General features: G+C 59.1%; 11 protein-coding genes across 14 annotated transcripts; 7 read left to right on the top strand and 4 right to left on the bottom strand.

Moving 5' to 3' along the window:
- Positions 1-1996: 1996 nt before the first annotated feature.
- On the top strand, positions 1997-3845 carry CCDC28B (coiled-coil domain containing 28B). Its single transcript, XM_054170667.1, has 6 exons — positions 1997-2128; positions 2736-2908; positions 3010-3167; positions 3245-3399; positions 3504-3526; positions 3653-3845. Exons 2-6 carry the CDS (start codon positions 2754-2756, stop codon positions 3702-3704), a joined length of 543 nt encoding a protein of 180 aa, XP_054026642.1. The 5' UTR covers positions 1997-2128; positions 2736-2753; the 3' UTR covers positions 3705-3845.
- Positions 3846-4023: 178 nt separating this feature from the next.
- IQCC (IQ motif containing C) lies at positions 4024-6904 on the top strand. Its single transcript, XM_054170888.1, has 5 exons — positions 4024-4104; positions 4516-4659; positions 5196-5535; positions 6106-6224; positions 6380-6904. The coding sequence occupies exons 1-5, from the start codon at positions 4024-4026 to the stop codon at positions 6419-6421; spliced, it is 726 nt and encodes a 241-aa protein (XP_054026863.1). The 3' UTR covers positions 6422-6904.
- A 959-nt stretch (positions 6905-7863) lies between these two features.
- Positions 7864-11162, top strand: DCDC2B (doublecortin domain containing 2B). The gene is made up of 7 exons (XM_054170889.1): positions 7864-8141; positions 8767-8824; positions 9279-9355; positions 9545-9676; positions 10203-10349; positions 10931-10970; positions 11103-11162. The coding sequence occupies exons 1-7, from the start codon at positions 7864-7866 to the stop codon at positions 11160-11162; spliced, it is 792 nt and encodes a 263-aa protein (XP_054026864.1).
- A 1752-nt stretch (positions 11163-12914) lies between these two features.
- Positions 12915-15641, bottom strand: TMEM234 (transmembrane protein 234). The gene is made up of 5 exons (XM_054170890.1): positions 15553-15641; positions 14568-14799; positions 13986-14052; positions 13715-13807; positions 12915-13461 (listed from the first exon to the last, which is right to left on the bottom strand). Exons 1-5 carry the CDS (start codon positions 15639-15641, stop codon positions 13400-13402), a joined length of 543 nt encoding a protein of 180 aa, XP_054026865.1. The 3' UTR covers positions 12915-13399.
- On the top strand, positions 15588-20717 carry EIF3I (eukaryotic translation initiation factor 3 subunit I). The gene is made up of 11 exons (XM_054170829.1): positions 15588-15642; positions 15834-15926; positions 16070-16157; positions 17217-17282; positions 17739-17888; positions 17995-18122; positions 18925-19035; positions 19426-19515; positions 19803-19876; positions 20073-20165; positions 20303-20717. The coding sequence occupies exons 1-11, from the start codon at positions 15640-15642 to the stop codon at positions 20382-20384; spliced, it is 978 nt and encodes a 325-aa protein (XP_054026804.1). The 5' UTR covers positions 15588-15639; the 3' UTR covers positions 20385-20717.
- Positions 20718-21706: 989 nt separating this feature from the next.
- Positions 21707-26350, bottom strand: LOC104307451 (myotubularin-related protein 9-like). Its single transcript, XM_054170830.1, has 10 exons — positions 26069-26350; positions 25422-25530; positions 24861-24986; positions 24537-24710; positions 24194-24411; positions 23912-24073; positions 23654-23795; positions 22916-23136; positions 22605-22756; positions 21707-21965 (listed from the first exon to the last, which is right to left on the bottom strand). The coding sequence occupies exons 1-10, from the start codon at positions 26263-26265 to the stop codon at positions 21802-21804; spliced, it is 1665 nt and encodes a 554-aa protein (XP_054026805.1). The 5' UTR covers positions 26266-26350; the 3' UTR covers positions 21707-21801.
- A 1582-nt stretch (positions 26351-27932) lies between these two features.
- On the top strand, positions 27933-29233 carry FAM167B (family with sequence similarity 167 member B). The gene is made up of 2 exons (XM_009908418.2): positions 27933-28242; positions 28893-29233. Exons 1-2 carry the CDS (start codon positions 27952-27954, stop codon positions 29154-29156), a joined length of 555 nt encoding a protein of 184 aa, XP_009906720.1. The 5' UTR covers positions 27933-27951; the 3' UTR covers positions 29157-29233.
- Positions 29234-34386: 5153 nt separating this feature from the next.
- On the top strand, positions 34387-40274 carry LCK (LCK proto-oncogene, Src family tyrosine kinase). Of its 4 annotated transcripts, none has more exons than XM_009908417.2 (12): positions 34387-34503; positions 34635-34692; positions 34777-34867; positions 35004-35102; positions 35241-35344; positions 35452-35601; positions 35999-36151; positions 37204-37383; positions 37772-37848; positions 38185-38338; positions 39030-39161; positions 40072-40274. In XM_009908417.2, the coding sequence occupies exons 1-12, from the start codon at positions 34387-34389 to the stop codon at positions 40272-40274; spliced, it is 1518 nt and encodes a 505-aa protein (XP_009906719.1). The 4 variants fall into 4 exon arrangements, with proteins under 4 accessions (XP_009906719.1, XP_009906718.2, XP_054026518.1 ...); XM_009908416.2 differs by having other exon boundaries at positions 34387-34488; positions 34611-34692; XM_054170543.1 differs by having other exon boundaries at positions 34387-34488; positions 34611-34867.
- Positions 40275-41201: 927 nt separating this feature from the next.
- On the top strand, positions 41202-61416 carry HDAC1 (histone deacetylase 1). The gene is made up of 14 exons (XM_054170891.1): positions 41202-41304; positions 47156-47268; positions 48458-48575; positions 51884-51958; positions 54341-54479; positions 55342-55483; positions 56243-56335; positions 56644-56752; positions 57177-57317; positions 57863-57971; positions 58088-58218; positions 60370-60516; positions 60620-60668; positions 61389-61416. The coding sequence occupies exons 1-14, from the start codon at positions 41256-41258 to the stop codon at positions 61414-61416; spliced, it is 1443 nt and encodes a 480-aa protein (XP_054026866.1). The 5' UTR covers positions 41202-41255.
- A 6178-nt stretch (positions 61417-67594) lies between these two features.
- On the bottom strand, positions 67595-69231 carry MARCKSL1 (MARCKS like 1). Its single transcript, XM_054170808.1, has 2 exons — positions 69077-69231; positions 67595-68315 (listed from the first exon to the last, which is right to left on the bottom strand). The coding sequence occupies exons 1-2, from the start codon at positions 69152-69154 to the stop codon at positions 67704-67706; spliced, it is 690 nt and encodes a 229-aa protein (XP_054026783.1). The 5' UTR covers positions 69155-69231; the 3' UTR covers positions 67595-67703.
- Positions 69232-92003: 22772 nt separating this feature from the next.
- On the bottom strand, positions 92004-101095 carry TMEM39B (transmembrane protein 39B). Its single transcript, XM_054170911.1, has 8 exons — positions 100892-101095; positions 98460-98679; positions 98113-98196; positions 97347-97501; positions 95343-95679; positions 94106-94293; positions 93232-93352; positions 92004-92320 (listed from the first exon to the last, which is right to left on the bottom strand). Exons 1-8 carry the CDS (start codon positions 101017-101019, stop codon positions 92084-92086), a joined length of 1470 nt encoding a protein of 489 aa, XP_054026886.1. The 5' UTR covers positions 101020-101095; the 3' UTR covers positions 92004-92083.
- Positions 101096-108649: the final 7554 nt, after the last annotated feature.

Here is a 108649-nt window from a genome sequence, read left to right on the forward strand (position 1 = left end):
GTGGGTTTTGCGTGCTGAACGGGGACAGAAAGCAGCAGAGAAGCTGGGGGTGCCCAGCTGAGCCCTCTGCTCTGCCAGCCCCTGCCCAAGCCTCTCTAGCCTTACGATTCACAGTTGCCTCTTTGCTATACGCACACCTGCACAAGTGTATTAAACAGTTAACCCAAAGCTCTCCTGCCCAAGTGTTGTGCACAAGTGTGTGATCAGTTGTGCAAGGGGTTGGGGGAGCTCCCACCCCAGCTCCTCTGCCGCCCCCCCCATGCCTCCCAGGTGTCCACGGAGCTCCAGGAGGAGAGGACCTGCGGCTGCTCCTGGGAGCCAGCCCAAGGATGGTGCTGTGGGCTGGTCCCTTCTGCAGCATCAGCCCCCTCTGAGCTCTCCAGGCTGGCTGTGCTGGTGCTGTCGCAGCCTCCTCCTCCTCCCTTCTCTGCTTGCTCAGAAGAGCAGCTCCCAGGGAGCACTGTGTCTGGGCAGGGCTCTGTGGCTGTTACCTGCAGTGCTCACCCCCTTCGTGCTGGGAGGTGTTCCTGGCGAGGCCAGGGCCTGCTGGCACAGGGCTTGGGGGAGCTCTCCTGAGCTCCTCAAGACTCTTCTTTTCTCACTGTTCTTTTGGGAGACCTCTGCTTGCCTGGAAACCTTGCTGCAGCTTCTCTTTACAGCAGACTTTCTCTTCAGCATCGCCTTCCCTTTGCCTCCAGCTGCAGCGAGCTGGCCAGGGCCTTCCTCGTGATGGATGTGTTCAGCAGGACCCTTCTGCTTGCTCTTCCAGCAACAGAGCAGCTCTTGCATCTTCTCCCCACCCCTGTGCAGTGCTCTCACAAAGGACTTCCTTGGTCACTGCCTCCACCTCCCCCCTGGGGCCTCCAGCGTGCTCAGCTCTACCGAAGGTGGCTGGCAGCAGCAGAGCTCTGGGGTCTGAGGAGCCTCTGCAGTCAGCAGAACCTCCTGGGACCTGTTCCCTGGGGCAGGGCTTGGCCTCATCCGGCCCCTCGCTGTCAGTGTTACTTCCTCCAGCACAGGGATGCAGTTGCCTGCAGCAGGAGCCCTCCAGCAAGTGAATGTAGCCCTGGCACGGTTGGACCACTCTGTTCCCAGCAGCCAGGCTGGGTGAGGGCTGGGGCTGGGCGCTGGACTTCTCTTCCTGATCTCTCAAAGTCCTGCAAAGCCAATGAGCCTTTTCCCCCCCTCCTTTTCCCTGTTGTGGTACAGATAAGCTCTGTGGGGCCTGCCCTGTGTATCCTGGTACCCAATAGAAACTGACCCAACCTCGCTGCTGCTGCCTCTGCTTGTTCTTCACTCGTTAGGGACATGTCTGGGAGAGATTGGGGTGCTGGGCTCTGGGGTGGGAGCAGGGAGCCTCTGCAGGGCTTCCCTGGCTCTTGGGGGTTCTCTGGGGTTGGGGGAGGAGGCTGGCAGGGACCTTGTGCAATGGTGGAAGATCCCTGCCAAGAAGAAGGGTAAGGAGGTCTGTCCCTGGGACTCCTGTCCCTGTGCTGGGTCGGGGTCCCCTTCCCTGGGGGTGTCAAACCCCCCAAAATCGGCCAGCCCCTGGAGCCTGCATTGGCTCCAAAGTGCCAAAGGTTGGCTTCAAGTCCTGTGATGATTTAAAGGAGCAGCTGCATTTGGTTCTGTGGTTGCTGGGGACAGGACTCCTCCTGCCCCTGCAGGGAGGGATCCTGTGCTCACGCCAGTGACACCTCGGGGACCTGGGGGCAGCACTGGTGGCCTGGGGTGGCCGAAGGGGGTGACCTCAGCTCTGCCAGGGCACTCCAGGGGAGGGCATGCGGGAGTGGACCCTGTCACCCACACCAGACCCTCACCGTACCAACACGGCTGCTGTGCGGGACCGTGGGCAGGATCCTGCCCTCCCCTGCATGCTGCGGGCCCCTTGTGGGCAGCCGGTGCCCGGCGGTGCCACCGTCCCGGGGACGCCCTGGAGGAAGTTCCCTTCCCCTTTAAATGCAAATCCCCGGGGCTGCAGGGGCAGTGTCCGGTGGGCTCTGGGTGTCCAGCGGGTTCGCAGCGTTCGGTGGTTTGGGGCAGAGGCCACAGGTGGGGCTTGGGGTGTCCGGCGGGCTCGGGGACGCCGCTGAGTCGGCACCGCAAGCCGGACCAGGGCCTGGCACAGGTCAGTCTCCACCACTCGGCTGTGGTGCTCCGGGAGGGCGGCTGGAAGCTACGGACAAAGGGGCTCCCACGTCCCCATGCCGGCACCACGAAGAGGTCCGGGGGTGCTTGGCGAGCGCCGGGGGGTGCAGGGCGCCCCGCGGTGCCCTCCCCGCTCTCGCTGCGGGCACCGGCGGTGGCTCGGCCCCGGCGTGTGCGGCTCAAATCCTCTTTGCTGCGGCGCTGGGAAGGACGCCGAGAGCCGGAGCCAGGCCGGCAGCTGCCAGCGGAGGCTCAATCCCTGCCGTGGCTCCGCACCGCGATGCTCCAGCGCCGACGCCGGGATACCGCAGCCTGAGCCCGGCTACCGGCACCGGAGCTCCCGGTTCAGCCCTGCAGCCGCTGCCGAGCCCCGGAGCAGCCCCGTGGAGCCCCGCTGCGGTTCACCTGTGGCCGTGGTCGGCACTCTGCTGGGTTGAGGGTCCCGGGGCCCCTCCGCTGTGCCGCCGGCTGCGGGCGCTGCTCCCCTGGGGGGACCCCAATCCCCCTGCGGCAGAGACGTCCTCTCCGGGGACGAGAGGCCCCCACCCGGGGAAAGAGCTGCCAAGAGCTTTGTCCGTCCTGCGCAGGGTCCCTGCCCCTTCAAGATGGAGGACCGGAGGAAGAAGCGGAGCCCTAAGACCTGCCTGGCTCAGCCAGCACCCACCGGGGCCCCGCGGCCGCTGCCCCCCAGCAAGAGCACTTCCTTCGCGCTGCCGCTGCCCACCGTGCCCTCGCCCCGGCAGCGCGCCCGGCTCAGGCGGTCAGTGCCGGCGTGGGGGGTGTCCAACAGTCCCCCGGGGCCCCTCCGGTGCGGGGCCAGCTGGGGTCTGGGCGATGCCATCCTCTCTGTCCTTCGTGCAGGACCAGCAAGGAGCGGGTGCGGGCGGCTGGCACCGGGGCGGCGCGGGGGGCCCCCCTGCAGCACAGCTTCCTCACCGACGTGTCCGACGTCTGCGAGATGGAGGGCGGGCTGCTCAGCCTCCTCAGCGACTTCCACTCGGGAAAGCTGCAGGCCTTCGGTGAGGGGAGGGGGGATCGGGTGGCAGGGGGGGTGTGGAACGGGACGGGGCCGGTGACGGCTGCCACCCGGGCACAGGGAAGGAGTGCTCCTTCGAGCAGCTGGAGCACGTCCGGGAGATGCAGGAGAAGCTGGCACGGCTCCACTTCGGCCTCGATGTCTGCGTGGAGGAGCTCCCCGAGGAGCAGAAGAAAGTGGCGGCTGACAGGAACCTGGACCAGCTGCTGGCACATGTGAGCGTCACCCCTGTCACCCCCTGCCCAGCCCCTCTGCCAGGGCCGGGATTCCCCAGTGGCCTCCCTGGCAGTGTCTTAGCCTCTGTCTTTGCCTCCCACAGCTGGAGGAGCTCAGCAGCTCCATGTATCCTGGGCTGGGCACAGCGCCGAGGCGGCGGTGGCGGCGAGGGTGGCGGTGAGGGTGGCGGTGAGGGTGGCGGTGGCGCTGGGGTGGCCATGCCCGTGGCGCTTTCCCTTGACCCACGCTCAGACAGAAGCTGCACCTCGCCGAGAGCCCGGACCCCGAGGACGCGGCCGCCTGACCCCACGCCCAGCCCTGGCCGGGGGGGGGGTGGCGGCCACCACCAGGACACGCCACGGGAGCCCCACACCGGGGCTGCCCCCCCGCGGAAGGGCCGCTGGACGCGACACACGTCACGGAACACAGGGACAGAGCGGGGCCGGCCGGGCCCTGAGAGACCAGCGCGGACCCCGCGCCCGCCGCCATTTTGGGGGCAGCAGGGCGCCGGGCGGGGGCGGAGCGTGGGGTGGGGGCGGAGCGTGGGGTGGGGGCGGAGTGTGGGCTGGGGGCGGGGCGGGTGGGTGACGTCATCAATCGGCGCCCCGGCCGGGGCCGTCGCCATGGCGGCGCTGCTGGAGGCGGAGGCGGAGGCGGAGGCGGAGGGGTGGCGGCGGCTGATCCGCGCCGTGACCCGCCTGCAGGTGGGGGCTTGGGGAGCCCCGCACGAGCAGGGGCTGCGGCTGCAGGGGGTGTCCTGTGGGAAGGATCCCGGGAGGGGGTGTGGCGGAGGAGGCCCCGTGGGGAGGGGTCCCGTGGGGAGGGGACGCGGCTGGGGAGGGTCTCCGTGGGAAGACAGGAGGCCGGGGGGGTGTGTGTGCGTCCCCGGGGGGAAGCACCGCTGGGAGGGGACATCACGGAGAAGGGAGGGGGCTGCGCAGCTGGATGGGGTTCCCGCGGCGGGGCCCCCGCTGCAGCCGGCCGTGCCTCATTAAACCCTGCCGTGGCTCAGACGCGGGACGCGTTTGCTCCTTGTGCGCCGGGGTGCTTGGGGAGGGCGCTAAAGGGGGCTCGGGTGGGGGTGACTCCAGCGACACCCCCGGCCGTGCCCGCAGGCCTGCGTCAGGGGTTACCTGCTGCGGAAGCGCTTTCGGAGCCTGCGGGCGGAGTACGAGGAGGTGGTGCGGGAGATCGAAGGAGACCTGAGCCGGCTGCAGTGGAGGGGCCGGTTCCTGCCGCGGCCTGTGTTTCTCCCCGAGGTCCGTGCGTCGGGACGGGAGAGCCTTCTGCAGCCCCGTCTCAGGGGGAGTCGTGGGGGGATGGTGGGGCCGTGGGGGTGGTTGGGCTGGAGGACTGGGCAGGTGATACTTCTGCAGCGTAGTTCTAGGAACTGTAATGCTACCAGGTTAACTCCAGGGACTCTGTCCGCAGCCTGTGAGACCCCCCCGAGTCCCTGACTCGGGATCTCCTCCCCACTCTGGGTGGAGCTCAGCCTCTAGGCAACACCCGACCTGTGCAGGTGGCTCCTGCAGACCTTGTCCCTGGGAAGCCACCTCACCTGGTGGTACCAAACGGCCAGGCCCTCTCCTGTGCTGGCTGAGCACCCTTTCTGGAGGCTTTTGCCACTTCTGGGAGGTAAAACCCTCTGAGGAGTTCATAGTGGTTCAAACCAGAGCATGTTGTTGTGTCAGGAGTGCCAACAGCAGACCTCGAGCTGGGACACAGCAGAAGCACCTTCCAGAGCTTTCCATGTCCTTATCCTTACACTTCAATTGCTCACCTGTTGCCTCTTCAGCAGCCAGCCCAAGAGGAGTGTTCAGGTCCCTCTGAGGCTGCACTGGGCGACAGAGCCAGCACAGAAAAAGCACAGGAGGAGCTGCACACCACCGAACCGGAGCAGGACCAGGGCTGCAGTGATGTGGAACCTTCAGCCCAGCTGCAAAAGCAGAAAGAGCTGAGCTCTGGGGGTGAAGGCCATGCAGTGAGCCCCCCAAACCTTGGGGCTGATGCTGATAAAGGCACTGAAAAGGGGCCCAGTGCCCCAGCAGAGAAGCAGGACTGGCAGGAGGACAGCAGCGTATCCTCCGTGTGGGACAGCACTGCCCTGGAGCCAGAGTCCCTCGAAGACTGCCTGGGTGAGAGATGGGAGCTGGGGCACAGTGTGAGCTCCTGTGTGCTCTGAGTGACAGGGTGCTGAGCTCAGGGGTACAGCAGGGCCTTGGAGAGCTGAGAAGCTTGAGGATATCCTGCAGAGGTTGGGACAGCTCAGTGCAGGAGAGGCAGGGGAGGTGATCTGAATCTTTGTTCAGGGTTATTCTGCCAGTTCTTGGTGGGTGAACAGCTGGAAGTGAGGCAGCAACCTGTGCTCACAGCTCAGCCCCTGGCCTGGGTCCCCACAGTGTGAGCAGCAGGGGGAGGGAAGGGATTGTGCCCCTCTGCTCTGCTGAGACACCCCCTGCAGTGCTGGGGCAGCTCTGGAGCCCACAGCACAGACAGGGACCTGTTGGAGTGGGGCCAGAGGAGGCCACATCAGTGGTGGGAGAGAGGTAGGAGTGGCCCCATCCCTGGAACCGTTCCTGCTGAGGTGGTTTGGGGCTCTGAGCAACCTGCTGTGGTTGGGGATGTCCCTGCTGACTGCAGGGGGGTTGGGCTGGATGACCTTTAGGAGTCCCTCCCAACCCCAACCACTGTGTGCTTCGTTGCAGAGATTCCCCTGGAGGACATCCAGGAGCTTCCCCGGACTCGCTCTGGGCTCCAGGCCTACAGGAACCATCTGCTCATGGAGCTGCTGTGGTTGCAGCAGGCTATTGCCAGCAGAGAGAATGTAAGGGCCTGAGCCTGCCCCTTCCAAAGCAGAGGCTCAGACCAGTGCCTGGCTGTGGTGGGGCTGGGGTTGAAGGGTGGCAGAGCAGTTACTGGAGGACTGGGTTGGGTGATGGCAGTGCCCTGATTGATTGTTTGGTGTTCTTCCTCCTGCAGTACTTGATGCTGAAACAGAAGCTGGGCACTCCTGACCCCTAGGAGGACATTCCCAGCCTGTGGGGCACTCTTACTGGTGTGGAGCAGCAGTGCCACAGTCATGGCAGCAGCACCTGGAGAGCAGCACCTCAGAGGGATCCAGCTCCAGGGGCTGATGTTTGCCACATCCACCTGCAGTGGCAGGAAGCCTTTTCTTGCTCTTCAGTGCAAATGGTTGGTCAAAGCCAGGGGTTAAACAGCACTGTGAAGCCAGGGAGGTGGTTTTGTGTCCTGGAGGGAGTCCCACTGAGGCCTCCTTCCACAGGAGTCTGATCTCTGGTGGCTGAGCTGGATGGTCCCAGGGGCACGTGGAGGCTGGGCAGGCTGTCACTTACAGAAGGGACTTCAGCTGATTGCTTGGACCTGAAATGCCTGAAGGCAGCAGGGACTTTGAGCCTGCAGGAACAAGCTCCTCCCTGCTGAGCTGGGGGTGGCACACAGGGGTGTCTGAGCTCTGTGTTTGGGGTGGCTCTGCAGGATCTGGGATCTCCACTGGTTGGCCTGTGGGGAACACCTGGCTGAAGCCCTACGTTAGGAGGAGTTTCCTGGCTTCCCTGTGCAGCTGGTGGGGAGTGAGGGCACCTCAGAGCTGAGCCTGAGGAGATGAGGTTTGGCTTCTTTGGCCATGGTCACCTCCCTGTGGCAGTCACCTGAGCTGGTGCTTGAGGGAGCAAGTCAGGACTTGGGGGTTGGTGCTTTGACCATAGGTTGCTCTAGCTCAGGGCTGGTTTGGGGCCCCTCAGCAGGGGCTCTGCCACCTGGTGTTGTGTTCCCCTGCTGTGAGCCTGAGTCTCCTGTGGGCACACTGTGTTTGCCAGAAGGCTCACTCCTGCCACGAGGCAGATGTCACTGATGATGCTGACTTGGTTGTGAATAAACAGCTTTCCTGAAGCTCTTCTCTGGACCTCTCTGTTCCTGCCTGGCTTGCTGCCTTCTCCTGGGCAGAGCCAAGTGGCTTCAGTCTCTGGCAACCTGTTCAATGCCAAGGGTGCTGTGGGTCCAGGCCACACAGGACAGAAAGCCTCTGATGCAGGTGGCAAGGGGGTGACAGCTTGTGGCTGGGGTGTGAGCTGCTGGCACTTAGCCTCCAGGGTGGCTCACGTGAGCCTGGTGGCCACAGTGGCTGGTGAGGGAGCTCACAGCACTTGGGAGTCTGAGGACTGAAGAGCTGTGTGGCTCCTGGTTCTCCAGCAGAGAAGGTGCTCTGCAGGTTGGTTGATGCGGCCCCCAGGCAGGCCCAGCCCTTCCTGCTGCTGGGCTGGCAGCCATGGAGACAGCCACTCAGGCTGGGAGGCCGGGCCGGGGCTCGGCGGGAGGCCGGGCCGGGGCTCGGCGGGAGGCCGGGCTGGGGCTCGGCGGGAGGCTGGGCTGGGGCTCTCCTCCACTCCCCAGAGTGCCTCTCTTTGCCGCTGCGGTCAGCAGGGTTCGCCTGAGCCCGGCTGGGGATGAGCTCCCCGGGCTTAGCTGCGGCCCCTCCAGCCAAGACCGTGGTGGTGTATCGCAACGGTGACCTCTTCTTCCCCGGGAGGAGGTTTGTGGTCAGCCAGAAGCACTTCCGGACCTTTGAGGGGTTCCTGAACGAGGTGACCAAGAGCATCCAGGCTCCCCTGGCCGTGAGGAGCCTCTACACTCCGCGGCGGGGCCGCCGTGTGGCTGAGCTGGAGCAGCTGCAGGACGGCTGTCGCTATGTGGCTGCCGGCTTCGAGAGGTTCCAGAAGCTGGAGTGAGTAGCTGGACCCCGGGGCTCCGGGCTGGGGAAGCTGCTTCAGACGTGGGGAATGGATTGGGATGGGAAGGAGGGAAGGAGGTGAGAGAGGTAAGACTGCCAACAAATGACTTTCTTTTCCTGCTGGCTGTGCTCCAGCTGGCTGGAAACTGCAGCTGCTCCTGGTGAGCTCCTGTGGCAGTGGAGCTGCTCTGGGCTTGCAGCCTCCACAACTTCCCTGAGCAACCTGCTCCAGAGCCTCAGCACCCTCATGGGGAAAGAATTTCTTCCCAGTGTCTCATCTCAACCCAGCTTCTTCCAGGCTGAAGCCCTCAGCCCCCATCCTCTCTCTCCATGCCTTGGTACAAAAGTCTCTCTCCAGCTCTCCTGAAGCCTCCTCCAAGTCCTGGGAGAATCTTCTGGGTGTCTGTAGCAGGGGGCCTGAAATGGTCTTCATGTGGCTGGGCATCTCCTCAGTGTAGCAGGCTGAGCCCATGGGGGCAGCAACCTGGAGAGTCACTGCAGAAGTGACCCCAGTGGGTGCCCCACCTGTCTGGGGGGTGTTGCACCGAGGCAGAGCAGCTGGTGGGTTGCTGGCTGCTCTGCACTCAGCTGTGGCAATGTGGTTGGCCTCTTCTCACAGCTATCTAAGCCATGGAAGGAAGGAGCAACGTGGGAGGAGGAAGAGAGGAGGTCTGCAGGTGAGTCCCTGAGCCAGGAGGTGTGAGCTGCATTGGGGCTGGCACCAATGGAGCTGAAGTTGAGCAGCTGGCTGGAGAGCAGGCAAAAATGCCCCAGGGATCAGTAGGACAGCAGAGAGTGCAGGGGCTGCTGCTGGGTCCCCTCATCCCCCTCCAGGGTGCTCAGAGGCTCTCTGGCACTTCTGGAATGTGCTCAGCTATGCCAAGAGCTCCTCCAGCCTTGGTGTTGCTGACAACAAACTCCACCTAGCAGCAGCAAGGCTGCAGGCAGGCCAGGCTGTGTCCCCAGGGCCAGGCTGTGTCCCCAGGGCCAGTGGTGTCCCCAGGGGCCAGCTGTGTCCCCAGGGCCAGTGGAGTCCCCAGGGCAGGCAGCTCCTGCTGGAGCCAAGGGAGCAGCCCCAGCAGGCTGTGTGCCAGGGCTGTCACCGTTGCTGTGCTCTGACTCTGTCCCCAGCTCTGTGCTGCAGCTCCCTGGAAGGGGAACACCTGGCTGGGATGGCAGCAGGATGCCCACTTGCCCTGCACCATACAGTGAGTGCCTCAGTGCTCCTTGGAGGGTCTCTGGGGGTGTCTGGGGAGGCTGGAGGAGGGAATGTCTGCAGGAGATCCCGGGAATGCTGCCCCCCAGGCACCTGCCTGGTCCCCCCCTGTGGCTCTCCTCCCCCTGCCCAGCTGCAGGCCCCGTGGCTGATGCCCTGCCCTGGGCTGTTCCTGCTGCAGTGTCTTCCGGAACGGGGATCTGCTGAGCCCTCCTTTCCCCCTGCCTGTCTCCAAGAGCAGCCCTCTGCAGTGGGACACCCTCCTGGCCACCCTGACAGAGAAAACCAGCCTGCAGTGTGGGGCTGTTCACAGGTGGGCATCCAGAGGAGGCACTGCTGGCTCCCTGCTCCTGCCCTCCAGGGCACAAGGGGCTGGGAGCAGCCCCGAGGCCTGGGGGTTCAGCCAGCCACCTCTGGGCTGCTCTGCCAAACTCTTCTGCTGTTCAGCTTTTCCTGCCATTCAGGCAGGGACATCCCCCAGGGCCTGGGTGCTTTGTGAGCAGGGCTGATGCTCCTGGTGGCCTGCTGAAAGAGCAGCAAGCCAAGAGTACAGCAGGGGGTGAAATGGCCTCAGGTTGCAGCAGGGGAGGGTTAGGATGGACATCAGAAGAAGATTCTTCCCTGCCAGGGTTCTCCAAGCCTGGCCCAGGCTGCCCAGGGAGCTGGCTGAATGCCCATCCCTGGAGGGGTTCCAAAGAGGCAGAGCTGTGGTGCTGAGGGCCATGGCTTAGCCCCAGGGCTTGGCAGAGTTAGGGAATGGTTGGACTGGGGGAGCTTAAAGGTCTTTGCCAAGCAGCATGGTTCTGTGAGGCCCTTAACCTTTGCTGTCTCTTCCTCAGGCTCTGCAGGCTGGATGGAACCCAGGTGTGCAGTGGGGAGGAGCTGGTCAGTGGCCATTACTATGTGGCAGTGGGGAATGAGGAGTACAAAGAGCTGCCCTACTGTGAGCTGCTGGTGCCCCAGGGCTCCATGTGCAGGACCTTGTGGTATGTAGCCTGTGGCCAGGTGCTGTACAGCATCCTCTCTGTGGTGCTCTGCAGCTGCAGTCAGCCTTTCTGCAGCCCTCCTCTGCCTGCCTGCTCCAGGGCCTGAATTTTGCTTCATGTGGTGGAAGCTGAGGAACAACAATGTGCTTCTCAAAGCTTTTGGTGTCAGCCCAGCCCCTGAAATCCTGAGTTCAGCACCACAGAGAGCACAGAGTCACTGAACTGTCAGGGTTGGAAGGGAGCTCAAGGCTCAGCCAGTCCCAACCCCCCTGCATGGGCAGGGACACCTCACACCACAGCCACATCCAGCCTGGCCTTCAAAGCCTCCAGGGAAGAGGCTGCCACCACCTCCTCCCTGGGCAGCCTGTGGCAGTGTCTCAGCAGTGGGTTGGTTGTTTCTCAGGTGCTCACCAAGCAGTGAGGAGAACCTGCCCCCTCAGGCAGGGCAGTGGGGATGTGATCCCCTGGGCAGTGTGCTCTGCTGAGAGCAAACCCCACCAGGGGCCCTCTCTTGGGGGGAAAAGAGGAGATCCTGTCCCACTTGCAGCCTGGTGCTGAGCATCTGCTGCTGCTTGTTGCAGGAACCAGCCAAATGGCAGGCACAAGAAGCACCACAGGACGGTAGGTGGCTCCATGGCTTCTGTGCAGGAATCCCTCCACACCCAGGGGAAGTGTCCAGAGCTTTCTGCAGCCTCAGGACCAGCCCCCTGAATCCACTGAGCAGCTGCTGCCTTTTCTCCTCCCTCCTCACAGAAGACAGTGCCTATAAACCCAGAGACCCAGGGGAGGAGAGGCAAGGTGGCCAGCAAGTAAAGGAGGATGAACAGCCAAGGGTGGATGTTCCCAGTCCCATCCCTCAGGCCTGAGACATGATCTGCCCTGCAGGGAGCTGGAATCCAGCAGTGCTGAGGGCTTTGCACGGCAGAGAGGCCACCTCCAGGGGTCAGCCCTTCACTGGCAGCCCCTCAGAACACAACCATCAGCAGTGTGGAGCTGAGCTTTCCTGGGCCTCCTTCCCTTTCCCCCCCGAGGTGCTGTCCCTCAGCTTCAGGAAGCGCTGTGCTGCTCTCCACGCTGTGTCACAACGGAAGCAGCCAGCAGGGGGAACTTCAGCGCCCAGAGGCCGGGGTGGAACTCGCAGGGCTGTGCACTTCAGCAAGCTGAGGGATTGCCCTCTGGGTGATGACCATTTCCCTTTGGAATGTGAGCTGCAGCCTCCCACCTCAGCAAGGCTAGCAGAGGCTTCCCTGCCTTGTTTTGAGCTGTGTGCTACTTCTCCCCTTCCTCCTGCTTCCAGAGAGCTGCAGCATGCCTAGCAAAAGCCAAAGTGATTCACCATAGCCAGGAATTTATTCCACTTAATGGTCTGAGGAAGTGCTTAAGATCCTTTCCTGGCTCTCTTCAGAGCTTCTCACACCAAAGCTTGGCCCTGCCAGCTAAAACTTCTTAAGCAGAACTTGCCTGGAGCCAGCTTCAGGCTTAGAACCTGGCAAGGACCAAACATGGACTGGCTGAACACAGGGATAGGAACAAGTTCAAACCCCCCCCCCCCCCCCCCCAGCCTCCCCCTTCTTTAAAGAGGGAAATAAAACAGTTGCTTTGCAACAGTGGTGTGGAAAATGTCTGCATGCTGCTCCCTGTCTGTGCTCTGCTCTGGCTGAAAGCTCCCAGCAGGGCCCTGCAGCAGTGAAGGGCTGGGCTGAGGTGCATGGTGCTGGCAGTGATTCACAGCTTTGCCTGGGGAGGCTCCTGGGGTTAATTAGAGCTTCAAAGGCAAACAGCTCCTTTGAACTGGTGGGGGATGAGTGAGTGGCTCCTGACTCCTCAGCTCCATGGGGAGCCTGATGTGTGGCCTCTGCCTCAGAGCCTGGGCTGGCACTTCTCAGTGGGGTGAGAGCTGCTTTCTGGTGGCCACCCCCAGCAGCTTGCCCAGGGGCCAGGGGGGGTTGGAAGCTCTCCAAAGAGACTCCACAACCTCTCTGGGCAGCCTGCTCCAGGGCTCCAGCACCCTTACAGCAAAGAAGTTCCTCCTCCCCTTCAGGTGGAACCTCCTGGGTTGCAGTTTGTGCCCACTGCCCTCTGTCCTGTCCCTGGAGACCACTGAAAAAATCCCAGCCCCATCCTCTTGTCCCCAGCCTTTAGCTCTTGCTGAGCACTGCTCAGCTCCCCTCTGGGGCTGCTCTTCTCCAGGCTCAGCACCCCCAGGGCTCTCAGCCTCTCCTCCTCACAGAGATGCTCCAAGCCCCTCAGCACCTTTGGAGCCTCTGCTGGACTCTGCAGCAGTCCCTCTTGAACTGGGGAGCCCAGTAGTGGACACAATACTCAGCTGTTAGCAGCACTCTAAGCTGTTCCCCACACTCTGTGTGTCTGCTTCTGTTACCCTGCCTTAGGACAAGCCCTGAGCATCAAGAGCTCCTCTGTTAACCCTCTGTGCCAGGCTTTCTTTCCCTCCCTCATGTTTCTGATGAATTCCAAGGGTACCAAAGATTTTCTCCTCCTGTGACCTGTGGTATTTTGGACTGATGATTGCACTGAGAGCTGCTGTCCTTCCCTAGGGAGAGGCTGCACTGCTGCTGCCTGACAGATGAGAGGCCCTCTGCAAGGCTCCAGCAGAGTAAAGCCAAGTGTAGCTCAGTGCCAGCAGCATGACCTGGCCCCCTGCAGCTGAGGAAGCCACTGTCATGTGCTTGGCCAGAAAAAGGAGCAGCTCCTGAGCAGATCCCTTCTGCAAACCACTCAGTCCCACAACTTCCCTCTGAACCATTTATTAACCCTCTCTTTTAATGCCTCCAGTGCTGAGCAAGACAACTTCACCAGCCCTGCCTGGAGACACCCCCAGGCAAAGAAGTCCTTAACTCAAGATGTTAAGCAGGACCTCCTGGCAACGCTCCCTGTCCCACCCTGGTGCTCAGGGAAGTCACTCCATGGTTTCTTTGGACATCCAGGGCTCAAAGGAGAGTTTTCCAGGTGCCACTGAGCTGCTGAGCCAGAACCCACAGGGGTTACCTTGGAGCAGGTTCCTCCTTCCTCTGCCTTTCACCACATCTCCTTCATGAGGCAGCTGCACAGAGGGTGACTCCCAGGACAGTGAGCAGCATCCCTGCCACAGCTCCTGCAGGAGGGAACAGGGATACCTTGGGAGCTTGCACCATTCAGGCCTGTGAGCTGTTAGCTTAGGGGAGCCTTAGAGTTCTGTCTCCAGCTTTACAAACCCAAGGCTGTTTCACTTCCCTCTCAGCTTCTGCAGCAAGAATCACTTAACCACTTCAAGCCCTTCTGAGGGTATTTGGTGGTTTCAGGAGAGCAGAAGGTGCAGAACATAGATGCAGGAGACAATGTGAGCAAACAGGTTGAGTGGAACTTACTTTTACCACCAATGTCCTCTCCCAGAATCTTCCCTGTCACCAGTGTGACTATCAAGGCCAGGGAGTTACAGAGTGGCACAGCCAGGGACAGATCTGAAATGGAAGAGTTCAAACCCAGTTTCAAATGGATGGTGCTGTACAGATGCTAAGATGCTTCTTTTAGCAGTGGTTATTACAAGCCAGCTGCTTGCTGCTTTAACTGAGCACCCAACAGCACTTGATCATCCCCAAATCCCAACCAACCCACCCCCTGAAAGCAAGGAGAACCAACCTGCAGATGCCAAGGTGAGGTAGAAGAGGAGAGATCCACCTTGATTGAGCAGAAAAGGCACCATGTACTGTGGGGAGAGCACCACAGGCCAGTCAGGGGCTTGCACACAAACCCACCAGCACCCCCTGCAAGCAGGCAGCCAAGGAGCCCAGACCTGCTCATGCTGTGCTGTGTCTGGCAGAGGAAAGGCAGCACAGTGGGTGACTCCACTGCTAGTCATAAGCTGCTCTCTGTCTTAGTTCCCTGGGCTGCAGAAGGCAGAGTGTGATTATTTCATACAAAGCAGGAGGGTTAATGACCTGCTGCCTACAAAAGGGCTCTTGGTTCTGCACAGCAAGAGCAGGGCTGTAGGCAAGTAAGTGCAACCTTACTGAGGGAGGGCAAAACCAGAGAGATGACAAATGGAATCTTGAACAGTTTAAAAGGCTCAGGTGCAGAAGTGAACAGGAACGACCCCAAGAGAACAAAGAATGCTGGCTGGAATAATTTAGCAGCTTAAGAAGTATTGGACAGTTAGAAACGACCCCAAAGGCACTCTGACCCCCTCCATTTCTGTGGCCAGGGGCCCGGGCCGGCTCGCACCTTGTAGTTGAGGCCCAGGAAGCGGATCTCGGCCAGCAGCTGCCGCAGGCGGCCCTGGCGCCGCACCTCCTCCAGCCCCGCCGCGCCCGTCCGCAGGAAGGGGCCGGTACTGCCCCACAGCACGGCCGCCAGCACCAGCGCCGCTGCCTGGCCTGCGGCACAGCCCGGCCTCAGAGCTGGCCCCGGCGGAAGGGCTGCCCGGGGTCTGCCATCAGGGCCCTCCCGGCTCAGCCTGCACAGAGCCCGGCCCGCTGCCACCCCCGCCAGGGACAGCCTTCACCAGCCCGGCCCGCTGCTGCTCCCCAGCACCAACGACCCCACGCTGGGCCTGCTGCTGCATCCCCCTCAGGGAAGGTCCCTTGCGGGGCCCTGCCTGGGGTCACTCCCTCAAGCAAAGGACCTCAGCCAGCCGAGCCCGTCACCACACTCTCCCCACAGGGAAGGCCTCGAAGCAGGCTCAGCCTGTGGCCATGCTCCCCTCTCAGGGAAGAGCCCACAGGGGGCCATCCCACGGCTCTGTTCTCCCCTTAGGGAAGATCCCATAGGAGTCCACCCCAGGGCCCCATTCCTCTGCTCAGGGCAAGCCTCACGAGGGTGCAGCCCCCGGCCCCATCCTCCTGCTCAGGGAACGCCCCGCGGGGATCCAGGCCACGATCGTCTCCCCCCTCAAGGAAGGCTTCAGAGGGTGCAGACCGCGGCCCTGTTCCCTCCCTCAGCCAAGGATCCCCCAGGGCCCAGCCTGCCGCCACCTCCCCACCAAGGAAGCCCTCACAGGGCTCCCGTCGGGGACTGTTTCCCTTCCCGCAAGGGAAAAAGCCCAAAGCCTTCCCCGCCCAGGGCAGTCCTCTCCCCTCTCCCCTCTCCCCTCTCCCCTCTCCCCTCTCCCCTCTCCCCTCTCCCCTCTCCCCTCTCCCCTCTCCCCTCTCCCCTCTCCCCTCTCCCCTCTCCCCTCTCCCCTCTCCCCTCAGCGCCACCGGAAGCTCACCCGCGGGCGCCATAGTGGCGGTGACGCACTTCCGGCCCCGACCCGGAAGCGCTCTCCCGGGACGCTCTCGCCTGCAGCGCGGCCGCCATGGTGAGAGCGCGGCCGGGAGCGGGCGCGGGGCAGGGATGGGTGCTCGGGTGATGCAGGGTCCCCGGGTCGGGGCTTCTGGGCTGTGAGGGGTTTGGGGGGCAGGGGGGCCGCGTCCCAGCCCAGAAGCCCCCGACCCGGCGGCCGAGGCCGCGCCTGGCCCGAGGCATTGAGCGGCGTCTCCCGCCTTGTAGAAGCCGATCTTGCTGCAGGGCCATGAGCGCTCCATCACGCAGATCAAGTACAACCGGGAGGGAGACCTGCTCTTCACCGTGGCCAAGGATCCCGTGAGTGCGACGTGCCCTGCCCCTTCCCCTACCCCCGGCTTGCAAACCGAGCCCCGCCGCCGCAATTGGCCGGCTCGTCAGCAGTCTCCTTCATTAATTAATCCGGTTGCTGAGAGGGGTGCTGGGCTGTTTTATTCTGCTAGATTGTCAACGTTTGGTATTCGGTGAACGGAGAGAGGCTCGGCACCTACAATGGCCACACGGGAGCTGTGTGGTGCGTGGATGCAGACTGTATCCTTTGATGCTGGAAACCTGTTTGTCCTGTGCTGGGAGCTGGCGACTCCCAGCTGCTGCTCTGTTGCCTCTTGGAAAGGAGCAGGGGGGTGATGCAGTGTGTTTAACTCTGCTGCTGTCTTTCCTTTTCTCAGTATCTTGGCTGTTTCTCTTCCTGGGCTGTTGTTTGGAATAACATGTCCAGCCTTGCTCTGCCTGCTATCATTTGTCCGTCATTCCTTGTGCTGGGGTGGCCCTGGGGAGGTGGCCAAGCTTGCCTCCAATGTGGCAGCTGGCAACAGAGACAAAAACGGGCACAAGCTGTGTTAATGCCAAAGCTGAGTCCTGTTCCTTAACGTTTCAAGAGGTAGGCTGTGGGGTTTGTAATGGGAGCACCTGGATTCTGTGCCTGTGGTGCTGGTCCTGGAGTGAACACTGCTGAGTTCTGTGTAATGCAGCTTCTTAATCTTGTGTGTCAGTGTTCTCTGGGTCTCTAGGCAGCAGCTTTTAGGGGCTGAGAACATGCTGAATGTCCTGGGGGCTCCAATAAGGGCATGGAAATGTTAGAGAGGGTGTAGAGGAGAACACAAAGATGATTAGAGAGCTGGAGCCCCCAACAGAAGAAGGACATGGAAATGTTAGGGTGCAGAGGAGAACACAAAGATGATTAGAGAGCTGGAGCACCTCTGTTGTGAGGGCAGCCTGAGAGAGTTGGGGCTGTTCAGCCTGGAGAAGGACCTAGGGAAACCTTAGAGTGGCCTCCCAGGCTTTGAAGGGGACTCCAGGAGGGCTGGAGAAGAGCTTTTTACAAAGGCAGGGAGTGACAGGATGAGAGGTGATGGCTTCAGACTGGCAGAAATTCTTCCCCAGGAGGGGGTGAGGCTCTGGAACAGGCTGCCCAGAGAAGCTGTAGAAGCTGCAAGCCTGGAATTGTTGAAAGCCAGGTTAGATGGGACCTTGAGCAAGCTGGGCTGGTAGGAGGTGTCCCTGCTCATGGCAGGGGGCTGGAAGCAGCTGATGTTTAAGGTCTTTGCCAAGCCAGTCTGTGACTCCATGATTCCCTAACTGCTGGCCCAGGGGACACTCGCCACGTGCTCACCGGCTCTGCAGACAACAGCTGCCGGCTCTGGGACTGTGAAACAGGTGAGACTCTGCCCACTCAGCTGTCTCTGAGTCACAGCTCTGTGCTGCTCTCAAGTCTCTGGCAGCAGGAGGTGCTTGTTCCTCCCCTGAGAGAGGTCTGACTCCAAATTCAAGGGTGCTGGAGGGGAGGGTTTGTGTTTGTGTGTGCCTGGGTTTGAGTGAACCCGTAGTGAATTTATTCACTTCATCTCTGAGTGGTGAAAGTGTGGTCACCAGACCTGCTCATCAGCTCCACTCCATGCAGCTCTCACTCATCAGCTCTTCCCATCCTGTGTGACCTGCTCTAGGTGATCCTGCTTTGGCAGGGGGGTTGGACTGGATGATCTCTTTGGGTCCTTTCCAACCGCTGACATCCTGTGACCTCTCGAGGTCCTTTCCAGCCCCTGATGTTCTGTGATCCCTGCTGGGCTTCACTGGCCTCCCTGGGGGTGGTGACAGTTTGTGGTGTGTGCTCAGGGAAGCAGCTTGCCCTGGTGAAGACCAGCTCAGCAGTCAGGACGTGTGGCTTTGACTTTGGAGGGAACATCATCATGTTCTCCACGGACAAGCAGATGGGATACCAGTGCTTCGTCAGCTTCTTCGACCTGCGGGACCCCAGCCAGATCGGTGAGGAGTCCAGGCAGTGCCTGCCCCAGGGAGTAAAGGGAAGTGTTGATGGCCAGAGCTGGTGCCACTGTGTCTGTCTGTCTGTCCCCTTCCTTCCTTCCTGCAGAGAACAACGAGCCTTACATGAAAATCCCCTGCAGTGACTCCAAAATCACCAGCGCTGTGTGGGGCCCCCTGGGAGAGTTCATCATCGCGGGACACGAGAGTGGGGAGCTGAACCAGTTCAGTGCCAAGGTCAGGCTGATAGGGACCAGTGTCTCCCTTGGACAGCAGTGCCTGGGGGAGGACTGCAGCATCCCCCTCTAGTCATGGGACAGAAATGAGGGTTCTGGCTCAAGCCAGCAGCCTGGTGGAAGGACAAGGCTGATGCAGCAGCACCTGCCCTGCTGCTGTGGCTGCCCTTAGCCACACCTAAAGGGGTTGTTTTGTTGGGGTTGGGGATTGGAAGGGACCTCTGGAGGTCATCCAGTCCAACCCCCCTGCTCCAGCAGGGGACCCACAGCAGCTTGCCCAGGATCACAATGTCCCAGGGGGTTTGGAATCTCTCCAAAGGAGACTCCACAACCTCTCTGGGCAGCCTGCTCCAGGCCTCCAGCACCAAAGAAGCTTTGTTCTCCTAGGTTCCAATTGGTATTTGCTGCCACTTGCCCTGTCCCTGGGCACCACTGACAAGAGCCTGGCCCCATCTTCTCACCCCCCATCCTTAAGCTCTTGCTGAGCAGTGCTCAGATCCCATTTCAGGCTGCTCTTCTCCAGGCTCCACACCCCCAGGGCTCTCAGCCTTTCCTCCTCACAGAGATGCTTCAGGCCCCTCAGCATCTTCATAGCCCTTGTTGGACTCTCCACCTTTTGAAGTGGGGAGCCCAGAACTGGACACAACACTCCAGATGTGGCCTGAGGCAGAGCAGAGGTGGAGGAGAACCTCCCTTGACCTCCCACACTCTTCTTCCTTCCCAAATGGGAGCATTTTTGTTGTGAAGTTGTGTGTGGGCTTCCTTCACTTGCCAGCACTGAAGCTGCCTTCTCTGCCCTTCAGTCAGGGGAGCAGCTTTCAAACATCAAGGAGCACACCAAGCAAATCAATGACATTCAGACCTCCAGGGACATGACCATGTTCATCACAGCTTCCAAAGACAACACAGCCAAGGTGAGGCCTCAGAAAGGCAGTGAGCTGCTGCTGTTTGCCCTGCAAGACCTCTGCTCAGAGCTGGGGCTGTCACAGAGCTCTGCCCCTTAGAAAGTGGAGGAAATGGAAAGGCAAAACTCAGTGGGAAAGGGGAGGTGCCACCACATGAGATCATTGGCCAGGCACAGAAAACAGCACCTCCAAAGAAAGCTCTCTGCAGCTGGCTGCCTCCAGCAGGTGCTGGGGGTGAGAGTTACCAGAACCTTGGGATTCAGGGTGGGGGTTGGTGCTTGTGGGTGACTGCAGAGTGAACACCTGCCCAGATGAGGCCCAGCAGCCAGACTGGAGGGAGCTAAGTGGGGCTGCCAGCTGGCTGGCAGATGAACTCTGCCTTTTGCCTTCTCCTCCCAGCTGTTTGACTGCACAACTCTGGAGCACCTGAAGACGTTCAGGACGGAGCGGCCGGTCAACTCTGCTGCCCTCTCCCCCATCTTTGATCATGTAAGGATGAGTTTGCTCACTGTGAGGGCCTCACTGGGACTCCTGGAAGGCAGAGTGTCAGCAGCACAGCCTGAAAAATCATGGCTGTGGGGTGGGGCTGGGCACCTTTGCCGTGGTGTGGTCCAGGGAGCAGAGCTTTGTGTCCTCTGGCCATCAGATGCGGGTGGCCGGGCGGTGGGAGCTTCTCGGGGGCTGGAGTCAGGAGTTTGTGGGCTCAGAGGAGGCTTCCCCAGGGCTCAGCTCACTCTTCAGCAGCACTGAAGGGTTGTGGCTTCTCTCCATTGCAGGTTGTGCTTGGTGGTGGGCAGGAGGCCATGGATGTGACCACGACCTCCACCAGGATTGGCAAGTTTGAGGCCAGGTTGGTGCTTTTCCTCTGGCAGGGCTGAGTCCTCCCCAGGACGACTCCCAGCAGCCCAGGGGTGCTGTTCCCAGAGCATCCTGCTCCTGCCACTGTCAGAGGAGGCATTAGACTTGCAGAACATGTTTGAGGCAACCCTGGTTGTGTCCTTAACCATGCTCTGGACTTGTGCTCATTTAGATCTTCCTTCTCCCAGGTTCTTCCACTTGGCTTTTGAAGAAGAGTTTGGCAGAGTGAAAGGTCACTTCGGGCCCATCAACAGTGTTGCTTTTCACCCTGATGGGAAGAGGTGAGGGTCTCTGGGGGGGCTTGCAGCTTTTGGCTGGGGTGTGGGGGGTTGTGAGAGCAGCCTTCACCACTCTGTGATGTAAACAGTGAGCTGCTGCCAGCACCTCTGACTTTGCCCTTCTCTCTCCTCCCCTGCAGCTACAGCAGTGGGGGTGAGGATGGCTACGTCCGCATCCATTACTTCGACCCCCAGTACTTCGAGTTTGAGTTTGAGGCTTGAGGACTTCTTCTCTGCCCTCCTTCCACCCACTGCCCACTCCAGCAGCTCCTGCACAGAACTGAGGCCTGAAGTTGGTCTGCTCAGCAGGAGCCAAGGGGAAGCTGTTGGCAATGAACTTGGGGTCTTTTTTCAGGGGGGCTGCTGGAGGTGGGGAGCTAAAACCCAACCAGCTCCAGAGGGCAGGGCTGGCTGTCATGGGGGGAGGGGAGGTGAAGGAGAGGGAAGGGAGCTGGCTTGGCTGCCTGCCCTTGGCCATGCTGGCTTCCTGCTGGGCATATTTATACAGCAGGGGAGAAAAAAAATCATCAGGAAGTAAATAAAACCCTTTTGTAAACAGAAGGAAGAGAATCTCTGGGGGTTGGGGTTTGGGACTGGAACCAAATCACCCTGAGCACTTCTGCCTGGCTCTGCTGGCAGTGCCTGGCTTCCCCCCACCCAAGGGTGGGCAGCAGAGAGGTTCCTGCTGGCTCCCTGCCCACCTCAGGGTGAGGAGGTGAGGTTCCAGCTGGGGTCTAACCCTGAGGTGTGAAGAGGCTGGAGGTGCAGCAGGCAGCCCCTGGCTGGCCAGCTGCAGGCACACTCCCCCCTGCTGCTGCCGTGTCTGTTTGCTGGCCTGACCCTTAGCCAACTTTCCTCACAGAGCAGCTATTTCCTGCACGAGGCTGCTTGTGTTGCAGATCCTCCTCCTGCCAGCCCTCTGTCTGTCTGTCTGTCTGTCTAAAGGGGTGGTTTGTATCCCTCTCTAACCCTGAAACTAGGTTCAAGGGCAGATTTCCCAAGCTGCCTCCCAGCCTGGACCAACTGAGGCAACGCTTGGAGCCAACAACTTTACTGTGAGGGTGAAAGAGCTCTGGAGCAGGCTGCCCAGAGGGCTTGTGGAGTCTTCTTCTCTAACAGACTTTCAAGACCCATCTGGATGTGGTCCTGTGTGACCTGCTCTAGGTGGTCCTGCTTTGGCAGTGGTGGTGGACTTGATCTCCAGAAGTCCCTTCCAACCCCTACCATTCCATGGCCTTTGTGGACAGGGTGTTGCAGGTTTCCTGTGTCCTTCCACTTCACTTCTGCTGTGCTGCCAGTGTCCAGCAGCCAGGCAAGGGCAGCAGGAGCTGCTGGGGATTGATCCTCCTGGGCACATCCACCTTCTACCCTCCTGCCCTTCCCTGCTGTGAAACCTCCCTGGTGAAGCAGTGAGGCCACTCCTGCCCCTGTGTATGAGCAGAACAGCAGGTGTGGGCTGTCAGAGGGAGGACTTTACTGAAAGAAGCTCAGTCTGTGCAGCCCAGAGGCTGTGAAAGGCTCTGTCCCAACTTCCCAGAGCCATCCTCTGGGCTCTGTGGGGCCTGTGTCCTGCACAGTGCTCCCCACAGGCAGTCACAGTGTCCCCCTGGCCTGGGGACCGCAGTGCCCACACTGCTCTTCATCTTTCATTCTCCACCCGGGCAGTGGGGTCAGAGAGGGACTGGCTGAGCCTGCTCCCTGTGCTCTCCTTGACAGGGGCCTTGTTGCTCTCCACTAAGTGCTGGATCTCTGCCCAGGCCTCATCCAGGTACTGGGATGAACGAATCCAGCGGAGGAATAAACCTAGGAGAGAAGAGGTTGGTGTCACTGCTCCACAGCTGCCTGGAGGGAGGCTGGAGGGAGGCTGGGGTTGGCCTCTTCTACCAAGTGACTAAGGACAGGACAAGAGGAAACGGCCTCAAGTTGCAGCAGGGGAGGTTTAGGTTGGCTGTCAGGAAGACAGAGTGGTCAGGCACTGGACCAGGCTGCCCAGGGAGGTGGTGGAGTCAGCATCCCTGGAGGTGTCCAAAAATCAAGCAGCTGTGGCACTTGAGGACAGGGAGGTGTAGGATAAAGGGTGGTGGGGACAAGTTACTGCTGGGGAGACTGACTGGAACCCAGCAGACAATTTCCCCCCATGAGAACAGAGATTGGAGTCATCTCCCAAGGGAAGCAGGGGAGTCTCCTCCACTGGACAGCTTCAAGACTCAGCTTGTCACCTAGAAAGGTGGGAGCAGGTGATCCTTGGGGTCCCTTCCCACCTGGCATTCTGGGATTCTCTGACTCTGGTGAACCTGATGCTCTTAGAGGTCTTTTCCAACCTTAATGACTCTATGATTTCAGCTGTGCTGTAGCCCTGTTAGGGAGGAGCAGAGCAGCTTTTCCCTCACACAGCCCAACCTGGAGCTGCAGAGGGGGGTGAGAGCACTGCACACAGCTTACCCTGCCAGAGCTGGATGCTCTGGGGCTCGACTGAGGGCCAGATGACCAGGGGGTTGTGTGTGTAGAGAGGGTTCAGGTACTTCTTCTTCTCCCCAGGCTGGTTCAGCCAGGCCCAGAGGGAGTGTGTGCTCTCCTTCACTTTGCACAGGCACCTGTGGATGAGTCAAGACCTGCTTCAGTCCCTGCTAGAGCCTGGTGCAACCCACACTATGACCAGGAGGACTCTGGTTCAGCCCCTGGCCCCAGGGCGCGGCGGTGACCTTGGCATCGCTCCTACGGCGCAGAGCTGTCCCCAGCTCCCCCCCACTCACCTCTCCTTCTCGTTGTTGCAGAGGAAGGTGCCATAAGCAGAGGCATAGGCGCTCTCGAAGAGGGTGAGGAGCAGCTGCTCGCTGAACTCCAGGGAGAAGGGGAACTGCCGGCCCAGCTGCCACACGCCGTCCAGGAAGAGCAGGAAGAGCGGCGCCTCCTGCTTCGGCCGGGCGGGGGAGTAGGCGGAGCGGGCACAGCGCAGCTGGAAGGGGTGGCCAGCCTGTGGGACCCCCGAGGGGCAGTGATGGGGGTGAAGGGGAGCAGGGAGGTGCCCAGCTGGGCTGGCATCATAGAATCACAGAACTGTCAGGGTTGGAAGGGAGCTCAAGGCTCAGCCAGCTCCAACCCCCCTGCCATGGGCAGGGACACCTCACACCACAGCAGGTTGCTCACAGCCACCTCCAGCCTGGCTGCAAACACCTCCAGGGATGAGGCTTCCACCCTGGGCAACCTATGCCAGGCTCTCACCACCCTCATGGGGAAGAACTTCTTCCTAACATCCAATCTGAATCTCCCCATTTCTATTTCTGTTCCATCCCCCCCAGTCCTATCCCTCCCTGACACCCTCAAAAGTCCCTCCCCAGCTTTCTTGTAGCCCCCTTCAGATCCTGGAAGGCCACAATTAGGTCTCCTCAGAGTCTTCTCCTGACTGAAAAACCCCAACTCCCTCAGTCTGTCCTCATAGGAGTGGAGCTCCAGCCCTCTCATTATCAGCCCAGGGGGACTGCTGGTCTCACCTCAATCCACTCCCTCTCCAGCAGCCCCTGGAAGCCCAGCAGCGTGCGGCAGGACGGGTCCAGGATCACCTGTGCCAGCGCTGTCACCAGCAGGGTGGTGTCTGTGCCCTCTGCCCCATGCACCAGCACCTTGGCATTCTCCCTGCAGGCAAGGGCAGGGCTGTGCCGGTGAGACTGAGGTTTGTGTCACACTAAGGAGTTTGAGAGGGGCAAAACGGGGTCCACGGGGCAGGAATCCCCTCCCCCCCGCACCGGTACCTGTCCAGGCACTGTGCAGCCAGACAGGCTGTGCTCAGGGCTGCTTTGACGTGGCTCAGCCAGCGGCAGCTCTCCAGCCGGCTCAGCCAGCGGTCCATGGTGATGGAGCTGTCACTGCAGGCTTCCACCAGCTTGATAAAGCTCTCCTGCAGTGGGCGGCCTCTGAGAGGGGAGGGAAGTGGTGTTGGGGGCTCAGTGAATCTGTTGGGGAGGGTTTGGAGTCCCCAAGCCATTGGCAGGACAGCGTGAGGAGAGCTCTAGGTCTCAGCGCAGCTCCCTCACCTCTCCAGGGGTCTGTGCAGCCTCCTCCACTGCGGGTAGAAGGATTTGGGCTCCGTGCCTCCCCCTGTCATCCGAGCCTGCTTGGCAGCCTGGGCTGACCTCGTGTCGATGATGAAGCCCTGTTCCCCCTCATCCAGGACCGTCCCCAGCAGCAGCTCGTCCTCACGGCACCGCCTTCGGTTGGGGCCGGTCAGGGGCTGGCTGCTGCGGAGCATCGCCTGCAGGGGCGGGGAGGGAGGGTGAGCAGCCATAGCTGGGGGGCACCAGGGAACCCCCACAGGATGGGAGCGGGAGGTGCTTTGAGCAGTGGTGGGAAAGGGGCAGGCTGGGGAGAGGGACTCACGGTGCCGTTTTTGGGGTGGTAATAGCTGAGGACAGGGAATCGCCCTCCCTGCCGGAACCGGGCAGCCCTCCGCAGGGTCTCGTCGCCCACCGCTGCTGGCACGATCAGGGTGCCGGGGTAGGTAGGGCAGGTGGTGAAATCCTGGTTCACGTCGCTCAGCCGCCACTGGCTCGTCTAGAGGAGATGCGGCGTGGGGAGAGGGCTGCCTCGGGTGCCTTCCTGGCAGCACCACCCCCAGCCTGCAGCTTGGCATGGCCGGGGCAGGGGCGGGGGGGGGATGGTGGGAAGTCCTTTTTTCCCCTGCAGCCCAGGTGAGTCTCTCACCTGAGAGGCGATCTGCTGGAAGTACTGCTCGAGGGGGTGAAGGTGCCAGCCCTCCTCGAGCTTCAGGCTCTGGGGTCTGTAGAAGAAGGGGTACATCATCATCACCGAGTCCACCGAGGAGAGGGCCTGGAGAGGAGCAAAGGTGGAGCTGGTCATGAGTGGGGGAGTGCAGAGCAGAGCAGAGAGGTGGCTGAGAAAGTCCCCACCCCATCCTCCCCCTTAGAATCATAGAATGGTCAGGGTTGGAAGGGACCTCAAGGATCACCCACTCCCAACCCCCCTGCCATGGGCAGGGACACCTCACCCAGGGACACCTCACCCACTCAGGTTGCTCAGAGCCACATCCAGCCTGGCCTTCAAAACCTCCAGGGATGAGGCCCTGCAAACCCTGTCCCAGCAAGGGCTGTGGGCAGGCACTGGCTCTACCAGGCCTGTGGACAGCTTGTGCCAGCTGGGAGCTGAGTGTTTACCCACGTTAATGCCAGGCCTAGAGCAAACACTGCGGGCAGCCACTTTCTGCTGCCAACCCTTCACACCCCGGCAGGGCTCGGGCAGCCTCACCTCGATGGAGCTGGCAACGTTGAGGCATTCCTCCATGCCAGGGATCTCCAGCTGCAGCACCTTCAGGTCTTTGCACCGGAGTGTGATGGTGCCAGAGGAACCGGACAGCCTGGGCAGGGCAGGAGGAAGGTCAGGGCTGGCTGCACGCAGACAGACAGACAACAGCCCCGCCCCCGGGGAGAGCTGAGTGGGGTGAAACAAGAGGGCTGTGCCACTGTGGGTGCCACATGGCTGGCTCTCCTCTGGCACTGGTGGCACACCTGTCTGAGGAGGGGATTTCCACCATCTCCCTGCCCTGCCTGGTACCCGGTGGGTGCCGCAGCGCCGGGTGGGTTGCCAGAGCTGAGAGAGTGTGAAGAGGCAAACCTGGTGTCTCCTGGGGAGCCGTTAGTCCGGGGGGGCTGGTACCAGCCTAAATTCTGCACTCTGAGGCACGGAGGAGAAGAGGAGGTCAATGCCCGGTGCCGAGCGCGTCCCCCGGTGTGGGCCAGGGGGAAGAGGAGGGATGAGGCTCAGCCGGCAGCACCGTGGGGTGGCCGTGCCCTGCCGTGGGCAGCAGGAGAGGGGCAGGCAGCCTCCTGCAGCTAAAGCCAGGGGCGGTGCTGCTAGAAGGGGCCGCGTGGGGCTGGCCGTGGGGACGGACTCACCTCTTCTCCACGGCGTCCACGTTGCGGATGAGCAGCCAGAGCTCCACGGTGCCGGGCTGGCTGTCCCCACCCGGGCGGGAGGAGAGGAGCAGGTGGTGGCTGGTGATGCACAGGGTGCCCTTCACCGCGGGCAGCCCCGCACACGACAGCAGCACGTTCTCCACCGTCGCCGTCTTGATCAGCTCGGAGAACTCCATGGTGGTGCTGAAGGCCACCAGGCTCCGGTGCGCCCCGGTTCCGCCGGGCACGGGGACCCGCGGCTGCCGCAGGGCTGGAGGGAGAAAGGGGAAATCCTGCAGCGAGCACAGCCCAGCCTGGAAACCCCTTCTTCCCTCTGCGTCACGCTGGGCCCCATCGCCTCACCCCCCCTGCCTGTTTACATTGTCGCCTACAGCACATTTGGGCTTCCTCTCCACACCACGAGTGTGACATTCCCTCCCCTGGCGACGCTGCCCTGCCCCGCGGGGAAACTGAGGCAAGGGGCAGAGTGGGGAGGGCTCAGCTGGCTCCAGGCTCCCCAGCGGTCCCCAGACCCCAAGCCGGGCGAAGATTTTTGGCGGCTGGTGACAATGCAACTGCTGCCTTGCAGGGCGCAGCTCTGGGTCCTTTCCTGCCCAGTGCTGTGCCAGCCACTGCCAGACGCCTGGCACCGGCCTGGCCCTGACCCCCATGAGCTCTGCCTGGACGCAAAGCTACCACCCCCAGGGCCTGAGGATGGGGCAAAACCTGCTGCCAAGTGCCCTGGGTGAGGAGGAGGAGGGTGAGTGGTGGCAGTGCTGCTTGCCTGGCCACCCGTGTGAGCTTACCTGCTCTGCTTGGGGGCTGGTGGGGACCTCGGGGTGCAAGTGGAGGACCTTGGGGTGCAAGGAAGGGACTATGGGGTGCAAGCAGGGCAAGCTCACAATGCGAGCAGGGGTCTTGGGGTGCAAGCAGAGAACCTTGAGGCAGAAGCAAGAATCTCAGGGTGCAAGCAGAAGACTGGGAGGGTACAGCAGGGATCCCAGGGAGCAAGCAGGGAACATCAGAGTGCAGAGGGAAGGGCTGGGCATAAGCAGAGGACCTCGGGGTGCAAGCGCAGAAGCTCAGACTGCGAGCAGGGATCCAGAGGTGCAAGCAGGGATCCAGAGGTGCAAGCAGGGCGGCTCAGGTGCCAGGCAGGGAGCCGGGCGATGCCCCGTACAGCTCTGCCATGCCGGTGGCTCAGCGCAGAGCTCCGAGCCCGGCGGATGTCGGCTTTAAGGTGGCCTGGCCCCGAGGCAGGGGAGAGGGGACAACGATCGGCTCCTGACTCCGTTCCACCTTAAGGGCCCGGCCGGGGTGCGGGACCCTGGCTGCCCCCAGCACCTCGCCCTGTCCTCCCCCCACCCCGAGCGGGTTCTTTTTTTTTCCTTCCTTGGGCTTTTTTTGGCCACCCCCCGGGTGCGGGAAGGGCATAAATCATCTTTGCCAGTGTGTCCCAGTAAAGGCTTCCTCCCGGGGAACTGGGAGTCTCCTCCCAGCCGGAGACAACAATGCTAAAAAAGAAATGAAAAGGGGAAAAAAAATAACCAGCCCGACAAACACAACACCCAGAGCGTCACCAAACAACGAAATAAATCCTTCCTTTGCGTTCCTCGGGAATCAGGAAAGTCCCTGCCCCTTGGAAGTGTCCTCCGTGCCCCCGAGGACAACCTTTATTGTTCGGGGGGGGTCAATAAATAGCCAGGACGTGGGTGCAGCTGGTGGGAGTTGCTGCTCTGAGTGCTCTTCATTAGGGTGCTCCTCACCCTTTGGGTGCAGAGGGCTCTGCTTGCAAGGGAGAAGGGAGAAGGGAGAAGGGAGAAGGGAGAAGGGAGAAGGGAGGTCTCCCAAGGGTCTGGGGTGGGACTCAGGTGGGTGCCATCATGGCCTTCAGCCAGCTGAAGTTCAAGGAGCTGGGTGAGGAGGAGCCCAGCTGGGAGGAGGAGAGCATGGACAGCGTGAAGGCTTTGACGGCCAAGCTGAAGCTCCAGACGCGGAGACCTTCCTACCTGGAGTGGGAGGCTCGGGTGCGGGGCCAGCCCTGGCGCAACCGGACCTCTGGGGGGGCACCGGGGGCAGAGCTGGCGTCTGAGCACCCCAAGGATGAGCAGGATGGAGGGGTCTGTGGTTTTGCCACTATGGAGGCAGCTCTGGAGTGGCTCAGGATGGAGCTGGTGAGTAGCTGCTGGTGGGATGGGGACAATGAGGGGTGGGCAAGGGGTGAGCCCCAAGGGGAGTTGGGGCCAGGAGGCTTCTCTGTGCAGAGGGGACGCTTGCAGCCTGCCCTCATGGATGTGCCAGGGCCAGGAAGCCCCAGCCCCAGCACTGAGCTTTGCTCCTTTGCCCAGTGTGGCTGGTGTAAGTGAGTGTTTGCAGGGCACATGAGGCTCTGTGGTGCCCAGCTCTGCCCATGTCCCCTGCGCAGCCCCGGAGGTCGCAGCTCTGCTCGGGTCTGTGTTTGCCACCCCTTCCTGCCTGCTGTGCTGGTGGCGGGGCTGTGGCATTGCCGTGGTGGTGGACCTCAGTGGTGTGGCACAACTGTGGTGGCTTTCCTGGGGTGACCTAGGCTGCAGCAGCTGTGTGGGTGCAAACCCACGAGTGTCTGAGCTGACCCTGGGCTGTGAGCCAGGCACAGACCCTGTGCTGATGCCAGATCTCTGTGTGTAGGCTCTGCGCTGGCCCCAGGGCTGCGTGTGCCCGTGGTCCCTGGTGGGTTTGTGCCCTGGCCAAGCCCCAGCCCTGCTGCCCCAGCGCCCCCACTGCCCAGGCAGGTGACCCAGGGGCTGGCTCCCCCTCGTGCCCTGATGCCCATCTCGCCTTGCAGCGGGAGATGCAGGCCCTGGACCAGCGCCTGGCGCAGCAGCTGATGCGCCTGCGGGCACAGCTGCACCGGCTGAAGGTGGAGCAGGCCTGCCACCAGCACAAGGAGATGCTGGACGACGCCACCTTCGGCCTGGAGGGCTGCGAGGAAGACTCCGACCTGCTCTGCAACATCCCCCCCAAGGCTGCCTTCCTGCTCTCCATGCCCCTCAAGCACATCGGTGTCACCCGCATGAACATCAACTCCCGGCGCTTCTCCCTCTGCTGAGCCCGGCTGGCAGCCTGCTGGGCACCCGTGGGTGCCTCTGGACCCGGCAGGGCTCGAGGAGCCCTCCCACGACGCCCTGGGGAGCTGCTGAGCTCCTTCAGGGCAGGCAGCGCTGAGCCACGGTGCTGCCAGCCCCGCTCCAGGGCACTGCCACGCTGTAGTGGTGTGGGAAATGCCACCATCCCCAGCGGGCACAGAGCATCTGGGGGCACCCACTGCCCCCTCCATAAGGATGGTGGGGGTCAAGCACAGTGGAAAATGTGGGGAGCAGCCCTTTGAGGAGGAATAAAAGGAAGTGAAGGGGAGAGCTGATGCTCATTCCTCTTTTTTTTTTGGGTGGCATGTAGCTGGGCACCCACCTGTGCCCCCAGATGTTGCTCCTGGGGGGTGGCAGAGGGGACCATGCTCACATCCCCCCTTTCCCAGCTGCCCCCCAAGGCTCTGCCTCGTAGGGTGGGTGGATCCTCACCAGTTTCTGCTGCAGGATGGTGCTGTGCCATAGGGGTGATGTCTCTGCTTTGGGGACCTTGTTGCCAACCTCTGCCTGGGTGCCCCTGGCAGCAGGTGGGTGCTCGGGGCTGCACCACCCCAGGAAATGTTTGTCACCCCCCAGGCTGTGAGTGGAGAGGTTGTTTCTTGAGGCTCGAGGCTGGGAAGTGCTGGAGGCCACGCTCAGGGTTTGGCAGCCTCTGTGCCCGCGTCCTGTCCCCATCATCTCTGACCCCCCTGCAGCACTGTGCTGGGAGCTGGGGGGGTCCTGGGGGCAGTGCCAGCCCGGGCTGATAACGCTGCCCTCCCCAGAGGGGGCTGGGTTTGGCTTTTTCTCTTCCCCCAGTAACACCAAACCCTTTTCCAAAGCAATTTGCCCCTCCAGGATGTGACTTTCACAGAGCCCTTCTGGCAAGCAGTGCTGGGGAAGCCGTGAGGTGACCTGGAGAAGCTGTGGGGTGACCCGGGGATAATCCTGGGCACTGCTTCTCCTTCCCAGAGTAGCAGCAGGACACGGGGAGAGGCTGCAGCACACCCCAGGGGCCCAGCTGCCCCTTGCTTGGGGCACACGTGGCTTTGGCAAGCACGATGGGAATGGGGCTCCGCTGCTGTCCCTGGGAAATGTCCCTGCCAGGGTGGATGCCACATCCGGAGCTGCCACCACGATGCCACCCCCCAGCTGCCACAGACACCCCCCCCTCCCCAAGCACAGCTGGGCTTCCTGCCTGTGCCTCCACAGAGCAGCCAGCAGGTACCTGTGGCTTCGTGTTTGATCACAAAAGCCAAGACAATGCTGCTGTGGTTGCTCTGCTCTGAGCTGGCTCTGCCAACGCAGGGCTGGCAGCAGGGCCGGGGCATGGCACTGTCCCCTCGGCTCCAGCCACTGTCACCCTGGCTCCCAGGGAGCTAAGGTCTGGGGTGACCTGGTGTTGATGGCCAAAGTGGGGGCTGAGGCGTGTAGGAGGAGTCCCTCCACCTGGGTAGGGTCTGATGGGGGTGGCTGGTGGAAGCAATGCCAATCTCCCCACGCTGGGCACTGGAGAGGGGACAGCACAGGGGAGCAGAGGTCTCGGTGGGCTGGGACTGCCTGGGCAGCAGGTGACAATCCCCTGCCCATCACTGGCTCCACACAACACATCTCCCAGCCTGTGGCACCTGGCTTTTCCTGCCAAGGCTCAGCATGCCCTTGCCCAGCTTGGTGCCTGGGGACTGGCAGGGGCAGGGGGAGCAGGGACCCTCGGTGCCGGGGCTGGCAGGAAGCCATCGGGGGTTCGTCAGCAGCTCTTGCGGTTGTGCTCGAGCTGTGAACAGCTCCTCTAGAGTTTGCTCATGAGGCAGGAAACCAGGGCAAGAGGGGAGCCAGAGCGAGCAGTGGCAGCGGGGAGCTGGGCTCTGCTCCCCAGAGGGTCACCAAGCTCTGCCCAGGGATGGAGAGGACGTGAGTGGGGACCACCACCTTCGCCCCTGCTGCTGGGCCATGGGAGTCTGAGAGCTGCTGCTCCCTTGCCTCGCTGCCACCAGGTAACAGGGACCTGGGGGTGGGAGGGCTTGCACCCACCAGGCTCTGGGAGCTGGGGACCATCTGGTTGCCTGTTGAGGGTGGGGGGATCCCCACTGTGCTTCCATCCCTCTGGGAGGGACAGAAGAGGGGGTTTGGGCTTATGCCGGTGGGGGATGTGAGTGCTGGTGCCCAGGTAAGGGATGGGGGGAGCAGGGTCGTGCTCCCTGATCCTCTGTAGCTTCCCAGTTGGGGTGAAAGCAGCCAGCCCAATGCCTTCTGCCTGCCTGGGGAGCCTCCCTCTGAGCCCCCCCCTTTCCAGGGCAAAGTGAGCATTCTGTCCCCAAGGCCATGCCGTGGATGAGAGCAGCTTAGGGACAGGCAGCAGGTTAGTGCTGGTCCATTGGGGTCTACTGCCCAGTTTGGGGGGGGGTCAGACACTGAGACACACCTGGCTCTGGTGCTGTCTTGGTGCAAACAACCCCCACAGTGATGGCAGCTTTGGGGCCATAGTCCTCCAGCTCTCTGCCAGGCTGCAGCAGGGCCGGGCTGACTGCCCAGCTGGGTCACAGCTGGCTTGGGGACATCCAGGGCACCCCAACGAGTCTTGAAAAGCAGTAGGGATAAGGTCAGCCCAGGCTTTAGCCCTCCTCACTCCCACCCACACTTGGGAAGGCAGACCTGGGCAGAGCAGTGTGTGCAGAAGGGACAGCACAGAAGGGGGGGGGGATGGAGGTCCAGCCACGCTCCCAAGCAAAGCTGGGCAGAGGAACCTGCAAGGTGGTGCAAGAACACTCGTGCACACCCGTGCCCACACACAGCCACCTTCCTAGGGCACAGGGCATGAGGCAGGGGCACCCCCAGCTCCCTCCCCAGCAGCCTCTGCAGGAGAAATTCGGTTGCACAGATGCAGTGAGAAAGGCCAACCTCAAACGCCCTCTGTCACCGGCAGGGCCCTGGTGCAGTGCAGGTGAAACAGCTGCTGGGTGGAAATTTCGCTGTGGCTTGAGTACAGAAGGCAAAGAAGACACAATAGCAGCACCTCCCACCCCACCCCTGCCTGGGGCAGGAAGGACAAAAAACACCTCCTGGCACTGCTTGCCTTTGCTAAAGGCTTTTGAAGGGCTGTGGCCAGGTTTGGGGCAGATGGAGCTTCTCCTCTGTGGGGCCAGGCTTGTGCTTGGGCTGCTTGGGCATCACCAAGGCCTTGCCTGCTCCTCCTGCCAGCATCAGGGCACTGTGGCGTGGCCAAAGCCCTTTGTTTTGGGGTGCCAAAGTCTGTTTGCAAATAGGTGTCCCCAGAAGCTGAAGGCAGCAGGGTGGGATCTGAGTGCCCAAAGCAGCATTTCACAGCATGGGAGGACCTTAGTCACCATCACCCCTTGGCTGCTGTGGTGGTGGGCACCTGGAGGTGGCACAGTGTCCCTGCTGTGGATGTCAAAACAGCTGAGCTCAGCTCAGCTCTCTCTAAGGGCTCCTGGTCTGCAAAACCAGCCCTGGCAGCACAGTTTGGGGGGTTCTGGCTGGAAGCTGGCTGTGGTGGGGCTGGTGGCACGCTGGGGACTCCACACCCTCCACTGGGGACCTGCTGTGAGGCTCTTCCTCCAGGCACCCATGGGGATACCCACTCAAACCAGGCACCCACTGTCATGCCCTCCTTGGCAGCACAGAGAGGTGAGTTTAAGTGTGTGCTTGTGACCCAGAGCCATAGGATGGCTCCTGGGTAGGAAACCAAGGAGAAGATGGTGCTGGCAGTGCCAGGGGCCAGCATGGCCCAAGCAAAGCAGCTGCCACAGCTCAGCGGTGTGCCAGGGACCTGGCTCACTGCAGGGCACGGTGAGAACAGGGACCCTTGCAGCTGCTCTGAGGCTGCCACATAAGAGCTCCTGCTGCTTGATGTTTGCAGAGGTGGCTGCTGGCTTTGGGTGCTGGGGCAGAGACACCTGGGCTGGCTCTGGGCACCGTGGGGCTGCCAGCCCTGCAGAAACGGGACTGCAACCCCCAGAGAGCGCCCAGAGCGGCTGGGCAGAGGCTGGAAAGGAGAGTTTGGAGGCTAAGTGTTGGTGGAGATGGATTCTGGTGCTGTAGGTGAGGAGGCTTCTGCAAAAGAGCTTTTTCCAGGGCTGTTTCCACCTGAGGCGGCACCAGGGCTCCTGGCTCTGTGCCACGCTTGGCACGCAGGGGAAGCTGCGTGAGAGCTGCTGGGTGGGGGTTTCAGGACCCGTAAGACGCTCCTGGCATCACTCCCAGGCTGTCCCAGTGTCCACACCACAGTGCCAGGGACCCTGGGGTGTAGCCCTGCACCAGCTTGGTGTCACCATGACCAGGGCCGATGGCTGAGGTTGGAGGATTGTTGCTGTTTCAGGGCGAGCTGCCCAGAATGAGGGGCACCCAAGCAGGGATGGGGTGGGCTTAAAGGGCATCCCTGATGCAGGAGAAGCAGGAGCACGGTGGTGGGGCTGAGTGTGTGGTGAGGAGCCTCAGGAGAGCTTGGGGGAGAGGAGGAAATTGGAGGTGAGGCAGCATGGGTCGGGGAGCTCTCACATCCGCCTCTCACCCCAGGAGCTGCTTTCAGGGTCAGGGAGGTGCCTGCACCAGCCAAAGCCTGTTGCAGAGCCATGCAAGGACATTTGGGTTGCCTCTGGGCTACTAATAGAATCACAGAACCAAACCATGGAGCTAGTGAGGTTGGAAGAGACCTTTGAGATCTCGAAGTCCAACCACTCTCCTAGAGCTCACAATCCCACTGCTGCTGCAGAGCCACCACCACTAAACCACAGCCCCCAGCACCTCCTGAAATACCTCCAGGGATGGTGACTCCACCTTTCCCTGGGCAGCCTGTTCCAAGGAGGTGGTGGAGTCACCATCATTCGATTGGGATCTAGGTGGAGAATGTAGGTATCAGGCCCAGTGCTGCAGGGTGGGAAGGAGCTGGTGAAAGAGGCAAGGCAAGTCCAGGCTGTGCTGGTGGGGAAGGGAAGCCTGAGGCTGGGGACTGATTGCCTTCAGTGCTTTTAATGACCCAAGCCAGAACTTTTGTTCTGAGGAACAAACCTAAGTTCTGTTAGGAGGAAATTGGGCTGGTGCCAGGGGGCCAGGGCACATCCCCAGTTCAGCTGAGGACCTGGGGAGTGTGTAGGATGGGCAGCCAGACAGAAGGAAGGATGGATGGATGGGTACTGGGATGGGCACCCTAGGAGAGACAAGGCTTCCCTCCCCATGTCCCATCTCACTGCAGCCACCATGGGCTGCTGCTGCAGCTCAGACTATGATGAGGACTGGATCGAGAACATCGACATCTGTGAGCACTGCAATTACCCCATCGACCCCGACAGCAAGCGCCAGGTGAGGAGGGGGCCAGTGGCCACCCCAACACCAGTGGCCAAACACCTCTGGTGGTGGCCATGGGATGGCCAAACCCAGCCCTGGGAAGGTGAAGGCTCATGGGGCTCCTCATCCTCTCGCAGAGGTTGATCCACAACGGCTCCGAGGTGCAAGACCCCTTGGTGTCCTACGAGGCCACGACTCCACCACGCTCCCCCCTGCAAGGTAAGGCCCAGCCGTGGCAGGGGGTGGCTGTGGACACCCCCTGGGTTGGCCACCGCCACCTTGCCCCTCCACTTGCCCTCCCAGATAAGCTGGTGGTGGCCCTGTACAACTATGAGCCCAAGCACGACGGGGACCTGGAGCTGCGGAAGGGAGAGAAGCTGCGAGTCCTGGAGGAGTGAGTGAGCAGCAGTGGCACCACCTTGGCACGACCCTGCAGCCCCCCAGCCGGCAGCCCCCTGCTGCGGGGGGTGGGGTCCCTGTGGGGTCCTGGCAACTGAGGGGGGAGGTCTCACCTTGCTGCGTTCTTGCAGGAGTGGGGAGTGGTGGAAGGCACAGTCCCTCACCACCGGCCAGGAGGGTTTGATCCCCTACAACTTCGTGGCCATGGTGAACAGCCTGGAGCCGGAGCCGTGAGTAGGGGCTGAGTAGGAACCAAGCCGCACTGGTGGCAGGGGTGGGAAGAGGCCAGGAGCGCCCCCCCCAAAGCACCGGTGGCTGAAGGTGGCCTGAGCAACCTCCTCAGCCCTAACCCTGCCCCGTGCCCCCAGGTGGTTCTTCAAGAACATCAGCCGCAAGGACGCGGAGCGGCAGCTGCTGGCGTCGGGCAACACGCACGGCTCCTTCCTCATCCGGGAGAGCGAAACCTCCAAAGGTACCACCCTGCAGCCTCTGCTGCCACCTCCCGCTGCAGCCCCTGCAAAGGTGCTGGGGAGCACGGGAGGAGCGCGGGGTCCCCGCACCTACATGGTCTCTCCCCAGGCTCCTACTCGCTGTCCGTGAGGGACTTCGACCAGAACCAGGGCGAGACGGTGAAGCACTACAAGATCCGCAACATGGACAGCGGGGGGTACTACATCTCCCCCCGGGTCACCTTCAGCAGCTTGCATGAGCTGGTGGAGCATTACACACGTAGGTGCCACAGAGGGGCTGCTCCTGGAGGGGGATTGGATAGGGATGGGGATGGGATGAGCAGAAGACGCTGCTGGAGACATTCAAGGTCACATTTGAGAGGGCAACTTGATCTAGTTGGAGATGTTTGGTCCAGTGGGAGGTGCCCCTGCCCGTGGTGGTGGTGAGGGGCTGGAACTGGATCATCTTTAAGGTCCCTTCCAACCAACCCCATCCCATGATTCTATGATTCTGTATCCCTGCTCACTGCAGGGGGTTGGATAAGATGACCTTTGAGGGTCCCTTCCAACCTGATGTGTTCTAGGACTCTGCTCACACCCCAGCCAAGCTGTTAGCCTGTGGTGGGTGCCCTGTGCCCTCTGCCCATGCTGATGCTGGCACTCCCCCTGTGCCACAGGCAGCTCTGATGGACTCTGCACTCGCCTGGGCAAGCCCTGCCGGACCCAGAAGCCACAGAAGCCCTGGTGGCAGGATGAGTGGGAGGTGCCACGGGAGTCACTGAAGCTGGTGGAGAAGCTGGGAGCAGGGCAGTTTGGAGAAGTGTGGATGGGTGAGCCTGGGTGAAAATGGGGGCTTTCCTCCTGAAAGGGGGCACCGGTGTGGGCACCATCAGAGGGACCTTGTGGTGCCCTCAGTCAGGGTCTCTGATGGAGTAGCCAGCACAGCCCCAAGTGTGGGACCTCAGCTTTTCACAAGGCTTTGGAAGAGAGGAGAAAACCAGCAGCTAGAGCAGCCCAGGAGCAGCTCTGGTTTACCCAAAGCAGTCCAGGCTTCCCCAGATCTCCCACCCCTGGCCACCCAGACCCCTGCAGCACTGCCTGGGCAGGCACCCAGCACCAGGATGGGTGCTGGTGCAGGTGTCATGCACGGGGGCTGCACTGTGTCCTCCTCCAGCTGGGCTCTGCTCACCGTGGGTCTGGCATGGGGGCCACAAGCACTGGACATGACCCTTGCTGTGGCTGTCCCTGTGACACTGGGAGCAGCTGGGGGCTTGGAGGCAGCGTGGGGCCTCTGGTATGCTGCCACCCAGCCACGAAAGCATCTCCTGCTCCCTGGGTGAGTGGTGGGGAAGGTACTGAGACTGCCCCACTCCCCTCCATCCTCCTTCACAGTGGGGTCCCTGACTTCATTCCCATGGCTGTTGGCTGTCCTGCAAAGTCCCCTCCAGGTACCCAGCAGGAGCCAGGCTTGGACAGCACTGTCCACACCCCCTCCATCACCCCTCCTCTTCAAAGCCCATCAAGCAACAGCTTCCTTTCCTTCTGGTGGCTGAAAGCCACAGGTGAAAGCATCAGCCTGGTGGGTTCGGACGTGGTTACAGATCTTGCCCCAGGAGGTGACCATTGCTGAGCTGTGATTAGCCCCTAAGCCCTCTGGCCCCACTCCAACAGTCCTCCAGGGCATGAAGGTCCTCTGCCCATCTTCAGCCAACCTTTGCAATCTCCAACATCTCCTCCTTGTGCAGCTTTAGATTGGGATGCTCCCTGAGTGGTCCCCACGCTTGCCTCCGTGGCTGGCACCGCTATTGCCACACATCCGCTGGCCATGCCCACCGGTGGGGGGTCCCTCTGCCTCCTCACACTCTGCCCCATCCCTCTGCAGGTTATTACAATGGCCACACCAAGGTGGCCATCAAGAACCTGAAGCAGGGCAGCATGTCACCCAGTGCCTTCCTGGCAGAGGCCAACCTCATGAAGAACCTGCAGCACCCACGGCTGGTGCGGCTCTACGCCGTGGTGACGAAGGAGCCCATCTACATCATCACAGAGTACATGGAGAAGGGTGAGGGCACCCCACCTGCTGCCCACCATGGGTGGGGGGTGGCTGGGAGCTGTGCAGAGCTGTGGTCTTTCAGCTCGTGGCTGCCCCCATCAGTGGCCAAGGGTTGGCTTTTGTTTATGGAGCTGCTTTTAGCATCCTTCGCCTCGCTGTGCTCTGCTGCTCTTCCACCGGCTGGGAGCTTGGGGGTCAGCCCTGGCAGGGGCAAAAGGACCTTGCAGGCAAGGTGCTCTCCTGCCTGCCTGCTCTCACCTGCTCTTGTGGGGGCTGTGAGCTGCTCAGCCACACATTTGGTGCTGCAGGGGGGGACTGGTGACTCCACCACTGCAACACCCAGCCCCAGGAGATGCAGTGTGCCTGCCTGTGCAGAGACCTGCTGGCTTCATTGCAGGCAGCCTCGTGGACTTCCTCAAGACCTCAGAAGGAGTCAAGCTCAGCATCCACAAACTTCTGGACATGGCTGCACAGGCGAGTGGGGAGGGAGCTGTGGAGCTGCTGGTGGAGAGAGCTCTGCCAGGGCTGGAGCTGGCTCTGCCCAGCTTGGGCTGGTGGCTGTTAGGATCACAGAACGGGTTGGGTTGGGAGGGACCCTGAAGATCACCTGGTCCCAACCCCTCTGCCATGGGCAGGGACACCTCCCACCAGCCCAGGTTGCTCAAGGCCTCGTCCAAGCTGGCCTGGAACACCTCCAGGGAGGGGGCATCCACAGCCTCCCTGGGCAACCTGTGCCAGCGTCTCCCCACCCTCACTGCCACGAATTTCTTCCTAATCTCCAGTCTAATTGCAATTAACTGCCAACTGCAGATTGCTGAAGGCATGGCCTTCATCGAGGCCAAGAACTACATCCACCGGGACCTGAGGGCTGCCAACATCCTGGTGTCAGATGCCCTCTGCTGCAAAATCGCCGACTTCGGCCTGGCTCGGCTCATCGAGGACAACGAGTACACAGCCCGGGAGGGTGTGTGGCCCTGGCCCCCTCTGCCTCGGCCCCCTGTGCCCCCCACTGAGCCCCACTCTCGGGGTGCACACAGCTCAGTGCCAAGGGAGAAGGGAACCTCCCTGCATCCCTGCCTGGGGGTCCCTACAGTACCCCAGGAGCTGCAGGATGGTGTGAAGCCCTGGGAGAGGGGAGCAGGTTGAGGGTGCAGAAGTCTTTCTTCCCTTTTCCATCCCACTCTCCCCCCCCCCCCACTTTTCCATCCCACTCTCCCCCCCCCCCCTTTTCCATCCCACTCTCCCCCCCCCCCTTTTCCATCCCCCTCTCCCCCCACCCCCTTTTCCATCCCACTCTCCCCCCCACCCTTTTCCATCCCCCTCTCCCCCCCACCCTTTTCCATCCCCCTCTCCCCCCACCCCCTTTCCCATCCCACTCTCCCCCCCAGCCCCGTGTTCGGTGGGGTCACAGCCCTATCTAGTGGCTCCCGGAGGAACAGGCGTGCTGCCCGCCGCGGGGGTGCCAGCCTACCCCGGGGGCTCTGTAGCCTGCCAAATAGCGGAGGGCAAGGGGGGGCTGGCTGCCACCAGCCCCAGCTCCAGGCGTGCAGCAGGGACAGAGGCTGACTCAGGGCTGTCACATCAGGTTAAACTCAAGGGACACTTCCAGCTCGGCTGCAACGTTTTATTTCCTCCTCTCCCCTGCTGCTTTTCAGGGGCTAAATTCCCCATCAAGTGGACGGCGCCGGAGGCCATTAATTATGGAACGTTCACCATCAAGTCGGATGTCTGGTCCTTCGGCATCCTGCTCACAGAGATAGTCACCTACGGCCGGATCCCCTATCCAGGTCAGGCTTTCCCGGCGGCTGGCTGGCTGGCAGCGGGGCCGGCTGGCAGCGGGGCTGGCACCCGGCGGGGCTGGCACGGGCGGCTGGCGCAGGCGCAGAGCTGCGGCTGTGTGCATGCAGCGCCGCACGCACACCGCTGCCGCCTGCCCCTCCTGGCTCCCGACCCGGCCAGCCCTGCCGTGGGTTCCACCACTCTCACACACACACACACACACACACACACGTGTCCTGCCACCGCCGGAAAGCCACCAAGAGCTTTTCAGAGGCAGGGTTCACAGACTGCATCGGGTTGGAAGGGACCCTCAAAGAGCATCTTGTCCAACCCCCCCCTCCCGACCCGAGGTCAGCAGGGACACCTCCAACTAGAGCCCAGGGTTACATCCAGTCTGATCTTGAGTGGCTCCAGGGGTGAGGTTCAACCACATCTCTGGGCAACCTCTTCCAGTGTTTCACCGTTCTCGTTGTGAAGGACTTCTAATGTCCAACCTAAATTTGCCCTGCTTCAGTTTCAAACCATTGCACCTCATCCTATCACTCCAAGCCCTTCTGAACAGCCCCTCCCCAGCACTCCTGTTGCCCCTTTAGGTACTGGAAGGCTGCTCTAAGGTTTCTCTGGAAACTTCTCTTCACTGGTCTGAACGACCCTAACTCTCTCAGCCTGTGTTTGGAGGAGAGCTGCTCCAGCCCTCTGAGCTGCTCCAGCAGATCTATGTCTCTGCCATGCTGAGGGTCCCGTAGCTGGAGGCAATACTCCAAGCGAGGTCTCCCTGGAGCAGAGTGGCAGAATCTCCCCTCTCCATCTGCTGGCTGCTGGGGAGAAGGAAGCTTTCCCATGGGATTTGGAAAAGCAGGGTGCTGTGTGTGTTGTCCTCGTGGTGCCAACTCAGGGCTCTCTGTGTTGCCCTGGCAGGGATGACCAACCCTGAGGTGATCCAGAAGCTGGAGCGTGGTTACCGCATGCCACAGCCGGACAACTGCCCAGGGGAGCTGTATGAACTGATGAGGCAGTGCTGGAAGGAGAGGCCTGAGGAACGTCCCACCTTTGAGTACATGAAGAGCGTGCTGGAGGACTTCTTCACCGCCACCGAGGGCCAGTACCAGCAGCAACCGTGAGGACTCCAGCAGCAGCTGGGACACCCTTGTGTCGGGGTGCCCGTGGGTGCTCCCCCTGCATCAGGTCTCCACAGACTCCATACACGTTGCCCCGAGGCACACTGGCAGACCCGGACCTGGGCAGTAAAGACTTGAAGCGCTTCAGATCTTTGGAGCAGAGGATTTCACTCCCTCCAGAAGCTGATGGATGGCCAAAGCCAACAAGTGACTCCAAACAGCAGAGGGCTGGCATGCATTGGGGGCCCTGGTGGGGCTCAGCAGGTGCCCACCACACTGATCTTGGTTGGGAGCAAATCCAGCTGCCAGTCTCCCCAGTCTCCCCTGTGGCTGGGGTTTGCCTCCTGCATCACCCTGGTGACAGCACCTATCCCCCTCCCCAAGCAATGGCCACCCCAGCTCTTGGCCAGGGGATGGCCCCCACTGACACCAACCCCACCCCGGGGTGCTGCTGGGAGCCTGAGACTCTGTGACACCCCCACGGCCCCCCCCCTTTTACCGACCCCAGGGGGAGCAAGGGGGAAGCCTCTACCCTGTGCGTTCCCCCTCTCCCCCGGGCTGGTTCAGCCGCACCTGGCATCCCACCCACCCCGCAAATGGTTCCGCCCGCCCACCTGGACCCTCTCCCTAGTTGAGTGTCCGGCCCCCGCCCCCCACCTCCCACTTCCCCCCCCCTCCCCCGCGCCTCCCCCTCCCCCAGCGATGGTGCAACCCGCGCAGCCCCGCCCCCGCGGGCAGTGGTACAGCCCAGCCCAGGCACCCCGCCGCTCCGCCTAGCCTGCTGGTTCCCCCGCGCCCGCCGCCGCCATTTCCTATTGGTCGAGAGGCAGAGGAGGGAGGAGCGGCTTTCTGCGATAGGCTGAGGGCAGCGCGGTGGGCGGGGCAAGCGGGGCGGCGGGGCTCGGGCCCCGGGGCGGGCAGGGCCGGGCTGGGTTGGGTTGCGCGGGGCGGCGGTAGGGTCGGTGGCTGTGGGGAGGCAGGAAAATGGCGCTGACGCAAGGGACCAAGAGGAAAGTCTGCTACTACTATGACGGTGAGGGGCTGTGGGAGATGGACGGGCCCGGGGGAGGGGGGCGGGCCCGGTGCGGGGGGGAGGGGGCTTGAAGGGGCACGGGGGATGAGGGGAGGCGGGGGTGGGGGTTGAGGGGGGCAGTGGGGGGCACTGGAGGGGGTAATGGGAGGCGTACTAGGGGGGTTCTGGGGGTCGCTGGGGGTTAGGTGTGGGGGGTGGGACGGGGGAGGGTGATGGGGGGGTCACTGGAGGGCACAGAAGGTGGGGGCTGCTCGGGGCGGGGGGATGGGGTTGTGGGGGGGGTTACTGGGAAATGTAGTGGGGCTGGGGGCTGCCCCGAAGGGGGTGGGAGGGGGAATGGGAGCTCACTCTGGGGGCTGCACTGGAGAATGGAAGGGTGGATACTGGGGGCACTGAGAGATAAAGGGCTGGGGGCTTCTTTGATGGGTTCAGGAATGGATATTGGGGGAACTGAGGAAGAGGAGAGGGCTGGGGGCTGCATCGAGGGGATCAGGGGTGGATATTGGGGGGATAGAGACAGGGAAGGGCTGGGGGGTTGCGGGGAGCAGTAGGGGTGCAGGGGTCAGAATAGGGCTGGGGGCAGGATTATGTAGAGGGCAGAGTGGGGTGGGAGGAACGGGGGAGAGTGGAGGCTATGGGAAGGGTGTGGGGGATCACTGGAGGGCAGAAAGGGAAGAGCAGGGGGAAAGGTAGGGAAGCAGTGCTGGGGGGAGATGAGGAGTGGAACAGGACTGGGGAGGTGTGGAAATCTAGGGACTCTGGAGGTGGGGAGAGGCTGTGAAGGGTGAGCAGAGGGGCATGAGGCTAAGAGAGGCTTTGGGAGCCGTGCTGAGATGCTCAAGAAGGTTTCTGGGAGGATGAGGAACACTGGAGGAGGTGCTGGGGGACAGGGTGGGTTACAAGGAGCTGAAAGCTCCTGGAGCCACGTTCAGAGGAAGAGGCACCCCTGAGACTGCCTGTGGGGCAGTGGTGTTGCTGTCAAGCAAGGGACAAACCCAGATGCATGAGGAGCCAGAGTGCCTGCGTGGTTGTTTGTAGGGAGTTCCTGTGTCTAGGAGCATTGTTCAGTTCTGGCTCTGAACTTGGCTGGACTAGAGGCTGCCTTCTTTTTATTTTTTCCTGTTCTGAGGCCAAGGGAGCACTGCTTTGGGTCTTTATCATCATTCTGTTGGGGTGGGGAAGTAAGGAGGTATTAGAAGTGGCCAGCCCCCAGCCTAGGTATCTTCTGTGGCTGCCTTGCTTCTGCCCTGGGGGAGAACTCGTGGTTGTGTTATCTCTGCACGTTCACAGCCACCTTTGGAGGGGGGACCTGGTGCCTTGGTGATGGGTGGGCTCCTTTTTACCAGGCTCTGTGATCACTCAGTGAAAGGTGTTGTGCAATTCTCCATTTTGTCCTGGTTCTCAGTCTGTGAAATCAAATAAAAAACAAACCACCTTCTTGTTACCTCTTTTTCCTGAGATGTGAATGTGCTCCATGCTCAAGCTGGATGTGTCAGGCCTGTGGCAAAGAAGTGAAGCAGTAGGTTTGCAACTTGTGGTGACAGTACTGCAGGGTCTCTGACTCAGAGAGTGTCTTCAGGAGGGCAGGATGGGGAGGAGGAGGCTGGTTCAGAGCTCTGGGTGCAGAGAAACTGAGCCTGATTTCACCACAGAGCTGATCTCTCTGCAGCACCCATCATATCTGGTGCCCCCAGCACAAGAGGGACGTGGAGCTGCTGGAGCAGGTCCAGAGGAGGCCACCAAGATGATCAGAGGGGTGGAGAACCTCCCCTGTGGGGACAGGCTGAGAGAGTTGGGGCTGTTCAGCCTGGAAAAGAGAAGGCTCCAGGGAGACCTTAGAGCAGCCTTCCAGTAGCTGAAGGGGCTCCAGGAGAGCTGGGGAGGGACTTTGGACAAGGGCTGGGATGCCAGGAGGAGGGGGAATGGGTTGGAGCTGGAGCAGGGGAGATTGAGACTGGAGATGAGGCAGAAAGTCTTTGCAGTGAGGGTGGGGAGACTCTGACACAGGCTGCCCAGGGAGGCTGTAGATGCCCCCTGCCTGAAAATGTTCTAAGCCAGGCTGGATGAGGCCTTGAGCAACCTGAGCTGGTGGGAGGTGTCCCTGCCCATGGCAGGGGAGTTGGAACTGGCTGAGCTTTAAGGTCCCTTCCAACCCAGCCCATTCTGTGACTCTCAAGATGGAAAGGGCTGCTGGAGCCCTGGGGCTGAAGATGCCTTGGGGAGCCCGTGGGAAGTGCTGGAGTGCTTTACATGTTCACACAACCTGGATGCTGGGGGGGTGGGGATGGAACCAAAAAAAATCTGTCTCTGTGTCCCAGCTTCTGCCTGCCCTTGGAATATAATGCCCTCACAAAGAGGCTTTTCAGTTGGTGAGCAAGCTGGAACCTTTAAAGGCACTTACTGGTGCCTTGCATTTGGAATAACCAATCATGTGGTGGGCAAAGCCCAAGCAGAGGCTCTCTCCTGGTAGCCTTTATTGCTTGGCAGCTACATGAAGTCAACCTTCTGTTGCTGCCCTCCCTGAGTCCCTCTGTGGCAAGGTTTCAGTGCCTGCCTTCCACTGCTCTTTTACGAGCAGCTGGCAGACGGCCACAGCCTGGCCCGGGCTGGAAGTTGTGCTTTTGTTGTTGGGGAAGGCCTCCCCTGCAGCTGGGGCAGGCCAGGGTGCTGGGGTCTTTGATTTCCCACCCAGGGAGGTTGGAGCAGCACAGCCCAGTGCAGTGATTCCCCCCCCAGGGAGGTGGCTGGGTGCTGCTTTTGGGTGGGGGACACAGAGGGCTGGGGGAGGTGGCACTGGGGGATTCAAAGGGGCTGTCAGGCAGGATCTGCTCGTTTTACTAGCCCCATAAATCTCTTTGTTGTTGTCAGGGGTTGAGTGGTCCCCTCTGACAGGAGAAGGGGCAGGGGACACAAACTGGAAGCCAGGAAGTTCCAGCTCAAAGTGAGGAGAAGCTTCTTTGCAGGCTGCCCACAGAGGCTGTGGAGTCTCCTTCCCCACAGGCTCTCAAGACCCACCTGGATGTGTTTGTGTGACCTGCCCTAGGTGGCCTTGCTTTGGTGGGGGGGGGGTTGGCCTTGATGGTCCTCAGAGAGCCCTTCCAACCCCTACCATCCCATAATTCCATGTGTAGACCTCCTTGAGCCCCACATTTCAGATGGTGGAGGGGCATCTTGTGCTGGAGAAGGGAGCTGAGCCGCAGGGAAGGGCCTGAGTGGGCTGCAGAGGTTGGGGGAAGGTGGTTTGGTATCTCAAGGGTCCTTCATGGACATCCTGAGGGGTGCTGAAGGTCTGGGAGAAGGTTTGAACATGCACAGCAACTTCTCCTTTATTAGCTCCCAGTGCAGGGACTTGCTTAGCCCTCCCAGCCAGGATGAGGACTCTCCTGAGCTCACACACTCTTAATCTGCCCTGACATCCAAGAGCAGACAAGCTCCTCTGCTGCTCTGGTGGTGGGATGTGTTGAGCAGAGCAAACACAAAGGGGCTCTGGGAGCCAAGGCTTCCCCAGGGCATTTTGCTGACAGCCTGAGCTGAGGAGGGTGGTGATGAAGACGATTTTTCAAAGCTTCCTCTGCTTCTGTGCTTGCAGTTGCTGGCAAAAAAGCTCTTGAGCATCTCTCCTTGAGTTCTCCAAAGCTTGATTGCACTTGGTCCTTGCTGCAGGGCCCTCTGCCCAGCAAAATACCTTCATGCAGAGGACACTTCCCTGCCATGGGTGGCTAACCTCCAGCAGCAGAGCTGTTGGGGTGTGGGATTCGTGCTGTTTGCATCTCCCTTGACTGAGGCCAGGCCAGATCTGCAGGAGGAAGAGCTTAGAGCTGGGTGCTGTGAGGGAGCAGCAGCTCCTCCTGAATGTTAAGGATTGGTGATGAAATATGAATGCTCCCAACTGAGTCACTGCCCAGACTGGATTGAGCCTCCTGCTCCCAGAGCTGATCAGGAGTTGTACAACTACATCAACGACTTGCTCTGGCTCCCCAAGAGGAAAACGAAGCTTGTGCCATATTGTGTGGCTGTTCCCTGCTCTTGGCAGCTTTGGAGCCTGTGCCTCTTGCAGCCAAATCAGGCAGGAGGCAGAAATCTGAATGTTAAATTATTTTCTCCCCACCCCCCCCACCTTTAAGTTTCATCCAAAGGAGGTACCCTGGGAGGAGGGGGGAGGAGGGAGAAAGAAACCCAATGAGCAGTGCCTGCTGTGGGAGAGTGCAGCCTGAGCTCAGCTTTTGCAAGGCAGGAGGGAACCCACCTAGGATGTGTTTGTAGGAAGGGAGTTTCATTCATGCTGGTGCCCCCTGGGGCTGCTCCTGCTGGTGGGGGGGGGCTGGGCTGCTTCTGAAGGACTTCAAGCAAGACTGAAGGGTGAAGAAGCTGGGAAGTGAGAGCTCTGCTGGGCTGTGCTTATCGACACAGTGAGCTGCCTTGCATCTGCTGTCTGTTAGGTGAATAGGTGAGAAACTGAGGCAAAGCAGCTCAGTGTTTGGTCTGATGAGTCACTGTCTGAGCTGGGATTGAACTCCCCTGCCTCCTGCTGTGTGGGCTTGTGCTCAGAGAGTCATCGAGTCACAGGCTGCTCGGGCTTGGAAGGGACCTGAAAGATCCTCCAGTTCCAACCTCCCACTGGATCAGGTGCTCAGGGCCCCATCCAGCCTGGCTTTCAACACTTCCAGGCTTGGAGCCTCCACAGCTTCCATGGGCAACCTGTTCCAGTGCCTCACCACCCTCAGGGGGGAGAATTTCCTCCTCATATCTCATCCACATCAAGCTTCTAGTCGTTAGAAGCCCTCACCCCACATCCTGTCACCCCAAGCCTCTGTGAAAGGTCCCTCTCCAGCAGCCCATTTCAAGTGGTGAAAGGTCTAAGGTCTCCCTGGAGCCTTCTCTTCTCCAAGCTGCCCAGCCCCAACTTTCAGCCTGTCTTCACAGGAGAAAGCTGTGAGCTCTAAGTGTGAGCTGTCATGGACCTGACCTGCCTGGAGAGGATGTGGGAGAGCTGCCACTGGCTGGGGGAGGACACACAGAGGTGGTGCCCAGAGCTGCTCCTGCCCCAGAGAGCTGGAGCTCCCTGCTCCTGACTTGTTCAGTGATGTTCATTGCTCTACCTGGGCTGCCTTGCTCAGCACTGGCATTACAAATCCAATCCCTTGTCTGACCATATTCTCATGGCCAAATGTCCATCACTTCAGACTGGGATAAACTTAGAATCATGGAATTGTCAGGGCTGGAAGGGAGCTCAAGGCTCAGCCAGTTCCAAGCCCCCTGCCATGGCCAGGGACACCACAACCACAGCAGGTTGCTCACAGCCACCTCCAGCCTGGCTGCAAAAACCTCCAGGGGTGAGGCTGCCACCATGTCCCTGGGCAGCCTGTGCCAGGCTTTCACCACCCTCATGGGGAAGAACTTCCTCCTACCATCCACCCACCAAAATCTCCCCATTTCTGGTTTTGTTCCATCCCCCCCACTCCTATCCCTCCCTGACACCCTCAAAAGCTTTCTTGAAGCCCCCTGCAGATCCTGGAAGGCCACAATTAGGTCTCCTGGGAGCCTTCTCTTCTCCAGACTGAACAACCCCAACTCCCTCAGTCTGTCCTCAGAGCAGAGCAGCTCCAGCCCTCTGCTCCTCCTCGTGGCCCTTCTCTGGCCACCTTCCTGGATCCATGGGGGTCGCTGTGCAAGCCAGAGGAGAGTCTCCATCCTCTGCCTGCTGCTGAAGGACAGCCAAGCTGATCACAGGGGTTGGAAGGGACCTCTGGAGATCTTTGAGTCCAGCTGATGGCTCCTGTGGCCGAGCTGTGGTTGTGTTTGAAGGGATCCAGAGTTTTCCCTGCTGTAACAAAACCCTTTCTGCTCCCAGGTGATGTTGGAAACTATTACTATGGGCAAGGCCACCCAATGAAGCCCCACAGGATCCGGATGACTCACAACCTTCTGCTGAACTATGGCCTCTACAGGAAGATGGAGATATATGTGAGTGTAGGGCTGAGGAGAAACCTGCCTGCAAGGCCTTGGTTCAGCTGGCAGGGTGTTAGTTGGCATGCTTCACATTTGTAAGTTCTCTGCTGATGAACCAGAGAGGAAAGGGTGGGGGAGGGGGGGAACCCCCAAACCAACCCCAAGCAGCTGTGCTGAGGTGTTTCTGCTCTCTTCTGGTTGCTCATAGTGAGATGTTCCCTGCTTCAGGCAGGCTTTGGAGGCTGGGAAGCTGCTGTTCTGCCTGGGGTGGCACATCCCAGTCTCCAGTGGTGGCATCCTTGCCTTTGTGAACAAGTTGTTGTTTAATGCTGCTGCTTGGTCTGGTTGGAGTGGTTGGAGTGGCTGGGCTGCTTGGTCTGGTTGGAGTGGTTGGAGTGGCTGGGCTGGTTGGTGTGGTTGGGCTGGATGGAGGATTGGGCTGGTTGGTGGTGTTGGGCTGGATGGAGGGTTGGGCTGATTGGTGCAGTTGGTCTGGTTGGAGGGTTGGTCTGGTTGGAGGGTTGGTCTGGTTGGAGTGGTTGGTCTGGTTGGAGTGGTTGGTCTGGTTGGAGGGTTGGAGTGGTTGGCCTGGCTGGAGAGGTTGGCTTGCTTGGAGAGGTTGGCTTGCTTGGTGTGGTGGGGCTGGCTGGAGAGGTTGGCCTGGCTGGAGAGGTTGGCCTGCTTGGTGTGGTGGGACTGCTTGATGTGGTGGGGCTGGCTGGAGAGGTTGGCTTGCTTGGTGTGGTGGGGCTGGCTGGAGAGGTTGGCCTGGCTGGAGAGGTTGGCCTGCTTGGAGAGGTTGGCCTGCTTGATGTGGTGGGGCTGGCTGGAGAGGTTGGCCTGGCTGGAGAGGTTGGCTTGCTTGGAGAGGTTGGCCTGCTTGATGTGGTGGGGCTGGCTGGAGAGGTTGGCCTGGCTGGAGAGGTTGGCCTGCTTGGTGTGGTGGGGCTGGCTGGAGAGGTTGGCCTGGCTGGAGAGGTTGGCCTGGCTGGAGAGGTTGGCCTGCTTGGTGTGGTGGGGCTGCTTGGAGTGGTTGGGCTGCTTGGAGTGGTTGGCCTGCGTGGAGTGGTTGGCCTGGCTGGAGAGGTTGGCCTGCTTGGAGTGCTGGGCTGTTCCTGGGAGTACATGTGAGGCTGGGGGTGGGACAGGTGGGGAGAGAGAAGTGCTCTGCCAGCAAGGCCTTGCTGTGTCTGTGCCCTGGCAGCGCCCTCACAAGGCCAACGCCGAGGAGATGACCAAGTACCACAGCGATGACTACATCAAGTTCCTGAGGTCCATCCGCCCTGACAACATGTCTGAGTACAGCAAGCAGATGCAGAGATGTAAGCCCTGCACACAGTGCTGTGACATTTGTGGGTCTAGAGGCTGGGGCTGAAAGGGATGAGAAGAGCCCCAGGAAGCTCTTTCTCCTGGCTGGGGGCTTGCCTGATTGAGTTATCTTTTCCCTGGCAAATCAAACATGTTCAGAATGGGTCCCAGGGTAACCTCCTGACCTGGCTGTCTTCTGCTGGCCTTGGTTTGATGGAAACTCTTCTAAATTGCCTTCCTGGCTCAGAGGCAACTGAGCTGCTCCACTGGTGAGCTGCCATGTGCTTTGTGCTGCTGCTTACCTGGAACCAGGGGTGCTGAGGTGGGAAAAGGTTGAGTGAGTTCAACCAACCAAACCCCACACTACTCATCAGCTGGGGCTGTGGTGGGTTGAAATTTCCCACCCCAGCATTAACCAAAGCCTGCAGTCACTCTGCAGTGACAGTTTGGTAGTCAGCAAGGGCACAATCTAACCTCTCCACTTTGTGTTAGAGTCACAGAATGACTCAGATTGGAAGGGACCCCAGAGATCCTCTACTCCAACCTCTCCACCATGCCCAGGGACACCTCTCAGCTAGACTCAGCTGCTCAAGGCCTCATCCAATCAGGCCTTGAACATCCCCAGGGAGGAAGCAGCCACAACCTCCCTGGGCAACCTGTTCCTGTGTCTCACCACCCTCACACTGAAGAACTCCTTCCTCAGCTCCACTCTAACCCTGCTCTCCCTCAGCTTCAAACCATTCCCTCTTGCCCTGTCTTCAGACACCCTCATGAAAAGTCTCTCTGCAGCCTTCCTGTAGGGTCCCTTCAGGCATTGGAAGGCAGCTTCTAAGGTCTCCCCTGGAGTCTTTTCCAGGCTGAGCACCCCCAGCTCCCTCAGCCTGTGCCCCCTGCAGGGAGCAGGGACAGCCTCACTGATTTGATCTCTGTTTCCAACCTATCCACGGAGTGGCTCTTTCGTGGTGACTTTAACAGTCCAGAAGCCTTTTATTTGGGGGTCTCTTTGCAACTCTGAGCTGATGTCACCATGACTGTGACCAGCTAGATTTTGTAGAGAGAGAGTTGGGCAGGCTTGAGGTCCCTGTGAGCAGCATTTTGGTCTTGCTGCAACCCTCGAGAGCAGCAGGGGAAAAAACCCAACCCAGGGCCCTCGGGGTTCAGCGATGTGGAGGAAGTGTCATCTTCAACTGAGAAGAAAGATGGGCTTCAAGTCTGAAGTGGAGGCCCTTGGAAAGCTGGAATGAGCCTGAAGGGGCCAGATGTTAAGGCACAAGGAAGTGAGAGGAATGGGTGATGTGAGTGAGAGCCACTGAAAGGCTTCCTGCAGTCACCAATCCACCAAATGACACCAACCAAAGTACATATTTACATGAGCTGAACTGTTTACCCCTGGAGCAGATACAGCTCATAAACACCCACTCAGCTCTCTCTGCTAGTCAACATTTTCTCCTCTGTTCTGCCACAGAGCCTATTTTTACTTGAAGGAGGAGGCCAAATAAGAAAATTACCCTTAACCATGCAGGGGACAGAGCTTTCCTTCAGCCTGCAAACCAGCAGCCTCTGAGGAGCTAGAGAGCAGGAGAGGAGGCTCAGAGCAGGGATTAGGGGTAGAGGAGACAGGTTCACCTCTGCCAAGGTCTCTGTAGCCTCTTGGTGCTTCCTTGAGCTTTCCCTTGAGGGAAGGATGGCTGTTAGGATTGGTTCCACCTTTAATGCTGGGTTCTCCCAGATACAAAGCTCACCTCCCACCCACTGCAGGGAAGAAGGAGCCATCTGTGCCTCTCATCTTCCACCAGGGCTTTGTGCTGACAGTCAAGGGATTGACCCTTGTTACTAATACCCCTTCTCAGCAGTCCTGCCTGCTTTTTTCCCCTGCCTGCTGGGAAGAGAGCCCAAGTGGCTTCTGTTTAATGTAGCAGCTCCTGGCTTTGCCAGGTACACCAAGGGGATGCCCTCAAGTACTGGCAGTGCAGCCCACAAAGTTCTGAGGGGCTGAAAAGGTCACTGAACAGTCTCCAATTTCATCCTGCTAGTGGCATGTTGCCTGCCTCAGGACCTGGGAGGGCTGCTCTGGAGCCCAGAGGGGGAGAAGTTTTCATTTGTGGTGATGGGAAGTGCCCAGAAATGGATGACTGAAATTCTCCTCCCTTCAGAGGAGAAAGCTTCCAACCACCTTTGTGAGTGAATTATCCAGACTCTGCCAGCTGCCCTGCCCTGCTGAAACAGCTGGAAAGCAGGAGCAATTGCTTCCTTCTGGGTGTCTTGGTGGGGCTTGGCCTGTCCAGGGATCCCTGTCCCTGGCTGGGACCATCCAGGCTCCTGTCCCACACAGTCTTTGTGGAGTCAGTGCACTGAGGAATTCCCCCTGCTGCCAGAGCTGTGCCTTTCTCATGAAGCACAGAAGGAAACATTCTGCAGCTGTTGGGCCAGAGCACACAGGTTATTGGTTAGGTTTATTGGGAGCAGATTCCACACAAGTCTGTTGTTGCTTGGGTGTTTTGGGGGGGGGGGGGGGTGTGTTTAATCATGGAACAACTATTTACAGTCAAAATGCATCCAGACCAAAACTCCAGCAGCACTGCTGGGAGCTTGAAACCTGGCTGACAGTGTGAGGTGTAACAGAACAGCTGTGGGTGTGCAGTCCTTGCCCAGCACACCTCAGTGTCTGCTCTCTTCCCCACTTTCTCCCCCAGCACTTCCACTTCTTGCTTTCTCAACTCCCTGTCAGCAGGAAACAGGAGCTGAAGCCTTTCCTGCTGGCCCTGGGGTTGTGTAATGGAGCTCAGTGTCAGCTCTGTGCTCAGAAACATCGGCATTGTCCCCCAGAAGGCACAAGCAGCTGGGCAGCAGAGCTGCGGTGGGGCCCACAGCAGGCAGCAGGGGCTGCTTCCACCTCCTGCGTTCCCCTGGCGGCCAGCTGGTGCTGCTGGAGCACGGCAGACTGCTGGGAAGCCCACAGACGGCCCCTGAGCTGCTGCTGAGGACGTGCCCTGCTCTTGCACAGCCTCACTGATAGCATCTCCTCTCTGCCCACTCGTTTTCCAACGGGATCGACTGGTTTGGGGATGGCTCTTGGCACAGGCCCCAGTAGGTGGCGTGTGGCTCTCACCAGCGCTCCCGGCAGCAGCTTGCCTGCAGCCACAAGCATCTTTGGCCTCTCCAGGTCGATTTTGTTAGCATCTGGGCGTGCTGTTCTGTTGCTGGAAGCTTCTGTTGTTTAAAGCTACCCTCCCCTGGGTAACTGTTGTTGAGGCAGGGTGGGTTGGGGCTGGCCATTTGTTGGTGGCTTTTGCCTTTCTAACTCTTTTGTGTTCTTTTCCAGTCAATGTTGGGGAAGACTGCCCTGTGTTTGATGGGTTGTTTGAGTTCTGTCAGCTCTCTGCTGGAGGCTCAGTTGGTAAGCTCCCAATCCCTCTGTTCTTTCCTTTCTTCTCCTCAGCAGATGTGCTGCTGGCTATGAAAGAAATTGTTGTAGGTGGTGGTGGGGAGGCCCTGGGAACCTGTTTCTGATTCCTTTAGTAATCAGCTCCAGATTTCTTCCTTTGTGAGAGTTCAAACCTTGCATGCAGACAGATCCCTCTACATTTGTTGAGCTTATCTCCACTAGGCTGGATTTCTTCAGTGAATCCCAGAATCTCAGTCTGGGTTGGGTTGGGAGGGACCTTAAAGATCATCCAGTTCCAACCCCCTGCCATGGGCAGGGACACCTCACACTGGACCAGGTTGCTCACAGCCACATCCAGCCTGGCCTTAAAAACCTCCAGGGATGAAGCTTCTACCACCTCTCATCCAGGGGCCCATCCCACCTGGCTTTGAACACTGCCAGGCTTGGAGCTTCCACAGCTTCTCTGGGCAACCTGTCCTAGTGCCTCACCACCCACATAGGGAAGAATTTCTCTCTCATGTCTCATCTCAATCCAGCTTCTTCCAGTGTGAAGCCCTCACCCTCACCCTCTCACTCCATGCCTTTGTCAAAAGTCCCTCTCCAGCCCTCCCATAGCCCCCTTCAAATCCTGGGAGGCAGCTCTGAGGTCTCCCTGCAGCCTTCTCTTCTCCAAGCCGAACAACCCCAACTCTCAGCCTGGCCTCACAGCAGAGGTGCTTCAGCCTTCTGATCATCTTCCTGGCCTCCTCTCCAACAGTTCCATGTCCTTGTACTGGGGACTCCAGAGCTGGCCCCAGCACTGCAAGTGGGCTCTCAGCAGAAGAGAGCAGAGGGGCAGAACCCCCTCCCTCCACCTGCTGCCCACGCTGCTGGGGAGGCATCCCAGGAGATGCTTGGAATGCATGAAGGACTCTGGAAGTGGTAGAACAAGATGTCCAGGGACAGAGCTAACAAAACCCACAGCAGCAACAGGGGCTTAATGAAAAAATGATAATAAATCAATGTGAGCTTTAGAGGGGAGGGGGGAAAAAAAAGGGCTGTAAAAGCCTTGCTCTGGGAAGGCGTAGCCTGGAGAGGGAAGAGAAAGATTCCTCTGTGTTGGCTTTTAACAAGCCCATGGGCAGCAGGCAAAACAGAGGCTGAAAGGACTCCTGAAGCTTCCCTGGAAGCTGCTGCAGCATTTCCAGAGCTCTCCCTCTTCTTCAGCTGCTTTTGTTGCTGAGAGTGGTGCTGGGGCTGTGTCGCTGTGCAGGGGCGTGAGTGTTGTGGCTGCTGCTCCCACGGTGCCATCCAGACGTCTTCACTTCCTGCTCAGCAGCACCTACAGGCACTGACTGCAGCAGGGTTGCAAGTTGCTTAATGCTCTCTGTGGTCCCCTCCCCATAGCTGGAGGTTGCACAGAATCCATCATTTAGTTTGCTTCTGGGAGACTTGGATATCTGGGGGGGCAGGGGGGTTGGGATGGGGCTAAGGGGAAGAGAATTTTCTCTGCCTAGATGCATACTGAATGGCTGACCTACATATATGGTGGATAAAAGCCTTCATTAAAATCTTTTGTTGAGGGCACTGGGAACTAGACTGTCCTCATCTCTGCCCCTCTCTAGAATGCTGTGGACCTGATTGTGCAGGTTTCATGCTGTGAGGCAAAGCAGGGAGCGTGGAGCAGTGCGTGGAGACAGAGCAGAGCCTGCAGTTCTCTTCCCCTGCCTTTTGTTAGTTGGTTCATGGAATGGCTCAGGTTGGAAGGGACCTCAGAGATCCTCTACTCCAACCTCCCTGCCATGGGTGTCTCTCAACCTGACTTGGTTGCTCAAGGCCTCATCCAAGGCCTTGAACACCCCCAGGGAGGAGGCATTCACAACCTCCCAGGCAGCCTATTCCAGTGTCTCATCACCCTGCTGCTGAGGAACTTCTTCCTCAGCTTCTTCCTCAGCTCCAGGCTAACCCATTGCCCCTTGTCCTGTCTCTAGACACCCTCATGAAAAGTCCCTCTGCAGCCTTCCTGTGGGCTCCCCTCAGGGACTGGCAGGCAGCTCTGAGGTCCCCCTGGGGTCTTCTCTTCTCCAGGCTGCACAGCCCCAGCTCCCTCAGCCTGTGCTCACAGCAGGGCTGCTCCAGCCCTTGCCTCATCTTTGAGGCTCCACTCTGTGTCCTCCTTCTGCTGGGGTTGCCAGAACTGGGTGCAGCATTGGAGGTGAGGTCTCAGCAGAGCAAAGGGGCAGAGTCCCCCCTCCTGCCCTGCTGCCCACCCTCCTCTGGCTGCAGCCCAGGACAGGGCTTCTGCTTTGCCACCCGCAGGGCGATGCGATCGTGACGGAACACTGCTTTCCCCCTGGGTCTCTGCCACGGGGCCTCTGCTCCCCTGCTGACATTTTGTCCTCCTTCTCCCACCAGCCAGTGCTGTGAAGCTGAACAAGCAGCAGACAGATATTGCTGTGAACTGGGCAGGAGGCCTTCACCATGCAAAGAAGTCAGAGGCCTCTGGCTTCTGTTACGTCAACGATATCGTCCTGGCTATCTTGGAGCTCCTCAAGTACGGGCAGTACCAGTGACTCCTTTTGTTTGTCCTCCCTGCTCTGCTGCTCCTCCAAGTTCTCACTGCCTTCCTTCTCAGTCTTTTCTCTTTTGTTGCCTTTGTTGTCTTCTCTTTTTTGTAGCAGTGTTTCCTCAGGAGGGTTTGGTCAGCTGTCGTGTGGGCTGCAGGACTCTCTGCCCCCAAGGGCTGTGTCCAGCAGTGACACTGTGCAGGAGACTGAAGGCTCAGAGCGTTGTGTGGTTGCTCTCAGGACCTTCTCTCTACCACCCACCCTGGCAAAGAGGGCACAGATGTGATGTGTGACAGCTTTTGGCTCAAGGCAAAGCTCAGTGGGAGGCTTGGGCCTAAAACTGCAGTCTGCTGGCTGAATCTCAGTACACTTGAGTTGAGTTTGCCTTCAAAGGTCAGCTGCAGCTGCAAAAGCCACTTGGTTTTCTCCTGTGGTTCACTTCCACTGCTGACCAAGGCACATAGCAGTTCTCCATGGCTCCTTCGCCTGTGGGCTCCAGAGGGACTCATGGTTTGAGCTTGGGAATAACCTTTAGAGGTAATTTGGCCCAAGCCCCTGCAGTCAGCAGGGACATCTGCAGCTGGAGTGGGTTGCTCAGAACCCCAAACAACCTCACTTGGAATGGTTCCAGGGCTGGGGCATCTCCCAGCTCTCTGGGCAACCTGGGCCAGGGTCTCACCACCTTCAGTGTGAGAAATTGTTTGTCTCTAGTGTAGAGAGAGCTGCCTGGTGGCCCTGCAGTCCTGGGGAGCAGCAGCACGTTCCTCACTCTCCTCCCAGTTGCTCTGTTGGGTGAAGACAATTTCTGCTCTGGAGAAGTGCAGCATTTTGACTCCTTTCTGATCCTAGGTATCACCAGAGAGTGCTGTACATTGACATTGACATTCACCATGGAGATGGAGTGGAGGAAGCCTTCTACACCACAGACCGTGTCATGACTGTGTCCTTTCATAAGTATGGAGAATACTTCCCAGGAACAGGGGACCTGAGGGTGAGGATAAAGGCTTGGCAGAGAACTGCACCTCAAGTTTGGCCTCTTCTATCTGTTTGCTGCCTGGAACTGAACTAAATCACTGCCCCCAGACTCACAGAATTGTCAGGGTTGGAAGGGACCTCAAGGCTCAGCCAGCTCCAACCCCCCTGCCATGGGCAGGGACACCTCACACTGCAGCAGGTTGCTCACAGCCACCTCCAGCTTGGCTCAGAGCCCCATCCAGCCTCCTCTGGCTTCTCCTGCTCTCAGAGGGACATCCTGCTGCTGAAGGCAGCTGGCTCAGCTCTGGGAGAGTGGCCTGGACAAACCCAAACCTTGGACACCAGCATCTTAGCAGCCTTCTGGTGGGCTTGTGCCCAAGGAAGGTGGCCACCTGGAGCTACTTGCAAACTGAATACCCACAGCAACAGGCAGTAGATTTTTCCCTCTGAACATTCCAGAGCAAGGTGGAGGAGTAGATTTTTCTCCTCTGAGCACTCAGAGCAATGTGCAGTAGTAGATCTTTCTGCTCTGAACACTCACCTCAAGCTGTAGCAGCAGACTTCCCTTCTCTGAACACCCAGGGCCAGAGGTTTCCACTCCTGCCCAGGCAGTTGGAGCCAGCTGACTCTTGGCTGCCTTCTGCCGGGGGCGGTGTTGGTCCTTCCAGCCTGGCTTTACCTTGGGATTATCCTGATGGAATCTCAGACTTCCCTTGCTATTTTGGGGGCAGCCTTTGTGGGTTCTCTGGTGACTTGTGGTCTCTCTTTCTAACAGGACATTGGTGCAGGCAAGGGCAAGTACTACGCTGTCAACTATCCTCTGCGGGACGGCATCGACGACGAGTCCTACGAAGCAATATTCAAGCCTGTGAGTGAAGACATCTTAGCTGAGTGGTTCTTTGTGGGCCATGCTTTGTCCCTGGGTGGCTCCTGGAGCTGTTCTTTGAGGGAGGGAATTGATTCACTCTGCTCTGATGAGATTCTTGAGGGGCTGTGTTCCACCCTGACAATTGCAGCCCTGTCGTCGGGGAGCTTCTCTCTGTAAGAGCCTCAGTGTTGGGAGTCAGCAGCTGTGGGGACACCAGGGATGGCTTCGTGTCACTTGCTGCCATGGATGTGACTGGCTTGCTGTGACACTGTCCTGGGAGGGTGTGTAACAAGGGGTTTCTTGTTTAGGTGATCTCTAAAGTGATGGAGACTTTCCAGCCCAGCGCAGTTGTCCTGCAGTGTGGGTCAGATTCTCTCTCAGGGGACAGGCTGGGGTGTTTTAATCTGACCATCAAAGGTAAGAGAACCAACCATGCAGTGTCTCTGTCAAACTGGCATCACTAATACCATGGAATGGGTTGGGTTGGAAGGGGCCTTAAAGATCATCCAGTTCCAACCCCCTGCCATGGGCAGGGACACCTCCCACCAGCCCAGGTTGCTCAAGGCCTCATCCAGCCTGGCCTTGAACACCTCCAGGGAGGGGACATCCACAGCCTCCCTGGGCAGCCTGTTCCAGTGTCTCCCCACCCTCACTGTCAACAATGTGTTCCTCATCTCCAGTCTCAATCTCTCCTCTTCCAGCTCAAAGTCATTGCCTGTCATCCCATCACTCCAAGCCCTTGTCCAAAGTCCTTCCCTGGATTTCTTCTAGCCCCCTTCCCTTGAAAAGTCTGTTGTTCCACCCTGAGCTTCTCACCTTTTCCTCACTGTTTCTGCTGCAGGCCATGCCAAGTGTGTGGAGTTTGTCAAGAGCTTTAATCTGCCTATGCTGATGCTGGGAGGGGGAGGCTACACCATCCGCAACGTGGCTCGCTGCTGGACCTACGAGACTGCTGTGGCTCTGGACACTGAAATCCCCAATGGTAATGCTCCCCAGGAGCCTTTCAAGCAGGGCTGAGGCACACTGACACCCTACAGGAAGGCTGGAGAGGGAATGTCATCAGGGTGTCTAGAGACAGGACAAGAGAGAATGGTTTGAAGCTGAGGGAGAGCAGGGTTAGACTGGAGCTGAGGGAGAAGTTCTCCAGTGCCAGGGTAAGGAGACTCTGGAACAGGCTGCCCAGGGAGGTTACAGCTCTGAGCTGTTTCAGTGCTAACTGTGGAAGAGCTTTTGGGTTCCCTGCTTTGCAATAGCTGCTTCCCTGTTTGCATTCAAGTCCTGTAGCTCCCCTCCAGCCAAGGTACCCAGCAGCCTTGCTGACTGTAATGAGATGACCTTCTGCTGCAGACCTGTGGTGATGCTGGTGGTGTTCTCACTGCCAGAGGAAGCTTTGCCTGCACTGTTGCTAGCTGTCTGCTTTCACCTCAACTTGGGCTGGGAGAGCTTCAGCTCTCTTTTCTCTGCCATGTGCCTCTGGTGTGTTGTCACCACTGCAGTGCTGATGTGGCCTTTGCTCCTTGCCTGCAGAGCTTCCCTACAATGACTATTTTGAGTACTTTGGACCCGACTTCAAGCTCCACATCAGCCCCTCCAACATGACTAACCAGAACACCAACGAGTATCTGGAGAAGATCAAGTAAGTGTTTTGCTCCTCCTTGCCAGCCTTGCCACCTGATGCAGGGGGCTTGGCAGCCCTGGCTGGCACCTTGCTGCCAGGAGGTGTTGAGCTGTTCCTTTGCTGCCTGGCTGCAGGCAGCGGCTCTTCGAGAACCTGCGCATGCTGCCTCACGCCCCCGGGGTGCAGATGCAGCCAATCCCTGAGGATGCTGTGCAGGAGGACAGTGGAGATGAAGAGGAAGAGGATCCTGAGAAACGTATTTCAAGTAGGAGCTCCTCCCTGGGGTAGTCATAGAGTCAATTGTTGGGGCTGGAAGGGAGCTCAAGGCTCAGCCAGCTCCAACCCCCCTGCCATGGCCAGGGACACCTCACACCACAGCAGGTTGCTCACAGCCACCTCCAGCCTGGCTGCAAACACCTCCAGGCAGGAGGCTTCTACCAACCTGTGCCAGGCTCTCACCACCCTCATGGGCAACAACTTCTTCCTAACATCCAATCTCAATCTCCCCATTTCTAGTTTTGCTCCATCCCCCCAGTCCTATCCCTCCCTGACACCTCCAAAAGTCCCTCCCCAGCTTTCTTGTAGCCCCCTGCAGATCCTGGAAGGCCACAATTAGGTCTCCTTGGAGCCTTCCCTTCTCCAGACTGAACAGCCCCAACTCCCTCAGTCCTCACAGCAGAGCAGCTCCAGCCCTCTGCTCCTCCTCGTGGCCCTTCTCTGGACACCTTCCAGCACCTCCAGATCCTTCCTGTGATAGGGGCTCCAGAACTGGACACATTGCCCAGCTGGGGCTCATGGTTGCCACCCCTGAACAGGAGCAAGTTAGCTGAGAATCATAGGGTTGGTAGGATGGTAGGGGTTGGAAGGGACCTCTAGAGATCACCCAGTCCAACCCCCTGGCCAAAGCACACAGGGCAGGTCACACAGCAGCCCATCCAGGGGGGGTTGGAAAGTCTCAAGGAGACTCCACCACCTCTCTGGGCAGCCTGCTCCAGGCCTCCAGCACCCTCACACCAAAGGTTCTCCTCATGTTCTGTTGGATCCTCCTGGGATTGTTCCTTGTCTCCTATCAGTGGGCACCACTGAATGGAGCCTGGCACCTTCATCCTGACCCCCACCCCTCAGATGTTGATAGACATTGATCAGGTCCCCTCTCAGCCTTCTCCTCTCCAGACTAAACAGCCCCAGGGCTCTCAGTCTTTCTTCACAGCAGAGCTGTTCCAGTCCCTTCATCATCCCTGTAGCCTCTGTTGGACTCCCTCCCACAGATCCCTGTCCCTCTTGTACTGGGGAGCCCAAAACTGGACACAGTATTCCAGGTGTGGTCTCCCCAGGGCAGAGCAGAGGGGGAGGAGAACCTCCCTAGGCCTCGAATGTGCAGGCTGGAAGCTGAGCTACCTTGGGAAGGAGAGGAGGATGTGTGGTTTAGATAGGTTTGTAGTCTGGAGTCCTTCAGTTTGAATCAGCTCCCACCTTTCTGACTGCTTTGGTAAGACAAAGCAACTGTGCTGAGCACTGCAGGGCTGGGAGCCTTCTCCTCCCTGGGAGAAGTGGCCCTTCCTGCCAGCTGATTTCCATACTGGGAGAACCCAGGCTGTGATGTGAGAATTCCACCAGTTCCTGTGATGGAGGTGCTGTGACAGCATCCTGTCTGGGAGGCTGTCAAGGTTTGATCCCAGGAGTGAAAATGCTGCTTGATAGCCAGGCTGGCTGGTGGCCTTTAGATCTGGCAGACAGATTGTTCTCAGTGTGAGCTTGGCTAACCTGCTTCTGCTGTCAAGTCTTGACGTCCCAGGGTGCCTAAGCCAAGTCCTGCTCCTGAGCCTGGCTCTCGGGCAGGGGCAGGGAGGAGTGAACAGATCCAGCAGGCAGCAGGAGCAAGTGCTTTTTGCTGGGGCCTCATTGTGACTTAGGGAGCTTTGTTAGTTCCTGCCAGTGTGTGGATGGGCTTGGAGAAGTTGGTGCTTGGTGCCTACCTCCTTGGGCTCCGGAGGAGGTCTTGTGAGGAGAGGCTGGGGGCAAGTGGGGTGGTTCAGCCCAGAGAAAAGGAGGCTGAGGGGAGGCCTTGGTGCTCCCTGAAAGGAGGCTGGAGCCAGGGGGGGTTGGGCTCTTCTCCCAGGGAACAAGATGGGACAAGAGAAAATGGCCTCCAGCTGCCCCAGGGGAGGGTTAGGTTGGACATCAGAAGAAACTTCATCACTGGAAGGGTTCTCCAAGCCCGGCCCAGGCTGCCCAGGGCGGGTGGCTGAATCCCCGTCCCTGGAGGGCTTTCAGGGAGGCAGAGCTGCGGTGCTGAGGGCCACGGCTTAGCCCCAGCCTGGGTGGAGCTGGAGGGTGGTTGGAGTGGGTGGCCTGTGGGAGCACAGGGACTGAGTGGTTGCAGAGGTGCTGAGAGCTGCTCTCCCTGCACACCCAGTCCGCAACTCCGACAAGAGGATCTCCTGCGACGAGGAGTTCTCCGACTCCGAGGACGAGGGCGAGGGCGGCCGCAAGAACGCTGCCAGCTTCAAGAAAGCAAAGAGGGTCAAAACAGAGGAGGAGAAGGAGGAAGAGGAGAAGAAAGGTAAGCCTGGGAGCTAGCACCAGAAGCCCTCCCAGCTCCCTGGGTCTTTGCCTGGCAGGTGCTTCCCTGCTCTCTTTGTCCTTTCGTTTTCTTTTCTTCCTAGAAGAGAAAGAAGAAGAAAAACCCAAAGAGGAGAAAGCAGAACCCAAAGGGTGAGCACAGCGAGCACACAGCTCTGCCTTTGCTTCCTTAGGCATCTCCCCGTGGCCCCCCTGGGCTTTGGCACAGCTTGAGGGGTTGGAGGGGGGAGCTGGGAATGGGCTCTTAGCAGGGAGAGGTTTGCCTGTGGAGAGCAGCCCAGCTGAGAGGGCAGGGGGAGGGCACAACCCCTGGTGAAATGGCTTAGGAATGCTGAGCCTTCATCCAGTAGCATGGAATGGCTCAGGTTGGAAGGGACCTCAGAGCTCATCCACTCCAACCTCCCACCATGGGCAGGGACACCTCTCAGCCAGACTCAGCTGCTCAAGGCCTCATCCAGGCTGGCCTTGGACACCCCCAGGGAGGAGGCAGCCACAGCCTCCCTGGGCAGCCTGTGCCAGAGTCTCACCACCCTCACACTGAAGAACTTGTTCCTCAGCTCCAGTCTGACCCTGCTCTCCCTCAGCTTCAAACCATTCCCCCTTGCCCTGTCCCCAGACACCCTCAGGAAAAGTCTCTCTGCAGCCTTCCTGTGGTCTCCTTTCAGATACTAGAAAGCAGCTCTAAGGTTCCCTGGAGCCTTCTCTTTTCTAGGCTGATCCCCCACAAGCTTTAGATGAAGATGTGCCACGTGAGCAGCACTGTTAAGGCTGCAGCTCTGCTTTGAGACCAAAGCTTGAGCACAGCCCAAGGTGCTGAGCTAACCCCAGATCCTTCCCTGCTTGCTTCCCCAGGGTGAAGGAGGAGACAAAATCCACCTAAGACGAGTGCAGCTGGGCAGTGGCTGGCGGTGTGGAGCTGTCCCAGGTTAGCTTCCCTGGCTGCCTCCCATCCCACAGGATCTCTATTTTATATATTGTTTCTGTATATATTTCTATATAAATATTATAAATGACTTGAGAACTGTAAATTATTCCTTGCTGCCCTCCCCTGGGAGCAGAGTGGGAGGAAGCTTGTGGAGTCAACCAGAGCTGCACTGCCCAGGTTTGGTGACTGGGAAGTCTCCCCTCTTGCCTTCCACTGCCCTCCTTGATGGGGGTGGGGTGGGGAGGGGAGGTGTCTTGGAAAGAAATCACTTCCTTCCTTTGCTCTCTCTCCCCTGAAAATAACCACCCTTGGTAAAGAAAGAAAGGATAATTTAAGTAGTAGTAGTGTCTGCATTTCAGGTTAGGTGGAAAGATGGCCATGAATTTTCTCTGTGTGTTGGGGTTTGTTTTCCTCTCTCTCTCTCTCTCTCTCTCTCTCCATGTTTTTGGGTTTGTCTTGGTTTGGGGGTTTGGTTTTAGTCCTTTGTTTGGGGTTTAGGTTTGGTGGTGGTTGGTTTGTTGGGGTTTTGTGGTGGGACTGTGAGTTCCCAGCTGAAGCCTGTGAGAGACTTGACTTGTTCCTTTTGGGCTTCAGTTTTGAGTCCACCCAGGGCAAGGTCACTTAAAGTGCAAGCTGGTGCCACTTCTCAGGGTCAAATAGTGCAGTTCTTCAATAGAGTTGGCTACCTCCCTGCAGCAGCAAACTCCTGGAAAGAGGTGGAGCAGCTCAACAGACAGCTGCCAAGTGCTTGAGTGAGGCAGCCCAAGAGCCCTGCAGGGGTGGATCTGGCAAAGAGCAAGGTGAAAATTGCCCCTGCTGTGTGGGGAACCTTTCCCAGGCTCTTGCAGATCCAGTTGTGTGGCAGTGCTGGGCAGCTGGAGTGAGGGAGGAGCTGAGATTTTTACACCTCTTGGGGTTTTTTTCTATACCTATTGCCCCTCTTGGAGGGGGGAAGTGAGTTACTGCCCATGTGGCCACCTGCTTTGCTTCTCCTGCTTGTGTAATGTGCTCTGCCTGGACTGATCTGTGCCAGGATTTGACCTGTGCTCTGCCAGGGCTTGATTTGTTCTCTGCCAGGACTGACCTGAGCCAGGACTTGACCTGTGCTCTGCCAGGGCTTGATCTGTGCTCTGCCAGGACTGACCTGAGCCAGGACTTGACCTGTGCTCTGCCAGGACTGACCTGTGCTCTGCCAGGACTGACCTGAGCCAGGACTTGACCTGTGCTCTGCCAGGGCTTGACCTGTGCTCTGCCAGGACTGACCTGAGCCAGGGCTTGACCTGTGCTCTGCCAGGACTTGACCTGAGCCAGGACTTGACCTGTGCTCTGCCAGGACTGACCTGTGCTCTGCCAGGACTGACCTGAGCCAGGACTTGATCTGTGCTGTGCCAGGCCTGACCTGTGCTCTGCCAGGACTGACCTGAGCCAGGGCTTGACCTGTGCTATGCCAGGGCTTGACCTGTGCTCTGCCAGGACTGACCTGAGCCAGGGCTTGACCTGTGCTATGCCAGGGCTTGACCTGTGCTCTGCCAGGACTGACCTGAGCCAGGACTTGACCTGTGCTCTGCCAGGACTGACCTGTGCTCTGCCAGGACTGACCTGAGCCAGGACTTGACCTGTGCTCTGCCAGGCCTGCTTTCTGTCCTCAGCTGAAACCACTGCAGCACTTCCCCAGACCTCAGGCCCCCGAGGCCGAAGCCTCTCCTTGCTGTGTCCCTTGCTCTAAAGCTCTTCCCCGAGGTGAAGTCACCAATGTTTTCAGGCTGGACCTTTCCTCTCCTTTGCTCTCAAGGCCAGTAAATAAGAGGAACTTTGTTATCAGCCTCCTGAGCTGTTATCTGTGGAAGGGAACAGCAGATGGGGCTCTGTACGCTTTCATCCCTACTCCTCTTCCTCCTCCCACACATCATCTCCCGGCTCCTACAAGCTCTTTTGTGCCCAGACCTGGCCTTTTCTTTTGCATCTGGTGTCGTGCAGCTGACTTTTTTTGGGGGGGGCCGGGGTGGGGGGGGGGACACAGAGGTGCAAATGCTTTGCAGAAGGTGGTTGCTGGCAGCTTTTTTGACTCACTGCTCTCCTTTCTCCGTGTGGGGGGAGGAGGGTTCGTACCTCCCGGGGAGCGCTGCGGCTGGCTTCCACTCTAACAATGCTGCTAACTTCCCACAGCTTACTCCTGAAAGGGGTTCGTTTTTTAGATGCTTCTTTCCTCCCCTCCCCCCTCCCCTTTATTTTTGTTTCCCACAGTGACCTTTTTAAGGGTGTTTTTTTTTTCCCCCTTAGTCTCTTTGATGCTGAGTGAGTTGTCTCACTCCTGCTCTTCAGTGTTTGTACGTGAAGCCGAGAGAGCTCCGTGTCACTTTGTGTCTGGGGAAGAGGGGGGGAGGGGAAACATAGGAGGGGTGGGGGTGGGGGAAAGCTAATTGTGGGTTTTTTAAAGATGCTTTTATTTTGACTTTTTGAGAGCCTTTGTAATAAAACTGGTACATTTCTATGGCTGGTGTGAGGCTGTGCTGCTTTCTAACACCTTGGGAGTGGGGGGTGGGGGGGGGGGAGGGGAGGAGTTGTTGGCTTTTGAAGCCAGCAGTGGAAAAGAGAATCCAAGAAGAGACCTTTAAGAGCATCCTCCAGGCCATGGCCTTTAAACCATGCCCCTAAGTGCCATGGCCACACCTTTCCTGCATCACACAATCAGGGGTTGGAAGGGATCTCTGCAGATCATTTCAGTCCAACCCCACCTTGCCAGAGCAGGATCACCTAAGGCAGGTCCCCCAGGAGCACATCCAGGCTGGTTCTGAGTGCCTCCAGAGAAGGAGACTCCACAACCTCTCTGGGCAGCCTGCTCCAGCACCCTCCCAGTGAAAAGGTTTTTCCTTATGTTCCTGGGGAGCCTCCTCTGCTCCAGCTGGCAACTCACAGGGTTGTGATCATGATGGTAGGGCCCAGCAAGAAGAGAGGACAGCTCTTGGAAGGGTTGGGAAAGGAAGGTGAACTGAGCCATGATTGCTTTCCCTCCTCTTTCAGAAGAGCACCTGGACTTGTTCAGCCTGGAGAAAAGGAGGCTGAGGGGAGAGCTGCTGGCTCTCCACAACTCCCTGAAGGGAGGTTGGAGCCAGGTGGGGGTTGGTCTCTTCTCCCTGGTAACTAGTCACAGGATGTGGCCTCAAGCTGCCCAGGGGGTGACTATCAGAGAAAACTTTTCCAGTAAGGGGTTCTCAAAGCCTGGCCCAGGCTGCCCAGGGGGGTGGCTGAATCCCCAGCCCTGGAGGGGTTTCCAGGAGGCAGAGCTGTGGTGCTGAGGGCCATGGACAGGGTAGAGCCAGAAAATGGTTGGAGTGGGTGATCTGAAAGGGCTTTGCCAACCAAAGCCCTTCTCTGCTGCTAAGAGCTGGAAGTGTTGCCTTGGATCCTATGGATTTCATCTGACCCAGTGCTTGTGCTGCACCTGAAAGCTTCCCTCTGGTTTCTTCCAGAGATGCTGGGGGGGGAAGAGGGGGAACTGCTTTTATCCTTTCCTCTGTATTTCATACAAGTAGCCTTGAACTTCTCCTCCTGACCCTGCCCCTCCAGCTGAGCTAAATCAAAATACCCTGGGGTTTGGTTTTCAGTCTTCTCTTTTGTTTTGCTCACAGCTCCTCCACTAAGGGTCACAGGGGTGTGTTGGGGGGGGGGTTTTCTTCCCCCCTCCCTTGTTTCTTCCCTCAGTGGCAGCAGCATTGCTGCCACTAATTGGGTTTGTGGTTTGGTTGGTGTTCCAGCAGCTGATGCCCTGAAAGCAAGGCTAATCTGGACAAGGAATAAAGGAGTTGTGGGCAGGGAGGACCAGCTCTTGGCTCACCTTCAGTGGGGTTTATCTGCTATTCACGTGAAACAAAAAATGTAAATAAAGGGGGGGGGGGAAAAAATCCTGTCCTTAATTAGGAGCAAGAGAATCCTGCAACTGAGTGCTGAGATCCCACCTGAAATGGACACAAAAGCTTCAGAAGCCAAACCAGGGTGGTGCAGCTAAGGCTTTGTGTGGCACAGTTGACTTTTATTGCTGCCATAACCAACCCAACCCCCCCCCCCCCCAGGAAACTCAGCTTCTCCTTTCTCACCAGAGCAGACAATTCAAATCCTCTCTTCCTCAAACAAAACAATTCAGGAGTTCCCCCCACCATCCCCCCTTGCCAGATGATGCCTGCAGCTCCTCTTCCTTCCAGCCTCTCTCTTAAGATGGCTGCCACGATGCTCTGCGGCGGCTGCAGGGAGCCAGAGCCTGGCCCTGCCTCCCACCCCACCACCCAGCTGCCAAATCATTCCCAGGGCATAATGCCTGCACCTAAAAGACCCCTTTTTGAGGGGGGGGCAAACAGGGATGGAGATCCTGCTGTGCTCACTCTGCCTTCCCACCTCCACCAGAGGATGCGGTGTGGCAAACAAAGGGTTTGGGCCATTTCCACCTACCTGAAGGACCAGGGATGGGCCTTACCCCAAGGCCTTGCCATGCCAGGGTGGTGCCAGCTGGGGCAAACAAAGGTCCTTGCCTTCCCTCGCTTCCTTTGCCAGCCCAAGCAGCAGGGGCAATGGGGAAGAGGCTGTTAAATGGAGGAGCTCTGCTGGAGGCTGCTGCCTTGGAGCTGCTGGAGAGGGGCAGTGCTGCTGCTGCCTTCTGCTGCATGCCTGGCTTGGGGGGTGGGGTGGGGGAAAAACCCACCCCCAGCCCTGTGCAGAGAGCAGGAGACATGACAGAGGCATCCATTGTGCCTTCATCTTCTCTTTGGAGGTCAATCTTCACTCCCAGGGCATGGATCTGGCTCTCTACTGTGTCTTTACAGGGGAGAAGAGAGCCAAACCCTATTCTAAAGCCACCAAAACCCAACCAAACAAAAAGAATCACTTAAAACTGAAGAAAGCCAAGCTTCAAACGGAAGTCTCACCCCAGAGCCCTCCTCAGAAGGCAAGAAAACAACCCCTTTTCCCTCCCCACCCAGGCAAGGATGAGCTGGAGCCCGAGGAGAGCAGGTAGCAAGCAGCCAGCTGAGCAGTTGGGATCCGAAGGTAAGCGAGGAGAGGCCGGAGTGTGAGAAAGTCCTTTGTGGCTGTAGCTCTGCATCTGCTGCAAGTCAATTAACTGCCAGCAGAGCCAGGGCTGGGGGCTGATTAAATGCAGCAGCTGGTGAACTCAATAAGCAACTGCTAGCATCTCCTCCCTCAGCCCTTGTCTGGCCTCTCCAGGACAAGAAGGACTCAGAGCTCAGACCCAGAAAGGGGTCACCATTTATTCCTTTTTTTCCAAATGTTACAAGAAAAAAAAAAAAAGCTCAGACAGCTTTTGGTGATTTGGTTTTTGTCTTCTTCTTCCTTTGCCCCCTTTTTTTTAAACTCATTTTGTTTTGGGTTTTTTCCCCCCCCCCCCCCCCTTGAGAAGTTAGAAAACTGCAAATCAAATTGGTTTGGCCATTAAAAAAAAAAAACAACCCAAAACAACCCCACAACAAACATAAAATAAAGAAAGAATTATTTACAGGGAAGGGGGGGAAAAAAAACCCCACCACCCCAAACCCAAATGTGGCTTCACACGGTAGCCCCCTCCCAACCCCTTCCCAACCTCCCCTCTCCCTCCCTCCCCCCCTAAAAGTTATCCCCTAGAAGCAGAATTAAACACAGCAGACTTACAAGCTGTAGGGGGGAGGGGGGGAGGGGGTTTTAAGCCAAGAGTAGGACATCATAAAACCAAAAAGAAGCCAACCCAACCCCAACCCAGCTACCCAAGATCAGCTTTGAAACCGTTGATCTCTATAAAAAGAGCACAAAATACTTTAAATGAAGTCAGAGCCAGGAATGTAAACAGAGGAGGGGGGGATGGGGGAACTAAAATCAAAAGGAATCCACTGAACAGTCCCTGGCTCGGGGGGGGGCTGGAGTGGGGGTCAGCCAGGAGACCAAGCAGAGACACCAGAGTGTGGGGTGGGAAGGTTGAGGGAGGGGGGGGTCTCACAAACTGTAAATTCCAGTTAGGTCCAGGATAGTCCTTCCTCCACAGTTTGAAAGGGTTTGTAAGGTCAGAGCTACTCCGTGGTGGTGGTGGTGGGAATCCAAACCAGCTTTCTAACAAGGGAAGGGAAAGAGAAGAGCTCTGGGGGAGGGGGGGTGCAGAAAGTGGTGTCAGTCCTAGGCGGGGCAGGGGGTGTGGAGTCCGTGGTGTTACCAGGATGGAGGGGACGGAGTCAAGAGTCTTAAGTCAGGCCAGTGCCAGGTGGGCTCTACTCTTCCTTCTGCTCCGCTGGAGCTGCTGGAGGCTCAGGCTCCGCGGGTTTGCAGGGCTCCTCCGGTTTGGCTGTGTCCCCGTGGCTCTCCCCTGCCTGCTGCTTCTCCTCCTCCTGGCTTCCCCCTGCCTCTGCAGCCTCCCTCTTGGGCTCAGCTCCCTGCTGCCCCTCGGCAGGGCTCTCCTCGGGCTTGCCGGGCTCCTCCGCCGCCCCCTCCTCGGGGGGAGCCGATGGCTCCGTCCCCCCACCCGAGCAAGCGGGGTTCTCCTCGCCCTTGGCCTCTGCCTTGCCTTGGTCCTCCGTGGGAGAGGACCCACAGGAGTCCCCAGCCTCTTTCTTGTTCTTCCTGAAGGAGATCCCACTCAGCTTGAAGGATTTCTTGAAGGAGAACTTCTTCTTCTTCTTGGGGGTGTCCTTGGGGGCTGCAGCACCTTCAGGTTTAGCCTCCCCCCCTTCGGCAGGGGGGGCAGGCTCGATGGTGTCTCCACCGTCCTGCTCCTCCTTGTTCTCCTCTTTGAGGGGTTCAGCTGAGCCGTTCCCGTTCAGGGGTACAGCCTGGCCCCCCACCTTGGGTGTCATGTCCCCATTGAGCCTCAGATGGCCATTCTCCTGTGGAGGAAAGGGGGGGAGAAAAAGAGCAGAGTGTTAGGCACAGCTAGGATTCAGCACCCCCTCCCCAAAATCCCACCCCCCACCCAGCCAAGGAAAGGGCAGGAACGGGGCATAGGGGAGGGGATGCCCAGGGTCGGGGGGGAATTGCACTGGGCATAAGGGGTGGCTCGGGGTGGGGGTGGGGAGAGTTGCCACCGATGCCCAGGTGGGAATAAAGGGTGTACCGAGCACGGGAGGGGCACGGGGATGGGGAATGCACCGGGATGAGGAGGACACTCCGGGCATCGGAGGGGCACCGGGGATGGGGGCGAGCAGTACAGCGGAGGGCTCGGGGCGCTGCCACCGGCAGACAGCTGGGGAAAGGGTGGCACCGGGCATGGAGAGCGCATGGGGAGAGGGGACGCACCGGGCATGGGGGATTATACTATGGGGTTGGACGGGGGGTGGGGGGGGCTCCGTGCGTTACCACCGGGCGGCGCCCGCGCTCCACACCCGGTACCGGGGCGCGGCGGCAGACGGGGCCCCCGCCCGGGGCCGGGAGGGAGCCCGGGGCGCGGTGCGGGCGGTGCCGCATCGCTCGGTGCCCGACGGGCAGGACCGGGAGTTCCGACCCCCTCCGGGCTCACCGCCACCACCATCATCGCCCCTTCCCCACCGAGCAGCCGCCGCCGCCGCCTTTGTCTGCCCCCCCCCCCCCAAGCCCCTTCCTCTCCAGCCCGCCCCAGCGGGGCTCGCCGCTGCTCTCCCCTGGTACCTACCTGCCCGTTGGCCTTGGCGGGCTCGGTGTCGGCGGCGTTCCCGTCCGCCTTGGCCGCCTTGGAGCCCTGGCTGCCCATGGTGCGGCACGTCGGGCCGAGGGACCCCGCCGCGGCGGCTGCGCTCGGCGGGAGTAGGGCGAGCCCCCCGCAGCCCCGGTAATAAGGCACGGGGAGGGGGCGGGCCGACAGCGAGCCCGCCCCGGGGGCGGGGGACGGGGATGGAGCCAGCGCCCCGGCGGGGATTGGGGACTGGGGATTGGGGGGTGGGAGATTCGGAGGGCTGCTGCTTCCCCTTCCCCGGTTGTGAGACCCCCGAGAACCGGGGCAGCAGCAGGTGGGATGCGGGGGGTGCGGGGGGAAGGGGAACGGGGTGCTGCTCTCTTCAGCCCTCTCACCTCCAGGGTGCTGCTCATCCCGCTCCCGACACCCCCGGCGTTATTTATGCTCATCCCACCACTGTCACCCCAGGATGCCTTTGACCCCAGCCCGGTCACCCTTGGGATGCTCTCCTCCCAGCCCTGACACCCCCGGGGTGCCCCCAACACCGGGAGCACTGCTGAGAGGGTCCCACGGTGCTGCTCATCCCAGCCCCATCACTCCCAGGACAGTGCCATGGTGCACCCTGACACCCCAGGGTGCTGCTCCCTGCAGGGTGAGCTCCATCAGTTCTTGGAAGGTCTTGATGTGGGGCACAACTCGTCACAGCCTGGCTCCCACCTCCCTGTGCTCCCTTGGCGCACAGAGCAGCTTCTTTGTCCTCCTGGATTTCTGCTTTCCTGGAAAAGGAGAACTGAGGAGAAAAGAAACTGAGAGCAAACCCAAGTGGCTGGCAACACTGGCCAGGGTCCTGCAGCCTCCTGCTGCTGCCAGGGCCGCTGGTCACGGCCAGCAGCGGCTGGAGCGGGGGTTCCAGGCACAGACGATTTCCTTGCAGGGTGCTCCCCAAAATAAGACTCTTTTGTGCCTGTCCAAGCCTGTTCGGAGTTGCACCAGGGCAGGCTGAGTGAGGTTGGCTACCAGGAAATGTCTCTCCACCAAAAGTGACACTGGGCACTGCCCCAGGCTGCCCAGGGAGGTGGTGGAGTCACCATCCCTGGAGGGGAGATGCTTGGATGAGGAGCTTAGGGCCAGCTGTGTACAGGTTATGGTTGGACTCCGTCATTTTAAGGTTGTTTAGTCTTCAGAAGAGGAGGCTGAGGGGAGACCTCATCACCCTCTACAACCACCTCAGTGAGGTGGGGCTTGGTCTCTCCTCCCATGCAAGAGTGGCACAAGAGGAGATGGCCCCGGGTCGTGCCAGGGGAGGGTTAGGTTGGGGATTAGGACAGAATTTCTTCACAGAAAGGGTTGCCAGGCACTGGAAGAGGCTGCCAAGGGAGGTGGTGGAGCCACCCTCCCTGGAGGTGTTCAAAAGCCTCATGGACGTGGTGCTGAGGGATGTGGTTTAGTGGCAGTGGCTTTAGCAGCAGCATGGGGGTGTGAGCTGCAGGCGAGCAGCAGGAGAGCAGCTGGGCTTGTGGGGCTCAGAGGTCTCTGCCAGCCTCATCAGTTCCATGATTCTGTGATTCCAAGCCACCAGTGCCCCCTGGCCAGCCCACACCCCACCAGCAGCAGGGGCCATGCTGCCAAGTGCCATGTCCTGAGCCCCCATGTCCTCGGTGCTCCCCACACACCCTGCACCCACGGAGCCAGCGCAGGCAGCAGGCCCCCACCCCCCACCCCCTGAGCCCCACAGCCTCCAGCTGTGCTGCAGAGCCCCAGCAGGATCAAGGCCAGCATCTCCCGGGGGGGGGGGGGGGGGGAAACAATGTGCCACTGTGTGTGCTCCACCAACAAGGTCATGTTTTGTCTCTGCCCTCCCTGCCCCCCACATCATCTCACCCCCTGGGAGAGCGAAATTGCGCTGTTAATTAAAGCAGGCAGCGTCTTCCTTATTGACTTTTGGTGGCCAGTTGATGATAAAGCCTTGGAACGGCTGCTGGGCTGCTGCTGGCCTGGCTGCCCACGCCTCTGGCCGGCTGTGGGATGGAGAGCTGCCCGTCAGGGCTGCCAAGGAGCCGTGGGGGAGGTACCCCCTGGTCTGGCACGCGCCCTTCGGAGCCTAGCAAGGTCATTAAGCTCTGGGAAGACAAAGTGTCCAAGCCAGGGTGTTGCTGAGTTGGCAAACACCGGGGGGGGAGGTTTGGGTTGGGGATTAGCAACCATTTCTTCCCTGCAAGGGTGGCCAGGCACTGGCACAGGCTGCCCAGGGTGGTGCTGGAGTTGCCATCCCTGGAGCTGTCCAAGAAGCTGTGGACAGCTGTGGTGCTCCAGGATGTAGTTTAGTGGTCATGGTAGGTAGGTTCTGGTTGGACTTCAAGGGCTTTGCCAACCTTAATGATTCTGTGAGTCTGCTGCTGCTCCAGGCCAGTGTCCCCAGCCATTACCTGCTGGGGAGCAGAGCCTGGCAGAGTCATAGCTGGAGAGTCCTTGCCTCTGCCCCAGCAGCTGTGCAAGTGTCAGCCAGCAGCTGTGCCAACCCCACTCTTTTCTTCTCACCTCCTGGCAGTGGTTTTCTGCCTTTCTGCTGAGCTTCGTTTTGCCCTGGCTCTCCTCTGCAAGGAACACAGGGTGGTCATGCTGCTGTCCCATCTCATCCCAAGCCTCATCCCATCCCCAGCTCCATCCCTATCCTCATCCCTTCCCCATTCTTATCCCATCCCATCCCAAACCATCCTGACCCATTCCATCCCACCATGCCACCCCATCACTGCAGCAAGACAACATTTTGGCCATGCCAAGCAAACCCAACGGAGTTCCAGGTTTCTCAGTGCCCATCTGAGACCACCCATCCCTGCCACATCCCTGAGGCACTCCTGTCCTGTGCCAAAGCTGCAGGAGAAGCACTGAGGTGAGCAGCACCAGCAGCCCCCCACCCAACTGCACCATCACAGTGGGAGCTGTGAGCTGAGAGGGGGCTCTGGGGGCACAGCTTTTGGGGTGCTGGTGGCAGCCCTTGTGCAGCTCTGTCTGCCAGGTTGGGGATGCACAGCTCCATTCCTTGCTTGCTGGGAAGATGCTTTCCTCAGTGGTAGGATTTGGGGTGGGGTTTACTGGGCTGGGGCTGGCAGGGTGCTCCTGGTGCTGTCACCACGCTCTGTGCTGCTGGCTCAGCTGAGGCTGCTTGGCTCAGCGACCCCCAGCCCCCAAGCAAAGCCCAGGTCCCTTGCATGCTTTGCTGGAGGGCAGGAAGCACTTTCCAGCCTGCTGCTCCCCTGCCACCAGGGCCGGCAGATGAGACGCCCCTGGCCTGATTGGACAGGTCAAGATGCAGCCTGGCTGTGGGCAGGGGGGGAACAGCCCTCCCCCCACCATCAGAGGCGATGCAGGAAACCTGGCATGCTGCTTGCCAGCTGCTTGCCAGCTGCTTCCATCGGGGAGGCATCCCCAGGTGCCACATCTCTCTTCTCCAGAGCCCTCTCCTGCGGCGCGGCGTGAGGGACGTGGCTATAAATAGAGACCTTCCCCGGAGCGTTCCCCAGCCTGCCTCCTCTTCCACAGCCCTGGATCTGCTGCAGATGCCTGTCCTGATGGCAGCAGTGGCACCAGAAGGGCTTTGCTGGCTCAGGAGTGGTGCTCAGTGTGGCCATGCTGGCAGCTGGTGCTGGAGCCCTGCTGCTCTGTGGGGTGAGGGTGGGACCCCACGGGCAGACCTGTGGCTAACTGCTCCAGCTCCCAGCCTGGGCAGAGGCTGTCTCCCTCTTCCCTGTGTCACAGGGGGTGTTGGGAAGGACATTGAGGGGCTGGAGTGTGTCCAGAGATGGGCAGCAAGGCTGATGAGGGCTCTTGAACACAAGTCCTATGAGAAGCAGCTGAGGGAACCTGGGGGTGTTCAGCCTGGAGAAGAGGAGGCTGAAGGGAGACCCTTCTGGCTCTCTGCAACTCCCTGAGAGGAGGCTGGAGCCAGGCGGGGGTTGGTCTCCTCTCCCTAGTAACAAGTGACAGGATGAGAGGAAATGGCCTCAAGGTGCACCAGAGAAGGTTTAGGTTGGACTTGAGGAGCAATTTCTTCACCCAAAGGGTTGCTGGGCACTGGCACAGGCTGCCCCCGGGGGTGGTGGAGCGCCCTTCCCTGGAGGTGTTCAAAAGCTACTTGGGTGAGGAGCTTAGGGAGGTGGGTCTAGGAGCTGTGCCCAGGGAGATGTTAGGTTATGGCTGAGTGCATGGTCTCAGGGTCTCTTCCAGCCAGGTGGTTCTGTGACTCTCTGTGTGCCAGGAGCGGTGCCACAGGGGGAGGAGGTTGCACTGCGCACAGCGACGGCTTCCCGGCATGAACCAAACCCAACCCCTCCCAGCAGAGACCAGTGCGAGCACCAGCCCTGCTCTCCACCGGCCCCATCGCTCCCTGCTGCCTCAGCCCTGCCTTGGGCTCCTCCATCCCGCGGGTGTAAGGTCAGGCAGGGAAAGGCAGCGGGGCAGAGGCTGCTGCCGGGATCCCTGCCGGCTCCAGGGGCTTTGGCCGCCCGGGCAGCGCCGGGGATTTGCCGGGCGCAGGCAGACGGGCAGATGACGGGTCTGCCTGTCTGTCCGTCTGCTCCTCCAGCAGATGGACAGGCAGACAAATCTGTCTGCCTCTCTGCCACGCTGCTCCTGCCTGGAGGGCCTCGGGGAGGCGAGATCCTGGCGGATGTTATTTTCCGCTCCCCAGCCCTACTTACGCTGCCTGCTGATTATTAATTTATTAGGTGCTAAGCGCTGCCAGGCTGCAAAGCAGAGCAGAGAGCTCAGCTCCCCCCACCCCACCCCTGCACTGGGGTGGACAGGGAGCTTGGAGTGGGGCAGGAGGGTGCAGCCCCCCAGCCCTTTTGCCCTTCTCCTGCCACCCACTGTATTCCCTTAACGAAGAATTAGTGCAATTAGTTATTTATGGATCTGGAGCCATTCATCAGCCTCTGATCATCTGCTGGAGGGTTTCTAATGGTGTTAGTGGAGGGGGAGGGGATGGGGGCAGCCAGGGCAACCAGCAACACTGGGTATAAAGCAGAGGGATTTCCATATTGATTGCTAAATAGCAAAGGAATTAGCTAATTAGATCTCTCCAGGGAGAGAATTCCAGCAGGGATAGTGCAGGGCTGGGCTGTGCTCTATGCAGGGCTGGGCAGTACCAGCGTCTCCCATGACAGCAGCTCCAGCATGGGAATGGCCCTTGGATAAAAATAGTAGCCATGGGATAGGGCCTGGGGGTCTGCCTCAGCTGTGGCCACCAGCCATGCCCACCCATGGCATTCCCAGGGCTCCAGTACGTGGCCACCCCCCCGGTCCCTACGGTGAGCGGTGCTCCAGCTGAGCAGCCCAGAAGGGGCTTGGGGCAGAGGGGCTGGGGGAGACCACGGGTGCTGAGTGAGGACATCCACAGCTGCAGAGGGGAAGTCTGGCCAGCTTCATGCTGGGGGGTTCTGCAGGAGATGAGGGCTGGCTGAGGACAGGCAGGCAGGAGGTCAGTGGTGGCCAAGAGGATCTCTCCAGCCTGTTGCCCAAGCAGAAGCTGAGCACCACCAAGCCTGCTCAGGGCTGTGCAGTCACTCAGGCTGGCTGCTGAGTGTCCTTCAGATATTTACACCAGTGAAGTGTCCTGGACCCAAGCAAGAAGCTGCTGAGGTCTTTCCTGGGGGGGTTCTCCCTGCTGCTTGCACGGAGCCGACGCCGCAGCCGGCGTTCCCGAATCCTTCCTGCCCTGGGAAAGGCTCCAGCCCGGGAGGCTGCAGCAAGGAGCTGACTTCCCATAGAAACACAAGAAAGGGCCTGTTCTGTGCCTGCCAGAGCCAGTCACTTTGGGTTGGGGAGATCCCATGGCAACCAGTGCCTTGTGTAACTGCCTTTGCTATTTCTGGCCTTGCTTTTCACTCCGGTAACATCCTCCCCACATCCCACCCTGCAGGACCAGCACCTCTTTCCCACCCCAGGGCCTTTCTCCCTCCCCATCGCCCCCTGCCCTGCTCAAGGAGGGGTGGCTGGGGGCAGAGGTTGGCAGCTGTGAGTCATGGTGGAGGAAAGAAAGAGCAGTCCCCTTGTTTTTATCTCAGAGACCACCTGCCCTTCTTTTTGGCCAGGAGCTGGAGCATTTGCAAACAAAGCCAAGGCCTCTAACCTCAAACCCATCAGCAGGGTGACTGGGATGGGCTGCCTGGGTGGCAGGAGAAGAATGATCCCTTGGGCACAGTCCTGGGGGAGTTTCTGCATGGTGAAGCTCAACACCCCATGGAGAGCCTCACCTTGACCTTTCCCAGCCTGCTGCTCTCTCCCAACTCCTCCCAGGAGAACAGGAATCAGATAATTGTTTTGGTTGAAAAAGGCCTCCAGGATCACTGATCCAACCATCAACCCAACCCCACCACGGCCACTAAACCATGGCCCCAAGTGCCATGGCCACAGGTTTCTTGATCACCTCCAGGGGTGGTGACTGCAGCACCTCCCTGGGCAGCCTGTGCCAATCCCTGGCCACTCCTTCAGTGAAGAAATTTTTCCTCACATCCAACCTAAACCTCCCCTGGAACATTTTGAGGCCATTTCCTCTCTTTCTATCACCTGATACTAGGGAGAAGACATCAGCCCCCACCTGGCTCCTCTCAGGGAGCTGTAGAGAGCCAGAAGCTCTCCCCTCAGCCTCCTCTTCTCCAGGCTGCCCACCTCCAGCTCCCTCAGCTGCTCCTCACCAGCCCTGTTCTCCACACCCTCCCCCAGCTTCTTTGCCTTTCTTTGGACCCTCTCCATCACCTCAATGTCCTTCTTGGAGTGAGGGGCCCCAAACTGAAGGCAGGATTTGAAGTGTGACCTCACCAGTGCTGAGTACAGAGGGACGATCACTGCCCTACTCCTGCCGGCCACGGGAACCCAGCAGATCAGGCTGGCCCGGGCAGGAGGCTCTCCCACACCCCTTATCTGCTGTATCCCTGCCCTGGGCTGAATCTCAGTGCTGATAAAGGGCTCCCTGACCCTGAGCAGGCCGAGCACTGCCGCTTCAGGCACGTTACAGGAGCAGGACAGCTGCCAGCGGGTGTCTGGGAGAGCAGGACTGCAGCCTCCAGCTGGCAGCAGGGCTGGGGAGGGTGGCTGGGTGCTGCCACACACCAGGGTCTGCCCCATCCCATCCCAGCCAGTGCTGCTGGCAGGGTCCCCTGGGTGGGGGTGAGTGGGGAGCGTGTCTCAGAGCCTCCTTCCTCGGTGGAAGGGAAGTTTATAATGGAAACAAAAGGGATGCTCAGTCCAAGTGGAGCTTTTCCCATCCTGTTTCCTCTGGAGCTGCCTGCAGAGGTGCCACTGGAGCGTGGCCACAGCTGGGACACGCAGCAGGGGATGCTGTGGCTCCTGGGCATTGTCCCACATCGAGTCCAGCCGTGGGGGATACACAGCCAGGATGCACAGCAGAGGCAGGCTGCTGTTCTTCTCCTGGGGACAGTGATCTTCTCCTGCCTCAGCAAGGTGGGCTCAGCTCCCTCCATCCCTGGGGTCACCTCTGCCATGTTCCTGTGACTGGCTGCAGAAAGAACCTCAGAGCTGAGCCACTGCCTTGGCTGCTCCTGTGCAAGTGGGCTGCTCCCAGTAGGGCTGGGGACATGTGGTGGCGCTCAGGCTGCCATGGGGACATGGGTTAGGGTCAGCTGTTGCTCCTACTCGGGGCAATGCCTCCATCAAGCTCCATGGAGCTGTGGCTGTGTGATGGCAGCAGATGCCATGTCCCTGCCCTGGCTGTGTGAGTGTGGCAGCAGTGCTGGTGCCACTTCTCCTTCCCTGTTCTCAGAGGCTACAGCTGTGGGTGAGCCCTGAATGTCCCTGGAGGTGTGGGGGTGGGTGCCTGGCTCAGGGGGTCCCAGCCTGGGCACATGCAGCAGCAGGAGTGCAGCCAGCACCGTGCATGTCTGCTGCCACGGGAGACAGGGAGAGAGTGCAGCAGAGGCTGCAGAGGTGCTGAGGGGCCTGGAGCATCTCTGTGAGGAGGAAAGGCTGAGAGCCCTGGGGGTGTTGAGCCTGGAGAAGAGCAGCCCCAGAGGGGATCTGAGCAATGGGTGGGGGGCAAGGGGATGAGGTCAGACCTCTGTCAGCGGTGCCCAGGGACAGGACAAGGGGCTGTGGGCACAAACTGGAACCCAGGAGGTTTGAACAGGAGAAACTCCTTCGGGGTGAGGGTGCTGGAGCCCTGGAGCAGGCTGCCCAGAGAGGTTGTGGAGTTTCCTCTGCAGAGCTGCCAACCCCCTCCTGGCCACTGTGCTCCTGGGCAAGCTGCTGAGGATGCCCTGCTGGAGCAGGGGGGTTGGGATGGATGATCTCCAGGGGTCCCTTCCAACCCTCACCACGCTGAGCTTCTGTGATGCTGATCCCAAGGACATCCCTTGTCCATGGGGCCCAGCAGCCCATCCTCTCCACCACCAGCCCCCCGCGTGGTGACCCCTTTGAGCCCAGTCCCCGGGGCTGGTGGCATCCAGCCGACCGCGTCGCGGGGCAGCCGGCACCGCCGGAGCCGGGACAGGAAAGCGGCGCTGGGATGCTGCGGGGCAGGGATCCCTCCCCCGGGCCAGCAGCCCGGGCTCTATGGGCCTCTTTCTCCCTGCAAGTCAATGTCTCTTTTTGTTGCGCTGCTGGGTTTTGATGCCTGCGAGCAGGGCCAGACAATACCTCGCATTGTTCCTTTTCAGCAACATCTGACGGGCCCGGGCAGAGAGAGGCCACTGTGTGCAGAGGATGGACGTGGGGGGAGGGGACTGCCATGGGCTGGGTGGACAGCCAGCAGGAAAGACAGACGGACATCCAGGACGGGCTTAGCTTTTACCTTGCCCGGGAGAAGGGCTGGAGGGATGGGGGGGGTGCTGGAGGGGTGCTGGGAAACGATGGAGTTGAGAGGGCTGTTGCCTTCTGGTACCCTGGAAAAACAGCCCCGAGAGATGCAGACCTCCAGCCCCGAGAGATGCAGACCTCCAGCCCCGAGCGATGCAGACCTCCAGCCCCGAGAGACGCAGACCTCCAGCCCCGAGAGATGCAGACCTCCATCCCCACTCATCTGAGTGGACTGCGAGCTCCAAAGCCTCCTGAGGAACCTGTGCATTCTCAATGCCTTTAACCTCCCCACTGCTGCTCCCTCCACCTGGATCCGGGATGATTTAAGGGGCTGGGGGTACTTGTTGCTCCCAGTAAATCCTGGGGTGCCAGGAAAACTCCCTCCCCCGAATCGCACACCGGTGGGAGGGGGCAGGGGGCTCAGCCCCCAGCAGGTTGGGCTGCGAGGGAGGAGCCGGCGTGGAGCTGGGCTGGGGAATCACGTCAGGGCTGGGATTGTCTGCAACTTTCCATCAGAAATCCCCTCCTTCCCTGATCCCCGGCTGTGCCCAGCCTGGATTGCTCAACGCCGGGAGCAGAATTCCCCTCCTCCTCCTCTGAGCAAAACCGAAAGTGTCCCCAGGGCCACCACAGCCACCGGCAGGGCTGGGAGGGAGCCTGAGGGCCAGCAGCACCCAGAGCCCCTGGTGCTGGGCTCCAGGGGGGCTGCTCCATGCCCCAGCCGGGTGCTGTGGTTATGGGGAGCACTTTGCCTCCCAGACGTCCCAGTTGTGCCAACTCAGCTCTCTGCCTCCCGGGCAGGCGATGGGAAGAGCTTTGCAGGGGTTTTGTACCCGCAGCTCTCTGACCTCCCTTCTTTGGGCTTTCCTCAGCACTGAAAAACCTCTTGCACCACTTTCAGGGCTGGGGGAGCCTCTGGGCTTTCACCGTGGTGTAGCCCATCAAAGGGAGCCTGCAGCCCTCTGCGGCAGGGTTCTGGCATCCACCCTTCCCACAGCCCCAGTCTCCTGCCCTGGCTCTCAGCAAAGGTCCTGGGAGGAGACAGCAGTTGGTTATGGGCTTGGTGGGGACCTGTTAGGTGGGGGGTGGGGAGGTGGTGTTCCTGCCTGGCAGCAGCACTGGGGAGCAGCAGTGCCCTCCCCACCCCCACGGCTGCATCAGCAGATGCATTTCGCCCAGACTTGCATGGCCGTAGCCATGGCAACGGCTGCGGGATGCGGGGTGGGGGCTGCGCGGCGGCAGGGAGCTGCATGGCTGCCGTGGCTCCCAGCCCTGGCTTCACCGCGGCTCTGCCTTCACCCACCCCAGCCCTGGCTTCACCACAGCTCTGCCTTCACCCACCCCAGCCCTGGCTTCACCGCGGCTCTGCCTTCACCCACCCCAGCCCTGGCTTCACCAAGCTCTGCTTTCACCCACCCCAGCCCTGGCTTCACCACAGCTCTGCCTTCACCCACCCCAGCCCTGGCTTCACCGCGGCTCTGCCTTCACCCACCCCAGCCCTGCCTTCACCAAGCTCTGCCTTCACCCACCCCAGCCCTGCCTTCACCAAGCTCTGCCTTCACCCACCCCAGCCCTGACTTCACCGCAGCTCTGCCTTCACCCACCCCAGCCCTGCCTTCACCAAGCTCTGCCTTCACCCACCCCAGCCCTGCCTTCACCCACCCCAGCCCTGCCTTCACCAAGCTCTGCCTTCACCCACCCCAGCCCTGCCTTCACCAAGCTCTGCCTTCACCCACCCCAGCCCTGGCTTCACCCACCCCAGCCCTGGCTTCACCCACCCCAGCCCTGGCCGCAGCTCTGCCTTCACCCCTGGTTTGGCATCACCCACCCCAGGTCTGGGTTCACTCCAGATTTGGTTTCATCCCCCTCCAGGTCTGGGTTTAATCCAGACTGGGGGTCCTCCCAGCTCTAGGGGCACTCCAGATTTGTATTCACCCCAGATTTGGGTTCATCTAGCCCAGATTTGGGTTCACCCAGCCCAGGTGTGGGTTTAATCCAGATTGGGGTTCACCCCAGCCCTGGGTTCACTCCAGCTTTGGATTCACCCCAGGTTTGAGTTCAGCCAGCAGCAGTGCTGGTGCCAGCCTGTGTCTGCTGATCCTCACAGAGGTGTTGCAAGCGTGGGCACAGGCACTGGCGAGGCTGCACCGATGCCACCCCGGGGTGATGGTGGCACAGGGAGAGGCCAGGCAGGGTTGAGACAGAGCCACTCACCCCTTTCCCAGGCCTGAGCCACCATAAACTCTGCTGTTTGCACTGGTGTGGCCACGCCGGCGCTGCCATCCTGGCTTCCCTTTGTCTCTGTGTTAACTTTTAACCGCGGTGCCTTTTGCCTCTCCGCCGCCACCACCACACCCTGCCGGCCTCCGTGGGGCCCCGTGGCTTGGGGTGCTGGAGCCCCAGCATCTGCCAGACCTTAATGGGGACCTTCAGTTCCCCCCAGCGTGGTTCATGCCAGCTCCCTGCCCGCTGGCATCAGGACAGGGACCGGCCTGGCTGCATCCCCCTCCTGCCGCGGCGAGGGAACGGTGGCCGGAGCTGGTGGGGTCAGAAGGACCTCTGCAGCCCCCGGGGCAGCTGCAGCCTTTCTCTGCCGTGGCACTGGGCACGGCTGCTGTGTGCCCACCCCAGCCCCCTCACTGCCAGCCTGGCTGGGTTTGGCAGCAAAGCAGCTCAGCTGGAGAGGAGCCTGCGGCGCTGGAGTGACCTACTAACCTTCTTCTCCTTAAAAATGCATGAAATGCAGGCAGCTGCCTGTGGGCACTCACACTGCCAGGCTGCTGCTGCTCCAGCATGGGCAGGGGCACGGCTTTGGCACTACACCCACATGCCCATCGCAGGCAGTGGCAGCGGGGGAGCCCAGGAGGTGCCTGCTGCCCTCCCTGCATGGATTTGGAGGGGTCTGTGGGGGATGGGGTTCTGCTCCCCCTTCCCTGGTGCTGCTTGATGCCCACGGCATGGGCAGCATTCCCAAGAGGCATGGCACAGCTTTCCTGCTTGGCTCTGCCAGTGTTGCCAGGCTGTGGCAGTGCTGCAGAGGGGCAAAGTCCACCCAGCACATCCCCTGTTACCCAGGAGCCAGCTGCTGCAGCCGGGGCTGGGGCTGGCTTTGAGATCCTGTTGGCATCCAAGGGCATCCCAAAGTGCCACAACTGGATCCTGATGGAGGCATGGAGCGGGGGGAGGGGGAGTGCCAGGGTCCTGCTGCCAGGGAGATGAGGTGGGTGCAGCCTTGCCCTGTTCCCTGGCTGCCATCACAGCCCTGACCTCATTTCTCTCCAGCTCCTCCCTGCCTTTAATACACCCTGGCCAGATGGCTGCGAGCCGGGGGCAGCGGGGGGGGGGGACACACACCCCACCGTGGGTGCCCAGACCTCACCCCAGTCCATGCTCCGTGGTCCCAGCACCCCAGGGAGGCCGTGGAGCTGGTGGGTGCCACACGTCCTTGGCGCCAGCGTGGCCCTCACCGCCACGCCGGTGCCGGTGCCCGCGGTGGGGGGCACGTCCCCACCACCCTGCCAGGGGTTAACAGATCGGGTTTGCGTGTGGCTGATTGAATTTGGAGCCGATTTGGTGGTTGCAACACCTCAGCTGGGGTGGGGGTGGGGAGCAGCGCGTTCAGCTGCTCCGGGGCTTGAGCTGGGCAACCCCAGGGCAGTGCCCAATCCCAGCACCCCAGCGTGGCCACTGGGGGAGTGGGGGCCGGGCACAGCCAGCCCACGCCACACGCCGAGGTCCTCAGCAGGAGCAGCAGAGGATTTGCAGGATTAAGGTTTTGCCTTTTTCTTGTGCTTGCAATCCTGTTTGAAGAAGCAGAACCAAGCCCCGGGAGCGGCTGAAGATGCGGTGCCCACAGCTAAGGAGCAGCTTCGCCTCCTGCTCAGCTCCCAGCCCGCAGAGGGCCGGATCCGACCACGGCATCTTTCCCACCCAGCTCTGCTCCCACCACCGGGAGCTTCCCAGTCTCGTTGGTGCTGCTCACGCAGCTCCTTCCCCTCCGGACCGGCTGCGTTTTGCCCCCAGGAGGAGAGAGGAAATCACAGCGGGCAGCGAGGTGGCAGCAGGGGGGAGGGAGAGGGAAGTTTGTCTGAGCCCTTCTGGAAACCCCTGCGGCTTCCTCTGCGGCTCGGCCCTTGTTCACAGGCAGAAAAGTCAAGGAAGAGCATGAATCACCCACAGGAAACTTCACCTTGCTTTGGCCTGTGGCTGCCCCTGGCCAAGCCCACACTGCCAGTCACATCTCCTGGGGCTGTGCCCTGGGGATGTGGCTACCACAGAATCCCAGCCGGGCGGTGGTGGTTGGAAGGGACCTCCAGAGAGCATCAAGTCCAACCCCCACCTGCCAAAGCAGGATCACCCAGGGTAGGTCACCCAGGAACACATCCAGATGGGTCTCGAAAGCCTCCAGAGGAGACTCCACATCTCTCTGGGCAGCCTGCTGCAGAGCTCCAGCAGCCTCACACCAAAGCAGCACACACAGGCACATGCCCCCCACCGCCCCCCCTCCTCCCAGCCAGGCTCTGCACATCCCAGTGCCAGCCAGGTGGCAGAGGAATCAAGTCTCTCGACTCCTCCAACTAATTAACATAAATTGACACTGACTAATTAACCATCCTGCCTCATTAGAGCCCGGATGCCACATCTCTGGGATCAGCAGGCAGCAGAGCTCTTGCTGTTGAAGCGCCGTGGCCACAATCTGCCCAGCGCTGGGCACTGCCCACCCTTGATCCCACCTCCCAGGAGTGTCCCCAGCCCTGTCCCCATCCTTGTCCCCATCCCACAGCCCTCACCAAGGCTGCTAGCAGTGATAATGAGATTGGCTCCTAATCCACTTATTCATGGCTGGTGCAGAAGGTTGGCAACAGCCTGTTCCCAACAGCCAGGATTTGAGCAACCCCCTCCAGCCCCGAGGCCTCCATTCCTTGGGGGGTACCTCGGGGTGCCCCAACACCCACCCTGACCACCCTGGGGAGTGGAGACCTTGGGACTGGGGGAGAATCATAGAATTGTCAGGGTTGGAAGGGAGCTCAAGGCTCAGCCAGTTCCAGCCCCCCTGCCATGGGCAGGGACACTACAGCAGGCTGCTCACAGCCACATCCAGCCTGGCCTTAAAACCCTCCAGGGATGAGGCTTCCACCACCTCCCTGGGCAACCTGTGCCAGGCTCTCACCACCCTGGTGGTGAAAAGCTTTGGTGGTCTTGTCTGAGCAGCCACGTGGCCGAGTGTGGTGCCAGGAGGGTGTAAAAGAGCCTTCGGTGGCATCACCCCGCAGGAAGGGTTGGCCCGGCCAGGGGAAGGTGACACCACCGACGTCACCTGCCCTGGGGAGCAGCAGCAATGAGCAAACCTTGCATCAGCCAAGCAGGGAGATAAGAAGGCCCTTCCTAGTCCTCACCCTGTGGGTGCCCAGGTCGGGGGTGGGGGTCACCCCAGCTCTGCAGGAGCGAGGAGAAGGAAATCTCTGGCTCCCCTCTTCGCTGAGGCTCCAGCGTGGCTGCCCAGGAAGCAAGGGGTGGGGGTGGGAGCCCATGCAGGTCTGATCCTGCTGCTACACCCCATGCCCTCCACCAGCACCCCCCCAGCCCTGGGCTTGCTGCTGCATGCTGCCTGACTCGGGGCTAAGTCACAGCTCTGCACGCCCGACCGGTTTGGGGGAGACCCTTGGGCTGAGCGTGGGAACAGCCTGACCTCAGCAGCAGCCTGGAACGGGGCTGGGATGAGCCTGCAGGACCCTCAGCTTCCCAAAGAGCAAAGGGAAATGCTTTTCACTGGGGCTTTCCCCTGCTCCTGGAAAGATCTGCCTTGTTCCTGTCAGCTGGAAGTGTGCAATCCCTGTGGACTAAAAAGTAGGTCAGTGGTAGATCCCCAAAAGTGATTGCAGTTGGGGAGCTGCTGCTCCCCAGCCCGGGGGAGCCTCACTCCGCTTGGTGCTGTTAGCACTCAGCTGGAAGAGGGTGGCTGGTGGGAGGGGGGACCCCCTGCAGCCCCCCAGTGAATGGCTGGTGGGAGGGGGGACCCCCTGCAGCCCCTCAACGCATGGTTGGTGGAAGGGGGGACCTGCAACCCCCCAGCACAGCTGCATTGCTCCAGCAGTGCTGGTGGGGTCAGGATCAGGCCCCACCCAGAGGCATGGGGATCAGAGCTCCGAGGAGGGGGTCACAGATTGCATGGGGCTGGGAGGGAGCCTCCAAGGGCATCTTGTCCAAGCCCCCCGCAGGCAGCAGGGACAGCTCCAACCACATCAAGCTGCTCAAGGCTGCATCAGGTCTGATCTTCAGCGTCTCCAGGGATGGGACCTCGACCACCTCCCTGGGCAGCCTGTCCTGGGACAGCGGCTGGGGCCACGGCTTCCCATCCGAGGGCTGGGGAAGAGCCCCCGGGAGGATGGATGGTGCGGGCACGGTGGGGAAAACTGGGAATGCCGGGAGCAGGGAGGGGGATGTGGGGCTGGGGAGGAGGCAGCGCCGCTGCCAGCGGGCAGGAAACAGGACGGGGCAGGAAGGCAGCCGCGGGCCCGGGGGCGGCGGAAGGCGTCGGGGTCAGAGCGGTGGCGCTGGGAGGAAGCCTGGCCCTGGCACACCTGTGTCCCACGGGGTCACCAAGGCTGTGCCCCCAGCCAGACCGAAACTCCCTCAGTGCCAGGAAAATGCCCTTCCCGGGCGAGCCCCGGGGCTGGGAAGGTCTCTGTGCCACCCGCGGGGCTGCAGGTTGTGGCGTGCCCAGGAGCAGCCGCGGGCTGGGACTCGCAGCCTCCTGCAGCAGCCTGAGAGGCTCTGCAGCTGGCTCTGCCCTGCTGCCAGCCGGGCACGGTTAGCCCAGCCTGTGCCAGGGGCAGGACCCTTGCTGGTAGCTGGTGAGCTGGTTCCACTGGGGTCTGACCAAGGAGATGTGGGGGCAGGAGGGTGGCTTTGAGGGGGGGAAGGGGTTTATGGCCCCTTGGACCTCCGGCAGGACTCAGGCTCAACCTGTGTGGTGCCCAGGCCGGGGACACCTGGGAGGTGGGCAACCTGCTCAGCTCTGCCTGCTCTGCCCTTGTCCCCAGCTCTTGGGAAACGGCCCCGGGCCCTCCCCAGTCTCCGTCCACCACCTTCCACTCCTCAAAGCATTTCCAGTCTCTCTCACTGGAGTTATTTACCTCCATCTCAGAGCCATGCTGCAGGGACAGGCCGTGCCCTTGGCCGTGCCCACACGGTGACAGCCTCAGCCCAGCGGCCGCCAGCAGGGCGGGCTGGGAGCGGTGGGAGCTGCTGTTGTGCCTCCAGCTGTCAGTTCAGCACCGAGCAGAGGACGGAGCCGTTAAATATTTATAGCTGCTGCTGGAGCTGGCTGGGCAAAGTGGCAGCAGAAGCCAGCGGGGGGCTGGTGGTGGCACAGCTCTGCTCCCCTGCCACCCATCGGGCCCCCAGGCTGCCCCGTGGGAGTCACCAGCTGCTCCCTGCGGGGCTGTGGGTGCTGGCAGCCTGCTCTCTGCTCCCTTGCACAAGTGCAACGAGTTTAGAGGTCTCAGCTGAGGAGCAGAGGACTGGGAGGGGTTTGGTGGCTTGGGATCCAGCCCCCTCACCCCCTGCTCGCTCGCCCCCAGCCCCCTGGCTCCCCAGCCCCTGGCTCCCCAGCCCGGGCTGGCTGAGCTGAGGAAACGAGGCCGGGTGTGTAATTGCTCACGAGGATGTGCTGCAGCTAATTCAGGGCTGCAATTATGGCAGGTCTCAGGATGGGGCCCCCTGGGCCGTGTCCTGCCCCGGTTTTGGCCAGGTGAGCCCCTGGCAAGGTCGGGCAGAGGAAGGGCCAGTGGTGGCCAGCTCAGATCAGCTCAGCACCCCCTGGATTGGGGTGCCCAGGACCCACAGAGAGCTCACAGCGCTGGGCCCGGGGTGTGGAGCAGGACCTGGGGTGCTGCTGAGGGGTCCCCAGCCCCCAGTCCTCATCCCAGCAGAGCAGGGATGCTGGTGGATGGGCACTGGGAGGATGCTCTCACCTCCCTGCTCTGATTCTCCTCCCCACTTTGATCTCACCCAAAACCTGCTGGGTGTGAGCTGGCAGCAGGCAAACGAACCCTTAATTAGCCACTTCAGGGATTTGAATTTATTAATGGCATAAATGATTATTAAGGAAGAATTAAAGCTACCAGCCTCCAGATACAGGATGAGACAGCCCAGCTGGGATAACCCCCAGGCACTCTGTCCCCAGGGTGGGGACCTTTAGCTCCTGTCCCCCCCCACACCCCCTCCTGTCCCCTTCCCCACATCAGCAGCTGCTGGATGCTGCCTTTGGCAGTGCTCCAACAAGGATCAGGCTGGGGTTTGGGGGAGGAAGAGGAGGAGCTGGGGGGGTGTTTGTTATGTTCCCAGCAGGCTATCACTGCTGCAGGCTCTCCCAGCAGCCCAGGACCCCCTGGGACTGGACCAGCAGGGCACCAACACCATCTCTGAACTGGCACTGGAAGGTGGCAGGAGCTTTGGGGGGAAAACGGTTTCAGGTGTGAAATCTCGGGGGGGGGGGGGGGGGGGGGGAGGGGAAGGGAAGCTCAGTGGGGAATGTGTGGAGCTGGTCTGCGGGTCGGGGCCCTGCTGGCAGCCCCATCCTGAGCGGCTGCAGCCTGCGGCGTCCCTCCTCCACCCGCACCGGGGTGGGACTGGCCCGGAACCGCGGGACGGAGGTTGTGGGGCTGGGGATGCCGGCGGCAGATGTGGCCTCCCAGGAATGTTGGGATGGGCTTCTCGGGGGAAACGGCCACTTCCCAGCAGCTGCGCCCACCGGGAAGCGGTAGAGAGGGTCCCCAGTGGGCAGCAAGGCCAAAGCTCGGCCCCAGCACACCAAGAGAGGGCTCAGCCGTGCCCCATGCAGGGGGTGTCTGCCTGGCTTTTTGCTCTGTGACCCAACACCGTGCCCACTATCCTGGGGGTCTCATGCCCGGGGCCACCCTGGGGTGAGTCCCCAGCACACACAGGCTCCCTGTGCCCGCTGCCCTCCTGGCTGGGGGACCACTCCCTGGTGCCAGCCGGATTCTCCCCGGCAGCTGCCGGATCCCGCTGGGCGCAGGCAGGAGGAGGCCGAGCTCGTTAGGGGCAGGTATGGGATTAGCCACGATTGCCTGGGCTTTGATGTCCCCAGCCTCCTCCCCGAGGGAAACTCGTTACCTGCAGCAAACCTGCGCCTGGCATCTGGCTGCTAATCCCGGGATTAGCAGGCGTGGGGAGGGCGGCAGATGGAGCCCGGCCAAGCCGGGACCCCCGGGGCACGGAGCAGCCACGGGGCCGGGCACCATTTGGGTTACCTTGGGGTCACCAAGGCAGCTGGGTCTCCCATGAAGTCACCACCGAAGAGCACCGGGCTGCTCCCAGGGGAATTCCCACCCGGGGGCTCCCCCAGGATGTCCCCATCCCCTCGGGGCCCCTGGGAAAGCCCCTGTGCAGTCGCTGTCACACGAGTCAAGGGAACGAGACGTGTCCCTCGCCCTCCTCCGCAGCACTTCCCAGCTGCAGGAAAAGCCTTTTCTGGGAATGCAGTGACCTCCGTGTCCGGGCCGGGTTCCTGCAAGGAGGAGGGGGCCGGGGGGAGGGGCTGGGGGGGGGGGCAGCAGTGGGGCTCAGGCACCCTTGGGGGTGGGAGGCTCTACCCAGAGGTCACTAGTGATGAGGGTCACAGGGCTGGACCTAGGGGACCTCCATACCCTCCTGCTGTGACTGGAAGCCCCAAACCCTCAGCCAGGATGGCTGCAGCTCGTCCAGCCCCTGTTGGGCCATCCCATGGAGGGTAAGGCTCTGTCACCCCAGGGCTGCTCCTTCTTTGTCCCCCCACCCAATGCCAGCAGAGTGCTCAGAGAAGGCAAAGAGGAGGGAGGGGGAGAACCCAGGGGGAAGGAGAGAGGGAAGTGGCTCCACGTCTCCATCCTGTGACTGCCCAAAGGCTGGTCCCCGCGGGCAGAGGGGCTGTCTCAGGGGGTCCTGGCAGGCACAGAGGGCAAGGTGTGGGGTGTGGGGGTTCCTGCCGGTGCTGTGTGTGTCATGGGGGTCTCTGCCCCTCCCTCCCTCCCCCCCTTCCATCCAGGTCCCCCATTCCACGGGCCGAGCACCCCACGGCTGCGTGCTAACCTCAGGGTCCCTGCTCAATGGGAGGAAGGAAATCCTCATCCTCGGGAAATGCTGGACACGGCCGTTTCCTCCTGCTGCCGTGGGGAGGGGGCCGGGGCACAGGCACACCCGCCCGGGGCACCATCCTCCCCCCTGCCCAGTTTGTAATCCCATCCAGAGGCTGGAGCTGGCCCTGGCTGGAGCCATGCAAGAGCCAGAGACAGGCTTGGGCGGGGGGGAGAGGGGAAAGGGGGGGGGGGGGGGGGTTCTCCATCCTCCCTCCCCGATTCACCCCAGGACCTGCTGGGGGGGTTGCTTCTTGCAGCCTTCCCATGCCGTGGGCCAGAGGCCTCCCGGTGGAAGGCTCAGCTCCGTCCCTGCCCCCTCACGGTGCCTCCCCGGTGCTGGTTTAGGGTGCAGGGGCACAGTCCCGAGGGGGGGCTCAGCTGCACCCCGGGCCCCAGCGCTCCCTGCGAACCCCAGTCTAGTTTTTCCTGCTCCTCCTTCCTCTTCCTCCCTTGCCCTTCGCCCTCTCCATGTGCTGCTCACACCGCGCTTTAATCCCGGCGGTGACTTTGCTCCCGGGGCCCTTTGCCCCCACCGTGTCCCTGCCTCTCTCCCCGCTGAGGGACGGAGTGAGACTACCGTAGGGTCGGATGCTCAGAGCTGGCTGCCGGTTACCGAGAGCCCGGAACCGTGCCCGGGGTCACCTCTCTGCTGGCGGTCACCTCTCAGGCATGGCCGGTGACGGCCTCCTGTCCCCACCCTGTGCACCGGGATGATGCTGGGGTCCGGTCCCGGTCCCGGTCCCCAGGGCCCGTCCGTGGTTCGGTGTTTGATCTCCAGTTTCGTTCCCGGTCTCCCCGGGCGCGGATGGGCCTCCCGTGCACTGGAGACCGGCAGCGCTGCTGGGAGGTGCTGGGGCTAGAGCGGGACCGGTCCCGGGACTGGGAATAGGACCGGGACTGGCGCCAGGGCCGGCAGTAGGAGCAGCAGCAGCACCGGCTCCAGCAGCGGGAGCGCCCAGGGAGCGGCAGCGGGCGCCCTCTGGCGGCCACGGGATGCCCGCAGAACAAAGGCCGGATCCGGCACCGGCCGGGGGAGCCCCATCGCGGGCCCCGAGCGCGGAGCCGGCCAAAGCGGCGGGCACGGCCGGCGCCCCCCGGCAGCAGGGACGGTGGCGGCTCCGGGTCGACCCCGCTGCCGCCAGCCCCGAGTCAGCGGGGGGCTGAGCTGCGCCCCTTCCTTCTCCTCCTCACCCCGGTGATGTCACCCTGCTCCTTCTCCCGGTCCCAGCCCCGGTCCGACCTGACGGGCAGGTTGGGCAGGAGAGGCGGCAAGGCGGGGTGGGCACCCAACCGGGAAAAGTGAAAGCACCTGGAGCTTCTCCCCACCCCGCGACCCTCCCTGAGCTCTCCCCGAGCTTCCCCGTCCACGGCCGGTCCCTCCCACCCCATCCCTGCGGACTTCAAACCACCCCCTGCACGGGCTGACAGCGAGGGGTTGCAGCAGCTTTGGCACAACGGTTGAAAAACAGACGCAAAAGGGTTGCAAACTGGGTGTAGAATGGTGAGAACTGTGAAAGGAGAATCACTGCTGCCTTCCTCATGGCCACAGAGCACGGAGGGGCTGTGGGAGGTCCTTTGGGGTCCCTGGAAAGGACAAGGTCAGGGCTCAACCCTTCACGATGTAGTGAGGTGAGGGCTGGTCTCTTCTGCCTCTATCGAGTGACAGGATGAGAGGAAATGGCCTCAAGTTGCACCAGAGGAGGTTTAGGTTGGATATTAAGAATTCCTTCACTGCAGGAGTGATCAGGGCTTGGAACAGGCTGCCCAGGGAGGGGGTGGAATCCCCATCCCTGGAGGTGCTCAAGAAACCTGCGGCCATGGCACTTTGGGCCATGGTTTAGTGGCCATGGTGGTGTTGGGTTGACGGTTGGGTGACCTTCGAGGTCTTTTCCAACCTTAATGATTCCATGGTGTGATCCAGAAGGAAACTGAGAGCTCTGTCACACCTGAAGTCCTCCTTCCCCCCTGGCTCCTTGCTGTTGTGTGCCTCTCCAAACACCACCCCCCTGCTGTTACTAAACACCTCCCTCCAAACACACACAAGAGGACACCCTTCTCGAGGAGGGGAGGTTGCTCTTCTACCAACACCAACAAACACACACAGACAACTGTTGGGAGTAAAAAAATAGGTTTGTTCTTTTTTGCATCTTCTTTTTTTTTTCTCTTTTTTTCTTTTTCCCTTTTCATTCCATCAATTATCAAAGAAAAAACACAAACAACCCCAAAGCAAACCCAAAGCAAACCCAACTGAATAAAAACCCAACCCAAACCCAACTGAATAAAACCCAAACCAAACCCAACTGAATAAAAACCCAAAGCAAACCCAACTGAATAAAAACCAACCCCAAACCCAACTGAATAAAACCCAAACCAAACCCAACTGAATAAAAACCCAAACCAAACCCAACTGAATAAAACCCAAACCCAAACTCAAATGAATAAAACCCAAACCCAAACCCAACTGAATAAAACCCAAACCAAACCCAACTGAATAAAACCCAACCCAAACCCAACTGAATAAAACCCAAACCAAACCCAACTGAATAAAACCCAACCCAAACCCAACTGAATAAGAAACCAAACCAAAACCAACTGAATAAGAAACCAAACCAAACCCAACCCAACTGAATAAGACACAAAACAAACCCAACCCAACTGAAAAACCAAACCAAACCAAACCCAACTGAATAAAACCCAAAATAAACCCCCAAACCAACTAAATAAAAACCAAACCCAAACCAAACCAACTGAATAAGAAACAAAACAAACCCCAAACCAACTAAGAAACAAAATCAAACCAAAGCCAACTGAATAAAACCCAAAATAAACCCCCAAACCAACTAAGTAAAACCCAAACCCAAACCAAACCAACTGAATAAAAACCAAACCAAACCTAAAACCAACTGAGTAAGAAACAAAATCAAACCAAAACCAACTGAATAAACCCCCAAACCAACTGAATAAAACCCAAAATAAACCCCAAACCAACTAAATAAAAACCCAAACCAAAGCAACTGAATAAGAACAAAACCAAACCAAAACCAACTAAGAAACAAACCAAAACCAAAATCAAAACCAACTGAAACCCAAAACCAAACCAAAGCCAACTGAATAAAAGCCAAAACAAAACCAAACCCATCTGAATAAGAAACCAAACCCAACTGAATAAAACCCAAAATAAACCCAAACCCAACTAAATAAAAACCAAAACCAAATCAACTGAATAAGAACAAAACCAAACCAAACCCAACTGAATAAAACCCAAACCAAACCCAAACCCAACTGAATAAAACCCAAAACCAAACCAACTGAACAAGAAACAAAACAAACCCAAACCCAACTGAATAAAACCCAAAACCAAACCAACTGAACAAGAAACAAAACAAACCCAAACCCAACTGAATAAAACCCCAAACAAACCCAAACCCAACTGAGTAAAAACCAAAACCAACTGAATGAAAACCAAAATAACCCAAAACTGAGTAAAAAACCCAAACAAACCCAAACCCAACTGAATAGAAAACAAAATAAACCCCAAACCAAGCCCAACTGAATCAAACCCAAACCCAAACCCAACTAAATCAAACCCAAACCCAACTGAATCAAAACCGAACCCAAACCCAACTGAATCAAACCCAAACCCAACTAAATCAAACCCAAACCCAACTAAATCAAACCCAAACCCAACTGAATCAAACCCAAACCCAACTGAATCAAACCCAAACCCAAACCCAACTGAATCAAACCCAAACCCAACTGAATCAAACCCAAACCCAACTAAATCAAACCCAAACCCAACTAAATCAAACCCAAACCCAACTGAATCAAACCCAAACCCAACTGAATCAAACCCAAACCCAAACCCAACTGAATCAAACCCAAACCCAACTGAATCAAACCCGAACCCAAACCCAACTGAATCAAACCCAACCCCAACCCAACCCCAACCAAAACAACCAACCAACCAACCAACCAAAGCAGTGGTAACAAAAATACAAAGCTCTGAGGGTTTCTTGTTCGTGTTTGCTCTGTACTAAGCCCCAGGATCAGTGCAACTGTTTCAGTTTAACTTCTGCTCTGAGTCCCTGCTGGCGGAGTAGGAGTAGGCTTTGCCCAGCACCAGCCGGTCCCGCAGCAGCTTGAAGAAGGCGTAGTAATTGCTGAAGAGGATCAGAGCCAGGGAGATGGTCTGGTGCCACTTCTCAGAGGAGATCAGGGAGTAAAGCTGGTAGAAGATGACAGCCCCCTCCAGCAGGATCAGGATGTTGAGGATTCGCAGAGGTTTGCTGAAAAAGAACTGGAGGAGAGGGCAGAGTCGGAGAGCGGCGGCAGGGGTTTGGCTGGCAGAGCCCTTTGGGGCCACCCGCTCCAGCCACGGCCCCCAGCACCACAGCTCTGCCTCTTCCAAACCCCTCCAGGGATGGGGATTCAGCCACCCCCCTGGGCAGCCTGGGCCAGGCTCTGGCAACCCTTTTAGTGCAGAAGTTTCTTCCAATGCCCAACCTAAACCTATTCTGGTGCAGCCTGAAGCCATGTCCTCTCATCTTGTCACTTGATCCTTGGGAGCAGAGCCCAGCCTCCACCTGGCTCCAGCCTCCTCTCAGGGAGCTGCAGAGAGCAATGAGGTCTCCCCTTAGCTTCCTTTTCTCCAGGCTGAACACCCCCAGCTCCCTCAGCTGCTCCTCCCCAGCCCTGTTCTCCAGACCCTTCCCCAGCTGTTCTGCCCTTCTCTGGACCCTCTCCAGCCCCTCAATGTCCTTGGAGTGAGGGGCCCAAAACTGAACCCAGGACTCAAGGTGTGGCCTCAGCAGTGGTGAATACAGGGGGGGACTATCCCTGCCCTGCTCCTGCTGGTCACACTACTGCTGATAGGCTGGAACGAGGCACTGAGTGAGGTCAGCCCCTTTGGGCTGTGTCTTGGACAGGATGTGTGAGCAGAGGCTGATGAGGATTCCTCTGGGATTCCCTCTGGAGGCACAACATCTACCTGGGAATGCCTCAGGACAGAGCCCTGGGTGGCAGGGGCCAGTCGCTGACGGGAGACGCAGGGTGAACGCGACGCCGCCCCAACCCCTGCTCATTCCACACCCTGGGGGAACCTCTCCTGCTCAGAGCCAGCTTGGGCAGCCCTGAGGTGTTGGGGCCAAGAGGAGAGGGACCCTGCTGAGGTGCTAGCCCTTGGTGGCCGGGGAGGAGAAGAGCTCTTACGTGGAAGCGGAAGTGCGAGACGTCGGAGGGCACCGCCACGTTGTAGTGCCCCACGGCTTTGTAGACGTTCTTGCTGTGCTTCACCAGCACTCCCTGAGGCCACATGCACTCCTCTGTCCACCTGTGGCAAACAAGCAGAGCTCATTTCTAACCCACCCAGGGCTGATGAGGACTCTGCTGACCTCCCCCCACCGCCCAGGACAACGTCCCAGCTGCTCCTGCAGCAGGGAGCTGCTGCGGTTCGCCGGGGTCCATCGAGGCAGTGACAAATGAAGGTGACCAATGGCAGTTACCTGTGGCCAGCAGCAGCAGCAGGTGTGCTGCCAAAAGTCAGAGCTGCTGGCCTCAGGTAGGGCCTGGAAGCTGTCAGATGTGTTGGCCAACAGCTCTGCTTTCATTTGTCTTTCCCTTAGAATCATGGCATTGTTTAGGTTGGAAGGAGAAACTTCTGGAGCAAAAGGGCTCTCAAAGCCTGGCCCAGGCTGCCCAGGGAAGTGGCTGAATCCCCATCCCTGGAGGTGTTTCAAAGCCATCCAGATATGGGTGCTCAAGGATATGGTGTAGCATGGCCCTGGGGGAGTTACAGAATGGTTGGGCTTGATGGTCTTGAAGGACTTTTCCAGCCACAGTCCTTTCCAGATTGCTGTGCCCAACCACTAACACAGGTCCCTCAGCACCACATCTACACAGCTTTCAAACCCCTCCAGGGATGGGGAGCTCCAGCACTGCCCTGGGCAGCCTGTGCCAACCCTTTTGGTGCAGCAGGGTTGTTTGCTTCAGCAAGAAGGAGAGCTGCCTGGCACGCTGAGCTCCCCATCTGCTTGTGCCAGCCAAGAGAACGCCCCAGCCCCAGCCCCAGGAGGAAGGTCCTTACTGATGCTGCAGCACGTTGGAGCAGAGGGCTGGGTCCACCTTCTGCCAGCAGCCCAGGTGTGCTGCAGCTTTGTGGAGCAGGTCACAGTAGCGTGCAGGGAGCAGGTACTGCATCAGGATCACTGAGGTGCTGATGGAGACCAGCAGGAAGAGCTCGCAGGACCAGCGCTTGTCGTAGTACTGAGTGTTCTGTGAGGGGGGCAAGAGGAACTTTGGGACAGTGCCACCTAACAAAGCCACCAAAACACAAAGCACTCAGGCAGGTACAATGAGGGCTTTCCATGAAGCTGTTCCCCCCCAGCCTTGGAAAAGCAGCACCCACCTAAGGTGGCTGCTGTGCAACCCCTGAACATGCCAGAGCAAAACAGTTCTGCCAGCACCATCCAGCACCAGGAAGAGTGAGGTAGCTCCTGATGCTCCCCTAGCTCAGCTGGTGGCACCAGCTCCTCAGGGAAGGGCACTTGGGCTCATCCCTGAGGTCTGACAGACTCACTCCAAGGCATTTCCCTCACTCTACAACAACCCAAGAACTTAAACCAGGGAAGAATCCTCTAAGGCTCATCCTCCTCCTCCTCCTCCACAGTGCCTCCCTTCTTAAAGCCAATCTCCTTCCCCTGGAGCTCTGTCCTCACAGAAGGTCAGTGTCAGAAGGACTGGTCAGCCTGCAGCCCTTCTAGCTTCCCTGGGTGGCAGGAAGGACTCACACTCTCATGACAGGCAGACTCACAGAATGTGAGAGGTTGGAAAGGACCTCCAGAGACCATCCAGTCCAACCCCCCTGCCAAAGCAGGAGCACCCAGGGTAGTCCACCCAGGAATGTCTCCAGAGAAGGAGACTCCACAACCCCCCTGGGCAGCCTGCTCCAGTGCTCTCTCACCCTCACTGTAAAGAAGTTTCTCCTCTTGTTGAGGTGAAACCTTCTATGTTCAAGTCTGTGTCCAGTGTTCCTTGTCCTATTGCTGTGCACCACGAGGACAATGCTGTCCTCTGCTGTCTGGAGTTTAAGCAAAGTTAAACTCTGATGGTTTTGCTTCTCTCTTGTCACAAGGCCTCTGTGCCCAGGTTTGGTCCAGCTGCCTGTGCACACAGCCCCCTGGCTGCCCCTCTCCCACGCTCCAGCTGAGAAGCTAGACCCAGATGTTCTCCAGCCCCCAACACCCACCTCCTCCCCACCCTCCCCAGCTGCCTCCCCTCTGGAGGCAGAGTGCCTGCACAGGCAGGGGGGGCCCTTTGCTCACCTTCACAAACCAGACTGGCACAAAGGCCACGTAGTAGGCACTGAGCATGGAGCTGACCAGCACCTCCTTCATCCTCCAGTTGAAGTCCATCTTCAGGTACTCCACCTCGTTGCGGATGAGGTCGGGGGAGAGGCAGCAGGCGTGGGTGGGCATGGCCTCCATGCCGTACATCTGCCTGGTGTGCTGCTTCCAGGTCTCCTTCAGGACACTCAGGTAGTCCCTGCCCCTGGAGCTGACCTCACTGGTCTCTCTGGGCCCGATGTTGGCCACCTGGGAGAAGAGGCCTGCCTTCCTGAAGTCACAGTTGAGCTGGAGGAAGGGAATGTACATCCCAAACCTGGAGCAGGGAGAGCACAGGGGGGGCTGCTGCCTCTCATCATAGAACCACACAATCAACCAGGCTGGAAAAGACCTCACAGATCATCAAGTCCAACCTGTGACCTATCACCCAGCACCTCCTGACAACCAAACCATGTGGCTCCAAGGGCCACATCCAAGCCTTTTGTGAACACCTCCAGGGGTGGGGACTCCACCACCTCCCTGGGCAGCACATCCCAATGGCCAATCTCTCTTGCTGGGAAGAACTTTCTCCTCACCTCCAGCCTAAACTGCCCCTGGCACAGCTTGAGACTGTGTCCTCTTGTTCTGGTGCTCTTTGCCTGGGAGAAGAGACCAACCCCCACCTGGCTACCACCTCCTTTCAGGTAGTTGTAGGCAGCAATAAGGTCTCCCCTGAGCCTCCTCTTCTCCATCACTGCTGGCATCACATCTCCCTCCTGAACAGCATCCAGGGGCTGTGTCAGCTCCAGGGAAGAGATTCCTCCACCTGACCTCAAATGCAAGCACCAAGCCTCAGATCTTTACCCACAGCATCATGGATTTGTTTTGGCTGGAAGAGACCTTTCAGATCATGGAGTCCTGACCATGAACCCAGCACTGCCAGGGCACCACTAAACCATGGCCCTCAGCACCACATCTCCACAGCTTTTAAATCCCTTCAGGGATGGAGACTCCACCACTGCCCTGGGAAGCTGTTTTGAGGAAGAAATTGTTCCTCATGTCCAACCTAAACCTCCCCTGGGGCAACCTGAGGTCACCTCCTCTTGTCCTGTCATTTGTTCCTTGAAAGAAGTGAGATTCCTCATGAATGATGAGATGCTTCCTCCTGCATCTACCAGAGAGAAGGGAGCTGCTCCCACTTCACTGGAGACAGAGCTGCTGTTATTCAGCATGAAGGAGGGAAGCTGTTTGAGGCACTCCACCTGGCAGAGGCACCCAAGAATTCAGGCAAACAGAGGGCAGGGGTTCTTTAAACCCCATGGCAACAGCAGACAACCCTTGTCAGAGCAATCTAATCACTAGTGCTGGCATTACAGCTGAGCTGTGGGTAAATGCTACAGTTCTGCCCTGCCACCAGGAAGAAATGGGACACAGCAAGAGGAGAAGAGGTTACCAGGTGGCTGAAGTTCTGTTACCAGGTGGCTGAAGTTCTGTTACCAGGTGGCTGAGTTTTTATTTACTCTCAGGCTTCATTTCAGCTGAGCAACACCCATGGAAGCAACACTGGAAATCACACCCAAGTGACAGAGGAGAGCCACAGAGTGCATCAGGCTGGGAGGGACCCTCCAAGGGCATCTTGTCCAACCGCCCCCCTGCAGGCAGCAGGGACATCTCCAACTAGATCAGGCTGCCCAGGGCCAGATCAAGTCTGACCTTGAATGTCTGCAGGGATGGAGCCTTAACCCCAAGCCTGGGCAACCTGTTCCAGTGTCTCCCCAGCCTCATTCTGCAGAACTTCCTCCTGGTGTCCAGCCTACATCTCCCCTGCTCGAGTTTCAAACCACTGCTCCTCATCCTATCCCCGCAGGCCCTTCTGCACAGCCCCTCCCCAGCCTTCCTGTAGGTTTCAGATACTGAAATGCAGCTCTAAGGGCTCCCTGGAGCCTTCTCTTCTCCAGGCTGAGCAAGCCCAGCTCTCTCAGCCTGTCCTCCTGGGCTACTTACGGGTAACAGAGGAAGAGGAGGTTGAGGAAGGAGTAGGTTCTGCAGAGGTGGATTACGGAGCGGCAGAGGCTCCAGCCCGTGCCGGTGAGCACCGCGAACCGAGTCACCACCAGGAAGATGGAGCGTGGCAGGGAGACTTTGCCACTCTGGGAAGCCTGTGGGGAGAGAAGAGCGAGCTGGGCAGGGGACAGGCTGAGCCACCCTCCCTGCAGGAAGCAAAGGGTGAACGAGCAGCACCCTGGCTGTACCCTCAGCTTCGCACGCATGGAGGAAGAGCGAGCAAAAGGCTCTGCTTGGCTCTGCCAGCAAGGGGAGACTGAGGACTCTCCAACCACGGGGCCTCAGTCCTGAAGGTGGAATGAGGACAGCTCTCAGGGTCTCTTGGTAAGGCCTGCTGGTTTGTGGGTGTGACCAGCCCACTCTCCTGGACCTCCCTCACCAGCTGCAGGCAGCTGAAAGCAAACCCCGCTGGTTCCTCACGGCAGCAGCCAGAAGAAGAGCCAAATGCTGCTCTCCACGAGGAGGAAAGCAGGATTGGCCCTGTCTAGCTGAGACAGTAACTCAGAAACAACCACAGAAGGACAGAGAGAACCACGAGCAACCCTTTGAGGCACTCATTGCTCTTCTCTGCCTTGGTTTCTGCCTTGGACACGACAGGAAGCTCTTTAGCAAAGGGCAGAAGTTTGGAAATGCCACAGGGACACAGAGCTTTGCATTTCACCTGAGAGGAAAGAACCTTCTGAGATGATCTGCCTGGGGACTTTACCTCCTTCACAACAGCGCCGATCAGCCGGCGTGCCAGGACGATGGTTGTCACTGTCAGCACGTTGAAGTCAATAAGGTGAAAGTTCTGTGGTGACAAAACCAAAAGGATTCCACTTGCCATCAGGCAGCTGAGACACCCTCAGGTTCACTCTCCTCTCCCTGGACTTTTTCTTCCAGGACCAGAAAGAGAATGCCAAGCAGACAGGCAGGGCTGCAAACCTCCCGACAGAGCGACCCCGCAGGGCGGCCGAAGCCGCTCGCTGTCGGCACCAAACACCTACAGAGACAACTTAAGGTCTGCAGGATCCAAGAGGCAGCCTGTGAACATCAGCAGGCAGCAGTGCTTACCAGTGAGGTGTGTGAAGGTGGGTGGGAGGGTGGGTACCACCACACTGTTTTGTAGATGTTGATGTAGTGGACGAAGAGAGCCACGAGATGACAGAAGAAGAGCTGGAGCTCGAACAGCACGCTCCGCTCCACAGGCAGCTCTGGGATCTTGCAGTGGCGCAGGGGAACCACTGTCTGAGCTGCCAAGGGTGGGCTGGAAAGGCCTGTACCTGAGCCACTCCTGGGGAGGAAAAACAAAGGCCCACCAGTCACTTCCCTGAGATGGGCACAGCCTTCTCCTCCAGCACACAGCCTCCGACCCTACGAGACGATGGTCTGATTCGGACTGTCGCGGGTCCACGGCTGCCCCACGCCAGAAGTGCCAGCACCCTGAAGCTGTCCAGGCCTGCTCCAGGCAGGTGTGAGCAAGGAATTTACTCAGAGAAGGGAATATTTGGAACCAGGCCATCTCCAGCCCCAGCTGATTTGCTGTGAAATCTGTGTTGAGACGGCTTCCAAAGCCCTTTTGCTGTTCAAGGGGCGACCGGTGGCTCGATTAATTAATTGGAAGCTTTGAGCTGCTCTTTACCTTTCTAAGAGTGCTTGAACATGAAACACAGAGCAATTAAACACCAGCCCCTTCTCATGCTTTCACTTCTATTCAGCTCTGGAGGAAAAACAAGTTTAGTCAGAGGTGCTTTATTCCTGTGTGAGCATGCACACCACAAACACCACCCCAGAGAGCTCAGCAAAGGGAGGTAATTAATGGACACCAGAGATGATAGCTCTCCTGATCTGCCACCTCAAAATAACAACACTCAGAGGAATCTGGGTGTGGGTTTCAAAGGATCTGCAGAGCCCAAACTCCTGTTGGAAATCCCAAGATGAAACAAACCCACCAACCAAGAAAGTCTGGGAGTTGTGACTGAGGAAAGAATTCCAGCCGGGGGTGGACTCCAGGGGATCAACAGGAGGTTGGCAGCCTAAAACAAAGCCATGTGTGAGGGGAAAGAGGCTGAGAACCTGAGCTGTTGCTCTGCAGTCCCCACGTTCCCAAGCTGACAGGGCTGACTCAGCTCCTCAGGGTTGATAAAGCCACCTATAAACTGTTCCTGGACACACATGGAAGAGGCAAGGGGTGATGGGGACGAGGCACTGCTGGGAAGGTCCCCACTGGACTGCAGAAGACAGTTTGTCCCCTGACAACTTTTCCACTGAGATCAGTCAGAGACTGGAGTCAGCTCCCAAGGGAAGCAGTGGATTCCCCTCCACTGGGCAGCTTCAAGACTCAGCTTGGCAGGGTGCTGGGCCAGCTCATTTCAACTCCACTATCACCTTAGAGAGGTTGGCGCAGATGCTCCTTGGGGTCCCTTCCAACCTGGCATTCTGGGATTCTAGGAACAAAGAGTTCCTGCTCTGCTCCTCCACAAAGCCCTTCCTGCTCTGAGCACAAGGCCTCAGAGTGCCCCTCCAAGAGCAGCAACAAGGCTCTGACAGGAGTGAAGCACTCTGGGGAGTCCCCAGCCTGGGCTGCCTCGCAGGTGATTGGTATCCAAGGGTATAGCTGCAGAGAGGCAGCACTCAGAGGTGAGCTGGGCTGTGGACCTGCTACCTGCTCATGGTAAAGACTGCACAGAGTGTGAGGTGGATTGCAACACCTCCTGTGGCCTTGCAATAACTTGCTGAATAGCTGCATCCCTCTAAACTTCTTGGCCTAGGGCTGGAAGCAGCTAAGGCAGCTCTAACATTTTCTCTGCAGAGTTCACAAGGCACCTCCTGCTTACACACTGCTGGTGGTGCTCTGCTTCTCCTCCCTCCTCTCCACCTCAGCCACAAAAATGCAACCAAGCAGCCAAGCTGGAACCTGAAACTCCCACAGCCTACAGCTGACCAAGCCAAGCTCCACCCCAGGAACACCTCAGCTGACACGAACCTCAGGGCACAGGAGATGCAACAGCAGCAACTCCAGAATCAGGCTCCTGAGAAAATGTTGGCTTTCTCCTTACTTCCCATTCAATGGGGACTGAAGGCTTCTGAACACCCCTGGAAGTCCATCATGGTCTGACAAAGCACTTCACAGCCTTGGGCCTCATCCAAGCTGGCCTTGAACACCTCCAGGGAGGAGGTATCCACAGCCTCCCTGGGCAGCCTGTGCCAGAGTCTCACCACCCTCACACTGAAGAACTTCTTCCTCAGTTCCAGTCCAACCCTGCTCTGCCTCAGCTCCAAACCATTCCCCCTCGTGCTTCAAGAAAAGTCTCTCTGCAGCCTTCCTGGAGGTTCCCTTCAGCTACTGGAAAGCAGCTCTGAGGTCCCCCTGGGAGCCTTCTCTTTTCTAGGCTGAACAATGCCATGCTGCCCACCCCCGCCGGGGGGCGCTGGGGAGGCGGTGGCCTCCCAGCTGCGCGGCTGTGAGGCCAGGGAGGTCGCCTGAGGCCGGGGAGGTGCAGTACCTGGTGCGGGAGCGCACGCCGGTGACGGAGGAGCTGCTGGCGTGGCTGGAGCCGCCCGCGGCCCCGGGCTCGCACAGAGGGTTGCGGCAGTAGGAGGTGCGGTTTGGGCCCCTCCTGCCCCCTGCCATACCAACGGAGGGTGCAGAGGGAAGGTCCTCCGGGGGGCTTCTCCGCTCTTCACTGCCTGATTGTCTCTTCAGGCTTCAAAACTGGAAGGCAAGCAGAAGGACAGCTCAGCTGCTGCCCCCGGCGCGGCGAGCGGCGCCCGTCCCTCGCTCGCTGCTGGCCTCCGGCGCCGAGCAGGGGGATGCAGCTTCGCTCAGCTCCCCTCTCTCCATCCCCTGCCCTTGCCACAAGCGACAGATGCGGCCCCCAGCTAGCTCCTGGCACTCCCAGGACGCGCAGCAGCTTGTAAAGGTGCTGTGAATTCACCGGGAGGCTGAGAGTCGGAGGCCTGCAGGCTTCCACAGGGGGAGGAAGAAGCTTTCCATGCCTCCCCCCCGAGCCAAGGCACTCTCTAACCTGCATCACTGGGGTGTGATCCCTGTTTGACACACTCACAGAGACGCTAAACATCTTGCCCAAAGGGTCCACTGAACCAGGGGTGTTAGCCAGGTCCCCTTTTGGTTGGTTTTGTGGTGGGATCAAAGAGTCACAGCTCTCTGAAAGGGACACTGCAAAGGACACAAAGTGCCTTTTCCCCCCCGCTCTGCTCCTTTAAGATGGGGGGAAAATAAACAACTGATCTTATTAGGGCACTGGGGGCTGCTGCTGTGTGCTTGCAGGGCACAGACCTGAAGGAGATGTGGGCCTCCAGTCTGCTTTTCTAGCGCTTGCTCGCCGCAGTGTAACCAAAACTACGACGATCAAGGGTTTAAAAACCTTCTCTGGCTCCCGTTTAACCTGAGGAGAACCTCCACACCCTGGGGGAAAGCCAGGGGGGTTAAAAATCCCTTTCCTAGAAGTGAACTCTGAGCTCAGGGCAGGCCCTAGCTTAACTGCTTAACATTTCCTTTCCTGACTCCCATCACTCAGCAATTAGCACCTGGGCTGCAAACAATGGGCTGAAGGCTTGGAGATTGCTCTTGGCCAAGTTTAAAGCTTACACTGAGCTCCAGAGTCCTCCAGCCAACCATCTTGGCCAGTGAGGGCCACAGGGCACAGGAGGGGTTAGACCCAAGAGAAGCAAATAACACCCTGGAAGTGTTGTCATAGAAGCACAGAATGGTGTGGGTTGGAAAGGACCTTCCAGTTCCAACCCTCCTGCCGCGGGGCTGGAGGGGTCAGGTGGGGCACAGAGGTGGCTGCAGCACTGGGGGGCACAGAATAAAGGTCAGAAAGCTCAGTATGTGACCTGGGGATGCATTGCTGGTGGACAGAGGGACACACACCCCCCAGAATACCACACTTGACGGATAGGACACTGTGGGGAGATGAAGATGGTGTGAAGTGGGTGTGAGGCCCAGGACAATCTGAGGGGGGCAAAAAGAGGTGGAACGAAAGTGTTTGGCCTGGGAAGAGAGTCGGGAGGGCACACTCGGGAGCTACAGGAGTGAAATTTGGGAGCTACAGGAGTGAAATTTGGGAGCTGCAGCAGCTCTGGGAGCTCAGGTGAAGATGTTGAAGGAACAGAGGTGGTATGAGGTGTGCCCTCACAGGCCAGGGCGTACAGCGTCTACAGAAGTGCAGGCCAGAGGCACAAACACTCCAGGGGTGCAGGCAGAGGTTATGGAGAACTGCGGGCACAAGTAGGTACTCCAGAAGAGCACTGAGGCCACAGGGACTCTGGGGAGCAGTGGGGGCTCTGACAGCTCTAGAGGCACAGACTAGGGCTGTAAGAGGGTAACGAGAGGCCTATAAACCCCTTGGGGTGTCGGCCAGAGCTGTAGCAGAGCAGTGGGAACCGCAGGAGTGCCGGGGGAGGGGGCTGTAAGTTCGCAGAATGGGCCACAGGGAAGCACTCGGGGCTGCGGAGACTCCACTGGGGTACAGGAGACCTGCATTGGCGAGCTCCAGAGGAGCGCAGGGCGCCCCGGGACTCCAAGGCAGCGCCAGGGAGCCCCGGGGGCTCCGGTCAGGCCGCGGCCCGGTTGCCGCCCCCCTCACGGCGGCTGTGGCGGCAACGGGGCGGAGCCAGCTCCGGGCTCCCTAGCGCCCCGCCCGCCGCTCGGCCTCTCTGCCCCGGCTCCCGGCTCGTCTCCTCCACCCCTCGCCCATCCGCTTCCCCCCTCACCCCCCATCCGCGGCGCCCGGCTCGGTCCCGCCGCTCGCTTCCCCCCTCACCCATCTCCGGCCGCCGCTCAAGCCTGCGCCGGGCACAATATGGCGGGCGGGGCCAGCGGCGCGATGGCGGCCGGCAGAGGACAAACCACCTCCGGCGGGGAACGCGCGAAACTATGCCCCGCCCCTCGCCACGCCCCCTCCCTCGCACGGGGCCCCGAAGCTCCTGGGGCATCCCCAAGCGTGGCTGGACCCCTCCATCGCCCGCCCTGCTCCAAAGGCATCCCCCTCCCCGCAGTGGGGCAGTGCCCCTCCACGCTCCATCCTCCCCTCACTGGCAGCTGGGCAGGAGGATGAGAAACGAGAGACAAACCTCACACCTTTGGAAACCATCAAAAAGTCATCGTGAGGACTTTATTATAGGGTATGACTAATCACTTCCAACATCTGCTGAAGGCTCTTCGTTAAATACCAGCCCCGGAAGAGCGTGCCAGCTTCCTCTACAAGTTATTTTGATGCTGTGATTCACCTTGATCAATTTTCACCACCTTTCTATCAAGCCCTTGTGGTGTTTTTCATTGATTTCCTCAGCTTGTGGGTGTTGGATGCTTCAGCACAGATGGAGCATTACACAATCCTGAGCACGCCCCCTGCCTGGGCTGGAGGCAGAGCCATCTCTAACATAATGAACTCTCACAGGGCCAGTCTTTCACTTTTCCCTGGTTTTAAAACCTGCCTTGGGCAGAGCCATCAAAAATCAGAAGAGTAGCCAGAGGTCTGTGGTTTTAACAAAGTCTTCCAGGAATAATGATGAAGGTGACAGGTAGGAGACACCAACACCACATATTTAGTCATATTTGGGTCTAAATCCAGCAGTAAAAGTAACAGCTTCACAGGAAAACACTTTGCTCTCTCAGTACTCCCAACAGACAGTCGCTGCTCTCCGGTGTTGACGGCAGCCAAGGGAGGCTCTGGGGTTCTCTGACACTCACCAAGAGCTGGCAGGTTCCTACTTCCCAGCCACAGCAAAGCCAACAGCTTCTTAACAAGGTTCTTTCATCAGATCTGCAATCAGCTCCTTGGAGATTCTTCCCACTTTGCAAAAGGAGCAAAATGAGCGGGGAAACAAACATTTCTATTAAAACATATGGCAGCAAAGGAAGGCTCAACTGAGCAGTTAGCAGCAAAGGTTTTGTGTTCTGTGCTCACAGGAACTCAGCTCCCTGAGCACAAGAGGAGTAACATCTACATTTGAGCTGGGAGCTCCCACGGGCCCTGACTAGCCTGCAGAAATTCCTCCCCCTCAAAGCACACAAATGGGGCATGTGTCCAACATCTCATTCAAGATGTTATAGGTTTATCAATTAAAGAAGAATTTCCCTGAGCCCTGCCTTTCCTCCCCAAAAGCACCATCTGCACCAGCTCCTCGCAGCTGAGAGGAGAGCTGTGCTAGCAGCGCTGCCTGTTCTCTGCAGCTCCCAGCAGACAGACCACAGCTGGCCTCTTCTGGGGCCACGTGGAGGGTCCGTCCCAGGCTGCCAGAGTCACCCTCTGCCCAGGCAGCCTTTAGGGGAGCAGTGGGATGGGGATAGGAAGGGAAGAGGAATACACTGAGATTGTTTCTCTTGGCTGTGTTCACAACAGATGCTCTCACACGTGTTGAAAAACCCTTCCTGTACAAAAAAAGAATCATTTGCTGCTTCAAGAGCTGAGCAGGGAACCCAGCTGTGCTCTTAAACCCCAAAGCTGGAGTTTTACAGTGGGGGTGGTGTCAGGGCAATGTCTTGGCCTCACTAAAGCACAGAGGTTTGAGTTGACCACAAAAATACCAGGGGCAAGTTACCAAATAAAGCTTGCAGCCCTCTGCTTCACTTAATAACCCAAACAGCATCTTGAACACAGGGGTGAGGGACAGGCAGGGTTTGAGAGTCCCCTTCCAGCAGAAGCTGCTGGGACCATCTCTAATCCCAATAGGAGTGTTTCTCCTGCAAGCTCCAGGTCACACTCCTGGTGAAGCCTCACTGAGGAAGTGTCAGGCCCGGCTCCAAGCAAGCCCAGCTTGAGTATTTACACCACAGTGCTGAGCTAGAGGCTGGACAAGCTGTGGCCACTCAGAGCCAGAGAAGATGGGACTGCAGAGGCACTGCTCTGCAGCAGGAAGGAGCTTCTGGAGCCAAGCTTCTCTTCCACAGGGGAGGCCTGACTGCTGCTGTACAGCACCCAGCACAGCTGAGACCTTTACCTTGTCTGTGGCCTTTACCAAAGCTGTACAGATAACGAGACCTGGATCAGTCCTTTGAGGAAACCAGGAGAGAAAAGCTCTCTGGTTGCCGGTTAGCTCACACCACCTCCAGTGCTTACGTGGTGGTGTAAAAGGGAAGGTTAATTTGGGTGACTCAGACTTCAGCACCCAAAGGAATCTCTACCCCTCAGAAATTGCAGCTCGTCCTGTATCACCCCCGGACCGTCTGGCTAATTACAGCAGCTCGGAGAGACACATCCGATGCTGCTGGCTATTTTGGGCTCTCCAATTAAGCTTCTGCAGACTCCAAGCTAAAATTTGAATGTAGTAGCATGGAGAGAGGGAGGGAGAGGTTGGAAGCAGGGCAGGCTTTCCAAATCCTTTTGGCATTGCCAGTTCTCTGCAGCAGGTGAAGATTCCCATCCCTCTATCACATTCAAACCTTTGCCGTCAGCACGCAGCCCACGAGGCTCAAGCTGTCAGGACTCCAAAGGCAGAGGGGGTGGAGGTCACAAGATCCACTTGTGCTGGTTAAAGAAACCTGCATCATAAGAGCTGATTCTCTAGCAAATCTTTCCCACTTAGTGTAAAAGCTGTGCCTATTAAGAAAGAAATGGGAAAGACTGGTACAAGCCCACAGCAATCGATGCTCCAATTACACTGTAAATGAAGATGCATTCCCCCACCAGCAGGCCACAAATCCAGCCAGGGTGTGAGGCCCCCCCAGCAGAAAACTGCAGATCCAATTTTCAAGGCAAAGACCTGAAAGCAATCTCACTCTCCATGACAGCATTTCCACCTATGCTACTAACACTCCTAAGATAAGGGAAGCTTGTTTGGGAGCTTTTACACTTCCACATGAAATAAGATTTCTGTCCTTCGCTGTCCTAGGCTCAGGGCTTTTCATGGTTGCCTTTTGAAGCTTCAGCATTGCAAGGGTTGCTTGCTTTGTTCTTTTATTTATGGAGCTCAGGCTTTCAGTCATCTCCAGATCTGAGAGGAAGTGATTAGCTGTCCCCAAAGGAACTGCTCATGGCTGCTGCTGTGGGGTCTGGGGGACAAGTGTCCTTGCTGTGTAAGCAGGTCGCTCCAGCGATGCGTGAGCTTCCCTGCTAGCTGTGGTACCTCTGGGCTCACCAGCAGCACTTGGGTGCGTTTCTGAAGGTATCTAGCAGAGAAGCCACCAGAGGGAGTCCAGCTGCTGGGGGTGCTGAAGGGCAGCACCAGCACCCAAAGGTGCTTGAGGGCTGAGGAGTGTCCATCAGCCCTCCCCAGGGTTCAGGGTGTGCACTTGCTGTCACCAGTCCTGTGACTCACACAGGAATCCTTATCAGAATCACAAAACTGTTTTGGCTGGAGAAGATTTTGCAGTCCAAACACTAACCCAGCACTGCCAGGTCACCAGTAAACTATGGCCCTCAATACTACATCTCCACAGCCTTGAAACCCTTCCAGGGATGGGGACTCCACTACTGCCCTGGGAAGTCTGTTCCAAGGACTGACAACCCTTTGGGGGCAGAAATTGTTCCTAGGGCCCAACCTAAATCCACCCTGGTGCAACTTAAGTCTGCTTCCTCTTGTCCTGTCACCTATTACTCGGGAGCTGCCCTGCTCCGGAGCGTGGGCTCCCTTCAGCCACCCTGCTCTGGAGCACAGAGTAACAAGAACTTCAGTGCTACCTCACTGCTGAGAGCACCCTCTCGAAGGCAAGCACCTAAGCTTAGAACCAGTTCCAAGAGGCAAATCTTATCTGCTTCCCTCCCTCCCCAAACCCACTTCAACCTCCTTCTCCACAGGATCTGGGTGGGAGAGAGCTCTACGCAGGCAACACGCCGAAGCCTCCTCCACACCACGACCCCTTGTGAGAGTGTCAGTCATGCAGGTGACCTTTCCCCAAGTGTCATTTATTTGTGGGTACATCAAAGAATGGCTCCAGCTTCGCAGCTCAGATGGTTGCCATCCTCCACCTCCCCCACAGAACCTGGGCAGCAGCTTGCAACCGGAGCTGCAAAAATAAACAAACTCACCCACTCGGTGGTGGCCTTGCTCATCTTCATCCAAGTGATTCAAACAGCCTCATCCTCCCCAGCCCTGCAAGTTGAAGACATTTGTGAGACTCCTTCAGGGCAGCAGAAGGGGAAAAGGCACAAAAGAAACAAAGAAATGAAAGAAATAATCAAAACCCAAACAAAAAACCAAAACGATTCCTGCATGCAATTAACACAGGAAGGAAAACACGAAACTGAAAAGCTGAGCTTTGAAGAGTTCACAGCAAATACCAATACTGGGGTGGGGGTGGGAGGGGTTGGGAGGGGGGTGGTCTATAAAGGGTGGTTATTTAACAGCTTTAAAGAACTGAGCAGAATTTGGGGGGGGGGAGTTGGCAGGAGCTATCTAAATTGGCGCTTGGTTTACATCTCTCAACATTAAAGCATTTGGGGGGTTTTGTGTGGGGGGGGTTTGTTTTTTTGGGGGGGGTGGGGTGGTATTTTTTTTGGGGGGGGGGGGAGCCCATCTTACACTGCAGAGCAATGCTCGAAGGGGCACAGTCTTTAAAAAAACAAAACCAACAAAAGAAAGGAAGAAAACCAAAAGAACAAACAAACGACAACCAAAGGGAAAAAAAAACCAAACAACAACAGAAGAGAAAGTTAGAGCTAAATTTATGCAGCGGTGGCTTTTAAATGTTTTATTTCTTTGGGTTTATATATTTTTTTTTTCTTTCTCCTTTTTATAACATGTTGGTTTGGGGGGGTTTTGGTTTTTTTTTTTTGGGGGGGGGTGGGTGGTGTAATTTTTGGGGCTTTTTTTTTTTTTTCTTTTCCCTCCTCTCTTCTTTTATGAAACATTCAGAGGCGAAGAACGGTTTCAAAAGGGGAGTTTATGCAGGGTTGCTGTCACAGGTTTATGTGAGGAAAAAAAAAAAAAAGAAACAACCAAAAAACAGATATTTTTTTTTTTAAAAAAAAAAAGGGGGGGAAAAAAAAGGAAAAAAAAAAAAAAGAGAGAAATGTGCTATTAAAATCAGACATTTAGGTTACCTTTTTTTTTGGGGCTTTGCGATGCCTGTTAGCTTTACACATCCTGATTGCTCCTGCGATAACTTTTCCTTTAAAAAGGGGGGGAATATTGGCTTGAGCTTTTTTTCATCAAGCAAGACCATAATGCCCTGAAAGCTGACTCCAAACCAGCGTGGAAAAGGCTGTTATTGACACTTTCAAGAACAAAGCTACAAATAACAACTCTTTTTTTGTTTTGTTTTGAATTTTTTGCCCTCTTTTTTTAAACTCTTTTTG

Source organism: Dryobates pubescens, chromosome 20 (assembly GCF_014839835.1).
Source record: "Dryobates pubescens isolate bDryPub1 chromosome 20, bDryPub1.pri, whole genome shotgun sequence".
Classification (NCBI taxonomy): Eukaryota; Metazoa; Chordata; class Aves; order Piciformes; family Picidae; genus Dryobates; species Dryobates pubescens.

What these genes read in the sequence shown, in the direction of transcription:
- FAM167B (XM_009908418.2), top strand. Translation starts at nt 27,952, where the DNA reads ATGGCCTTCAGCCAGCTGAAGTTCAAGGAGCTGGGTGAGGAGGAGCCC. An exon ending in AGTGGCTCAGGATGGAGCTG is followed by an intron (nt 28,243 to 28,892) that starts GTGAGTAGCTGC and finishes CTCGCCTTGCAG; the next exon opens with CGGGAGATGCAGGCCCTGGA.
- TMEM234 (XM_054170890.1), bottom strand. Translation starts at nt 15,641, where the DNA reads ATGGCGGCCGCGCTGCAGGCGAGAGCGTCCCGGGAGAGCGCTTCCGGG. An exon ending in TCCTGGGCCTCAACTACAAG is followed by an intron (nt 14,053 to 14,567) that starts GTGCGAGCCGGC and finishes CTCTCCCCACAG; the next exon opens with TACATGGTGCCTTTTCTGCT. An exon ending in CCTCACCTTGGCATCTGCAG is followed by an intron (nt 13,808 to 13,985) that starts GTTGGTTCTCCT and finishes CTTCCATTTCAG; the next exon opens with ATCTGTCCCTGGCTGTGCCA.
- TMEM39B (XM_054170911.1), bottom strand. Translation starts at nt 101,019, where the DNA reads ATGGCAGGGGGCAGGAGGGGCCCAAACCGCACCTCCTACTGCCGCAAC. An exon ending in CACCTTCACACACCTCACTG is followed by an intron (nt 98,197 to 98,459) that starts GTAAGCACTGCT and finishes TTGTCACCACAG; the next exon opens with AACTTTCACCTTATTGACTT. An exon ending in TCTCGCACTTCCGCTTCCAC is followed by an intron (nt 92,321 to 93,231) that starts GTAAGAGCTCTT and finishes CCTCTCCTCCAG; the next exon opens with TTCTTTTTCAGCAAACCTCT.
- HDAC1 (XM_054170891.1), top strand. Translation starts at nt 41,256, where the DNA reads ATGGCGCTGACGCAAGGGACCAAGAGGAAAGTCTGCTACTACTATGAC. An exon ending in CAGGAACAGGGGACCTGAGG is followed by an intron (nt 55,484 to 56,242) that starts GTGAGGATAAAG and finishes TCTTTCTAACAG; the next exon opens with GACATTGGTGCAGGCAAGGG. An exon ending in GAGTATCTGGAGAAGATCAA is followed by an intron (nt 57,972 to 58,087) that starts GTAAGTGTTTTG and finishes GCCTGGCTGCAG; the next exon opens with GCAGCGGCTCTTCGAGAACC.
- LCK (XM_054170543.1), top strand. Translation starts at nt 34,387, where the DNA reads ATGGGCTGCTGCTGCAGCTCAGACTATGATGAGGACTGGATCGAGAAC. An exon ending in GCTGGTGGAGCATTACACAC is followed by an intron (nt 35,602 to 35,998) that starts GTAGGTGCCACA and finishes CCTGTGCCACAG; the next exon opens with GCAGCTCTGATGGACTCTGC. An exon ending in GTTTGGAGAAGTGTGGATGG is followed by an intron (nt 36,152 to 37,203) that starts GTGAGCCTGGGT and finishes ATCCCTCTGCAG; the next exon opens with GTTATTACAATGGCCACACC.
- LOC104307451 (XM_054170830.1), bottom strand. Translation starts at nt 26,265, where the DNA reads ATGGAGTTCTCCGAGCTGATCAAGACGGCGACGGTGGAGAACGTGCTG. An exon ending in ACCACCCCAAAAACGGCACC is followed by an intron (nt 24,412 to 24,536) that starts GTGAGTCCCTCT and finishes CCGCCCCTGCAG; the next exon opens with GCGATGCTCCGCAGCAGCCA. An exon ending in CTGCACAGACCCCTGGAGAG is followed by an intron (nt 24,074 to 24,193) that starts GTGAGGGAGCTG and finishes CTCCCCTCTCAG; the next exon opens with AGGCCGCCCACTGCAGGAGA.
- IQCC (XM_054170888.1), top strand. Translation starts at nt 4,024, where the DNA reads ATGGCGGCGCTGCTGGAGGCGGAGGCGGAGGCGGAGGCGGAGGGGTGG. An exon ending in GCGCCGTGACCCGCCTGCAG is followed by an intron (nt 4,105 to 4,515) that starts GTGGGGGCTTGG and finishes CCGTGCCCGCAG; the next exon opens with GCCTGCGTCAGGGGTTACCT. An exon ending in CTATTGCCAGCAGAGAGAAT is followed by an intron (nt 6,225 to 6,379) that starts GTAAGGGCCTGA and finishes TTCCTCCTGCAG; the next exon opens with TACTTGATGCTGAAACAGAA.
- EIF3I (XM_054170829.1), top strand. An exon ending in GCGGGACCCCAGCCAGATCG is followed by an intron (nt 17,889 to 17,994) that starts GTGAGGAGTCCA and finishes TCCTTCCTGCAG; the next exon opens with AGAACAACGAGCCTTACATG. An exon ending in TCTCCCCCATCTTTGATCAT is followed by an intron (nt 19,516 to 19,802) that starts GTAAGGATGAGT and finishes TCTCCATTGCAG; the next exon opens with GTTGTGCTTGGTGGTGGGCA.
- CCDC28B (XM_054170667.1), top strand. Translation starts at nt 2,754, where the DNA reads ATGGAGGACCGGAGGAAGAAGCGGAGCCCTAAGACCTGCCTGGCTCAG. An exon ending in TGGACCAGCTGCTGGCACAT is followed by an intron (nt 3,400 to 3,503) that starts GTGAGCGTCACC and finishes TGCCTCCCACAG; the next exon opens with CTGGAGGAGCTCAGCAGCTC. An exon ending in GAGGAGCTCAGCAGCTCCAT is followed by an intron (nt 3,527 to 3,652) that starts GTATCCTGGGCT and finishes ACCCACGCTCAG; the next exon opens with ACAGAAGCTGCACCTCGCCG.
- DCDC2B (XM_054170889.1), top strand. Translation starts at nt 7,864, where the DNA reads ATGAGCTCCCCGGGCTTAGCTGCGGCCCCTCCAGCCAAGACCGTGGTG. An exon ending in CACTTGCCCTGCACCATACA is followed by an intron (nt 9,356 to 9,544) that starts GTGAGTGCCTCA and finishes TTCCTGCTGCAG; the next exon opens with TGTCTTCCGGAACGGGGATC. An exon ending in TCCATGTGCAGGACCTTGTG is followed by an intron (nt 10,350 to 10,930) that starts GTATGTAGCCTG and finishes TGCTTGTTGCAG; the next exon opens with GAACCAGCCAAATGGCAGGC.
- MARCKSL1 (XM_054170808.1), bottom strand. Translation starts at nt 69,154, where the DNA reads ATGGGCAGCCAGGGCTCCAAGGCGGCCAAGGCGGACGGGAACGCCGCC. An exon ending in CCGCCAAGGCCAACGGGCAG is followed by an intron (nt 68,316 to 69,076) that starts GTAGGTACCAGG and finishes TTTCCTCCACAG; the next exon opens with GAGAATGGCCATCTGAGGCT.